Raw genomic sequence first — 139867 nt, forward strand, 5'->3', positions numbered from 1 at the left:
CTGGGATGCGAATTTGTACTCCCTGCTTAAAGGGACATGGGGCCCTGTTCCCTTGGGGAGGACACCGCCTCCTGAGTCAGGCACAGATGGGGTGGGAGAGTTAGCTGCGTCTCTCTTGGGGCCCTAAAGCTTCTTTTTTTGGAAAGTGGCTTTTATTGCCAGGCCAGGGTATAATTTGCCCTGCCAGGTGGGAGTAGCTCTGAGGAATGCAGGGGGAGAGTAGCTGGGACAGCCTGCATTCCTGGCAATTAGAGCTAGTGGGTGGAGTGCATGTGTGCGTGTGCGCGCGCGGGAGGGTGTGTACACACGCCTGTGCTGGGGTCGTGGGGTCGGGGCCCCAGGGCCAGGGGTGAGGCTGGGAGAACAGAGGTCTCAGTAGAAAGGAGCCCTCTCTGAGGGTCCTCCAGACGAGGGTGGGCTTGCTGGGTTTCCAGGGACCCCCAGACCTTCCTCTACCCCCTGGATCCTCCAAGTGTCCCCTGGACTCCATTAGCACCAACGCTGTGCTCAGGCCTATCCTGCACTTGGCGGAAATCCTTGTGAGTACATGAACATGGGCAAATCACAGGAACTCATCTCTTTCTCTGGCCCACAGTAGAAGATATTTCTACTGAATTGAATTGAATTGAGAAGCTCCTAAGGGATTGATAAGCTTGCAACACACGCACACACTCCAGGCTGGACAGGTCCCCCCTCCTCCCCGACCCCAGTGCCCTGGTTTCCACATCTGAGAGGCTCTGGGTGTGAATCTCTGCTCCATGCACTTCCCAGCTGTGTGGACTTGTGAAAATCTTTTATTGACTCTGATCCTCCGCAGCCTCTCTGTAAAGGAGGAAAGAAGGCTTTTTCTGAGCTGCTCTTGGTGGTTCCAGAGCAGTCTGTAGATAAGCCCCAGGCCCCGCCAGAGAGGCCTCCACAAAGGGGTTTCTCTCCTTTCCCATCCTCTCTCCTCCTCGGCCTCAGCTTGGAAAGAAGGAAGGCTTTCCCTGTATATATCCTTAGTACTCCTGAGGCAGGCGGGCATTTTCAAAAGAAGTCTTATTACAGTTAAAAGGAAGAAGGAGGGGATCCCTGGGTGGCTCAGCAGTTTGGTGCCTGCCTTTGGCCCAGGGTGTGATCCTGGACACCCGGGATCAAGTCCTGCGTCTGGCTCCCAGCATGGAGCCTGCTTCTCTATCTGCCTCTCTCTCTCTCTCTCTCTTTCATGAATAAATAAATAACATCTTTAAAAAAAAAAAAAGAAAAGAAAAGAAAAGGAGGAAGGAGTCAAAAGGGAAATGATGGAGAAAAATACAAATAACAGCTAGTAAAATGCACTGAGGGCTTCCTAGCCGTCGGGCAGCATGCTTTGTCACCATTCAAGGCCCACAAGGATCCAGCAATTTGTTATCATCACCCCTATTTTGCTGGTGAGGCTCAGGTAGGAGGAGGGAATTGCCCGTGATCATTACCTGGTTAGAAGGATATTTGAACGCAGGGCCTCCCAAAGCCATCACACATCCCTGCCCATCCAGAACCTCTCAGAACAATCAGGCTCAGACAGTCTAGGTTTCTGATTCTATACGAGAGATGCGGATCCTTGTCGCCCACTGTTATCCGTGGCCTGGAGTTCAGATTCTATTCCACCTGCTAGACTGAGGACTCCATCCAGAGGAGCCTCACCGCCTCTCCTTAAACTCTTCTTTCTTTGTCTTCCTCTCTTCCAAAGATAATCAAAGTTTTCAAAGTACTTGCATGGCATCAGCTCACTTGCTGCTTCTTTTTTTTTAAGATTTAAATTATTTACTCATGAGAGACACACAGAGAGAGGCAGAGACACAGGCAGAGGGAGGAACAGGCTCCCTGAGGGGAGCCCAATGTGGGACTTGATCCCCAGGATCTGGGATTACGCCCTGAGCTGAAGGCAGACCTTGAGCTCAACCGCTGAGCCACCCAGGCTTCCTCGCCTGCTGCTTATAATGACTCTGTGAGGTTTACCTGGATGACAATGGGCTGGAGAGATGGGGGACCTCACTGAATCACCCAGCTCAGAAGTGACAGTGACAGATCAGGGGTTGGAGCCCCGGGCTCCGGCCCTGTGGTTCTCATGCACCAGGAAAAGCGATCCCCCGTGATCTCCCCTGCCCACCACCCACTGTCCCTTCTGGAAGGTATGGCTTCCATGCTTTCTTCTGGGAAATCTTCTCTCCTCTCTCCTGAGCCATAGGACCCCTGGCCCCAGTAGCCCATCAGAACCAGAATTAGGAATCAGGTTGGAACGTCAATGCCAAGGCTGGCTCTTCGCCCCATGGCTCCTGAGTTGCCAGAGCTTTGGCCTTGGGCCGTTGGTGGCTGAGCTACAGGTTAGAAGCCAATGGGTCAACAGAGGGGAGTAGCCAGGGAGGGCTTCTCTGAGCTGGTGATGTTTGAGAGCTGAGCCCCACGTGACAAGAAGGAGCCGGATCTGCCGGGATCCAGAGGCACTGTGGGAAGAGGGGATGATGGGCCAGAAGGTCCGCAGGTGGACGTGGGCTTTGGCGTACCTGAGGGATGGACGGGAGAGGTAGGATATGAGGCTGGAGGCTGGGAAGCAGGCCCGGAAGGCCACCTGTGAGAAGCCAAGTCCTGGTCTGCCCCGGACAAGGCCAAGGCCAGGGCCTCCGGCCTGCCCTTCACCTGGCGCCCAGCCTTTCTCAGAGGCCCCACCCACCGCTGGGAACCGAGTGTGTGGGGGGGCCCCCCGCCGGGCAGCCGAGAGCCTGAATGAAGGTTTGAAGTAGTGTTATGATTATTCTCGACAACGAGGAGAGGGCACAGCTGTTCATTCAGGAAATGAGCAGCCCGTGGCACCACCCACCCACCCACCAGCAGCTGAGTAACAAAGAAATTGTCTGCTGCAAACCAGGGGTTCTGCCGCCGAGGCTATTTTTGTGAAAAGCTGAGAATTCAAAAGCTCATCTCCTCGAAAGCCTTCCTCACCTCAGAGACGCTGAAGAGGTGGGAAGGAGCAGAGTAGCCCCTGAGTCCCGCCGATGCCACCTGAATCATGATTCCCACCCTGTTGCCGACTGTCAGGCCACTAATGGGGGCCGGGCCTGGGCCTACCTGGCCTTGAATCCATACCATGCTTTAGGATACATACATCCTTAAGACGTCAGTGCCTCTGGACAGATTTGGAAGCTCGGGCACAGAGAGGCTAAGACACTTGCCGAGCGTCACTCAGAAGGTAATGGAGCTGGGATTAAAACTCAGGACTTCCGGCTTTATTCCACTCTCAGTCTTTCTGCTACACCACACTCCCTTTGAAATGTCTTTTCAGGGTGCCTGGGTGGCTCAGTAGTTGAGCATCTGCCTTTGGCTCAGAGCGTGATCCCAGGGTCCTGGGATCCCTCCCTCAGGGAGCCTGCTTCTCCCTCTGCCTATGTCTCTGCCTCTCTCTCTCTCTCTCTCTGTGTGTGTCTCATGAATAAATAAATAAAATCTTTTTTTAAAAAAAGGAAAGAAATGTCTTTTCAGTTCCCTGGATGCCCATCTCCTTGTCCATGGGACTTCCCTCCAGCCTGTTCCAGTGATTTCGCCCTATGGATCCAACTGGTGCTTCCATCCTCTCTTCCTCTTCCTGGCCTCTCTTCCTTTCTTCCTCTCTTCTGTCCCCCAGTCATCTTCTCCAGTCTGGCTACTCCCCTTCGGCCAGAGAAGATCCTTTTCTGCAGCTTTGACCACATCATTTGTTCATTCCTTCAAACACTTGACAGATATTTATTGACTCCTTACCATGTGCCAGATGGTCCAGGCTGGAACACAGCCATGAACAAGACAGATGCACACCTTGAGTTTATAAAGCTCATGTCTTATCTCAGAAGAGACACAGTACCAAGTATGCAAACAAATAAATGTATAACCACAAGTTATGGAGATGACAAGCAAGCAGGGTGGGATGGAGACTGGCAGGGCTGAGTCCACCGGCTGAGGACTGAGAGGCCACTTTGAGAAGGCGCCCTTGTAAGCTGATCCCAATGGGTGAGAAGGAGCCAGTCTTGTAAAAAGCAGGGGAAGAACATTTCCCAAAGATGGAACAGCATGGGTGAACTCCCAGAGGCAGGAAAGGAAGCTGCATGTTCAAAAGGTCAGTGATGTGGCTGGATGAGGAAGTAAGAGGAGGACAGGTGTCACGTTGTGTAGGGTATGGGGGGCCTGGCAAGAGGCCTGCTCCTCATCTGAAATGAGACAGGAAGGCATGCATGCTCCTGCCTCCAAACAGTCTCCCTGGCAGCCTCACAGCCTCGTTCAGGGTAAAGATCAAAGCAGGCAGGAGACTGAAGAAGACAGAGGAGTCCCCTGGCCCTGGCCCCAGGGCTGGAGACTACCCTCTGGCCTGTGGGTGAGGGTTTCCTTGTACTATAGCTGCTTAAATCCCCTCAAGTCATTAGGAACCACTCTCTGTCATGGGGTAAGGGGTCCCTGCTCCCAGCTGCCCCTCAGCACCTCCCCCTGAGACCCTGGGCTGGAGCAGCCATGCTGACCTCCCCTCAACCCAGGGCTGGGATGGGCTGTGAGTCAGGCCTCCCTCACACACCCATTCCTGAAAACTCTGAGCCTTCTCAACATTTAGGATCATCTCTGTCCATACTTTCTGTGTGAGGTGGCCTTGACTGCCCTAGCTAGAGTAGCAGTGCTAGTCACTCACTGTCACATTATTCATGTGACCTTTCTCCATAGCAATGCCTGGCATGATCTTCCACATTTGTTCCCTGTTTCCCACTGAGGCCCCTCTCTAGAGCACAAGCCCCCAGAGTGGGGCTTCATGCACAGTGGCCCCCAACCAATACCTGTTGACTTTCTGGACTTTACTTTTGGCTCAAGCCAGAACAGAAGGCAAGTTATCGAGAGGCTCTGTTTCAGGTCTCTTCCAGAATTACTATTCCCAGTGGCCTCCATGGAAGGACTTTTCTTTTTTAAGAGTTTATTTTTAAGTAATCTCTGCACCCAACATGGGACTCGAACTCACAACCCCAAGATCAAGAGTTGCATCAGGATGCGTTCACAGGTGCAGAGGCAAGCATAATCTCCAGGTTGGGGCCTGAGCAGCCCGAGACCAGAGGAAGTCATTCTCTAAGATGGGAAGATGGTGGCAGGAGCAGGTTGACAGGCGACTCACCACCAGGAGTTCCGCTCTGGCCCAGATTAAACTTGAGTTGCTGGACGGAGCCTCAGAGCAGGCAGGAGGACACAGGAATCTGGGGAGATGGCCACAAGGCAGCCTTGGTGGCAGGATGCTGGTCACAGCCCGAGGCCACATGAGATCACCAGGAAGCATGGGGATGGCACAAAGTGGGCCTGGGACCCGCCAACATCTAGAGATGGGAGGAAGGCCCTGGAGGGGTGGGGAGGGTGGGGGCCCCTGGGAGCCAGGTAGAAGGGGTGAGGAAAGGATGCAGAAGAGCCAGCTGCTGCTGAGCACTGAGCATGAGTGCTGCATTTGGCAATGCGGAGGTCGTCGGTGACCTGCAGAAAGCGTGGGTTGTGTGGCGGAGCCAGAACCTCAATGCAACAGGTGGAAGAGAGGACAAGAAGAGGGCACTTGGAGACCGCAAGCGCCCATAGCACCTTCAAGTTTTGACGGTAAAGGGAGCAGAAATTGGGGCACTCGCTGGAGGGCTGAGAGAGGGGGGTGTTTTTAAGATGTAAAAAATCTTAATTGATTTTTATAATTTAAATTTAAATTTTGAATAGGTAATATATTCTCATGATCCTAATTATCAAAGATTCCAGAGGGCGTTTGGTACAAATCTCCCTCCTTTCCCTCTCCCACGCCCTCAGCCATTCAGTGCCTCACTCTGCAGTCCATCCATGTCATCAGATGCTTGTCAACCCTTCTAGAGCATGCACGCATGTACATGCACACACACACACACACACACACAATATTATTTTCCCCCTTTTCCCACAAGTGGTAACATCCCATACACACTGTGCTGTGCCTTGCATTTTTATACTTAATGTATCCTGAATATCATTCCATATCAATACACAAAGAACATTCTCATCCTTTTTTTTTATGGCTTCACATTATTCTGTTCTATGATACACCATATATATTTTTTATCCAGTCGCCCATAATGGGCAATCATCAGAGATCTGTTCTATTATTATCTCTATTTACAGAGAGATAGCTGAGGCGCTGAGAGGTTCATGGGCTTCTCTGCGGTGGCTGTGGCGTGGGAACTCCCTGCCCTTAACCACTCACTGGACTCTCCTCCTCCTCCTGGATTAGCTTCCAACCCTGTTCCTCTCTCACTCTTACACTTAGCAATTATTTTGCTATCCTTTTGTTCATTCAAATAATACATATTTACAAGCCCTGACCTTGTGCCAGACACAGGGCTAGGCACAGAGGATGTGGAGGGACCATGACAGAGGAGTCCTTCGCCGTCGGTCGAGAAGCTTACAAACTGTCTTTGTGTGTTTTTGTAAGCTACCTCAAATCTTCCATCGAACAACGCAGAGAATTAATAAAGAAGCCCGGTCCCTGTTTTTCCTAATGAGGAAACCAAACGTGCCAACAAATCACTGTTGCAATCGTGTGAGCTGAATACCATACAAGAAGCCTGGGAACTCAAAGCACTAGCTCTGCAATGGCTGGCCCCATCCCCTCAGTCTGGCCTTCCTCCAATTTCCCATCTGAATGAAAGGCCCACCACCCAGCCAGCCACCCAGGCCACCACCCAGCCTGAAGCAAGCCCTCCTGCCCTGGCTCCTCCTACTTCCGGCCCTAGGTCACCCACCCTATCGCTGAGACCACCCCCCAGGGACCTCTGGACTCTGCCCAACTTCGCTGTCCATGGCTACCAGTCTTACTCAGGCCATCTCTTAGAGGAGCCACCCAAGAACTTCCTCCCTGGTCCTCTTGTTTCCACCCCAGCCCTTTCCCACCCACTGCCCATCCTGCGAATGTGTCACTGGGTCATTTCCCTGTTCTAACCATCTAAGGCTTCCCTTTGCTGTCTTTGGGCTAACATCTTGGCACAACCCAGTGGTTAGGATCATGGGCTCTGGAGCCTGAATCCCAGCTCTGCAACTCATTACCTGTGTGACCTTGAACGACCTACTTAACCTCTCTCTGCTTTAGATGAGGCAAAAGGAAAGGATGAGATAAATGAGAATGAGATAAATCAGATAATGATAATGATAGTCCCTACTATAGAGCTGTTGTGAGGATTGAAAGTTAATGAATATTATATTGAGAAGGTCCTTGTGATCCAGACCCTGTTGAGGTCCCCAAACTCACTGGTTCTTATCTCCCTATAAATCAGCTGAAGTACTTTTTTAATTCCCTGAGACAATCAAATTCCATCTCTCTCTCCCTCTTCCCTGCAACCCTTCTGAGCTGAAGCTGGACCCAGGGCCCAGTTCTTCTTCCCCACTGGATCTCCAAAGCCGGACACACAGTATGTTGAGTGAATGAAAGAGATAGGTAATGTGTTTGGGTTCTGAGGGATGAGTAGGAGTTTTCCTGGTAAAGAAGTGTTTGAGGCAAGACTAAAAGAACTTGCTCCGTCCCAGTGTTTGGAGAACAGAAGAGAGGTAAGACTGGAGAGAAGGGCTGAGTTCAATCCAGACCTTTCTGTTGGGCAGAGGATATTCATGAAGGGAAGGTTCTTGTGAGAGTGTGGAAGTCACAGGAGACACTGAGGCCAGGAGCTGGGGTGTGTGGCTAAACTCCAGGGGAGCAATGGGATGGCCTGAATCAGGGCAGCAGCAGTGGGAATGCAAGGAAGAGGGAGGTTTGAGAGATTGAGGACTTAATATCATCTCCTAAATACTTTTCCTGAATACCTCCTAGAAATGATATTAGGGCATCATGGGAATAAAGAGCTGAAGTAGCATTTCCCCCTGTCTTCAAGTAGCTCAAATCCTAGGAGAGGCAGACAGACCTAAAAATAAAAATATGGATGCAGAGAAGGCCAAATTAAGTATCACTGCAGCCAGCCTTACATAGATATCTCTACACGTGTAAAATCTGCAAAGTGAAGCACCATACATTTCTGAATGCCTCTCAAGGCTTTTTTTAAGTTCTCAAATTTTTATTTGGTTTAAATACACTACAGTACATTTCCACAGCCCACCAACTTTTAGAGGCACTGTAGAGGCTTAGAGGAGCGCGCTGCTACTACATAGCAGCCCTGTGACCTTGGACAAGCTACTAAATTGTCTTAGCCCAAGTCCATGTTACTTATCATATGAAGATGAGTGAGGAATGGCAAGGGGAGAGAACAAAATGGGGCTGTGAGTAGGGGTATGGGTGGTGTGGGTAGAGGCAAGATCCTTCAGGGCCTTGTGAGCTACCATAAAGGTTTTGGACTTATTTATTATTATTATTTTTTAAAGACTTATTTATTTATTTATTCATGATAGACACACACACAGAGAGAGAGAGAGGCAGAGACACAGGCAGAGGGAGAAGCAGGCTCCATGCAGGGAGCCCGATGCGGGACTCGATCCCGGGATTCCAGGACCGGGCCCTGGGCCAAAGGCAGGCATCAAACCGCTGAGCCGCCCAGGGATCCCTGGACTTATTTATTATTAAGATATTTATTTATTGGGGCGCCTGAGTGACTCAGTGGTTGAGTGTTTGCCTTCAGCTCAGGTCGTGATCCCCAGGTCCTGGAATGGAGTCCTGCATTGGGCCCCCTGCATGGAGCCTGCTCCTCCCTCTGTCTGTGTCTCTGCCTCTCTGTGTATCTCTCATGAATAAATAAATAAAATCTTAAAAAAAAAGATATTTATTTGTTATTAGAGAGAGCACACGAGCAGGGGGGAGGGGTGGGGAGAAGGAGAGGGAGAAGCCGACTTCACACTGCTCATGTTGAGCAGGGAGCCCAACACAAAGCTCTTTCCCAGGACCCTGAGATCATAACCTGAGCTGAAGTCAGATGCTTAACTGACTGAGCCACCCAGGAGCCTCAATTTATTTAAGTAATTTCTACGCCCAAGGTGTGGCTCGAATCCACAACCTGGAGATCATCCCACACTCCATGGACTGAGCCAGCCAGGTGCTTCAAAGTATCAGACTTTATTATTAATTTAGTGGGAAGGTACTGGGGTTGTTTTTTGGTCCAATTCATGATCACTTTTCTTTTCTTTCTTTTTTTTAAGATTATGTATTTATATATTCATGAGAAACACAGAGAGAAATAGAGGCAGAGACACAGGCAGAAGGAGAAGCAGGCTCCGTACAGGCAGGGAGCCCCATGTGGGACTCGATCCCCAGAGCCCAGGATCACGCCCTCGGCCGGCCCAAGGCAGGCGCTAAACCGCCGAGCCACCACTGAGCCACCCAGGGATCCCCAATGATCATTTTTCAATTGAGATGTAATCTGCCTACTTAAGTGCAACGATCTTAACTGTCAAGTTTGATGCGTTGTTTTTTGTTTTTTGTTTAAGATTTTATTTTTAAGTAACCTCTATGCCCAATGTAGGGCTTGAACTCACAACCCTGTTAACAAGAGCTGCATGCCCTACTGACTGCCAGGCCCCCACCTGTGTAACCCACCCCCCTAGAAGAAGATAGGAAACATTCCTATCACCCCAGAAAGGTCCCGCCTGCTCCTTTCCAGATAAATCTCCCGCTTCCAGGGTCCTGAAGGGGTCTAAGCAAACTGTGCCGGCTTTTGAGAGGATCCCTCTGGCCGGGCGCAGCGCACCGCCCCGCCCGGGACGGAGAGGAAGAGCGACAGCCCCGCCGGGCAGGTGAGGTCGGGATCGCGCCCACGTTGCCTAGCAACCAGGAAGCGCGGTCGAAGGGCGGCCGGCTCCGCGGGGGCCCACGGGGAGGCCCCGCCCTACGTCGCGCCGCGTCGCGTTGGGGGGCGGGCAGAGGCTTCTTATTGGTCTGTTCTCCGGAAGCGACGGGATTCGGAATCTCGCCCGAAGTCGGCTGCGCGTGGGAGCGCGGTGCATGGCGGCGCGTGGCGCGTGGCGGGACCGGGTCGTGCGGCGGGTGCTCGCGCTCTCTCGCTGGAGCGAGGGCGTCTCCTGCTGAGCCTCAGTTTCCTCAGTTTGCAGAGGCTGCACACGCCCCGCACGGGGTACCCGGCGCCGCACCGCGCAGCCCCTCCGCCGGCCTGGGTGTGTGCGTGGGGGGCGCTCAGCGGCGGGGACGCGCCCGAGGGGGTTCGGGAACGCCCACCGCCCCACACGGCGCGTGACTGAGCCTCCCGCCCCCAGGGCCCCGGCGCAGGCGCGATGTTCGTCCTGGTGGAGATGGTGGACACCGTGCGGATCCCCCCGTGGCAGTTTGAGAGGAAGCTCAACGACTCCATTGCCGAGGAGCTGAACAAAAAGTTGGCCAACAAGGTACCGGGGGCCCACGGGGTCGCTGACAGGCCCTGGCACGGGAGGCCCAGCGCTGCCCTCCTGCCCGCTGCAGGCCTCCCCGGTCACGCCAAACCCTGGCCTTGGACAAGTAGCTTAACTTCTCCGAGCTCAGTTACTTCACCTGCACGTGGGATGTTGGAGTCAAAACAGAAACTGGGGAAATGCCAGATTGCACCCTGTTGGATTACCCGCTCTGGGCCTCAGCTTCCATTTGTAAAATGGAAATAATGATGGCTGTCACACACTGTGTCTGTGAAGATGGACAGTGGTTTAGAGTTAACCATCATTAAGGGGCCCCTGGGTGGCTCCGTCCCTGAAGGATCGGCCTTCAGCTCCTGATCGCAGGGTCTTGGGATTGAGCCCCACATTCAGCTCCCTGCTCAGTGAGGTGTCTGCTTCTCCCTCTCCTCCCTGCTCATGCTCTCTTGCGCTGTCTCTGTCTCGCAAATAAATAGAGTTAACCATCAGGAGATTTATTCTTTTCTTTTTTTTTAAGATTTTGTTTATTAATTCATGAGAGACACAGAGGTAGAGGGAGAAGCAGGCTCCATGCAAGGAGCGCACGCGTTCTCTCTCTCTGTTAAATATATCTTTTTTTTTAAGATTTTATTTATTGATTCATGATAGACACAGAAAGAGGCAGAGACACAGGCAGAGGGAGGAGAAGCAGGCTCTATGCAAGGAACCCGATGTGGGACTCGATCCCAGGAATCTGGGATCATGCCCTGAGCCAAAGGCAGACGCTCAACCACTGAGCCACTCAGGTGTCCCAATAAATATATATATTTTTTAAAATGAAGATTTTGGGATGCCTGACTAAACTGCTCAGCAATTTAGCGCCTGCCTTTGGCCCAGGGCGTGATCCTGGAGTCCTGGGATCCAGTCCCACATCGGGCTCCCTGCAGGGAGCTTGCTTCCCCCTCTGCCTGTGTCTCTGCCTCTTTCTCTCTCTCTCTCTTTCTGTGTCTCATGAATAAATAAATAAAATCTTTTTAAAAAATGAAGATTTTATTTATTTGAAAGAGAAAAAGAGAGAGAAAGCACAAGCACGGTGGGGGGCAGAGGGGGAGGGAGAAGCACTCTGCTGAGCAGGGAGCCTGACTTGGGACTCAATCCTAGGACCCTGGGATCATGACCTGAGCTCAAAGCAGATGCTTCACCAACAGAGCTACCCAGGTACCCTGGGGATTCATTTTTGAGAGTGGGAAAGGGCTGTGCAGAGAGAAGAGTTGGGCAGGCAAAGGAAACTGCATGTGTAAAGGCCCTGTGGCAGGAGGGAATATTTCATCCATCATAACCTGGAGGAGGACTGGTGTGGCCTGGAGAGGAAGAGAGGAGAGTAAGCTGGAAAGGTGGCAGGAGCCAAACCACATGGGGCCTGCAGGATGTCATGGCAGTATTGATTTCCATCTGTAGAATAGCAGGAGGTGATAGGCTGAGAAGGAGCAAGAGGAAGGTTGGCTGGCTTTAGACAGGAGGCCAGTCCCTTCTGTAGATAGAGGCTGAGATCATGGAAGGGAGTTGTTTGCAGCTGTTGGTGGAGAGAACTCATGAAGTCCTTAGTGATTGGCTTCCAGTTACGTTGTGAGGTAGAAGGTAGAGGGGGTCAGTGGAGGGATGAAGTGTGAGCATAGTGGTGACAGAAGGTGTGAAAAGTCCAAGAAGGTAAAAAAAGTAAAAAAAAAAAAAAAAAAAAAAAAAAACTGTTTAAAAAAAAGGGGATCCCTGGGTGGCTCAGCGGTTTAGCGCCTGCCTTTGGCCCAGGGTGCGATCCTGGAGTCCCGGGATCGAGTCCCACATCGGGCTCCTGGCATGGAGCCTGCTTCTCCCTCCTCCTGTGTTTCTGCCTCTCTCTCTCTGTGTCTATCATAAATAAATAAATTAAAAAAAAAAAAGCTGTTAAAAGTCCAAGAAGGGAATGTAGCCCTTTGGGGTATGGGTCCTTCAGGGACCTGTTCAGACGAGTCTTTTATATTAGAATCATTTGAGAGGAAGCTGCACAGAAGAGGTCTGTGGTCTGGCCAAGGGCACAGATCTTTTTTTTTTTTTTTTTTTTTAAGATTTTATTTATTTAATTATGAGAGACACACAAAGAGAGGCGGAGACACAGGCAGAGGGAGAAGCAGGCTCCATGCAGGTACCCAATGTGGGACACGATCCCATCCAGGCCTCCCAAGGGCACAGATCTTGTGCAAGGCAGCCAGGCTCTGTGGCTCATTGTGGTGAGGTCCGGCCCGGACTTGGAGTTCTCTGAGCTTCTTGCTAATCCTTGAACAGTCCTGCAGGGTGTGTATTGGGAGGTGATGACACTGGTGGCAGGTAAGCAGGCTGGTGATTTGGGGCACGGTGGGCATGGGGTATGAGATGCCCTGTGTCTAGTCTCAGAGCCTCGGGCACGTGTCCCTCTGCCACCCTCAGTCCCTGTGGCCACGGCTGTGTGCCTGATACTTTGTGAGCAGGTGGGGTTTAGCCCGGACTCTGACATTCACTGAGCCATGAGCTCCAGCAAGAGCCGGAGACTTTGGGGAGTGTAGGTTTAGGGTTTCCCTGCCAGTGATCCTTACTGGTAATAATAGTGATCTGTGTTGACTGACTGTTACTACTTCCAGCATGTGAGTCAGATGCTGGCATGGGTGTCACATCCATTACCTCTTGTTATTTAACACACCTGCAGCCTGGTTGGTCCAGTTTTGCAGATGGGGGAAACTGAGGCTCAGAGAAGTGACCTTGGAGGTCACATAGTGGGTGGTGGAACTGGCGCTGTAACCTGGATCTGTCTTGTCACAAAGGCCCTCCTCCTTCCAGAGTGCCGCATCCTTTGGAGGCTCCTTACCCTTGGATACCTCAGACGGTGCCCCAACTCGTTTCTAGCTGCCCCGAGTGGTGAGGGTCTCAGGAGAGAATGCTGGGGAGCTGGGCCTCTGTGTCCTCTGTGTGCACGCGCATTTGTACGTATATATGTATGTACGTCGATGCCCATAGGTCGTGTACAGCGTGGGGCTCTGCATCTGTCTGTTCGACATCACCAGGCTGGAGGACGCCTATGTGTTCCCAGGGGATGGCGCATCGCACACCAAAGGTAGGTGCCTTTTCCTCCTTGGGATTTTTGGTTGTGGGACTCCTGGTCTAGGGATTGGGAGACCCGAGGCCTAGTCCTGACTCTGCCAGCAATGGACTGTGTGACAGTGAACAGAATCTTCCCGTCTGGGCCTCAGTTTCCTTGTCTATAAGAAATGGTGGACAAGGTGATTCTTTTTTTTTTTTTTTAAGATTTTATTTGGGATCCCTGAGTGGCGCAGCGGTTTGGCGCTTGCCTTTGGCCCAGGGCCCGATCCTGGGGACCCGGGATCGAATCCCACATCGGGCTCCCGGTGCATGGAGCCTGCTTCTCCCTCTGCCTGTGTCTCTGCCTCTCTCCCTCTCTCTGTGTGACTGTCATAAATAAATAAAAATTTATTTAAAAAAAAAAAGATTTTATTTATTTATTCATGAGAGACAGAGAGAGAGAGAGAGAGAGGCAGAGACACAGGCAGAGGGAGAAGCAGGCTCCATGCAGGGAGCCCGATGTGGGACTCGATCCTGGGACCCCAGGATCACGCCCTGGGCCGAAGGCCGGCGTCAAATCGCTGAGCCAGCTGGGCTGCCTTTTCTTTTTTTTTTTTTCTTTTTTTTTTAATTTTTATTTATTATTTATGATAGTCACACGGAGAGAGAGAGAGAGAGAGGCAGAGACACAGAGGGAGAAGCAGGCTCCATGCATTGGGAGCCTGACGTGGGATTCGATCCCGGGTCTCCAGGATCGTGCCCTGGGCCAAAGGCAGGCGCCAAACCGCTGCGCCACCCAGGGATCCCTTCTTTTTCTTTTTTAAGGATTTATTGGTTTATTTGAGAGAGCGAGAGACTGATCTCATGACCCTGAGATCAAGACTTGAGCTGGGCTAAGAGTCCATCACTTAACTGACTGAGCCTCCCAGAGGCCCTGCACAAGACCATTCTTGAGGCCTCTCTGGCTCTGAGATTGTGGCTCCGAGTCTGTGCCCCCTGTGGTCTCGCTTATTACCGAGCTCTGCTCTTCCTGGTCCTCAGGCTGCTCAGTTCTGGTTGGGGGGGTGGCCAGACAGGTGTCGGGTGGCACTGGCATGGTCAGTGTTGGGTTAAAAGTGGGGAGCAGGGGCACCTGGCTTGCTCATTTGGTACAGCATGTGACTCTTGATCTTAGGGTTGTGAGTTCAAGACCCACATTGGGTGTAGGGATTACTTAAAAATAAAATCTTAAAAAAAATAAAATAAAAATGTGGAGAGCAGAGGGGAGTGGATCTGTCTTGGGGAGGAGGCAGGTTGGAGGGGAGGGGACTTTAAGGGGCCCTGGGACATAATGAGTACGTGTAGCCCCTGGATTCCAGTCCCAGCTATGCCGATTACGTGCTGTGAGACTAACCACTCCGTGCCTGTTTCCTTGCTGTGAGATGTAGTTAACAGTAGATTTTATATCACAGGACATTGTGAGAATAATAATATGTGCAAAGGTCTTTGGACGGGACCTTGGCACATGGGGCTCCGTGACTCATTGATTTGAACTATTTCTCCTGATTCTGGGATCTGCTAAATGAGTTCTTCCGGGCTGGCCTGTCCAGGGCTGGATGGGGTAGGGTGGCCTCCTGTGTCTGGTGGTTGGCAGACTGGTTGGTTGGGGGTGGGCATGAGGGTGGCTCATCTCTGCTGCACATGGTCTCATCTTTCCTTCCCGGAGATCAAGGCACCATGGTGCAGCTGAGCCCCTGTAGGAGCAGCTTTTCAAGCCTCTGCCTAAATCCCATTGGCCAGAGCAGGACTCCTGGCTGAGGCTGGCGGTGAGGGAAGGAAAAATAGATTCCACCTCTCGATAGGAGGCGCTGCAGTCACAGCAAAGAGGTGTGCTCCTGGAAGGGAAGGTTGGTTACCAGACCTGGACGTGTAGGGAGGGCGTTACCTTGGCTAGAGTTCTCAGGGAGGGAGTGGGGACCCTTCCCTCTCCTCCCAGGACCCAGCCACATCAGAAGCAGAGGGAAAGGGGGCCCCTGAGGTGGTTCGGGGCTAACCAGAGTGTAGGCCTGCCCCTGGCCATCAGCTTGGCGCTCAGGCCTGTGAATCCCAGCCTCTGGAGGTGAGCCCGCACGCATTAGAACGAGGAGCTGGGTGCTGCTCGCATGAGGAAGTGTGAGGAGCCCTGTCTCGGTCAGCCTCTGGGCACAGAGATGTGGAGCATTCCAGAACGCACCATGAGGCTGCCTGGTGTCTGTGTCCAGGAATCCAGACACTCGAGTCCACAGAGACATCGCCAAGCTCTGCAGGCAGCCCTAGGAAACAGGCTGGATTGGTACGCGCTCGGAACATTTAGCAGAAAAATAAAATGGTGACGTGAAAATAAGACCACAGGGCCTCAAAAAAAAAAAAAAAAAAAAAAAAAAAAAAAAACCACAGGGCCTCTTTACAGAGAAGAACGCACTCCAGCCAAGCCCAGTCTGCCTTTAGGTGGTGTTCTGGAGACGAGTGGTAAGAGGTGCCAGAACTTCAAGGAAAACTGGAAAAGTTAAAATTGAAGTTCTGTTCTTTCATTTGGTTGTTTCTGCCACTTGGTGTAAGATTTTCACTGTCCCCCAACCCTAGTTCACCCTGGGCCCCCTGTGTCCTTGGGAACGGGTGTGAGGATTAGGGCAGATCACACGGTCCTGGATTTAATTCTGCTTCCCCCCGTCCCGTGTGGACCTTGAGCAGGTAACTTGCCTCTCTCGGTCTCGGGTTCCTTATCTGTAAAATGGGGTCACCATGTGCAGCTGTGAAGCCTGGCCTGGGCCACAGAGCACCGCATGGGGTGGTGGTATGTTGTGGGGATCATAGCATGTGTCACGGGATCACCACGTGTCAAGGCTGACCCTCCTCCCCTGCCCATTCCGGCCGCCACCCCGTCCACTGCCTCACCCAGGGCTGTGGCCAGGGTGTGCGGAGCAGGGCCTCTCCATACCTGCCTCCACTTTTGGCTTGAGGACTCTTCTTTTGCTTATTGCCTTGTACTTCCAACCCCCCTCCCCCACCACCGCCGGGGCCAGATTGCATCACTTGTCTCAGCAAGTGTCTCCACAAAGTGCGCCTTTGTGACTTGTAACACCGAGCTCCGTTCAGCCTCATCTCTTGTCACTGTAACAGGTGCCAGTGCCATGTGCCCCATGCTCCCGAGGCTGGCCACACCTGGCCTCCCCCAGGGGAGCCCCTCTTGACTGGCCCTGCCACCCCTGCCCTGCTCTGAGCTGGGACTGGTGTCGTGCCCACCATTTGCTTTGTTCCATTGTTTTTTCCCCTAAGTTGTGCTACGATACGTATAATATAAAATTTACCATTTTAACTATTTTTAGTGCACAGCTCCGTGGCATCGTGTATAGTCATCGTTGTGGAATCACCACCAACCTTTCAATCCTTCCAGACTCACACTCTGTCCCTCTTACACATTCCGCCTTCATTCCACCCCTCTCCGGGGCTCTGGAATCCACTATTGTACTTTTTTTTTTTTTAGATTTTATTTTATTTAATTTATTTTTTTATTTTTTAAAGACTTTATTTACGTATTCATGAAAGACACAGAGAGAGAAAGGCTGAGGTGTAGGCAGAGGAAGAAGCAGTCTCCAGGCAGGGAGCCTGATGTGGGACTCGATCCTGAGACTGCAGGATCATGCTCTGAGCCAGGGGCAGGTGCTCAACCGCTGAGCCACCCAGGCGTCCCAGATTTTATTTATTTATTCATGAGAGTCACACACAGAGAGGCAGAGACACAGGTAGAGGGGGAAGCAGGCTCTCTGTGAGGGGCCCAATGCAGGACTCGATCCCGGGATCTTGGGATCACAGCCTGAGCCGAAGGCAGATACTCAACCACTGAGCCACCAGGCACCCTCACTGTTGTACTTTCTGTGTCTGTGAATTTTTCTCCGGGTTACTGCACGTAAGGGGGGACAGTGTCTGCCCTTAGCACAAACTCACCACGTCCCCAGGCAGACCTGCTTCTCCTGGGACAAGGTCTTCCTCTTACTGACCCTGCAGACCCACCCGTTCTGGCTTTCCAGGCTTCCCATCTGCCCATGAAACACCCTGGAACTTTAGGTGGGGCTCTTGGGAGATGGCTCCAAATACAGCACTGCCCCGGCTGGCCCTCCCGCTGGGCTGTGGCCTCCTTTTTGTTTGTAATTGAGATCTAATCTACATGCCACAAAATTCACCCTTGTAAAGCTTACGATTCAGTAGCTCTTAGGATATTCATAGAGCTGTGCAACCATCACCATGATCTAATTCCAGAACATTTTCCCCACCTCAAAAAGAAACCACGCACCTATCAGTCACTTCTCATTCTCCCTCCTCCAGCCGCGGACAACCACTGATCTACCCTCTGTGTCTGGATTCGCCTAATCTGGACATTTTGGATAAATGGAATCACACAGTATGCGGTCTTCTGTAACTGGTTTATTTCACGTAGCATAGCATCCTTGAGGTTCATCCGTGTCATTCAGTGTGTCTGTACTCCCTTTTTAAGACCGAGTAATATTCCATTATACGGATAGACTGCGTGATGTTCATCCGCTCACCTGTTGGTGGGTGCTTGGATTGGCCACCATGTGCCTTCGGCTGTGGCTGTTCCAGACTCGAGCTCCCTGGGCACGAGACCACCTGCCGTTCTGCCCCCATAAGCCCAGTGCCCAAACCGGCCCTGGCACACACTTGGTGGGAGGCTCTGTGGGGATTTGCTAAGCTGAGCCGAACGTTGGGTCACATGGGGGACAGGGTTTTTCCATCCTGTGGACTTGTGACCGCTGGCTGCCCTCATCTGCTCTCTGCAAGGTCAGCATGACGCGCTCGTCACAGGGAGGGAGGGGGTACCACCTGCCTCCTCTGCTTTCCTCAGGCATCCTGCCTGGTGGGGCTGCGCAGCAGCAGCCTGGAAGGAGCCGGGGCCGCCGGGCCCTACTGGCCCTGGGCAGCGTCGGCGGAGTAGGTTAGTGGCTGCAGCCCGTGTTCGGGATGGAAGCTGCCAGAGGAAGGCACATTCCACCCTGTGGCCGTTTGCTGGTCCCGAAAGTCTCGGGGTCTTCCCATGGCAGAACAGGGTGGAAGGGCGTGTGGCTGAGCGGCCTGCGCAGCTGTCCAAACTGCTTCCCCATCGTCACAGTGGGGAAGCCTTGACCACTGGTGTGGGTGGGTTGCGATGGGCACTGCGTGACCAGCAGGAAGTAGCCTCGTGTGGTTGCTAGCTCTGGCGGTGTTGGGGTCCATGTTGCTCACCCCTTTGGGGCTCGAAGGGGCAGGAGTGATGAGGTAACGGCTCCCGCCGGGCCTGTGGATCAGGCTGTGATGTGGGCACAGACCTCACCTGATACTTTCCCGGGGGTGTGGTGACCGCGACCACCTAGGGCAGGGCCTGAGAACCCACAGAGGAATTTTTGTTGGGTGCTTGCCTCTGCGTCCCCGTGGCCCCCCTGAATCTCAGGGCACTTTTAGCATCCTGTTCCAGGTCAGAGCTATGCCTGGGGCAAACTCCCATCAGAGGGAGACGGAGAACTTGTTTCCAAACCTGGCTCCCTTTGCCAGTTGCTTCTGCCCATTTTAGAATTTAAGGGAGTAAGTCTAGAGGAAGAGTGGGAGTGGACTATGGAGTCATCTGCGGCCCAGAGTCTGGGTTCAGGAGTGACTTGTCTGCTGGGTTTGGGGGCCAGCCCTTGGGTCCAGGGCCTCTGCTGCTGGCCTGTTATGGGGGCTGTGCTGTGGCCTTGCGGGGGACGAGGTGTGGGTCCCCCTAGTTCAGCTGGCGGGTCTGGACCCACAGGGGTACGGGGTGTGGAGTGCCCAGCAGACTCCGGGGTAGCTGCAGGGCGTCCAGGTCAGTGGGCCAGCCAGTGGAGTCGGCCCTGGGAAGCCTGGGCCATTGCTCATGTGCCTGCTTGTCACTGACGCTCTTCCTTCACTTCCAGTCCATTTTCGCTATGTGGTGTTCCATCCGTTCCTGGATGAGATTCTGATCGGCAGGATCAAAGGCTGCAGCCCGGAGGGAGTGCACGGTAAAGGCCTGGGAGCACTCGGGGCAAGGGGCCCGGCCTAGGCCTCCTTTCAGCTTCTGTGCTGGGCCACATGGTTGGGGGGGGTGGGGAGGGTCAGATTCAGACGCTGTGCTGTCAGGGAAGCTCGTGTGTGGAGGATACGCAGCCCCCTCGTGCTCACGTAACAGTGCAGGGCCTTGGCCAGCCGGGGGGCTTCCCTGTGAGACCTTGTTCAAGACAGAGGGCCTCGGGCCCAGGTGCTCACCAGACCCTATTTTGCATGGTGTCCAGCATAAGTTTTGGTGGCTAAATGGCGTAGGTAGAGGCGCAGGGATCTGAGGTATGTGTGTGTGGGGGGGAGGGGGTTCCCATTTCCATGGCGACAACTGCCATGTCCCATGCTGTCACTTTCTTCATTTGTTCCAGTCTCTCTAGGGTTCTTTGACGACATTCTCATCCCCCCTGAGTCTCTGCAGCAGCCAGCCAAGTTGTATCCTCCCAAGGTTAAAGTGGGGCACAGGGGAGCTCAGGTCTTTCCAAAGGACAGTCTATGCTCCTTCGGGTGACCCTGGCTCCTGTGGGCCGGTACTGCTGATCTCCGTGCCCACTGCCCAGCCCACACTTGTGCCCTGGAAGTGCTGACCTGCCCGTGCTTCCCATGCTGACCGTGGTGGTGTCCACGTGCCTGGGCGTGTAGGTGGTGCTCTGTTCACTTTGCTTAGGTTGTCCTCTCAGGGATCACTCCAGAATCCTCGCCCTGGAGAGGTTTGCCCTGTGGGGCTCGCCTCCCTACTTCCCTGCTGTGCAAACAGTACCGTTGGCTGGCGTTTGAGGGCTTGACTGTGCCTGATGCTGGGCTGGGCTGTTTCCCTCCGCTGGGTTCCCCCTTTGCCCCACGCCGGCCCTTGCCCTGTTGCACTGGGGCTGTTTCTGGGGTCCTCGCTGAGACTGCTCACCAGAATGGACCCTGTCTTGTCAGGACTGTGCCCACAGTGCCCAGCAGGGGACCTGGCACGCGGGGCCGCCACTAGAGGGCGCGCTGGCTGCTCTGCGTGGGCTGAGCGAGGGGCCTGGGGCTTTGCAGGGGTTTGCAGGGCGCTGCCCTCACCAGCTCTCGAGGCCACCGCGGCTGGGCCGGTGTGTGGCTGGGCCCGTGTGCATGTACGGCGGACCAGGGGCGGGGTCTGTGCGGGACTCCGGGCTCGTCAGAAAACCTGGCCCTGCCTGGCTGGACCTCCCGCTGGCTGCGGGCCCTCGGGCCGGTGACCTTCCATTTGCCATGTCTGTCCTTCTGAAACCTGGGAAGGTCCTTGTGCTGGTTGTTGTCACAGGGCAGGGCTGGAAAGGACTGTGGGGTCGCACTGTGAGAGAACACGGGGTGGCTTTGGCTAGCACTGCAGGGCCGGCTGCGACCAGTGGAAAGCACTTCTCGTGTGTGTGGCCATGTCCCCTCCTCGCCACAGCCCCGCGAGGCCAGGCCAGGCAGCCAGGCCTTGCTACCGCCCCGTTCTGCACGCAGCACCCTGAAGCACAGACGGCGGGCCTGGCCCCGTCCCCGCTTGTGGAGCAGAGGCCCGAACGTGGCAGTTGGCCCGAGTCCGACCCGCAGGAAAAGGGCCCTGGGCAGCAAGAGGCGAGACTCGCTCTGCGCCTGAGCCGCCTTCCTGCTCTGGTGGCAGCCCACACCTTGCCCGGCCTTGCTTCTCCTTGACACCCCAACCAAGGAGCTCTCCCCCTAAAATTGGGTTTTCCTGGGGTTTCCTGTGGGCTCCTCGCCCCCGTTGTTACCTTGACCCCGCGCCGCGCCCAGTGACGAGGCGGAGCAGGTGTGGGTGTGGGAGTACGAGACGGAGGAAGGAGCGCACGACTTGTACATGGACACGGGTGAGGAGATCCGCTTCCGGGTGGTGGATGAGAGCTTTGTGGACACGTCCCCCACGGGGCCCAGCTCGGCCGAAGCCACGTCTTCCAGTGAGGAGCTGCCAAAGAAGGAGGCTCCGTACACGCTTGTGGTGAGTTGTGCGGACGCCGCGTGGCGGGGAACCGGGTGGCGGGAGCCACTTCCTAGGGTGTTGGCTTGGGGTTCCCCGCCTGGAACCCCTGTCCCTGTGGGTGTGTCTTAGGCGGTCACTCTCCCGGGGGAGCCTGTCCCCTTGGCCATGGCCTGAGGCTCGTGGGGGTGGGTAAGCTGCCACAGCGCTGGGGGGATAGCAGTGTCTGACCTGCCTGCGGTCGGGACAGAGCCCACGCCAGGTGACAAGGCGCGGAGGGAGAGAGCAAGGCAGGGGCTGGGGAGGGGGTTCAGGGGCCGGTGACCCTCCATGGCGGCTGCTCCCGAACCCGAGCCCCCGTGGGCATGGGGTGGCCGCAGAGCTGCGGCCAGCCTGGTGTCTACCCTCACGAAGTCAGACAGTGGCGTGTGACAAAGTAGGATGCATCTCCAGGGCCTGCTAGTAGGGTTTGCGGGTATAACGTGCCGCAGGTTGTCAAAAATCTGGGTGGCCGAGGGCATCTCCTCTGTGTTTGGAGGCTGGGGCTCGGGGTTGCTGGGCCTTTCTGGAGCCTTTCTTGGAGCATGCCCAGGACTGGCCTGCCGGTGCCCGTGTCTGGGCAGGCCTGGGGCTGCGGAAGGATACCTGACCTTGCTGGGGCCGGAGAGGGGAGTCCGGGCTGTGTTCCCATGTGGCCAGCTGGGTGCTGCATGGCTCCTGGATCTCCCCAGGTCCTTGTGGCTGGCATGAGCTTGCCTCGCTACTCCCTTGGCCCATGCAGGGTACCCAGGAGGGTGGCCCCCCTGCCTCCTGAGTCTCCTGAGGCCCGAAGGTAGACGCAACGTGCCTGTTTTTTCTCTACCCCCGGCAGGGATCCATCAGTGAGCCAGGCCTGGGCCTTCTGTCCTGGTGGACCAGCAGCTAGCACGGGGGCTCAACGGCGGACCTTGCCTGGTCCTGCAGACCCCAGCCCAGCCCCTGGGGAGGTGGTGCTGCTGGCCGTGAAGACACCAGCTCTGCAGTGTGTGTGCCTTGCATCCTGGCCCTGCTCCTGCTCAAGCTTCCCCCGAGGCCCCACTGTCCCTGTGGACCTCTGCCAGAGACATTTAATAAATCAAGGCCACATCAGTCAGGGAGGAACCAGTGATGTAAGGTCCCCAAGCTGCCACAGCTGAGACAGCGTGTCCTCTCCCCAGGCCACTTCTGGAGATGACCTCCCCTCTGGCGGGATGTGGGGGTTGACATTGTCGGTCTCAGGCTGGGCTCTGGGCTAAGTTTGGTGGCCTCCCTAAAATAAGAGCGAGAGGCCAGCCTGGGGTAGCTATAGCTCCTGTCACTTCCCCTCCCCCACTGGTGTTTGGAAGGTGGGGGCCTGGACTCAGCCCAGCCAGCGCCATCAAGCCAAGTGGAGGCTGTCAGCTTAGCTGGCGTAAGGTCAGGACTGGTGACCAGCCGTACAGCTGTCACTTTCAGACCTTGGCCACGCCAGGAACACTCAGGGTCTGCTGGTGACGCCAGGTCCCCAGCGAGGGCAAACACCGCATTGTTTATTCAGCAGAATGGCTTTCCAGATTCCTCCTGCCGCTTCACTCCTGCAGAACCCGCGGGCAGGCTTGCTCTCTAGCGCCCACGGGATGCCGGATTTCTATCAGGCAAATCGTGTGCCCTCCATGGAGTGCGCCTCCTTAGCTTGCATGGGCACCGGGGTGCGGACGTCACTCCAGGAGCAGCTGGAAGTGCCCCCTGCCACCCGGTGCCGTGGGCCAGGGGACCGTGCACAGCCTGGACCAGCTGTGGCCTTGGGTCTGTGCCCCGCTCGGGTGTCTGGGGGGCTGACCCTGTGCCCAGGGCAGGGCAGGATCCAATTCATCTTGGACCCTACCTCCTGGAACGTGAGGGAAGCTGTGCAGATGTTGGGGGGAGGGGAGGCTGCCCTGTGGGCAGGCCACTGTGTCACTTGCCCTTCACTGCAGTGGCAGGTCCAGCGGGAGTGTCTGCTGACTGCTACAAAAACCCACCCTGAGCCCTGGAGTCGGTACCGTGTACGGACACCACCACTCTCACACGGGGACAGTCACTGAGTTTGGATTCTTATTTTTTCATAAGAGTAAAGTTTCTTTAAAATCCTTGAGCCACCAGTGAAATGAGGCGGGAGAAAAATTTTAAATGGAGTCTTCTCATCAAAAATAAATACAGTTGAACGGAGTTGCTCAAGATCTGAAACAGACTAAAAACGGGAAGGCAGGGGAGCCGGAACATTCTTTTAAGAATACCCCCCCCCCCCCAACCATGGGTCAGTCGGCCGGCTGAGGGAAGGGAGGCCAGGAGGTCTGACCCCACTGTCTCGAGCAGGAAACCATGGCTGGATCGGGGCAGATCCAGTTCTGATGACGCGTGGGCTGTACTGGGGACCCCGCTGCAGGGTCCGAGGGGCAGGCGGGCAGGGGAGCTGGGCTGGATCTCACTGCTGCTGCAGTTCCTTCATCCTGTTGAGAGCACTGCCGGCGCGGAACCACTCAATCTGGGTCTCGTTGAAGGTGTGGTTCAGGAGGATGGTCTCTTGGGTCCCATTGGGGTGCTTGATGATGCACTTCAGGGGCTGTAGGGGGGAGGTGGAGTGGCTCTTAGGAACGTGGCCCTGGTGTCTGCCTTAAGGTCAGGAAGGTGGGGTGCTCCAAGGTGAGCCTCAGGGGCCAGCAGGCCGACCAAGATCAAGGGCAGGTGTGGGCTCGGGTGGCATTAACTCCCAGGGCCCAGAGGATCCTGCTAGGCGTGGGCTGTTGGCTTTCGAGAGCCAAGCCTGTACTAACGAGTGGGGCTTGGAGAATTTAAGGGCCCTTCCAGCTGGAACAAAGGTTCATGGAAGGAGGAGGATGCAGGGCCAGAAGTGGGTGTAAGGGGAAGAAGCAAAGTGGCTGTCCTCGGCCCACCCTCCTTCCCCACCCCCCTGACCTTGCCGGGAGCAAAGTCTTTCAGGCCCTGGATGGTCAACTTGTCCACGGGATGAATCTTATTGTAGTCGGCTGGGTCAGCAAAGGTGAGGGGCAGCAAGCCCTGCTTCTTCAAGTTGGTTTCTGGAAGGCAGAGGGCACACGGAGTCCACAGAGGGCAGGGCCAGTCCCTCCCTTCTCCACGCAGGAACCTCACCAGCCTAGAGCGCTTCCTTTTCTAAGCCCAGGTAGGGCTCTAGGAGAGGCACCCTGGCCCTGCACCTGGAGACAACTGAGCAGAGCCGTCAGGACCGGGTTGGCTACACTCCCGATGACGGGGTGCCTTTGGCCTAGAGCCCTCTGCAGGCCTGCCGGTTTGGGTCTCTGTGGACCCAATGGCTTTCTGGACATTCATGATCAGAAAAATCCTCTGACCACGTGCCCTGGATTTCAACTGCTTGGGTATGCAAGTTAGGAAGCCAGTTCCCATCTTGGGAAGCTGTGGGCCTCGGACCCAATGCTACTCAGGAGTGGCAGAGACTGGTGGAAAGCAGGCGTGGGGCTCCAGGCCGGAGTCCGTCACCAGCAGGCTGGGTGCCTGGGCTGCCGGTGAGGGGAAGCGGAGGTGGTGGGACCTGGGCTCCACCTTACCGTGGATCCTGGCAAAGCTCTTGGTGATGATGGCCCGGCCCCCAAGGTGGCGCGGCTCCAGCGCAGCATGCTCCCGGCTCGAGCCCTCACCATAGTTCTCATCTCCGATCACCACCCACCGGATGCCGTGTTTCTGTCAGGCAAGTGGGGAGGGTATGAGGGAGAGGACACAGGGCCCCTGCCTGCCTTCCCTGGGGCTTCCGGGGCATCACAGGTCACCTGCTGCCCCAGGGCTGGTGAAATCAGAGGTGATCAGATTCAGTCCCTGTCTGCAAGGGGCGTGGGGAGGTGCGGTCTACCCGCCCCAGTGCTCAGGACAAAGGCAGGCTCTGGAGGAAGGCCCAGTAGGGGAGCAGAGCGCAGGGCAGGGGTAGATGGTGAGGGGGACACAGGACTGCCCCCCCCACTCCCGTGGCACCAGGGCATCCTCCAACTGCAGAGCTATTGGTGTAGGCTCCTGGGTAGGGAGCACCCCTTCCCTGCACCTGCACCCCGGCCCCACCGATGGGACCCACCTTATAGTAGCGGGCAGTGTCAGGGACAGGACCAAACTCCTGGGTGACAGCATTGCGCACGGAGTTGGCCTTGCCATTTTCGATGTTGATGGCACCGATGAGCAGGTTATTGGAGATGTTGTCCAGATGCCCACGGAACTTGAGCCAGGGGCCGGCGGCTGAGATGTGGTCAGTGGTACACTTCCCTTTGACCTTGGGTGGTGAGGCGAGAGGACGGGGGTCAGGGAATGGCGTGGGGGAGATGACGGGAGAAGCCCTCTAGAGGCTCTGGACACAGTCGCAGCCCTGGTGCAGCCACAATGACCACAAGGCTCGGGCAGGATTGTCCCCCCGCCCCTCAAGAGGCCCTGGGCTGCTCAGTGAGGAGTTGTCCAGGACGGGTCGCTCCCAGGCAGCAGAGGCTGCACGGGCAGGACTGCGGCCCACCCCTGCAGACCGAGGCCCCCAGGCAGTGATGCCGAGGCTGGAAGGCCTGCTAGAGACCTCGTGCTGGACACAAGCCCAAGGATGTGTCCCGGTCCTGACTGGTGACCGGGTTTATCCTATGGGCTTAGTGCTGCCTTGTCACCACCAGGAGACTCTGTAAACAGCATAACTTCATGTCTGACATGGGTCTCAGACCCCTGGCCACACCACAAAGGCTGTGTCTGCCTGGCTCCCAAACACAGGCCAGACCAACTGGTGCCCTACTGTGGGAACAGAGGACCCAGGGGCTTCTGGAGCCTGTGTGGCCAAGCCAGAGGCATGGAGACCTGCCGTGCTGGGTCACGCGTGCCCTGCCTGCCCTGCTTGTGCTGCGTCCTCTGCCCGTGGCCGCTGGAGGTGGCCCTGAGCAGCTGCAGCCGCTGGCTGAGAGCCCCGGACACAGCTGGCCAGATCCAGCTCAGACTGGCACAGGGCGGAGGAGGAGGGGACGCTGGGCCGGGGACGCCCGGGCGCCTCCAGCCCTTCCTGCTGAGGGCAGGGCCCAGAGGCTGGGGCTGTCACCACTGCCCCGTCCCCCGTCACTGACCTTGATGAGGATTTGCAGGTCCTCCAGGTCTTTGCCATCCCACTTGTCAAAAGGCTCCAGGAGCTGCAGGCGTTGGCTGGTGGGGCTCACGTCTACTCGCTGCCCGCTGCTGTCCTTGGGAGGGTGCTGGTAGGTATCCTGCCCGGGGTCAAACTCCTGCAGGAGGAGATGGGGACACGCTGGGTGCCGAGCCCGCAGCCCCCACACAGACAGGCTCTTGTAGGAGGACCACCACACACATCGCCCCCACCCCCACCCAGCTGCCCCATTCTCACCACAGGTGCTGTCCTGCCTGCCCAGGAGGGACAGGAGAGTCTTAGCCACAGGGCAACCCGCGGGGCCCGAGACACCCAGGCCGAGGCAGGCCCACTGCGGCCAACGGCACAGGGTGGCAGCGCCTGCTCACCGCTCGGGGAAGCTCATCTGCATCCGGAGCCTCCAGCTTGAATTTCTTGCCATCCTTGCCTGTCAGGAAGTCAGTCTCTGGGTTGAACTTGAGGGTGCCTGCGATGGCCAGGGCTGTGACAATCTGGAACGGAGGCGGCCCGCTGCTGGTCAGCACCAGACACCACTCCCACCCCCGACCCTAGCGGGAGCCCAAAGCTGCAAGGAGGTCTCTGGGGGTGCAGGCCACTGGGCTGGACCTCAGTGCCCTCCTCAGGGCAGTCTCCTCCCCTCACGGGCATGTGCTGGGGCCCCGGCACACAAACGCTGCTGTGACAAAAATGTTCCTAAAACGGGCAGCTGAAGACATGGAAGGTGCCACCTCTTCACTCATCTTTAGCGAACCAAGGAATTTCTAGAGCACTCGCTTAAAGTCAGGAACAGGGCGTCTGGCTAGCTTAGCAGTAGAGTGTGTAACTACCTTGGGGTTGTCAGTTCGAGCCCTGCATTTGTGTAGAGATTACTTTAAAATGTTTTAAAGAAAGAATAAAAAGACTGCCCTGTGCTGACAATGGTCTAAGCGCCGGAGCACGTAGCTCGGTCATTGTTCCTAAGAGGCTGCCTTCCTGGCCTAGACCATGCAAAGCACTTCCTCTACTTGCTCTGTAGTCCTTTTTTTTTTTTTTAAACTTTATTTTTTAATATTTTTTTTAAATTTATTTATGATAGTCACAGAGAGAGAGAGAGAGGCAGAGACACAGGCAGAGGGAGAAGCAGGCTCCATGCACCGGGAGCCTGATGTGGGATTCGATCCCAGGTCTCCAGGATCGTGCCCTGGGCCAAAGGCAGGCGCCAAACCGCTGCGCCACCCAGGGATCCCTGTAGTCCTTTTTTTTTTAAAAAAAAAGTTTTTTTAGGTTTATTTATTTGAGGGAGAGAGCAAAATGAGTGCATGCAGAGGAAGAAACAGACTCCTCACTTAGCAGGGAGCCTGACGCGAGGCCTGATCCCAGGACCCCAAGATCATGACCCAGGCTGAAGACAGATGCTGTGGAGCTCCCCTCATGTAATCCTGCCAGGATCCGGGGGCACAGAGGAGGGGGACTTGGCCGAGCCCACAGGACTGGGTAGAGCCAGGGCTGCCATTTCTCCTAGGCAGTGATTTCAAGCTCCTGCTCGTGACCATAACTGCTGGGCCGGGAGGGGCCAGGCAGGGAGCACCGAGGAGGGGACACTTGAGGCCTGTGGCTCTCTGTTTGCACCCCGACGATCCCTTGCTCTGCGATGCCAACACTCCCTCAGCAGCCCTGTGGGGTCAGACGCCCTGCCCCAGCCTCTGTTCCCCCTCGCAGCACCCTGACCAGCCAGGGGCAGGGCCCCAGAGGCAGCCCCAGGCCACCGCCGGGCTGGGTAGTCTCACCTCTGGGGATGTAACGAAGGCGTGGGTCTCAGGGTTCGCATCATTGCGGCCTGTGAAGTTCCTGTTGTAGGAGGTGACGATTGTGTTCTTCTCCCCCTTCTTGGTGTCCTTTCTGCCAGGTCAGAGGAGACAGGGTTAAGCATGTCTGTCCTTGTCACCAGGCCCTTCCTGGTGGGGGGGATTGGAAAGAGCCTGAAGTGGCTGCCGCCTCCCAGGCCTCACGCAGGAGGGAGCCCGGGAGGTCCCAGAGCTTTGCCTGGACCACACGTAAGGAAGGTAGAGCCGAGACCAGGGCCCGAGTTTCCTGACTCGGGGCCACTGCCTCCGTTTAGGGGGCTCATTAGAGCCCCTGGCTGCATGTGACTCAGCCAGGTGGGCGCTCAGGCTGCGGGGCTCTTCCTCTTCCAGGCCTTCCTAGAGAAGTCTAGTGGGCGGCAACCCCTGAGGCTAGAGGCCTGGGTGGGCCAAGTCTCTTCCCTCCACCCCACGAACGCTTCCCCTCAATGTCTGGGGCTCTGTACCTATCAAAGGTGTGCCTCTCACCTGTCCCACTGGCCAATGCAGGGGCCACAGGCATTGGCCAGGACGACACCACCCACTTCCCTTAGGACCTGTGCCTGCGGAGAGAAGACGGGCAGGTCAGCGGCAGGCTGGCGTCTGACAGGACAGGGTCGGTCAGGAGCCTGAGTGGTGATGAGCTGTCCTGGATCCCTGAGGCTGCTGTGGGGTACCCGGCTGACAAGGCTGTGGCTTGTCCTGCCGGAAGCCACGCTGCTCAGCAGTCGGGAGGGGGAACTGGGGGCAGGGCGTGTGGGAACTCACGTAGCCATCCCGCTCGATGGTGGCCCGGATCTGCTCAGAGCCCGGTGTGATGGTGAATTGGGACTTGCACTTCAGTCCATGAGCCAGCGCCTGCTTGGCCACGGCTGCCGAGCGCCCCATGTCCTCGTAGCTGGAGTTGGTGCAGCTGCCGATCAGACCTGGTGCATTGTGGGTGGTGGGGCCAGGGGTCAGGAGCAGAGGTCTCCACCCGACCTCAACTATCCAGACCTGGTCAAGAGTTCACCAGCTGTGCCAGGCCTGGGGCTGTTCTTAGCGGAGACCTGCTGGAAGTGATCCAACCGTCTAACAATACAGGACAGGCTGTTCCGTGGCCCAGCCATTCAAGGGAAGACGGTGTGGCCAGTGAAACGACACGGACATGGAGTCAGAGGGCTCCCTCTAGAACACTAACAGTCACCATGGCTGGATCAGGGCCGTGAGGACATAGTAAGTCCCTTCTTTCATACTTCTGAGTATTCTCAGTTTTGATTGCTTTATAATTGGGGGGAACAAAGAATTCTTTTTTAAAAGCCTATGACAGTTATTGAAAAAGTCGACTGGATGACATCATATTGTTTATAGAACAAGACAGTCTCACTCATCAGTTCAGCCATTTACTTCAAATTAAACCACCAATATTTTTTTAAATTTACTTTAACTGCTAAGAGTGAACACATTACATGGCACTTGTTTTATGCCAGACACTCAGCAGAAAATTCTTTGCACGTGTTAACTCGCCACCCTTCCCAACAGTTACAGGTAAATACGACCTCACCCTCATCTTCCAGACAAGGAACCATGGCACAGGTAGGTGAATTAACTTGCTCAGGGTCACCCAGCTATGCGGTACCAGAGCCAGATTCAGAAGCCACCTGGCTTCATGGTCCATGTTCTAGTCACACTGTACTGTGACAAGAGCAGGTGCCAATCAGGTCATATCGACATGCCAGTGTGTCTGTACATGTAAAGCATGTAAACGGAAATCAGGGAGCGGCGCTGGGATGATGAAATGTTTGTAAAACAAAAATATACACACGTCTGTATGCACAGACACGCAGGAAGAGTACACCTGCGGCAGCTCCTAGAGCTGGCTTCTGGTTGAGGGTTCAGATTAGGAGTTCTTAAAATTCATTTGTTTGTGAATACTCTCTACGATAAGCACGTATTTTTTTTTCTTTTTACCAAGAAAAGGTAATTTTTTTAAAAACCCATATAGAAGATATAAACAATTTCAGAAAATGCCCCAGAGTGAGCTGAGCGCAGGCAGGCAGGCCCCCTGGCCCTGTGGCCTGTTAAATTGACAGGGTGGAAGGTACTCACCCACTCGGATGTCCAGAGGCCATCCTTCCTTCTCTGCCACAGTGCCTACTTCTGCCACAGGGTGAGCCAGGTCAGGGGTGAAGGGCCCGTTAATGTGAGGCTTCAGCTGAAGAAATAGAAAGGGGAGAGAACAAATCGTCGAGTGTGGAAACCTGAGACTACTTCAGACGCTGCCTGGCTCCTACTCACCCAGGTCCAGGACCCAGGAGGCAGACTTCTAGCTCAAACCCAGGAAACACCTGAGCACTGGGTTCTGTATGTGCGCCAGCTCTGGGTCCCTGCGAGGCTCGTATTCTCTCCATCGTGCAGATGATGGAGATGGCGTGCCTTGCTCAAGGTCACTCAAGGTCACGGGGTAGGAGATGGCAAAGGCACAGAATGAATGAAGGATGTCAGTGTCACAAATCTACTGTCTCCTACACTGAGATGCTCTGTAATCTCATGAGAAAAACGGACTTAAAGCCAGGTGCTTTCTCTGTCATGACACTTACCACTAAATGCAAAACATTTAGCAAAGCGCTTGCACACAGCTCTCGATACATGTGCCCAATTATTACTACGCATTCAAGTCCCACGGCCGCCTGAGATTTTACACACGAGAAAGTGAGGCCACAAAGGTTGAATAACTTGTTCAAGGTCATAGGCTCAAGTGGCAGGGTCGGGAATTAGGATTTGAACTCATGAAGACTGGCTTCTGGGCCTAAACCTTCAATTGTCTACTCGGCTGCTTCCAGTCCTCCAGCCAGCCTGTCTTTCCTCTGGCCTTCCAGATGCTCACTCTGCTCTGTAGGTCTCAGGGTGCCAAACCCTACCCAGGCCTGGGAACCCTGGGCCTTGACCTCTGAACTGTGACAACAAAGCAAATTCCAGGGCAAAATCTTGGCTTCTGCTAAGGCTGAAGTGGAGGCAAACGGAGCCAGTTTCTGAATCACCAGCCGCCTCTCCTGCTGCCTCCCCCATCTGGCTGCAGTCTGATTTGGGCAGCAGTTTGCAGGGGCACTGGGGAACCAAAGGCCCACATACCCTGCTGGGTGTGCAGGCAGGGCCCAATAGGAGATCCCAGATGGGGCCTCAGCGCTGCACCACAGAAATTCCCAGGACCCCACTGCCTCCCCTTACCTCATTGAGGTTAATTTCAATCAGTTGGTCATAATGGCAGCCAGGGTCAGGTACCAAGTGATCCTTATATTCATCAGCTAGTTTGGCAATTTCTGAAACCAATGAGGGAGGGAGATTAAAGTATGGGGGAGAGAAACTGGTCGCAAGACCAAATGACCCACCTACCCATCCATTTAAGCCAGTTCCCTGGCACCTGTTAAACTGGGCCATGGGCACTGAGCAAACAAAGCAACAATAAAAACAGCACAGGACAGTCCCTGCCCTCAAGGAGCACACAATCTAATGAAGGAGCTATGATGAGCTGGAATTAACAATATGATACAAGAGAGACACAGGAACATGTGGTCATAGAAGCAACAAGTGAGGTTCAAAGGGAAGGCTTCCTGGAGATGAAAAGCACTGAATTTTGAAGAAGGTACTTGATAACGCAAGAGAAGGACCGGACTGCCAGGTAGGCAGCGCTCGGAAGCAACCAGACAACCTCCCGCCTTGACCCTGGCTTCTGGTTCCACCAACGACCTTTGTTCACTTCCGTTCGGAGGCTCCAACGATCCCTCCCACATGCCCTATTTCTTCCTCAAAGAGCTTCAAAGAAGCCAAGCTAGAATCTCAGGGAAATTGTGGGGGAGGCTGGGAAAGTGGTTCTGGTTCCAAATGTTTTCCTTCTACTGGGCAGGAATCATGAACCGTGTCATTTCCAGAGCTTCCTGTAGGGGGCACCCTGGGCTTGCTATCCTTTCGGGCGGAACTAAATTCCAATCCCGAGGCAGGGGTATCTCAAGCTTAAATGTCAGCCAGGCCCTTCGAGAAGCTGTTGCAGCCACAGACACCCTACTCAGAAACAAGAATGCACACACAACCTCCCATACCCCTTTGGGGGCTTCTCAGGGCCTCGGAAGCCAGTCTGGAAACACAAGATTAAAGACCCCTGCCCTGAAGGGAAAGCTTTAGCTCCAGGGTCTCCATGCAACACGACTGTTCTGCTCTCCAACCCTGGCCCTGCCGGCTCACCCTCCCGGCCAGTCTTGCTCAGGTACTTCTTCATCCTGTGGTTGTAGGGGAACACGGAAGTGGTGGCCCCGATTTCCGCGCCCATGTTGCAGATTGTCGCCATGCCTGTAGAGAAACGTAAGGCGGGTGGAGCAGCTGGGCATGGGTTCTATCCCCCCACCCCCACCCTGGATGCCTATACATCTTCACCCCAGGGAGCTGGTGTCATTCCTTCCCTCTGTCACATGGCCATCTAGTGGCAGCCGGCAAACTCGTCCCAGGGCCAGTTGACAGGAGAACACAAGGTTCAGCCCCTCCCAGCCAGGTTCAGTCCTGGCCTAGCTGTCCTGCCCGGCAGACCAGATGGTCACCACATACTGAAGGCTGGCCTGGCCAGGCTGTCCAGCTGTTACTGTGGCCATCTGCAGGTGAGTGAACTGGCTCAGAGGTCCAAGGTCCATGCCATAAAGCAAATGCAGGTGCTGCCTTTCAGGTCTAAGTCCACCCGCCTGGTGTCCAGGCCTGCCCTCCTTTCAGCCACACCACGGTGCTATGGGGAAATGTTTCTGGGTCTCAGGTTTTCCAGCAGTAAACTGGAAGGACGTCCACTGTCTGGACCACAGAACCCCACACAGAAGTGTGAGGCTTACAGACATCCTGATTGTACTGGGATATACTAGTCTCATAGGGTTGCTGAGACATGGGACTAGGATTGTTATCAATTTCCAAATGGCAGTAAGGGCTGCCCGTAAGACTGAGCCCCCATCTCTGGAGGGGTACGAGGGCCAGCTGAACAGGAGCCCTGTGGGGCTGCTGTGGAGCTGAGGCAGCCACCTGTGGAAGTCTAAGGCTTGTTCCAAGTCTCCCTGCACTCCTGAGGGCGAGGCACTGAAGCCAGGTCACCCGGAGTGATGAGTAGAAGGGACTGGCTCCTACTTGGTCTTGGAGCCTACTAGGTAGTAAGTCTAATTCAAGGGGAGATGAGTGAGGTTCCAGGAAGATGTGGAAATGGGACTGCTTTGTGAATGAAGCCCTGGCTCTTGACTCCCCATTCCCACCACCACCTCTGTCCTCTCTGGGATTCCCTTTCTGGATCACCCAAGGGAGCCCAGTGCTAGGTAGGGCAGCTGAAGTTGGCACAGCCTCTAACTCTGCATGGCCACAGAGAAGGTACCTGCCCTCCCAGAGGAGGCCACCATCTCTTCCTCTGTTGAATGAGACTAGATAATCTCCCCCCTCCCTCTAGGTCCCCACTGGATGGATTCTCAGGGGAAGGCCATTCACTGCTTCCATGGCTTAACTACTGGCCCCATGTCACACGGCCGCCCTCCTCACCAGTGCAGGAGATGGAGTCAACACCAGGCCCGTGGTACTCCACGATGGCACCTGTGCCACCTTTCACTGTGAGGATGCCCGCCACCTTTAGGATCACGTCTTTGGGGGACGTCCAGCCGGAGAGTGAGCCCGTCAGCTTCACACCAATCACCTGAACAGGTGGAATAAGACAGCAATTATAGGTGCCACGGGCCATGCCCCAGCCAGGAGGCCAAAGGGTCTGGATGCTGGGATTCCCATCCCTGCCTGTCTCTCAGAGAGACCTGAGTCTGAAATATTCCCTCATCCCTCGGGGTCTCACAGGCTCCTATGCCTCCCCACCGACCACCTCTCTGCAGCCACCCCTGAAAGAGCCCTTCCCTACTTCTTCACCTTGGGGCACTTCAGCTCCCAGGGAATCCCGGCCATGACGTCCACTGCATCAGCACCTCCGACTCCAATGCAGATGCCCCCGAGGCCACCACCATTGGGGGTGTGGGAATCAGTGCCAATCAAAAGAACCCCAGGGTATGCATAGTTTTCCAGAATGATCTGAAAAAGAACCCAAGATCTTCAGCCTAAAAGCCTTTGTCAGAGAATGGAGATAGGGACCAAAGGGGGTCAGCAAAACTGCTCCCTGGACCATTCCCAGGCACCCCTCCAGGCCAGGGCCTCGAAAGTGTGGCAGGAGGAGATGGAGCCCGGGCTTCTGACCAGCCCCAACAGTCCCAGACTGTCTGAGGTGGGCTTGCAGGTGCCTCCAGGGTCCCAGTGTCTGTGTGCGGCGGGTACTAAGAACCACCCGCACCACCTTGACTGAGTCATGGTGAGAACCAGACAAGCAGGGATACAGGAACATGTCCTGTGACAAGTGTGGCTGCCAACAGGTGCTCCTGACGATGCTCCCCACCCCATGTGGCCAACTGCCTAGGGCATGGGACATGCCTAACTGGGGTTCTCAAGGGGGATGGTTCCTTCAGGACCTGGCTCCAGGGTCCATAAGGAAGCACTGGGGACCCGACAGGAGCACAGGCCATGAGCTCTTCTGTTGCTGACCTGAAAGGAAGTGCAGACAATGCTTCCCCAAGCCCAGAGGCCTGGAAGTGGCTCTGAGAACTGAAGGGACTTACTCACATGGATGGTACCTTGCCTCCTCCTCCCCTTTCCTGTTTCATGGTGGCTCCTTCATCGTGGGCCTCCTTCCCAGCTTGGGAAGGCGCTGGAAGTGAGCATTTCCCCAAAACACTTGATTCCGGAGGTACAGCTACCTCAGTGCAGCCCTGCCCCTCCTTCAGGTGCCTGAGGCTGCAGGATGTTACCAGAAAAGCCCTGGCCAAGAGGCCCTGGGTCTGAGCCCCAGCCCTACTGCCTGCTAGCAGGTGGGGACCTCCAGCAAGCCACTTCACCTTCCAGGCCTGCTTCTTCATTGACAGAAGTAGCCAGTGCTGCTCACAGTGAAAATTCAAGGAGATCATGTGTATTATGCTATAAAAGTGTCTGGGAGAGGCAATATTTCTATTTATTTTGTAGCACACGCTCAGATGTTGGGAAGGGCAAAGAAGGTCAGAGACGTGAAAGGCTCCATGATGGTGGGGGCCTGACTAAATGGTGGGCAGGCTCCATGGAATGTTACAGAAACCCCAGGCCCCAGTCCTGGGCTACACGTCTCCCAGCAGATGCAGCAAGGTGCAAGGGGTCTTGCCCTTCAGGAGTGTGGGCAGTTAGGAGGGCTGGTTCCTTCCCCAGGAGGAAGCTGGGGAAGGAGGCTGGGAGAAAAGGCTACCAGAGAGGAAATCCTGGACAGACAACGGTTAAGACGGGACACTGCTCAACTGTCTCATTTCTCTGGCCTCCTTGCCCCAGCCACAAACAAAAATGTAAAGCTAGTTAATGTAAGCTCCTCACGGTTCTGAAGTCTGATCCATGAAGACCAAACACACAGAATTCAGTGTGGTCTACACAGTGGGGACCACGAATATGGTTCATGTCCAAAAGGAAGGGTTAGTGCAGACCCGAGGACCGCAAGTGTCACAGTGACGCTGGCTATGGCAGTGACCTCCGCGGGTCAGCTGGGTGTGGACGGGGAGGGGAGGAGAAGTTCACACAACACATGTACAGGGACGACTTATTCTGTACCTTCCTGGTCCCAGGCCCAGAGCTAGAGAGGAACAAACCAAGTGTGGTCTCTGTCCTCAGTGCACATGGTCTGCTGAAGCACTGGCACATACTGGGGTCATAATGTGAAGGGGTCCCCAGAGGATCACACACGAGGGCTCTAATACGGGCAAGAGGGAGGGCCGGGGGGCTTTACGGAGGTAATCAAAGGGCAGAAGTGTGGAGGAGGAAGGATATGTCAGGCCTGAGCGAAAGGGGTTAAGGTTTGGTTTGGACGTGGTGGGTGAAAGCTGCTGACGGTCTGACATCAAGGAGGAAAGAAAATCAAAGCTGTGAGATCACATGCTTCATGAGAATTTTCTTCTTAAAGGAAAAAATAGGGGTGCCTGGATGGCTCAGTCAGCTATGTGTCTGTCTTCAGCTCAGGTCATGATCTCAGGATCCTGGGATCGAGCCCCGCATTGGGCTCCACACTGTGTGAAGTCTGATTGAGACTCTTCTTCCGCCCCCTCACCCCCACCCCATGCTTCTCTGTCTCTAAGATAAATAAATAAGACCTTTTTTTTTTTTAAATAAGACCTTTTAATACTAAAATTAAAAATTAAAAAATAGCAAAAATCTTAAAATAATAAATAAAATAAGGAACAAAATATATCAGGCTGTATGTACACTTAGCTGGTGGCCAGGGGCAGCTGTGAGCTGCCATCACTCATAGCCCTAAACTGTGGTCCAGGAGTTTCCAAAGGGCTTGTAATGGGGTAGAAAGGGGGACATTGGGATTGGGGTGCCCTTCACGATCAAAGTCCAAAGTTGGATCTACCTGACTGCCTAGCCCTGCTGCTGAGAGGCTTTCTACACCCTGCTGATGGATGTGCCCTGCCGTTCTCAGGCAGTCCCTTCCTGGCAAGGGCAACAGCTTGAAAGGGCAGAGCAGTGATCCGTGGGCTCTGGTTTCGGAGCGGGGCAGTGCTGGAGTCCATGCAGGGTCAGATTACAGCCTGACTCAGCTTGTCTTGAAGGAGGCCCGGGATGGAGATGGGGAGGAGGGTCACCTTGTAAAGGTGCAAAGAGGCAGGTCTTACACAGGGCGGATGGCAAATGGACACACGAACCAGTGCACACTCCACAAATCAGCCACCTTGGATGAAAACTAAGCACCTGTCTCCCTAGAAACACATGTACGTACAGAGACAAAATTGCCCATCAAAAGAAAATCCAGCCTTTGGAAGCCCCGGGAGAAAGTATGACCTAAGGTCCCTCCATCCTACAGAATAAGGGCCAGAAGGGGCCAAGAAGACCCCGAGGGGCACTCCGCTCCGAGGGAAAGTTCCCTGGTATGATGGGAGGCACGCCAGCAGCACACGGTGCAGAGCATTGGCTCTGGAGCCAGACTCCTGGCTGCAGATCCTGCCTCCACTGTCAGCCAGTTGTCCACAGGCAAGTGCATTAACTTCTTTGTGATAAAACCACCTACCTCACAGAGATGTGGTGAACAAGAGTAAGTTATTATCTGTCGAGTGTCCGGCACACAGAACGTGTCTGTCCATCAACTGTTAGCTATCCATGTAATATGAACACTCGTGGAAAAAAGACAAAAAATAATACAACCCCCCTCCACGCTCCTGAGCCTCTGGCCTTCTGCTCCTGCAGGCCAGGAGATGCTCTCTGGTTCCCTAAGGGCCCTTCCCCCAGAAAGGCAAGCCAAACCCTGCTTTACCTGGTGAATGATTCCAGAGCCGGGCCTCCAGAAGCCCACACCATACTTGGCACCTGCAGTTGCCAGGAAATTATACACTTCCTGGTTTATGTCCTATCGAGATAAATCAATAACCAGAGCATTAGTAATACAGTTTGCATCTGGGATGACCCTTGCTCAGCCCACCCCTAGGACTCTGAAAATGCTGGGGCTGTGAAGACAGGTACTCTCCTGGAGGCCTTCTATAAATAATTCTAAAAGGGCTTGGACATTGGCCCAGTCTCAGCTGGCTGGCCTAGGGAGAAAGGCAAAGGAGCAGAGACAGAGCCTCAGTTCTGGGACACCTGGCCAGGGAATGGGTCTGGAACAAGTCCCTTCCCTACCCTGATCAGTTTCCTTATTTGTAGAAGGAACTCGGCTACATCATCTCTGGCACTCAAGTCCTCAGCCAAGGCCAGCAGCAAAGGGCACACCACCACAGGACCGTCTTGACTGGGGCATGGTGTTGGGGGAAGGGGTCAAAGGGAAGCAGTGACACCAAGTGGGCGCTCCAGTCCGACTGTAGCTCATGCAGGGTGCTATCTTTCCGCCCAAGTTTCGGATGCCTCAAGTGAGGCAATGTCAGTCACCCGGGCTGACATTTATTGAATGCTCACTGCACTAAGCATCCTCACAACCCATCCCACGAAAGAGGAAAGGCATTGTCATCAAGGCCATTTTGCAGATGCAAAAACAGAGGCTCAAAGGTGAAATAACTTGCTGGAGATCCCAGAATTAAATCCCAGGGTTTGAAACCAGGCCTTGCAGCCATATAACTCGAGAGCTACATTCTAATATAAAATAGCTACTTCCCTTATAATGAAGAGGACAGCTCAGAACACCAGTGGCTGGACGCTCGAGGTGCTCAACGCTTGGTAAAACGTTTGATGGGCCTCAAATGAAAGATTGTCAAATGGACCATGCTCTAAAATGCAGATTTCCCTGACTCCAGAGACAAAAGGAATGGGACCAGGGCAGACAGCACAGGGTCCCAAAGGAAGAAGCAGGCAGTGAGACCTGCTGGCCTCTGGGCACAGGAGATCCACACTCCAAGGCAGAGGGACTCACTGTCAGCTTCCTGGGCCCTCAATAAAACACCCTCAAGACCACGCTGTCTCCTTCATTTAAATTCCAGACCAACCATGGGTCCTTCTGAAGCCCACATGGTTCCCCCAGGCAAAAAAATAGTACATAAAAAACTTGGGCCCCCAGAGCAGTCTCTCTCCAATTAATAATTAATAAGACTGCCTTTTCATTCAAATCAGTCACTTATAACATTGGCACCAAGGGCAGGAGGCAGTGGTTGTGTGTCTGGGTGTGTGTTCTCATGTCTGTACAAGTGGTGGTGGTGGTGGAGGGGGACAGAACAGAGTGCCAGTCTTGGCCTGAACTCAGCCTAGAGCCTTCTCTGGCTGTGTGACTCTGGACAGGTCACTCTGCCTCTCTGGTTCCCAACCACAGGGACTCTACAAATATATGTAAATCTGACCATAACCCTCCTCTGCTTGAACCCTTCAGGACTCCTAGGATGGTGCCCATGGCCCTCAGGGCCTGCCTGTGCCTGTCCTTGCCCCCCTCATCCCACCCTCCCTGCCACAGGCCCCCTTTCAACTCCACAAATGCATCAAATTGCTTCCTGCCTTGGGGTCTTTATATACACTGTTCTGTCTAGAATATTCTTCCTCTAGTTAATATCAGCTTATCTGTCCCAGTTTCAGCTTACAGGTCTCATCAAGAATCTGTCCCTTCTCCCCAGAGCCTAAATTAGGCTTCTTTCTTATATTCTTATATTCACAGAGTCCTACGTCTTCCTTTCATAAGATATATACGAACTGGCAATTGTCTGTTTGTGGGATGGTTTAGTGTCTGTCTCCTTACTAGGTTCTGAGATGCATGAAGGCAGGGCCCCCCTGCCTTGTTCACACTGAATCCCCAGCATCTAGCACAGTGTCTAGCATGTAATTAGTGTTCAACAACACTGAAATCTTATGATTCTGTGAATCTCATCTCCAGAAGTAGATTCTGAATCCATAAAGTAAAGGGAGAGCCAGACCCTGAAAGCGGTGGCCCCACAGCAGGCAGTCATTCCCAGGGGTGGAGAGGACCCTGCTCCTGGCCATGCCCAGCTCCCAGCACCACAGGAGCCCCTGTAACATGACCACTTCCACTGCTGCTAACATGGAAACCTCTGGCCAGCAGGCTGGGGCTCTTTCAGCTGAATAGAAAAAGAGCTACTGGCAACCAGGACAGAGAGTGCTAGGCCAGGGTGGGAAGAGAGGGCTCGAGTGGGAAAGCTGTGTTTCCCATGGGTCTGAGAGGCTCTGCGAGCTCTGCTGACCCTGGGAGCTGGAGCACTTTCAATTGCAGCCCTGCCAGCATTCAGCTCCTGCCAACGGCCCCCTGACAGGGGTGCCCACTTCCACTGCAGGGGATGGAAAGGGTGGAGGTCCAGAGCTGGCAGGGATCTGCTGTGGTCAAGAGCAGGCACACACAAAGGTACCACAAGCAGAGCCTGGGGGAAGAAGCAGTAATTTTATTTCATAAGGCAGGCTGGGAGGAATTCAAGGGAAAGAACGACTCATTGTGGCATACAGGCCCTTCTAGCTCATTAAGCAAACCCCCAAAAGAAAGGCCCCAGAGGAGGCCAATCAGTAAGAGAGAGCACTCAAGACAGGGCGCTGGCCCTAATCACGTCCCTATGCCACTGTGGGACCTCCTGCTCAGGGCCTTGGCCACCTCCCCAGCCGGGTCCTCGGGGCTTGGCCAAGAGCATGAGTGTGTGCACATGTGATGCTGGCAGAAGGGGAAATCTAAGCTACCCCTTCCAGAGCAGCCGCCAATATATATCAGAACCAGACATCTGTACCATTTCTTCTAACAGAACAGAAAAATGACCATAAAAACTGCCTTTCATGTGGTAAGATTAAGGATGATGGGTAGGGGTTGTTTGTTTGTTTGTTTTTGGTTTTTTGGGTTTTTTTTAGGCTTTCTCTGTATTTTCTAACATCTTCACCATAAGCAAATGGTATTTTCTGAGTTAGGAAAGAACAACAATGTTCAAAACAAGACTAAACCAAAGAGCCTATAAGAACTAGGAGGTGATACCCTAGCTCAAGAACCCTGCTTCTCATCCCATGTCACCTCCACTGCCGCCCGATGCCACCCTCAGCTCACCTTGGCCCGGCGCAGGTCTTTCTCACCCCCGAGCTGGGCCTCGATCAGATGGTCACAGTGGATGGTGGATGGCACAGCCACCTTGGGCAGCCCACTGCTGATGAACTGCAGCATGGCCATCTGGGCCGTGGCATCCTGCATGGCCACGCGGTCCGGCCGCAGCCGCAGGTACGTCTTGCCCCGCTCGATATCCTGTTTGGCTGGGTCATCCAGGTGTCCATATACAATCTTCTCTGAGAGAGTCAGAGGCCGATTCAATCTGGGGGAAGAGGGAAAAGTGCTGGTTGTACAATCCCCTGCCTGCCCACAGCCACTCCCTCTGTCCCACCGTAACCCTGACAGCGGGCAGGGACAGGGGACTCTGCATTCCATGAGGGTGGGCACAAATCAGTCTTGCTCACTACAATCTTCCTAGCACACAGCACTCACTAGGTGCTTTAAAATTACCTGAAAAATAAGTGACAACACCACAAGAGGTGAGCGGGGTGGTTGTTTTTTTATAAAGGCCATCTGTTTTTCCAGCGTGCTGATTGCTATTATCTGAGGGGTACCTATTACACATACATCTCACTATTTAATCCTCCTTGCTATTTAAACAAGCAAGAGGGAAGGGAGGCTCAGCAGAGTGGTGGTAATAGCTCAATAGTTCAATAGCTCACAGCGAGAGTCTTGCTTTGGATCCTCGAATTCTCTCTGTCCACGGCCCCCTGCCCTGTGCCCTCAGCCTCAGTGAGACGCAGAGGATCCCTCCAGCATGCCTCTTGCCCAGCATGCCCCACCTGCCACCCACAACCCTCTGCTGCTTACACTATTGTGCTAAAGCCTTTCCCATTAGCCCCATTTGCTCTCACCCTGTTCAGATAGGCATGGCTATCAGCTCCAAGAATAGAAACCCAGTCATCTCCTTGAGCCCCTCTTTCTGACCCCTCTCCCTGCAGGTCCCACCCTTTCCTTCCTCATCACGGCCAAAGGGGCAGTCTAAACCCGGCTCCTGGGGAGGTGCAGCCCCTACCAGGCCTTAGGTGGCCTCCCACCAGCCACCTCCCAGGTGATACAGGTCAACTCTCAACTACCCACCTCGAGGCTCCCTATGGCCACCACAGCAGCCCTGGCTGGACCTCACACTCTGCCTCCCCAACCTGAGGCCTCCTGGGAAGGGGTGCAGCTCACTCACACCCAACAAGCCAGGAAAGAAAAAAAAGTATCAAACTAAGGAGTCAGAGGTGCTGGGTTTAGACCTGACCCTATTACTAAACCTAGTGTGTAACCAGACAAGCCACTGCTCGCTCTTCTCGGGGAGCTCCCCACCCCATCTCTGAAGTCCAGCACTTGGAGTGTAATGAGAGACAGCTGGCCCTTATATGGCACTTGTTTTTAAACAGCTTTACTGAGGTGTCATTGGCATGCCATAAACCACATATTTAAAGTATACAATCCGCCAGGCTTGATGTATGTATACATCTGTGAACTTACCACTGCAATCAAGATAATGAACGCATCCATCAGCCCCAAAAGTTTTCCTGTGCCCTTCTGTCATCCCTCTCTCCTGCCCCCATCCCTGGAGCAACCAGTGCCCTGCCTTCTGTCACTACAGATTCATCTGCTCACAACATGTCCTTTTAGCTCAGCTCAGCTCTAAGAGCTCTACTGTAGGCGAGTCACCATATCCTCATGACACAGATGAGGAGACTGAAGCATAGGGAGCTGAAGGAACCTGCCCCGGGTCACAAGCTAGTGAGATAGTGAGACGCAGAGCCAGGACGCAAGGAGCCAGCCATGCAGTGTGGCTCAGCTGGCCATGTCTTTCCACTGCCGTCCCTCTAACACCTGGAAACCAGAACAGGGCCCAGGCTCTGGGATGTGTCCTACAACTCTCATTCTTAGTGCCGTCACCACTAGGACTCTGCTGGAAAAGCAGAGAAGCTTCCTTCCAATAGCCTGGTTCCAGTCCTCACTCCGTTACCTAATCCCGAATGCAAGAGTTGCCTAAAGAGCTGGCTCTGGGCAACAGCAGAGCAACCAGCAATTCTGAAAATCTCTACAGTTCTGCTGTCATGAGAACCTTAAATAAAAATAGCACTGGCCTGAGGTACAGCCTGCCCCCTTTTGTGGCAGCATCTCCAACGCCGGCGTATGGGCAGTGACTCACTGCCCAGAGCACAGCCCCTCTTTCTGGCCCCCAAGGGAGACAAAAAATAGCACATGGGCCTTAAAACCAAAGACCTTGACAGCAAATGCCTGAAGTTGTACAAAAAAGCCCGACGATGACAAAAGCCTAAGGCCGGGTTCATTGCCACATTTCCTTAAGGATCAACTAGGGATAGCAAAATGGGTCTCCCATGTCCATCTGTCCCTGTACTTTACTGGGTGACAGAGACTCAGTTTCCCAAGAACAGAACAAGGGCCCCTTCTGTCACGAACACAGGGTAGAGGAAGAGTCCCTCTGGAAGTCCACTGGCTTTTATTTATTTATTTTTTTAAGATTTTATTTATTTGAGGGACGCCTCGGTGGCTCAGTGGTTGATCCCGGAGTTCAGGATCGAGTCCTGCACTGAGCTCCCTGCATGGAGCCTGCTTCTCCAGTCTCTGCCTCTCTCTCTGCCTCTCTGTGTCTCTCATGAATAAATAAATAAAATCTTTTTTAAAAAAGAAAGATTTTATTTATTTGAGAGACAGACAGAACAAGTGATGGGGAGGGTCAGAGGGAGAGAGAAGCGGTCTCCCCACTGAGCCACACAGGCGCCTCTATCCCCTGGCCTTCTGAAACGTTCTTACATTTTCATCCACTAATCTTTGTTTTGAACAGTCTCACTTCTAACAGGCTCCCAGGGTGGTGGTGCTGCTGACTCACAGACCACACTTTGAGGAGTAAGGCCTACACCAACTGAATCAGAATTGGGGCCCAGGTGCTGGTAGTTTTAAAAGTTTCCGAGGTGGGGCACCTGGCTGGCTCAATTGGTGGAGCATGTGACTCTTGATCTCTGGGTTGTGAGCACAAGCCCCATGCTGGGTGGAGAGATTACTTTAAAATAAAATCTTTTAGGGGCGCCTGAGTGGCTCAGTCCATAAGGTATCTGACCCTCGGTTTCGGCTCAGGTCATGATCTCGGGGTCTTGAGATCCAATCACAGGTCAGGCTCCCAGCTCAGAGCAGAATCTGCTTGAGATTTTTCCCTCTTGGCTTCTCCCCTCACTCTCTCTCTCTAAAAATAAATTAAAAAAAAAAAAAACTTAAATATTTTAAAAATAGATGAATAAATGCTTCCAAGGTGATTCTAATGTGCAGCCTAGACAAAACCCACAAGAATGCTAGAACAACCACTGGGGAGCAATGGAACCAGACAGACCTGGCTTGAGTTTAGGTCCAACCACTCAACAGATAGATGAGGGATCCCTGGGTGGCGCAGCGGTTTAGTGCCTGCCTTTGGCCCAGGGCGCGATCCTGGAGACCCGGGATCGAATCCCACATCGGGATCCCGGTGCATGGAGCCTGCTTCTCTCTCTGCCTATGTCTCTGCCTATGTCTCTGCCTCTCTCTCTGCCTCTCTTTCTGCCTCTCTCTCTCTCTCTCTATCATAAATTAAAAAAAAAAAAAAAAAATCAATAGATAGATGACCTCAGACCGGGTATTTCCCTAATCTGACACCCGATTTCCTTATCTGCAAAATAGGGAGGCAGACATAATAACAACCTCTAGGGATTATTGAGAAGAAAAGAAATGCATGTGAAGTACCTAGAACAAACTGGACACTCAGGCAGCTACTACTCTTACAGCCCTCCTTGATGAACATTACTCAGTTCTTACTATAATTAGGCGATGTCAGGCTGGAGGCTGCTGGAGATACAGATTATGATAGTCTCTCCCCTCAAAACCCAAGTGAGGATACCAGTAAACCAAGTGGCAGGGGAGAGGGAGTGTGGGGTGGTGACTAGAGCATTGGACAAGAGCAGGGAGCTAAGGTCCCACCACTTGCCCACTGTGTAGCCTTGGACAAGCTGCTTCTCCACCCGAGCCTCGGCTTCAAATGGGCATACTCATGTTTATTCTCTCTCACTCCCAGGGTCACGGTCACCTGGTGGGCAAGCACCCAGTCCTCTCTATAGTTGTTCAAAAGCCGGGGGGCAATGCTGCTTGCTATGTGCTACCAGCCCCCACACGTCATCCTCCTGTAGCATCGTATCCATTCTTCTGGTGCCAGCATCTAGCCTAGGACCTGGCACACACGAGAGAAATGCAAAAACAGCTGCCATTTTACCAAACGAGGAAAGGGAGGCCCGGAAAAAAAAAGATATTCTCAAGATCCCACCTGAGCTCTCTTCCGGGTCTGAAGCCTGAGCTCTCCTCTAGGCCAACACACTGAAGAGGAAATACAGACAGTTCTCTAGCCTTTGGGCCTGGTGGATCCCAGGGGGCTGGCTTAGGGCCAGTAGTCTGTGCTGGAAAGTGCTGGAAAGGGCTGTTGGGAGGACCAAGTCACAGCACCAAAGAGTGTCTGAGACCTTCCCTATTGCCCAAATCACCAGGCTACTTGACAAGAGATTCTTTCTTAGCAGAGAAGGCCAAGGCCCATCACCAATCTGCAATGTCGTTCCTCGGCAGGGAACTTCGTACCCTAAAGGCCGTGATCCTACTGCCATCAACAGTCTTCCTTTACCAAGCACCTCCCGTGCTGACTGAAAAGGGCAGGAAGCAGAAGCAGCACACTGTGGCAGTCCCTACAGTGCCCCCCGCCCCTCAGCCTTACCGTTTGCGAACAATGTCAATGTTCTTCTCTAGCAGGTCATAGCGGATGTATTCGTGAGGCTCAAAGTGGCTCATGGCCACCTTGGCCCGTTGGCACAAAACTGAGGCCACATGGTACTGCCGCACACCCAGGGCTTTCTGCAAGAAGAAAGACAACAGCTACTGTCAACAGAGTATTTAGGGTGGTCCCCCCCTGGAAGTGTGGTGGAAAAAAAATGAGGAAGTAGGGCAGCCCCGGTGGCGCAGCGGCTTAGCGCTGCCTGCAGCCTGAGGTGTGATCCTGGACACCCGGGATCGAGTCCCATGTCGGGCTCCCTGCATGAAGCCTGCTTCTCCCTTTGCCTGTGTCTCTGCCTCTCTTTCTCTCTGTGTCTCTCATGAATAAATAAATAAAATCTTTTAAAAAAAATGAGGAAGTATCGAGAACTCCCGGGTGACTGCAGCTTCTGTGTCCTCTTCTAAGGCAGGGGATGATCCAGTAGCCACAGGAACGGTCCCCGTGGCAGGAGGAAGTGCAAGGGATTTGCAGTCAGAATTGCTGGAATCAAAGTCAAGTTCTATCAACTTAGAAAAATCCTCCATCATCTCAGCCCCAGAGGAGATGGGCAGTGGGCTACCACCGGCCACAGTGATCACACCGGATTATCAGGATGGTTAAATATCAACATATGGGATAGTTCTCACGAGGCTGTAAAGCACTAACCAAATCCTAGCTGTCATTCTATCTATGCAATATGTTCCTTGAGGGTTAGAATCAAGCCTTCTGGGATCCCTGGGTGGCGCAGCGGTTTGGTGCCTGCCTTTGGCCCAGGGCGCGATCCTGGAGACCCGGGATCGAATCCCACGTCGGGCTCCCGGTGCATGGTGCCTGCTTCTCCTCTGCCTATGTCTCTGCCTCTCTCTCTCTCTCTCTCTTTGTGTGACTATCATAAATAAATTAAAAAAAAAAAAAAAGAAAAAAAAGAATCAAGCCTTCTTTGTCTTACTCATTTCTGTATCTGGACTCCTGGGACATAGCAGACTTAATAAATAATTACTGAATGAATGGAAAAATGAGGAAAACCCTGTGCATGAGCTCTGATATCTCCCCCCCACACACACACCTTTCTAAAAAGATTTTATTTATCTATTCATGTGAGAGAGAGAGAGAAAGAGAGAGAGAGGCAGAGGCACAGGCAGAGGGAAGAAGCAGACTCCCCACAGGGAGCCCAATGTAGGACTTGATCCCAGGGCTCTGGGATCACGCTCTGAGCTGAAGGCAGACACTCAACTGTTGAGCTACCCAGGCGTCTCTAAAGGTGACCCCCTTTAATGTGCAGCAGACGGACTTAACTTCTAATGACTAGAATGGGACATAAGTGAGGCTTTGTGACCTCCAAGACTAGTCATAAAGGTTAAAGACAGTCGCTGTGTTAAGACATTAAGGCAGTGCTGGGAGAGGTCCACTCAGATAGACTCTCTGAGGCTTTTTGCCAATAACGAGCACCACCTTGCATGTGAGTACTCTAGCCCAAGGCCAAGCCTTCAGGTAACCACAGTTCTGATCAACACCTGGATTACGATTTCTTGAGTGACCCCACGCTAGAACCATCCAGCCAAGCCGCTCCCAAATTCCTGGTCCACAGAAACTGTGAGAGAGAAATGTTTATTGTTTTAAGCCTTTAAATGTGGGGGCAATTTGCTTTGCAGTACTAGGTAATTGATTGTCACGATGGGGTTTGTGTTAGTTGATCTTAAACTGTGACAACTTTCACAGGGTACACTGTGATCAGGGAAGATTTCAGGAACCTCCAAAAATGAGAGGGGAAGGAATGGCTGCTTCCCTTCTAGCTGACAGTCCTGGTCTAGAGAATCATCCTGACAGGTAAGGAAAGAGGCAAAGCTCAAGCCACTATCCCAGGCCCCCTTCTCTATGTCACCGGAACATTTAAATCCAAACTTAGCCAAGCCCGGCATCTGAACCAGTACAGGTACACAGCTGCCATTACCTTTTCGGGTCACTCATTAGTGAGAACCGACCCCATTAGGAAACGGGGCCCCAACCATCATCCACCTGACCACCACAGCAGGAGGGTCCTCCCCAGTGCAGACTGCAGACCCCTTACCCTTTCCCAGGGAAATCTTCACTATCTGCCTCTCAGGGTAGGTGTGAAGAACCCACCAATAGCGCATCAAAGGACTTTCAACAGCCTGTGCACAGGCAGGACATGGTATACAGCAGGTATACAGCAGGCGGCTGGGGAAAGCACAGGGCCACTGACTATCAAGTCATCTTGGTCAATTTACCCTAAGCACTTGTTTCCTCAGAGCTGTTGTGGGGATTAGCAGAGGTTACATAAAGTACTGGCACAGTTTCTATTATTACCCCCGTAAGAGAAACCACACAAGCTGTTCTGCAACTTGCTCTTCTCATTTATCAACACACCTTAGACGCCTTTCCAATGTCCATATACAGATCAGATCTACCTTTCTTTTTGTAAATTAATTATCCTAAGCTTAAGTTTCCTTAGAAATAAAAATAAAGGGGCTGGGTGGCTCAGTCGGTTAAGCACCCGACTCAATTTCAGCTCGGTCATGATCTCAGGGTCGTGGGACTGGGCCCTGCCCCAGAGCTCCAGGTTCAGGGAGGAGTGTTTGTCCCTCTCTCTGCTCCTCTCACCCCCACACCTCCCCCTCCCACTCTTGTGCTCTCTCGCAAATAAAATAAATCTTATAAAAAGAGATTCTCCCACTGTCCCTCCTCCTCCTCACATAATTAGTTATAAAAAAATATAACACTACCCAGTGTTTGGCCCAGGAGGCAAAACAATTAACTGTAATCATAATCATATAGTGTAGAGAAAAGGTAAAGTCCCAAATTCCCTACAGCAAGGGAACACTTATGCAATCCATGGACACACTGATATCTAAAAAATAGGTTCAGGGTGCCTGGCTGGCTCAGTTGGTAAAGCAAGCAACTCTTGAGCTCTGAGTGGTGAGTTCAAGCCCAATGCTGGGCATGGAGCCTACTTAAAATAAAAAATTAGTAAAAAGCTTTAACCAGATAGATATATAGTTTAAGAAACAATGCCCATTGGGGGGAAAAAGACAAAATAATATGTTCGCATATAGACTACAACTTATGGATATGAGAAAATTATTTATTAACGCCCAGTGATGCCAGCACTATGCTAAGCACTTGGCGAGCATTACATCATCACATCCTCACCGCCATCCAGTGAAGTGTCTCTAATCTTAATTAGCCCAGTTTCCAAGTGAGGAAATCGAGGCTTGCAACAAGTGACTAAGGCCACAGCTAGCAAGTGGGACTCAAATCCAGCCTGACTGACCCACTTACCTGCTGTTGCCCTGGGCATGTTACATAACTCCCCAAGCCTTCCCTCCAAAATGGAGATGAACTCCACTGTTAGTAACAAATAAAATCATTGCGTGCTCAACCCTTGATCACCATGTGTCCTGCTTTCCAAACATCTGTGCACAACAGCCAGCACTGGCCAGGACTTCCTGCCATGATGGATGTGTTCTAGATCCGTACAACCAATACACTGGCCACTAGCCACATGTGGCTGCAGAGCAACTTGGAGGGTGGTGAGTGCAGCTGAGGAGTTTTCACTGTTATTCAATTTTAATAAACTTGAAATGAAACTGCCACATGGGACGGCTCAGGTTTATACACTAATAGGGAAGGAAAGCGTATTTAGGAAGCCCGAACAACTCGTACGTTCATTAGAGCCCTTCTTCTATAAAGGTGACTTTATGCTTTTAAGTTCAGAGCACCACCCACACACCTACCATGCCAAGAGTTCATAATCCCACACAACCATACAACCCACTCCCGCATAATTTCAGAATATTCTCCTGCACGCTTGGCCAAACTCAGCTTCCTTGTATAGACTGCTTTCCAGCTGGGGTCCACCCTCAGGGACCCAGCCTCTCTTCCTCAGGACAACGACTCCCAGACCTTGGATGCATCACAAACTCCTGCGTCTGTTAAAAATACATCATCCTACACGCTACCCACGTCAATGACTCAGTCTCCAGGGTGGGGTCCCTCACTTACTTGAAGTGAGCTGTGCCCTGTCATCTTCTCTAAAATCTCCTCTTGGCCAAAGGTGGCCCAGAGTTATTTTCAACTGTCCCCATACATGGCAGTTTTCCCAATTCCACAATAGCCCGACCATGCCCTGTGCTGAGGACAAAGGGTCTTCACTTCCTTTAAAGCTGCTACCAGCCTATGACAGCCCACCTCACTGTGGATCCCCACCATTCCTTCCAGATATTCTAACGCCTGAATAGCCATCTTTCTCAATTGACTACTCTCAAGCCATGCTATACTTGTAGGCTCGGTTTTTTGCACAAAACTCTACTTTAATCTTGATTTAATTTCATCATTGGTTTCTGTCTGCCTCCTGCCCCTGTAGTCCATAGAAGTCCTGGTCAGTCACCCTATGTTCTGACAGACTGGCCCTCCCAGTGTGTGTCAGCCACAAACAGCACAATTCCTAGGCTATTTATCCAAGTCTAACCACCAATGTGACCCATTCCAGGCCAGGCTCCCCAGGGCAGATACTTGGTCAGGTCAACAGTGGTCTATATAGCAACACTCCCAAGGTCTAGGTATTCTATCCACTTCAACAGCCCCCTAACTGTATCTTCTTTCAAGTAGGCTCCATGCCCAACATAGGGCTTGAACTCTTGACCTGAGATCAAAAGTTACATGTTCTATGGACTGAGCCAGCCAGGTGTCCCAATAGCCACCTCAGTGCATTGCCACTAAGAGCCTTGCTTGTTGTTAAGGACTACCTGATTGACCAAACTCTCTGCAGAAATCAATACTCACTCTCACTACTCTACTAATCCCAACAAAAAGTAGAAGATACTAGCTTTGCCGAGACCCTACACAATTCACTTCATCCCTCAAGGCCTTAGTTTTTCGCACCTAGAACAGGTGAAATCTCAGCCTCATTCCCACTTCAGAACAGTGCTGTGAGGGGCTGACATGCACGAAAGGTCACGTGTAAACTCTGGAGCGCTCCCCCACACTGGTAGGCTTACCCCAGAGACGGACTTCAAAGGCGAGGACATTATGTAGCACTCATTCATGAACCCAACAAATCTCACAATGTAAGATGATTACATTATGGGTGATCTCTGCTTCCCAAATAAGAATAAAACAGCCGTTACTTATTAAGCCCCTGCTCTAGTGTCAAGCACTTTCTGTGCCTAGTTTTGAATTCCTGTGACAACAGGGCCAGGTCACTGCCATTCTGGTCTTACAGATACAGGAACTGCAGACCAGGGACGTTAAGTCACATACTGGTAAGTGGTGAGCAGGGAATCCGGGATACAAGTTCAGGTCTGTCTCCTGAGATGGATCAGTTCCCCTGACTTCTGCTACTCTCTCACCTCTCACAGCCCCCCTTTCTCACCGAAGGTGGCACAGTATGATGGTTTGTCTGGACTGAAGATCTGTACTCTGCCCAACCCTGCACCACCACTGAGCTGCTGTGGCCCTGGACAAGTTACTTAGCCTCCCCAAGCCTTAGTTTCTCCATAGAGAAAATTGAGATAAACTTCATTGTGTTACTATTCAATAAAATAGCCTACACTGGGTTTTGGCACAGAGCCTATTCACTACATGTTACACTGTATTATTTTCCTTCATAGAGGAGACAGATGCAGAGTGAGATGTGAAGCTGTGTTCTTCCTCTGGATGCTGGAAGAAGCAGCAGGTCTCTTCTTTCACTTACTGCACACAGTTTTAAAAGCTCTTTTGGGGTAGCCCAGGTGGCTCAGTGGTTTAGTGCTGCCTTCAGCCCAGGGCGTGATCCTGGAGACCTGGGATCAAGTCCCATGTTGGGCTCCCTGCATGGAGCCTGCTTCTCCCTCTACCTGTGTCTCTGCCTCTCTCTCTCTCATCTCTATGTATTCTCATGAATAAATAAAATCTTAAAAAAAAAAAAAAAAAAAAAAGCTCTTTGGTTGATCATTTTTCAGAAGATTTAGCTTGGCTGGGCCTTTCACATTCTTGACCATCTTCTCATGTATTCCAGTGGCCATACAATTTCTAAGCCCTCCAGCTTTCCCCAACTTATTCTAAAAATCTAAGCTGATGTCTTTTGGTGCATCTCTGCCTTCTCTCCTGCAGATGACTTGCAATTTCTCAGAATTTTCCTAGGAAAGCCTCTCATCTCTCTACTTATAAGGTCCTGGAGGTGGGATCTCTTCTATTTGGTCTCTCAGTGATTCTGAATTTGCCTTCCTCAAAGGCACCGAATATGTTGAACTTCATTGGCCAGTAAAAAAAAAATCTAAAGGAATCTGCCACAGTACCTTTGCACATGCTGTTTGTGCAGCTCAGAATGTTCTCTGTCTACCCTTCATTCCTAATCTGCTCTTTGCCTATATCATTCCCATTGATCCTTCAAATTCCAAATTAACAGGGACAGGGAATCCTTCCTGAACTCCCAGCCCAACCAAAGCCTCCTATTATCTATGCCTACTTGCTACTTCTTGACATTCATTTGTGAGATGGTATCTGTCTCCATTGGTGTCTAAGTTCCACTGAGGAGGGATGTGTCAGTTTATTCATAATAAATTTCCCATGCCTGAACACTAGGTCTGATATACGTACTACATAAGTATCAATTAAACTATTATTCTTGCTTCTGTTTGGCCAACTAGCTCTTCAATTTGAACAGGGTTAAACACAGAGCAGGTCTGGTTAACCTTGTGAGAGCAAATAGTTAACAAGACAAATCAATAATTTACCAGTCTCAGATGCTCTTGGTTACAGTATAAACACTGTAACAACACTTTTTTTTTTCTTAAGTAGGCACTACACCCAGTGTGGACCCAACACAGGGCTTGAACTCACGACCCTGAGGTCAAGACCTGAGCCAAGATCAAGAGTCAGGTGCTCAACCGCTTACCAGAGGCTTAACTGAGCCATCCAGGAATTCACAGGTTCAGTGTTTTTGAAAGACAATTAGGTAATATTTATTGAAATGTAAAATGTAAAAAAAAAAAAAGAAAAGAAAAGAAAGAAATGTAAAACGTTTGTATCTTCTAACTAGCTTTCCCCAATTCCAGAAAGCTAGCTCACATAAATGAACACAGATAGGCAAGGATATTCTCTGCAGCACTTTTTTTAAATTAACTTTTTCAAAAGATTTTATTTATTCATGAGAGACACAGAGAGAGAGAGAGAAGCAGAGAAATAGGCAGAGGGAGAAGCAGGCTCCCTGTAGGGAGCCCTATGAGGGACTTGATTCCAGGACCCCAGGATCACGCCCTGAGCTGAAGGCGGACACTCAACCACTGAGCCACCCAGGCATCCCTGCGGCACCATTCTTAAGAGAACAACCAACTGTCCAAAAAATAGGGCACTGATTGAATAAATTCTGGTTCATCCACCAAGGAATGCCATCTTACAGCCATTTAAAAAGAATTAACTAGGGCAGCCCAGGTGGCTCAGTGGTTTAGCGTTGCCTTTAGCCCAGGGCATGATCCTGGAGACCCGGGATCGAGTCCCATGTCAGGCTCCCTGCATGGAGCCTGCTTCTCCCTCTGCCTGTGTCTCTGCCTCTCTCTCTCTCTCTCTCTGTCTGTCTCTCATGAATAAATAAATAAATAAAATCTTAAAAAAAAAAAAAGAATTAACTAGAGGGGTGCTTGGCTGGCTTGTGTGACTCGATCTCAGTGTCATGAGTTTGAGCTCCATGTTGGGTATAGAGTTTACTTAATTAAAAACTTTTTTAAAAAAGGAAAGAATTAGAGGTGGTGGTCCTATAACACTGTGAATGTAATTAATGCCACTGAATTGAATACTTAAATATGGTTAAAATGTCAACATTTATGTTACATATTTTACCTTTTAAAAAAATAATAAGGTAGATCTACCTTTACTGGGAGAGAAAAACTTCCATGACACATTCAGGGAAAAAATAAGTAGAAGATGGCATTATAATAAGAGCTCATTTCTATATAATTGTAAATAACAATTCACACATATAGATATGTTTTAAAAATGGTATGTCTGAACTGTGCATAGCAATTATCTCTAAGAATTAGAATTATGGGCACTTTTACTTTCTAGGCCAAGTATTTCTCTTTTTTTTTAAGATTTTATTTATTTATTCATGAGAGACACACAGAGAGAGAGAGAGGCAGAGACACAGGCAGAGGGAGAAGCAGGCTCCACATAGGAAGCCTGATGCGGGACTCGATCCCAGGACTCCAGGATCACACCCTGGGCTGAAGGCAGGCACCAAACCGCTGAGCCACCCAGGGATCCCCTCTATAACTTTTAAATGTAATGTGATATATAGGATATAGGAGCTCCTTTTGTAACCAAGAAAAAAGAATGAGCAAGGCAAACAGGTGCAGAAAGCATGTGGACTGTGGAATGGTGTTAATACAATCATTTACTGGCAATTTGACAATCAACAATTTTTTAAAAAAATAAACCCTTGTTTCAGCGATTTACAGGAATTTATCATTAATAAGGAAGACACAGGGACACCTGGGTGGCTCAGTCAGTTAAGTGACTGCCTTCAGGCTCAGGTCATGATCCCAGGGTCCTAGGATGGAGCCCTGTGTGGGGGGTTCCCTGCTCAGCGAGGAGTCTGCCTCTCCCTCTCTCTGCCCCTCCTCCCCTCCTCCTGCACTTTCTGTCAAATAAAATCTTCAAAAAAAAAAAAAAAATTAGGGGATGCCCGGGTGGCTCAGCAGTTGAGCATCTCCCTTCGGCTCAGGGTATGATCCCGAGGTCCTGGGATCAAGTCCTGCATCAGGCTCCCTGTAGGGTTCTCCCTCTGCCTATGTGTCTCTCATGAATAAGTAAAATTAAAAAAAAAAAAAAAAGGGAAGAGGGAAAAAAAATACCTTTATACTAGAAGGGCAACCATTACCTTAACCCAGAGATCAAGCTTAGCATTACCAATAGCAAGAGTACGTGACACTCATCTACCTGGTGGGACAGCAACACCTAAGAAGAATTCTTGTCAGGGTGCCTGGCTGGCTCAGTCAGTAGAGCATGAGACACTTGATCCTGGGGTCATGGATTCAAGCCCCACCTCAGGGGCAGAATTTACTTAAAAAAATAAATACGAAGGAAAAAAGAATTCTTGTTCAAAAAATGTTTAACCTGAATCTAAACAGGCACTGGGACCTTAGCCACAGCCCAAGGGGAAATCATGGAAAGAAACGACAATCAATCAAATCCAGGATGTGGACTTTCTACAAGAAAACTGGCCTGGTATCTCTGAAAAGTCAACATGACAGGGTAAACAAGGTGTATGGGAGGTGGGGGTTGAGAGTGTTCTAGAGTAAGAAAGACCTTTAAAAGAGTAAAACCAATACAATGTGTAAATTTTTTTTATTACATCCTGATTTGGAAAAAGACCACTACCAAAGACATTTTTGGGAGAACAGATAATGGCATTATAGTTCCATAGCTAACTAACTTATTAAGAAACAAATGTTGTAAGTTTTTAGGAATGAGGTGTCACAATGCCTTCAATTTATTTTGAAATGGTCAAGAAAAAAATAATAAAAAATAATTAAAAACTACATAGTGAAGCAAGCAAGTAAAACAAAATGTTACTGTTCAGACAAGATGGTAGGCATGTATATGGGTGTTCTTGCTACTACTTTTTACTTTTCTTTATGTGTAAAATTTTTTTTTTTTTTAAAAGATTTTATTTATTTATTCATGATAGTCACAGAGAGAGAGAGAGGCAGAGACACAGGCAGAGGGAGAAGCAGGCTCCATGCACCGGGAGCCCGATGTGGGATTCGATCCCGGGTCTCCAGGATCGCGCCCTGGGCCAAAGGCAGGCGCCAAACCGCTGCGCCACCCAGGGATCCCCACTTTATGTGTAAAATTTTATAACAAAAAAATACTTTGAGAAAGACAACAATTATGGTTTAAATTTCCTTCTTTTTTGTTTTTTAAGTAATCTCTACTCCCAACGTGGGGCTCAAACTCACCACCCCAAGATCAAGAGTTGCATGCTCCACCTATTAAGCCAGCCAGGCACCCCTAATATTTCTTATAATTAGAAAAAATATAACTGTTAATTTTTAATTAAAAATTAAATGCTCAAAACCAAAAATAAATATTCTTGCAGACTGCTTGCTGTGGAGTAAAAGCAAACTGATCTTTTTCATAAAACAGTTTGTCAGTATGAAACCCACAGTAATATCCTTACCCTCTGACCCAGCAATTCCATATCTTTTGTTTTTTTTTTCTTTTTCTTTTTTTTTTTTATTTATTTATGATAGTCACAGAGAGAGAGAGAGAGAGAGAGAGAGAGGCAGAGACACAGGCAGAGGGAGAAGCAGGCTCCATGCACTGGGAGCCCGACGTGGGATTCGATCCCGGGTCTCCAGGATCGCGCCCTGGGCCAAAGGCAGGCGCCAAACCGCTGCGCCACCCAGGGATCCCCATATCTTTTGTTTTTTAAGATTTTTATTTATTTATTCATGAGACACAGAGAGAGAAGCAGAGACATAGGCAGAGAGAGAAGCAGGCTCCATGCAGGGAGCCTGATGTGGGACTCGATCCCAGATCTCGGGATCACACCCTGAGCCAAAGGCAGATGCTCAACCACTGAGCCACCCAGGCGTCCCCCACATTCTATATCTGAAAATCTATCCTTGAGAAATAATTCTAAACATGAAAATGATACTGTATGCGTTGAGTAGTTCACTGCATTACTACTTATAGCCCCTAAAACTAAAAGCAACTTAACATGTTTAATTTCTATGGATAGGAATGATAGGTTTAAATACTAAGTAGCAACACAGGAAAGTGTCTGTGATATAATAATAAATGAAAACACTGTCTACAATGCTAAAACTCATGTTCACAGGGGAAAAAAGACCAAAAGGAAATGCACTAACATCATAAAAAATGTTTGGGTTAAGTGGGAAATTTTTCTTATATTTTTTTATTTTTCTTTTCCTATAATTCTCCAAATTTGTATTAAGGTGATGTGTAGCTAAAAAGATAGCAAGCTGTTTTCAGCTGGCGTAGAGGGAGCTGAAATCCCCTAGTGTCACTGTATTTTTGTCCTTGAACTCTAATTTTGCAATCCAACATTCCGATGAGGGCACCACGCTCAGACAGCCAAAGAGCCATGGTGTGCCTGCCCCATGGGCTACTTCCTCATGTGTGGATCAAACAGAGAGCCCCCCACGTGACAAGAAGGAACATTCGGGGCATGGGAGTCCAGAGATCTGGCCTCCTAGCTAGGCCACTAGGTACCCTTGCAGTAATCTCACTTTTCTGTGTCTCCCTTTCCCCATCTATGAAATGGGAGAAGTGGATCATTCCAGCTGCATCAAAGCCACCTGAGAGGTTTCAGCTTCTAGGCCCTACCACGCCCAGACCTCTCCATCAGAATCACGTGGGGTAGAGCCTAAGCCTCGGTAAAGACTACCAAGTCACTCTGATATTGCCATGTCTGGCAACCACTGACTAGATAGATGTTCTCCAAAGTTCTTTCCAGCTCAGAGATTCTATAAATATTCCTCCCCAGCAAGCAGGTTCTCAGATAAACCCGTGTATTCCCCAAAGGCCCAGAGGAAAATGTGGCAATGTCAGAATAGATTTATCTGTACCAGGGAAGAAAACCTCCAGAGCTCAGGCTTTTCCGAATTAGCCATAGCCTTCGCCTTCATTTACACATGGGTGAGGATGCAACACTATGTATGTACGCGCACATAAAACGCAACCCAGGATGGTGTCACAGAAAGCGAAACAGATTCAGAACGGTACATGCTTATTATTGGCCGCCTCGACTGACCAAACTGCTTACTCTTTCTATTTTAAAATATTAATAAGGAAGAATAACCTCTGTCTAGACTACCTCATTTAACAAACAACGAATACCTTCCTAGGTGCCAAACACTGTTACCACATGGTTCCCACCCCTTCCAAGTTAAGGCCCATGAATAAAATACCTTATTTTTTGGACATTACAGCTAGGTAAACAGATCAGCGAGCCGCTGGGAGGCAATGGTGGGGGTGGGGAGGTGGGGGGGGGTCAGGATCTCCGCACACCTATGTCCCATGTGGTACAGCGTGCCTGAGGAAAGCTTAGCTATACCCACTAAATTCCACCACCACCACGCTGTCCCTACGGGCAGGATCACAATCTGGTAGGATAAGGCAGACATGAAAACAAAAAGGGTGGTAGTATTAAAGTTGCTACTGAAGACATGAGGTCTATCTACTGTGGCTAGTGCATATAAATCACACCATAGGGGCTCTTTGTGTCTTCCTTTTTTCCCTTAGCATTATAGATTATCTTTTCTTGAAGGCAAAAATCTCACTCCATTCATTTCATGATCCAATGACAGGTCAGGATAGGGCAATTTGAACAACACCTGAGAGAACTCACAATTTAGAGAGTTACAAATGTCAGGGCCAAATAGCCCTAAGAAATGACTGGTTCACGATCACCCTGGACCTTTGCTGAGCATCATCAGGCTCTCTACCATGGTTCTGTTCAGTCTGTGGTGCCAGAGGCACCCAGGCCTCAGCCACCTGCTTGGTGCCTCTCTGCGCACAGCTATCCACCAAGAAAATTGGAAAAATAAAGACAACATAAGCAAATTTTTTTAAAAAGTCAAATTTATTAAATTTAAAACATGTCTTTTGTTTTGAATCTTGCCTTCCTATACCTTTCATGTTAAAAAAGGCCCTTTAAGTAATGATCTAATAGTGGAAAATGGTTTGTTTGGCACACAGTGGGGGAGGTGTTGTTTTGGTTTCCTTGATGAGATTTAACACCTGCAAACTCATGTTGATCCCCTCAATTGTGTGCACATTCTGGGCTGTCATGCAACTTCTCCAGAACACAACTGTTTGGGGGGTTTCGGGGGGCAGGTACAATCACTGGAGAAGATACGAGGAAGAAAAAGCTAAGATTTTAATTTTACCCTCAGGATCACAGTAGCATCCAGAAATATGAGAACTGATGAGCACAGCTGACTGGGGAAAACCATCTCTCTTCACTGTCCCTTTTCCCTCCTACCACCAAACCTTATTCACTCATATTTATTCATTCATCTGTCCATCAAATAGTTACTGAGTGACTGTGGGTGCCAGGCCCTCTTCTAGGCACTGAGGATACAGCAATGAACAAAACAATCTTCTTGGACCTGACATTCCCCAGCCTTTGAGAAAGTCAGATGGAGACAGAGACAGAGAAAAAAGTAAAACCTCTGTCAGATGTTGGTAAGCATCATGAAAGAGGATGAAGCATGAGTGATGGGAAAAAGAGCCAGGGCAGTGTGAGGAGGTGCAATTTAAAATAGGATAGTTGGGAAAGGCTTCTATGAGAAGGTGACATTGAACAATGACCTGACAAAAGGTACAAGCCAACCTACAGAATGAAGGAAAAGCATCTCCTACAGAAAACCCAAGGGTCCTCTAAAGTGAGGTGGTAACTTTTGTTTTCAAAGAACAGCAAAGGGGTATTTCTACACCCACACTGATAACAGCATTGTTATGATAACAGTCAAAAAGTGGCAGCAACCCAAGTATCTATTGATGGATGAATGGATAAAGTGTGATGCATACATATAATGGAATATTCCTTGAAAAAAAATTTTGGAGCACCTGGTTGGCTCAGCTAATGGATTAAATAAATAAAAGATTTTAAGTAATCTCTCCACCCAACTCAACATAGGGCTCGAACTCACAACCCTGAGAACAAGAGTTGCATGCTCCACTGAGTCAGCCAGGCGTCCTTGAAAAGAGTTTTAAAAGTCTGAAAAATCCTGACACATGCTACAACGTGGGTGAACCTTGAAGGCATTATGCTAAGTGGAATAAGCCAGTCACAAAAGTACAAATACTTTATGAATTCCAGTTACATGTGGTACCTGGAATAAACAAATGGATAGAAAGTAGATGGTAGTTGCCAGTGCCTGGGGGAAGAGGGAAATAGGGAGTTAGTGTCTAAATGGGGACAGAGTTTCAGTACAGGACAATGAAAAAAAAGCTCTGAAGATGGTAAGTGGTGATGGCTGCCCAACCATGCTAAGGTACTTGATGCCACTGAACTATATACTTAAAATGGTTAAAATGGTAATTTTAAAATTAAAAAACAAAACAAAACAAACAGCAAAGAAGCCAGCGTGGCCAGAGCAGAATAAACAAGGGGGAATGTTGGTAAGAGATAAGAACAAGGATTCAGGGATCCCTGGGTGGCGCAGCGGGGGATCCCCGGGTGGCGCAGCGGTTTAGCACCTGCTTTTGGCCCAGGGCGCGATCCTGGAGACCCGGGATCGAATCCCACGTCGGGCTCCCGGTGCATGGAGCCTGCTTCTCCCTCTGCCTTTGTCTCTGCCTCTCTCTCTCTCTCTCTCTGTGTGTGACTATCATAAATAAATAAAAATTAAAAAAAAAAAAAACTTAAAAAAAAAAGAACAAGGATTCAAATTGTATAGGATCTTGCAGAATTGACTAAAGATTCTGACTTTACTCTGAGCGAAAAGCTAATGAAGAATTCTGAACAGGAATCAATGCTCCAACTTCTTCCCAAGGATCCTTCTGGCTGCTCCATGTAGAACAGAAGGCAGCAGGGGGACCAGGTTGCAGGCTAGTGTAACAGCCCCGTGAAAGATGATGGTGACATGGACCAGAGTTAGAGTGGTGGAGGCAGTGAGAAGGGGCTAGAGTCTGGATATATGCCGAAGGCAGTAACAGTTAAGATTTGCTGAGAGAGGGGATCCCTGGACGGCTCAGCGGTTTAGCGCCTGCCTTGGCCCAGGGTACAGTCCTGGAGTCCCAGGATTGAGTCCTGCGCCAGGCTCCCGGCATGGAGCCTACTTCTCCCTCTGCCTGTGTCTCTGCCTCTCTCTATGTCTACCATGAATAAATAAATAAAAATCTTAAAAAAAAAAAAAAAAAGATCTGCTGAGAGATTGGCCAAGGGATGTGAGAGAAGAGTCAAGAATGACACTGGGGGGATGCTTGGGTGGCTCGGTGGTTGAGTGTCAGCCTTTGGCTCAGGACGTGATTCCGGAGTGCTGGGATCGGGTTCCGCATCAGGCTTCCTACATGGAACCTGCTTCTCCCTCTGCCTATGTCTCTGCCTCTCTGTGTCTCTCATGAATAAATAAATAAAATCTTTAAATAAAAAAAAAAAAAAAAGGACACTGGAGTTTGGGCCTGAGTAACTGGAAGAATGGAGTTGCTACATGCTGAAATGGGGAAGGCAAGTGAAGAACAGACTTGAAGGGGAGAGGAGTTTGCTTCTGGAGAGGACACTTGGGTAGAGATGTCAACTAAACAGTGGGATTCTGGGGCAGCCCCGGTGGCGCAGCGGTTTAGCGCCGCCTGCAGCCCAGGGCGTGATCCTGGCGACCCTGGATCGAGTCCCACATCGGGCTCCCTGCATGATGCCTGCTTCTGCCTCTGCCTGTGTCTCTGCACCTCTCTCTCTGTCTCTATGAATAAATAAAACCTTAAAAAAAAAAAAAACAGTGGGATTCTTATCTTAGGCCCCACTCCTTTAGAACTCTAAGTATTTTAAGATTTTATTAATTTGACAGAAAGAGCACATAAGCAGGGGGAGCAGCAGGCAGAGAGAGGGAGAAGCAGACTCCCCAGTGAGCAGAGAACCTGATGCAGGGCTCGATCCCAGGACCCTGAAATCATGACTTGAGCCGAAGGCAGACACTCAACTGACTGAGACACCCAGATGCCCCGAATCCTGCTAATTAAATGTTCATCCAGAATCACTGATTATCATAGAAACCCAGGTAAGCCCAGATCACCAAGTATTTTACTTCATTTGACAGATGAAGAAATGAAAGCTCGAGGTCACATACCTAGTTAACAATGGTTAGTGGGCGGCCTGGGTGGCTCAGCAGTTTAGTGCTGCCTTCAGGCCAGGGCCTGATCCTGGAGACCCAGATAGAGTCCCACATCAGGCTCCCTGCATGGAGCCTGCTTCTCCTTCTGCCTGTGTCTCTGCCTCTCTCTCTCTGTGTCTCTCATTAATAACTAAATATTTTTTTAAAAAGTGATTAGGAAAACTGAATCAGCTCAATTCTCAAGTCAGCGCTATTTCTGCCATACTACTTCCCTAATTTAAACTAAAGTGTTACTGATTCCTTCAACAAATACTTACCAAGTCCAAGAATTTATACTGTGGTGCCTAAATTAATGAGATAAGCAAGATAGGCACTTCCCTGCCCATGCTGACTTTATAATTTAAGGAAGAAATGGATACAAAGTAATCATTTGAAGGATCATATAAGGGGGATCCCTGGGTGGCACAGCGGTTTGGCGCTTGCCTTTGGCCCAGGGCTCAATCCTAGAGACCCGGGATCGAATCCCATGTCGGGCCCCCGGTGCATGGAGCCTGCTTCTCCCTCTGCCTATGTCTCTGCCTCTCTCTCTCTCACTGTGTGCCTATCATAAATAAATAAAATTAAAAAAAAAAAAATGAAGGACCATATAAGCAGCTACATGAGGGAAAAGTACTATGAAAGGAAAGCTAATCAGTTATAACAGTAGAAAGCAAGAGAACTTATTAAACTAGACTAGGAGAAGGGCTTCTCCAAGAAAGTAATATTTAGTCTAAGAACTGAAACATGGGCAGCCCAGCCCCGGTGGCGCAGGGCTTTGGCGCCGCCTGCAGCCTGGGGTGTGATCCTAGAGACCCGGGATTGAGTCCCACATCGGGCTCCCTGCATGGAGCCTGCTTCTCCCTCTGCCTGAGTCTCTGCCTCTCTCTCTCTGTCTATGAATAAATAAATAAAATCTTAAAAACAAAAAAAATAAGGGCACCCCAGGTTCAGTGGTTTAGTGCCGCCTTTGGCCCAGGGCATGATCCTGGGGTCCTAGGATCAAGTCCCACATCGGGCTCCCCTGCTTCTCCCTCTGCCTGTGTCTCTGCCTCTCTTTCTCTGTCTCTCATGAATAAATAAATAAAATCTTTAAAAATAAATAAAATAAAAATAAAAATAAAAATAAAATAAAATAAAATAAAATAAAATAAAATAAAATAAAATAAAATAAAGAACTGAAACATTATAGGAGTTAGCCAGGCAAATCAAATGGCGTTTAGCGGAAGGAATCCAAGGAAACCTGCAGGCACAGATCAGCATGTGCAAAGGCCCCAAGTCAGGAAACCACCTGTAACTGAAAACAGAGAAAGGCAGCTTGGCTGGAACAAAGTGAGCCAAGTGCAGCAGGAATGGCAGAAAATAAGGCTAAGAGGTAAAAAGGAGCCAGGTATCATGAGGGACCTTATAGGAAGAAAAAAGTATCCTAGGAGAAAAGTACCCTAGCAACATGGGACAACAGCTCCTCTGAGTCTTGCCAGAACACCTTGTGATCCTCCTGGAACACTAGATGGGAGGCCTCTAGAGGAGCTGCTGTGAGGCCATCTCCCACTTGCTTCCTTATCTCCTCTGGGAGGCTGTCATGAGACAGTTTCTCCTGTCTCCCAGAATCTGATGAGGTATGAAGCTTTCTGCTCCACATCTTGCAGACCTGAGCTGCAGAATGTAAACCCGCTGAGTTGAAACAGCACACCCACAACTTGTGTGCAGTCATCAGCATCTTTTGCTTTAATGTTGTCCATTTTGGTGTGTGGGACCAGGACCCAGGGAGCTGGCACCTTCAGCTTGTTCTTCTTGTCTGTGTCAGTCATGAACTATCTGTATATGAGTGCCTCATTGTACCTTTACTGATCCAAGGCCTTGACCATGTCTTGTAAGTGTGTGTGACCTTTATGGTAGGACATGTTAAATGTTTAACTTGATCCTAAAAGCAGTGGGAAGCCACAGAAGGTTTAAGCAGGATTGTGACTGGACCATATTTGCATGAAAAAAAAAATAAAAAAAAAATCACTATGGCTGCTAAGTAGATAATGCATTCAACAGGGGCAAAGGGAGAATAGGTTGATGGTGGCTTATCGTGTAACTTCTTTCCTAGGAAGGAGGTCTGTATGCATTTTAACACTGTAACACCAATTATGTGCCAAACAATAGGAAATAGATACCAAGAAGAGAAAGTCCCTAAGTTAATATACTTAGTCTGACCAAGATCAGCATGTAAATGCAACCAACTGTCACCTATGCCAAAAAGGAAGCACATACCAGAGGCAAGCGTGCTGCAGAGGGAGCAATAATGAACTCCACTTGGGATGCTAGGACAGGGTTTCACAGAGCAGGGCTGTGGGGAGGATAACAGGAGTCTACAAGGCACTCAAAAAGGACAGACAGTATGTAAAAAGATACAGAATGATCAAGTCAAGCGTGTAAAAGCTATTAAGCACTCAGAATGGGAAGATATAACAGACAAAGCGGGAAATGGTGGAAGGTCAGGCTGGGTGTGGTTCACTATCCTATAACTTGAATTATAACCCGTGGTTTATAAGCACACAGTGAAAAGAACTTAGCTCTAGCTCCAAAGGCCAGTTCTACCATTTACTAGCTGTGTGATCTCAAGCAGGCTTCACCTTGAACCCAGTTTCCTCATTTGGAAAAAAAGGAATAATAGCTGGAGTATTATGGAAGCTAAGAAAGGATATGAATGGGTTCCCCCCTCAAATAGCAATTATTACGTAAAATGCTACAAGTAGATTTTTTAAAAATATAATTTACGAGAGTTTTTCCAGCCATTTTAAAGAGTAGGCCACATTTCATGAAGAAAATTTACAGGGGATCCCTGGGTGGCGCAACGGTTTGGCGCCTGCCTTTGGCCCAGGGCGCGATCCTGGAGACCCGGGATCGAATCCCACATCGGGCTCCTGGTGCATGGAGCCTGCTTCTCCCTCTGCCTGTGTCTCTGCCTCTCTCTCTCTCTGTAACTATCATAAATAAAAATTAAAAAATATTAAAAAAAAAGAAAATTTACAAAACACATAAAATACAATTTTACAGACTCCTTGAAGCTCATCATGGGGATATCTACCACTACCACTTTCCCTCCCACCAGACTTCCTGGCCGACGCCAGGTACCCAGTGTATTTAATACACAGTGACTCCAAGAGAGGCAGGAAACACTCATTCCATGCCAAATCTACCTCTCCTCACAGTCCCTGGCACCACAGTACCCACACCTATAACCCACAATGAACAGGTGTCATGGCTGGGGTTTCTAAGCAAAGACCTTTATTAGTAATATTTAATACTTCCCACTGAGTGCCAAACTCTAAGTACTTTAGTTGGATGAAGAGCCCTCTTCTAAAATATGAGCTCCATTTAACAGATGAGGAAATTGAGGCTGCAGAAGGGTGGCAACTTGCCGGAGGTCTCACAGGGAGTGAACAGCACCAGCATTCAAGCACAACTTGAGCTCTAAAGCTCAAACACTCAACCCTTCTGAGTATCTCCTGGCAATTCTAAGTATTGATCTAGACACAAATGAATTAAAGAAGCCAAACAAAATCAAAGTGGAATAACTGCCAAACTTAATAGCAGCTCTCCCCTGTAGGGTGAAATTATGGAAATATTTGAACATTTTGGGATGCCTGGGTGGCTCAGTGGTTGAGGCCTACCTTCGGCCTAGGGCGTGATCCTGGAGTCCCAGGATCGAGTCCCACATCGGGCTCCCTCATGGAGCCTGCTTCTCTCTCTCTGCCTATGTCTCTGCCTCTGTATGTGTCTCTCATGAATAAATAAAATCTTAAAAAAATTTTTTTTAACTTTTAAATGTACGTTAGTGTGGACCTATAATACTGTCCATATACATTAGCTTTAGGATGAGAAAAATCTTTTTAAAGAAATAGAAATCATTTTTCTAAGCACCACACTGTTTCCTACAACTGGCAGTCCACTTTGGATTGTTAAAAAGCAGAAGAATGAAGGCAAATTTTTTTTTTTTAAAGAACATGACGGGGATCCCTGGGTGGCTCAGTGGTTTGGCACCTACCTTTGGCCCAGGGCGCGATCTTGGAATCCCAGGATCGAGTCCCACATCGGGCTCCTGGCATGGAGCCTGCTTCTCCCTCCTCCTGTGTCTCTGCCTCTCTCTCTCTATGTCTATCATGAATAAATAAATAAATCTTAAAAAAAAAAAAAAAAGAAGAAGAACATGACCGCTTTCTTCCACCTTCATTATATAAAAGTAATTGGCAAAACTCTCAAAGATTTACAACATAAAGCACTGGTAAGGATTTGGAGGAAACAATAACCTTGAATTTCACTATTAAAGAACACCAGTAAAGTCTTCTTGGTGGGAAGTGGCCAACAGCTGCTAAAACTCAGTACACTTGTGACTGAGCAAGTTGGAACTTTCCCCATATACCATGCATACACACAAGGAGGAGCTACGAGAATGCTCAATGCACCATTAAACAAAATATTTAAAAAACTAAAAACAACCTATGGGGCCTGGCTGGCTCAGTTGGTGGAGCATGTGACTCCTGATCGCAGGACAGTTGAGTTGGAGCCCCACATTGGGTGGAGGATTACTTCAAAATAAAATCTTTAAAAAATTAGAAACATGTTTTTTTAAGTTACATTTTATCCATTTTGTGGAACACTATAAACACTTCAGGAAAAACTCTTGAGGGCAGCCAGGGTGGCTGAGTGGCTCAGTGGTTTAGCGCCACCTTCAATCCTGGGTGTGATCCTGGAGACCCGGGATCAAGTCCCACATCGGGTTCCCTGCGTGGAGCCTGCTTCTCCTGCCTGTGTCTCTGCCTGTCTCTCTCTCATGAATAAATAAATAAAATCTTAAAACAAACAAACCAACCTCTCTTGAGATTCGCTATTAAGTTACAGATAAAACACACAACCTACTGCTTTAACACTGTCTGCACTACATGTTCACAGAAATGGATCTAAGAGGACATAGCTTGATCTGCTGTTACTTCTGGAGGTAAATTTAAGAAAGGTCTGGTAGAGGGGCACCTGGGGGCTCAGTGGTTGAGCGTCTGCCTTTGGCTCAGGTCATGATCCTGGGGTCCTGAGATCAAGTCCCACATCAGGTTTCCCAAGGGAGCCTGCTTCTCCCTCTGCCTCTCATGAATAAAATCTTAAAAAAAAAAAAAAAAAAGTGTGGTAGAAAAGAAAGATTTTAGCTTTTTTTATTTTTAAGATTTTATCTGAGAGAGAGAACGAGAATGCACAAAGAGGGGGAGCTGCAGAAGGAGAAGCAGCAGGCTTCCCACAGAGCAGGGATTCCAATGCAGGGCTCAATTAGAGATGACCTGAGCAGAAGGCAAACACCTAATCATTTGAGCCACCTAGGCTCCCCAGATTTTAGCTTTATCAAGAGCCTGACTGGCTCAGTTGGTGGAACATGCAACTCTTGATCTCTGGGTTCTGAGTTCGAGCCCCACATTGGGTGTGGAGATTACTTAAAAAAGTGTTCAAGGGGGGGATCCCTGGGTGGCTCAGCGGTTCAGCGCCTGCCTTTGGCCCAGGGCGTAGTCCTGGTGTCCCGGGATCGAGTCCCGCGTCAGGCTCCCGGCATGGAGCCTGCTTCTCCCTCTGCCTGTGTCTCTACCTCTCTCTCTCTATGTCTATCATGAATAAATAAATAAAATCTTTAAAAAAAAAACTGTTCAAATACTTATAAGAATGTCTTGTTACTTTTATGATTATAAATACATGTATTATTGTGTTTTTATTTTTTTTTTATTTTTATTTATTTATGATAGTCACAGAGACAGAGAGAGAAGCAGAGACACAGGCAGAGGGAGAAGCAGGCATCATACAAAGAGCCCGACGTGGGACTCGATCCCAGGTCTCCAGGATCATGCCCTGGGCTGCAGGCGGCGCTAAACCGCTGCGCCACCGGGGCTGCCCTTGTACATGTTTTTAATCTGGATTATAAAAATTTAAAAACACTGGAAGGAAATACACCAGAATATTAACAGTAGTTATCTCTGGGTAAAGGTGGGGTATTACAGATAATTATAGGTAACTTTTATGATATGCTCTCTATACCTCTGTATTTTCCAAGTTTCCTATAATGGGCAAATTACTTTCATAAACAAGAAAAAGAGTTAAGAAATTAACCTTAAAAACAGACATTACTGAGTCCTATAATACGCTAACCACTGTGGTTGAGGAAAAATAGTCTGGATCAATATTATTTAAAGAAGGATGGTGATTTGTGGGCATATTTAAAAAAAAAAAAAAAAAAACCTACTAGGGGGATCCCTGGGTGGCTCAGCAGTTTAGCGCCTGCCTTCGGCCAGGGACATGATCCTGGGGTCCCAGGATTGAGTCCCACATCGGGCTTCCTGTATGGAGCGTGCTTCTCCCTCTGCCTGTGTCTCTGCCTCTCTGTGTATCTCTCTCATGAATAAATAAATAAATAAAATCTTTAAAAAATACTAACCTACTAGAAATAAATAAATAAATAAATAAATAAATAAATAAATAACCAACCAACCAACCAACCAACCAACCAACCTACTAGGATGTTTTTGTTTCCTAAATCCAAAAGCAAAATATACTTCACGCTCAGTTCAACCTGGCCCTGGGACCCAGAAACATCCCTGAGATCCCTTGTAAGGCCTACCAACCCAGATGTTGCAACAACTAGGAAACATGAAAATTGTTTCCCATGCCTGAGCCCAAGTCTCAGGTCTTCTGAAATTCTCACAGGTACACACCAGGCCCTTATCTACACGGGGTACTTTCACTAAGCCCTCATCCTCCACTTCCTCTGGAACAAAGGAACCTAGAGCAGGACTGAGCAGAAACCTCTCTTCGGCACCCTCCCTAAGCTCCTCATTCAACAGGATGGGGTCAGGAAGCTCAGTTCCTTCCAGAAAGCCTATTTTACTCCTGGACAGTTCTAATACTTTCCAACCACAACAAATGCTTCTTATACTGAACTGAAACATGCCTCAGTCACATCAGAACACAGATTCCAGCACTGGAGACTGCCTCCAACAAGCTGTGTAACCTCCTGCAGCTGTATTTAGCATCTAAATATTGCCTTATCTTCCCTAAGTGGGGATAACCTTCCCAGGCCCAAGTGAGGGCTCAGAGAGACCACCTATGAGAAAGTACCCAGTCCACTGCCTGACACACGACAGGCCTCACTTCCTAGCCCTGACTGTCATTGTTGTTTTAAAGATTTTATTTTTTCATGAGAGACACAGAGAGGGAGAAGCAGGCTCCCTGTGGGAAGCCCGATGCAGGACTTGATCCCAGGACCCTGGGATCGATCACGCTCTAAGCCAAAGGCAGATGCTCAACCACTGAGCCACCCAGGCATCCCATAGCCCTGCCCTTTGGAACCAGATCAAATGAGCCTAGTCAGTTTTCCATACTTTAGCCTTTCAAATCCTTGAAAACTCTCATTGTGTCTTTAATAATCTAAGCATCCACACAGCATTTCCTCTGCTACAAAACAGCTCCCTAACTTTATACAAGGGTGGGAGTCGCCCACAGATCTGTTTTGGAGTAAATAGCTGTTAGATGTCACCCTGCTCTGTGCCAGCTACTCCATACCTTGCTGCAGCTGTACAAAGCTCAGCCGCTTTAAATGCCCTGAAGATGCAGAGGCCCAGAGACAGGAAGTGGCGTGCCCAAGGTCACACCGCTAGGAACCTATAGAACCCACATTCTTTTCTTTTCTTTTTTTTTAAAGATTTTATTTATTTATTCATGAGAGAAACAGAGAGGCAGAGACACAAGCAGAGGGAGAAGCAGGCTCCACACAGGGAGCCCAACGTGGGACTCTATCCCGGGTCTCCAAGATCACGCCCTGGGCAGAAGGCGGCGCTAAACTGCTGGGCCACCGGGGCTGCCTTAGAGCCCACATTCTACTCACTGTGCTACAGAAGGTGTCTCCTGAGCACCTAGGTGGCTCAGTGGTTGAGTGTCTGCCTTCGGCTCAGATCATGATCCTGGGGTCCTGGGATCAAGTCCCACATCAGGCTCCCCACAGAGAGCCTGCTTTGCCCTCTGCCTGTGTCTCTGCCTCTCTCTGTGTCTCTGATGAATAAATGAATAAAATCTTTAGGAGAAAAAAAAAGGGTATCTCCCAGCCTCCAACAGCCAGGAAGGCTCAGCTCTCAGTGGAGGGACAGGAGGGATGGGGGGGCTCTTAGTTCCAACCACTGAACCAAAGTGCCTTTGGTAGAGTCTGGCTCCTGGGTGTTAGTAGGGCCCCCTCCCTTACTGAATGAGATCCAAATCTCCAGGGCTTGGGAAGCCTGGGTGGCTCAGTGGTTGAGTGTCTGTCTTTGGCTCAGGGTGTGATCTTGGAGTTCTGGGATTGAGTCCCACCATCAGGCTCCCTGCACGGAGCCTGTTTCTCCCTCTGCCTATGTCTCTGCCTCTGTGTGTGTCTTTCATGAATAAATAAAATAAAATCTTAAAAAAAAATCTCCAAGGCTCCAAGGGGTAAGGGAGGTTCCGCTGATCCTGTGTTTACTGACACAGAACAAATTCTGAAAGAGGAAACATACTCAAAATGGACCCCCACAGGGGAGCCTGGCAAGAAATGAAACAGAACAAACAAAACAAAATCATGCCAGGCAAGGTAACAATTATCTTATGTCACCTTCCCAACAAATGTGCCAAGAGGGATTACTACAGGTCAGCTTGTCCCTTGTTTAGATGAGAAAATGGGAGAACCAGGCAAATGAGAAAGTAAATACCACTAAAGCATAAGCTCCCTTAAGGCAGAAAACCTGTCTAGTCACGTTACCATGCATACTCAGCCTAGAACAATATCTGACACTCAGAAGTTCAAGAAATATTTGGTGATGAAAAGAGATAAAGGCAGAGCCATAATTTGAACACAAGCCTCTTCTTCATGCTTTCAAATTCATGCACCTGTAGCAGAGGTGCTGAGCTAGCTGCGGCAAAGCTTATGGAAAAGGGATCCACCCTGGGGCGTGTTATATGCGCACCCCTGCACCCCTCGGAACTCTGGCCTTCCCAACTGCCCTAAGTCAGACATGCTACAGACCAGCTACGTTCTGTTCCCAAAGGACAGAAGTCTCTCCTTGGGACCACTTGTATTGAGAGAACAGTCCAAATCAAAGGGACTGACATATTCTTGAGCAGGAGTCCAATCTGACCTCTTGGCCATCCTGCAAGGCATGGCACATGCCAGCACTGCCTGAGAGAGCCACGTGTCAGTGAGCACCAGAACTTGGAACAAGCCAAGCAGCAGAAGTGGCTGGGCTGTCCAAACAGGCTGGGCTCCTGGAGGAGGCCTCATCTCTTGAGGCAGCTGCTTCAGCAACAAAGAATTCACCAGCCACATTCGGACCTGTCAAGTACCATTGTGGAAACACTCCAATCCATCAAGTCAAAGAGAGGGCATCCACTCTAGAGCTGGATGGATCTGGCTTACAGTCTCAATCTCAGCTCCTCCACCTATGGGACCTCAGACAATATTTTTCATCTCTCTGAGCCTCAGTTTCCTGTTCTATAAAATGGGGGTAAAAGAACAGAGATTTTTTATGAGGATTACAAAGACTGTATTGCTTGTAAATGCAGAAAAAAATCTAAAATGATAAAACACAAAATTCCTATCTCTGCTTGCCCTTAGGGACTAGAATGGAAAAAAAGAGTTTTTAATGAATATACTGCATTCTTTAAGGAAAAAAACATACAAAAAGCACAGAGCTCAGTCTAGATTCCTGACAGGCATTCAATAAATGTAAGTTGCTACTACTCACTCAGCTCTCCTGGGGGCCAAGTTGCTACTAACACACTGTCTGCCTGTGTGTTACAGAAAGGACTACAGGGTGCTATTTTCCATCATGCCCTCTACCCCTTTCCTAACTCACAAAAACCAGAGCAGGTCCCAAGCACCAAGGTGGCAGATCTTTGAACTGAAAAGGTCCATCTATCCTCTGGTGCTGCCCTGGCATGCCTCATATGGAGCCATCCAACCTGTGCCCAGAGGTGAGGGACAGACTACCTTCTGAGGCAGCCCCTTTCACCAGCATGATGACCTCAAGATCAGAGTAAGACCCCTGATTCCTCTGACCATGACCCTCAGCAGCCTTCAGGCTCAGAGCTGTTAGCTGTTCCCAGTAGGGAAGCCTCAGGCAGGGTTTGGCTAGATGGGTCAGACAGGAATGCCTGTCAGTCAGCACCCTCCTAAGAAGCAGCATCTTCCCACACCTCTGCTTCTTGGAACAATTCTCTCCCACCCCTGGGAGGTGATGCCTGGCACCTCTCCCAAGAATCCAAAGCTAAACAATTCTCTCCCACCAGGAGGCAATCCGCTAGTCTGGTTGCTATGCAACTGGCAGGCACAAAAGGTGGTGCAGTTCTTTTCAGAGGCTTGGGAAGGGGGCAGGCAGCTGTGTCTCTCCAAGTCGCAATCTCTAAATGGGCTCCAAGGTGGGGGGGGTGGGGGGGGAAGGCGTCCTTTAAGGAACTGCTTGAAGATTCACTCATCTGCCTACTTGTCCTTTGCTGCTGGTGTCAGTGGCAGGACTCCAGGCACACTGTGAACTGCATACAAATCCTGAGTCCTGCTCCAGCCCGCAGGGCAACAGCTCTACACTACCACGCTTAGGAAGGACGTCTTCAATGGGTAGCCTGTGAGGCTGACCCAGAGCTCAGGCAAAAATAAAGCTGCCTCTGTGGGACTCACCCTGCTAGCCTATCCCTCTCAAGTTTGGCTGGTATTTGGGGCAGGAGGCAATCAAGGCTCCAAATAAACATGCATCCCAACAAGGCAAGGAGCCAAGTGAACTGTGTCCCCTATATCCAGCCTACTCCACAGAGGGCTACTTTCTACTCTCTACCCTCCAGGGAAGTACTCTAGGGAAACAGTATGGTTGAGTGGTAAAAACCTGGGTTCTGTGATCAAACAAATCTGCATTCAAGATCCTGCCCTGCTGCATGCTAGCTGTGACCTCAGACAAGCCGTTCAGCCTCTCTGGTTCTCAAACTAATGAAACTTACTTCTTAGGGGTGCTGTGAAGCATAAAGGAGGTAGTCTTTGTAAAATAAGACCTAGTTCAGTGACTAGTATCTCTAACAGCAGCGATGGTGTGGCACACACTAAACACACCCCCACAACAGCCAAGTTCAATGGCTCAGCACACCCCTTTCCTCCCTGCTTCAGGCCAGCATGTTATAGTTATGGAGTGACTGCCTCCTCACCAGCATATAAGCCCTTCCTTCCACAGGCAGGGCCCTTGTCTTAAACCAGCTCTACAGCTCTCTCAGTGAACAAGAAGAACACCACAAATGTCCAGCAGAAGGTGAAGGAACCCAGCTACACAGCACCAAAGTATGGGAGGTTAGAGGAGCTTCTGAGACCTCTTGGGTTCCTCCTGCAACTGCCCCTAGAATTCAAGCTTCCAGTCAGAAGCTGTCTCAGTCTCTTCAGGATGAAAGCAGAAATACTCCCAGTGGGCCCAACTTCCCCCAGTACCCGACTTCGATGATGAAAATACTACAAATGTGGGGCACCTGGGTACCTCAGCATCTGACTTCAGGTCACGTCATGATCTTGGGGTCCTGAGAATCCCTGCTCAGTGGGGAGTCTGCTTCTCCCTCTGCCCCGCTCCTATATACTCTCGCTCTCAAATAAATTAACAAAATCTTAGGCGGGGGGGGGGGGGGGGGGGGGGGGGGGGGGGGATACTACTACAAATGTAATTCTAAACCTTATTCTCCCAATGTTGCCCTTCAACTTCGAAAATAAAATCAGAAAGCCAACAGATTCACTTCCGCCTCTTCTCCCAACTCTGAGAGCAGCATCCAAAAAGCTTTCCTGAACTACTACATACTCGAAGTCCATGGAGATTAGGGGAGGAACGAGAAGGTTTCTTAGAGCCAGTCTTTTTTTTTTTAACCTAAGAGCTCAGGATAAAAAGGCAATGGCGGCTGCAGCCCATCCCCAGGCCTGGGGATGGAGACTAACATTCACCAGGTGACTGGACCCTGCACCAGATTTGCTCTGAGTACTTTACACACACAGTCCTACTTAATACAACTATCCTGGGAGGCAGATGATACTAAGCCCATTTAAAGATGAAGAAACCGAGGTTGCAGAATGCTAAAGAAAGAACAGCACCTACAAGTTCTTTCGGAAACAATCTGAGGAAAAAAATCTGCCCCTATTCTTAATTTTAGAAAGGGCTTATTCTTTTATTTTTATTTTTGGGGGGCTTATTCTTTTAAAATTTAAATAAAAACCAAAATAAATACAAAATTTTTAAAAGAGCCCATCTCTACAATATCAAAAACTATTCACAAATTTTTAGTGTTTGAGAGCTTGTAGAATTTTTCAGATATTATTAGGCCTTCAAGACCTTTCTTAATGGGAAAGTGGCAATTAATCATCCTGCTTTGCAGAGGTGTAACCCGAGGGCCACAGAGGGCTGAAATCTTGCTTGAAGCCATTGATAAAGATAGGGATAGCTAAGTCGGTGCAGAGGGTCTCTCTCAGGGTCCTGATATTCTTTTGCTTTTTAAAGAATGCAAGCAACCTCCCCGTAGTCCCTCCTGTCCTGCATTCTTAGAGGCCCAGAGCCTACCACTGCCTTCAAAACCAAGTACAGGGAAAAACAAGTGTGTCAAAGAAAGCTGGAGCCAATAAAGACAGACCACTCAAGTATCAACACTCACTTGAAGTACTAACCAGATGGCCCTCTGGGAGGCATCAGGTTCCAGAAAAAGGCCACAGACTGAAAGAACAGGGTTTGTTGCTGAAATGATGTTCATACTCAGGTGAGGGACCCTGGGAAAGGCACTTGACCCCATCCAGCTTCCTCACCTGTGAAATACAGGTACTTGTTGAGAGTTGATGTTAGGATCAAGAATTTATCAACAGGAGTGCCTGGGTGACTCAGTCGGTTAAAGTCTGCCTTTGGCTCAGGTCATGATCCCGGAATCTGGGGATGGAACCTCGAATCGGACTCCCTGCTCAGTGGGGAGTCTGCTTCTCCTTCTGCCCCTCACCCTCCTTAGGCTCTCTCTCTCCCAAATACATAAATAAAATCTTTTTTTAAAAATTTATAAACAAGGGATCCCTGGGTGGCTCATCGGTTTAGCGCCTGCCTTTGGCCCAGGGCGCGATCCTGGAGTCCTGGGATCGAGTCCCACGTCGAGCTCCCCGCATGGAGCCTGCTTCTCCCTCTGCCTGTGTCTCTGCGCCTCTCTCTTTCTATCATGAATAAACAAATAAATCTTTAAAAAAATCTATTAAAAAAATCTATAAACAAACTTTGGCTATGTTACAAGTACTATCCAAATACAAGTTCACTCATCCCTCAAATGCTTAGGCCACAAACCTAGGAGTCATCTTTAATTATTCTCTATCCCTCACACTCCCTGGCCAACCCATCTGCCTTCAAAATATCTCCACTACCAGAACCCTCGTCCCAGACACCATCACCATCATAGCCCCCATTGGTCTCCCTAACTCCTTTTGTCCCCCTGTGATCCATCATCCATCCAGCAACCCAAACGATTTTTTTTTTTTTTTTTTTTTTTTTAATGATAGTCACAGAGAGAGAGAGGGGGGCGCAGAGACACAGGCAGAGGGAGAAGCAGGCTCCATGCACTGGGAGCCCGACGTGGGATTCGATCCCGGGTCTCCAGGATCGCGCCCTGGGCCAAAGGCAGGCGCCAAACCGCTGCACCACCCAGGGATCCCCCAAACGATTTTTTTAAAGATTTTATTTATTTATTCATGAGAGACACAGAGAGAAGGCAGAGACACAGGCAAGGGAGAAGCAGGCTCCTCGAAGGGAGCCCGATGTGGGACTCGAACTCCGGGATCACACCTTGAGCCTAAGGCAGACACTCAACCGCTGAGCCACTCAGGCATCCCTCAATCGATTTTCTCTAACCATAAATCAAATCCTGTCACTCACTGTCTTAAATCTTCCAGTGGGGGTTGGGGGACAAACCTTCCAGGGGATCTTCATTCCACTTGGGGTAAAACTCAAGCCCACATGACCTTGGCTCCTACCTCTTGCTCAGACCTTCCTCTCCTTTCAACCACTCTGCCACACTGGCATTATTATTTTTTTTTTTAGATTTTATTTTTAAGTGATCTCTACACCCAACATGGGGCTTGAACCTACAACCCCAAGATCAATAGTCACATGCTCCACCAACTGAGCTAGCCAGGTGCCCCAACACGGGCCTTATTTCTTACCTTCAACACACTAAGCTCATACCTGTATCAGGTGTACATGCTGCTCCTACTTAATGTCTCTCTTCCCAAAACACTGAATGAAGGGCCAGGGCGCCTGGGTGGCTCAGTCAGTTAAGCATCTGCCTTCGACTTAGGTCGTAATCTAGCAGTTCTGGGATCAAGCCCAGTGTTGGGTTCCCTCCTCAGCAGGGAGTCTGCTTCTCCCTTTCCGTCTGACCTGACCCTCCTCTCCCTCATACTCGCGCTCTCAAATAAATAAAATCTTTAAAAATATATATATATCTAAGGGCTGCCTTCTTATCACTTAAGTATCAGCTCAAATGTCACCTCTTCTGAAGGGCCTTCCCCAACCACTTCAGTTAAAGCCATGTCACAGCTCCACACTTATCCTCTCTACCACACGATCCTATTTTACCTTCCTTGTAGTACTTAGTAGCTATGATTTTGTCTACTTATTTTCTGTTTGCCCAGAACTACAATATAAGATCCACTATTCTTGTTCACTATTGCACTAGCAGGGTGTAGAACATTCAATGTAAAGCATTCAATGAACATTTTGTTAACAGCAAGTTGAAAAGTCAACAATGTGCTCCCCTAGTTCTCAAGATGGGGACTCTACTCCCTCTGCCCAAATTTTAGATTGGAAGTTTATTTACTCGTCCGTTCAATCATTCATTCATTTACTCAAGTCAATAGCTCCCTATAGGATACCTGAGATGCTGCTACAGTGACATGTAACCAGAATGACCTGTTTCATAATTCTCAAGGTTGTTGGGAGTTTTTCTGTTTTAACATGGCACTTTATAGAGAACTTCTGCCAAATTTGTCAGACTCCTTTGGTAGTTAAATACCATCTCAGATTTACACGTGAGGTTACAGGACTTCCCCAAGGCCACATGATGAGAACTCAGCAACCCAGTATGTCAAGGCAAAACCAAAGACGTAAGAAACATATGTGTAAATGCCCAACCCCTTATACCTACCACCCAGAGTCAAGAGCTCACAAATAAAAAATAAACACCGGAGAGTAAATGGGGATTTTCAAAATGTTCCCCTCATTTTCTTCATTGTTTCTAATGTTACCAGCTGGTGACAGGCACTGTTAAATAATGGAACACTTCCAACTCAAGGAAATCTGTTCTCAGGTTATGAAGCATTAATGGTACCCTGGCTGATAGACTGAGTCTTGATGTCAAAGGGAAGCAGTATGCAGGTGCTAGGACCTCAGACTCTGGAATCAAAAAGGTACAAATTCAAATTATACCTGCTAACAACTGATAAGGCCCTAGGCAAGTTTATTTCAATTTACTTAATTATACAGCACTAACTAGGTACAGGCAGGGTTCTAAATAGTTTGCACCTATAATATGGTAATTAGATAAGCCAAATGTACTATCCTTATCTGTATCTTACAGGTGAGGAAAAAGGCAGAGGGGTCAAGTACCCTGCCCAAAAGTGAGTATTAGAGTCAGCTTTCAAGTCTAGACAATGTGATGCCAGAATCTATGTTCTTAACCATCATACTGTATTTCTTCTCTAATCCTTCGTCTCTAAGACAGAGCGGATAGGTCTGATCTCACAGGATCATGTGAGATTACTGGCACACAATAAGGTAAATGTTAGCTACTCTTAGTGGTAGTGGTAATCGCTATCACTGTATTATTTACCTTCACCTTTGGTCCAGCCAAGGGCAGAAGAAAAATATTTTGATTGAGAAAGACCTCAGAGGCCCTCTGCAGTAAAATATATTAGGATATAGTAGAAGCTCCATGAGAATGGGAAATGAAAAAAAAAAAAGAGAGAGAGAGAATGGGAAATGTCTGCTTTGCCTATCATTGTATTCAAAGCAAGTAGTGGGTACTCAATAAATATGCAGTGAATGAGGTAGGAATAAATTGAACACAAGGCCAGGGTTCTGGTAGTACCAGAAGGACCATCACTTCTCAAATGTAGCCAAACACAAAAGAGGTAAGTAAATTTACAAGGTTCTCAGAGCACAGTGTTAGCTGACCATTACTTAAGACAGCCTGGCTTAAGACAGGGAGGCAGTGTGGTATACTGCTGTTGTTCACCTTAGCTGAATGAATAAGGACACCTGGATTTTAATCCTGACTGTTATTGAAGTCACCCAGGCTCTCAAGGTCTTGGATTATCTATCTGTAAAAGAGAAGGTTGGACTATACAATGACCATAAACAAATATTCCTTTTCTCATCACTTCATAACAATCTGAATGGAAGCCTATTACCAAGTACTCAATAAGCATTTGTCAATGAAGATCATCCCAAACTGACAGATGATAAAACTAGAATTCAAAAGTAATTTGCTCAAGGTCACAGAGTAAGAATAGTGTATGAACTATGGCCCAGATCTCTTTCTATGCTGGTCTAACACTCATGTTTTCCAAGATCCTTTTTCAGTTAAAAAATACTATGATATCAGTCCTCTCTTCCAAGATTATTGAATCTGTAATCATTTAAACATCACATAATACTGCCTGACTTCACTACATCGTGGGGACAGCAGGATCAGGAAAAAACAATTACCTGTATTTCTATATTATTAACCTACAGTATCAAAAGATCTGAAGAGATAATTAGGGCAAATTCCTGTCTTTGCCCAGAATTGTGAAATCAGAAGTATTTAAGATAAGTGATCATATCATTTTAAACCATATGGTCTAAATTAAGGCAATGTGATTTTAAAAACAAAACGAAAAACCCCTTAGTAACACGTTTCCTGAAAGGATAGCACATAACTTCTTGAATTTTATTATCAAAGCTGTGCCACTTGATTCAAAGCAGATTCACAAAGTTAAATGTAAAAGGTTGTCAGAGAATGTCTACTTTATTGGCTTGCTTTATTTTTATTAACAAAATACATGCTTGACATTGAAACCTTGCATGTAACACCTTCCTACTGTTGTCAAGTTAGGAGTGAAGAAAACCATCTGGCAAGCACAGTCAATTTTCTAGATGGTCCATAACAGAAGAGTCAAGGTCAAACCGCTGAGTCTCTTTATCCTCCCAGGTAGTAATTGAAAAGCAACTAACTGAGCTCAAAATACTCCATACTGGTACTTTCACAGATACAAAGGTCAGCTCAAGGATCACATTCTGGTTCACAGAAGACAGGCTGACATAAGAAAAAAAAAAAAGGGTAAGCGGGGCAGATGTTCAGGCCACAGCACTTCGGGGACACTCAGGAGAGCACAAACTTTCACCTACTTTCTAGCAGTTTCCTCACTTATCGAATGAAAATTATCATCTGACCAGATGATAATATGAATCGAATGACATGACGAGGAATTTAAACAGTTTTGCAATCTTGCAAAGATGAGAGATTACTGTCACCATTACTATTTACTACGTCTGGGCCAGGAAAGTCCCCCTGGCATTCTTGGCTATATGTTCCGCAGGATCCTCTTAAAATGGAACGCGGTACTAATCTCTTCTACAGTCTCCAGGCCTGGCAATCGTAGATGCACCTGGCTAGCAAGTCTCCGCTGCCGAGAGAGAAGTGAGGCCTTCAGATTCTGGGCCTAGCGGCCTCGACTACGACCGCGCCCCCCAGTCACCTTGTCCTCACCTTGAGGAACGGAAAGACACTCTACAAGAGAGGGGAGTGCAATCCTCAGAAAGGGGTGCCCCTCCACTCTTCACCTGACCGCCGCTGCTTGGACCTACGCTTCCCACGGGGCGGGGACGGGGCTAGGAGAGCTGAGCCGGGGACGCCTTGACCTCGGGCGCGGGAGGAGCGGGCACCGGCGCTGGGCCCGCGGCCGGGACAGGTATATGAAAAGTCGGCGGGAGGTCGGGCCCGCCTCGCCTCGCCTCGCCCACAGCCGCAGGCACAGTAGGAGGCACCCCGCCCTCGTGAACCCAGAGGGCCCTGAGCTCGCTCACCTGCAGCCGGGTCACCAGTAGGCTGTAAGGCGCCATTTTGTGCACTGACAAAGATGAAGTCGCGTGAAAATGACGTACGACACTGCGTATTTATAGCTTTGGGGCAGGGGCGTGGCCTGACGGGAAACACGTAACGGCGAAGGCGGGGCCTCCGCAGAGGCGCGGGAGCCGGGCGACCGCAGTGGGCGGGGCTCCCGCGCTAGAAACGAAGGCCTGAAAGGAAAAGAGCTGCGTAAAAACACTTTTGGAAATAAATACCGGACACAAAGATGTGTTATTAAAAGGCAAGTTTCAGTTGTGTCTTCCATCCAAATCTCGGAAAGGCATTTATTTTTCCATGACTTTCATGCACCTACCAGGACCTAGCTCCCTATGCTAAGACGGAAACTCCTACTTTTTAACTTAAGGTTTGATCACGCGAGAACGAGCGAGAGCGAGCGGGGCTTGAGAAGCTTGGGAGACCAATCACGGCGACCGGCAGGCTGGAAAATGGAGGTTAAAAGTCGGGCGGAAGTTCCTTAAGCTTCCGGTGACCGGTCTGCGTTGGCACTATGGCTAAACATCATCCGGATTTGATTTTTTGCCGCAAGCAGGCTGGTGTTGGTGAGGCAGCGTCCTGCCCCGGCTGTCTGAGTGGGGATTGTATTAGGAGCTGGGGGGTCAGAGGTTCCCATCTCATCCTTAGGGTTTTGTCTCTGAAGCGCCAGGTTTCCCGCCTCACGGTTGGTAGCATGGGAGCGCGCGGGTTTGTGGGCTGTGTGCAAAGAGGGCGAGGGCCTGGGAGCCAGAGGCGGGCGGCCGAAGTCAGGTCCGAAGAAACTCAGACTGCCCGGGCCCTGGGGGCGGCCTCATACGGGTGTGGGTTTGCCTCGGATGGAAGTTTATGCGGGTAAGATGAATAAGAGCCCTTAGGGCTCACTGCAGTCCCTGCTGTGTCGCCACCCCAAACTCGAGGATCTTTCCCTTTTTTCGTCAAAACCAATGCTAATATACTCTTTACCATCTTTGATCTTGCAGCCATCGGAAGACTGTGTGAAAAATGTGAGTGGAACACGCCCTCCCAAACACCCCACTCCTTCCCCCTCACGACTTGTGTAGAACCGGCAAACGGGCATTTCCAATTTCCAGCGTGCCACAAAGAGGGCTTTGAGTAGATGTGCCTGGAAGTATGTGAACTGAGTACTAGGCCGCACCCATAGGCCCTCTCCACCTCCTCGCTCCTCACTTGCACGCATTAAACATTATGTTTAGGTTTCGAGAAAATCTCTACATTTGGACAGGAGAGAGCCTGACCGCATCCTCCAAAACACACATACCCAGTCCTTTCCGGTAATGATAGAGACTTCTTGTCTATGAGGCGATGTTCTAAGCTTTCAGTAGATTAGTTGGTTAACTTCAGTCTTGAGGGGATTGGGGTGGACACTGGGTAGGCTGAGTTTTGTAATACCAAAAAAAGAGGGTCCTAAAGTCACTGTCGGGCGGAGACCAGTGTATTTCCCCATAGCAGGAGAACGGCACGCCTGTCAACTTGAGGTACTTGCGGATGAGCATAATTCCATTCTCTGTTCTTCACAGGTGATGGCAAATGTGTGATCTGTGACTCGTACGTGCGTCCCTGCACTCTGGTGCGCATATGTGATGAGTGTAATTATGGCTCTTACCAGGGGCGCTGTGTGATCTGCGGAGGCCCTGGAGTCTCTGATGCCTATTATTGTAAGGAGTGCACCATCCAGGAGAAGGATGTGAGTGTATCTTTGCTGCTCTTATTTAGTAACTCTTTGCCAACCACGGCAAACTCCTATTGGCTCCGGAGATTACTGTGTTCAGGTAGTCACTCAGGTTATAATTTCCTCAAGTTCTGTAAGCTGAGCTGGGTGTAGTCCAATAAAAGGCAGTTATTTTGCATCAAGGGCTAAAATGCAAAAGAAGCAAATCTTTATCAACGTCAGCAGTTTGGTGAGTGCTCTCTGTTCCTTTGATGTCTCTGATTATTCATATTTATTTATTTATTTATTTATTTATTTATTTTTTTTAAACTTTTTTTTTTTTAATTTTTATTTATTTATGATAGTCACAGAGAGAGAGAGAGAGAGAGAGGGGGGCAGAGACACAGGCAGAGGGAGAAGCAGGCTCCATGCACCGGGAGCCTGACGTGGGATTCGATCCCGGGTCTCCAGGATCGCGCCCTGGGCCAAAGGCAGGCGCCAAACCCCTGCGCCACCCAGGGATCCCTGATTATTCATATTTAGAAACAACATCCTGCACTTTGTGAGTCCTGGCACAGTGCGTAGTATGTAAGCTACTCGGTCATTTTCCTTACTATCATTAAAGATTGCTGGGGAAAAAAAAAAAAGATTGCTGGAGTGGATGTGGTGACAGCTGAATTTGGGACAACTAAGTTGATTTCCGCTTTAACTGGCTAAAGGATGCCTTTGGTCTGATAGTGCAGAATTGTGATTCTGTCTCGTGTCATCTTTGCTCCTTGACATTGTGTGGTGGCAGTGGCTGTTGCTCAGTTTCTTCAGTCGAGGGGGGCACCTGAGTGGTTCATTGGTTGAGCATCTGCCTTTGGCTCAGGTCATGATCCTAGGGTTCTGGGATCGAGTCCCTATCAGGTTCCCCATGGGGAGCCTGCTTCTCCCTCTGCCTGTGTCTCTGCATCTCTCATGAATAAATAAATAAAATCTTTTAAAAAAAATTCCTTCAGTCAAATGCCACGATAGAGGGGTTGTAGATCTATACTAAAGGCAAGTTTTACTGTTATTGTTTAGGTTGGAAGCAGAAGCCTTAGAAGGGTGGGGAATTTGAATCCACTTGTTTTCTTCTCCTTATGACAGTAAAAAGAAGTGTCATAATAGTACCACTAAGCTAGTAGTACTGGTTACTTAATTTAGGGTAAGGGAAAAGATCCATGAGGAGTGCCTGGGTGATTCAGTAGGTTGAGCAACTGACTCTTGGTTTCAGCTCAGGTCATGATCTCAGGGTCCTGGGATTCAGCCCCGAGTCAGGCTCTACACTTAACAGGGAGTCGGCTTCAGGAATCTCTCTCCCTCTGCCCCTCCCCATGCTCACAGGTGCATGCTCTGTCCTTCTAAAATAAATAAATCTCTTTTTTTTTTTTTTTTAATTTATGATAGTCACAGAGAGAGAGAGAGGCAGAGACACAGGCAGAGGGAGAAGCAGGCTCCATGCACCGGGAGCCCGATGTGGGACTCGATCCCGGGTCTCCAGGATCGCGGGTCTCCAGGATCGCGCCCTGGGCCAAAGGCAGGCGCCAAACCACTGTGCCACCCAGGGATCCCCTAAAATAAATAAATCTTTAAAAAGAAATACATGTGGGCAGCCTGGGTGGCTCAGCGGTTTAGCACCAACTTCAGCCCAGGGCCTGATCCTGGGGACTGAGGATCGAGTCCTACGTCGGGCTCCCTGCATGGAGCCTGCTTCTCCCTCTGCCTGTGTCTCTGCCTCTCTCTGTCCCTCTTGAATAAATAAATAAAATCTTTAAAAAAAAAAAAAAAAAAAAGACATGATTCTCAATGTTCCCGTGTGCAAAGAGTAAGTAGTTTATAGATGTCATTCTTTATTCTTCACAGTATCCCTATTAAGTAGGGATAATCGTTATCCCCACTTTATAGTCTATCACTCAGCTAATAAGTGCAAGCATAGTTGTCTGACTAAAGCTAGTGGTATCTCCATTATTACACTTTGCCCATGTTGAGTAAAAACACCTAGCCCCCTCAGCAGTCTAAATAATTTGGATCCTGTCTACCCAGTAAGTGGACCATATCTGGCCAGATGAGACTGTTTTCTTATACTACTATGTCTTCTGATTTTTTAGGGAGATGAGAAAGGTCATAGATGACATACCAAAAACATAATTTCAGTTGATGACTTAAACATCATCCTGGGGGCAGCCCGGGTGGCGCAGCGGTTTAGCGCCGCCTGCAGCCCGGGGTGTGATCCTGGAGACCTGGGATCGAGTCCCACATCCGGCTTCCTGCATGGAGCCTGCTTCTCCCTCTGCCTGTGTCTCTGCCTCTCTCTCGCTCTCTATGAATAAATAAATAAATCTTAAAAAAAAAACAAAACACCATCCTGTCCTGAACTCTGATTTGCATTTACCTTTGCCTGTCAAAGCATAGCCTTATCTAGCTGATTCACCAGCTAGGTTGCACTCCTTTAGAGAAAGGAGCTCAGTTTGGTTATTTATCTCTTTTCCCTGAGTTCTTGGTATAGTGCCTGGTATGTATTATGAGCATTGTCCACATTTTTGGTGCTTCCCTGTAAGCCATCCATAGGAGTGCCCCATAGAAACTATCTGGTATATAGGAAGTGTTTGGTAAGTACTTATAATCTTTTTTTTTTTTTAATGATTTATTTATTTATTCAGAGAGAAAGGCAGAGACACAGGCAGAGGGAGAAGCAGGCTCCATGCAGGAAGCCCTATGTGGGACTCGATCCCGGGTCTCCAGGATCACACCCTGGGCTGCAGGCGGCGCTAAACTGCTGCGCCACCGGGGCTGCCCAAGTACTTATAATCTATAAGGAGTGAAGCCATGGGAAGGTGACAACAGTGACAAGAAAGTATGAACAGGTCTTAAACTACCTACAGAGCCCATGAGGACAACATTTTCTTGAACTTTTTAATGGTTGTTGCTAGAGTTTTTGTCTGAAGTAAGCTTGTAACCAGAGTGCGTAATGAATGTTAATTACTGTCTGACTTGTTTGCTGTGGTGCATCAACTGATACTTTGGACCTTAGTGCTTTGTTCTTTTCCTGAGAATTATTCTAGACGTCACTCCGCCTACTTCATACTGTACAGGAATGTTCTGAGGATACTTGAGATGGCATCAAGCTTACATATACTCGGCAATAGTTTCCAAGGAACACAGAGCAGTCCAGTGACATGATCCAGCCTCTCAGCCTTCCAGATCTTCTTGTAGATTAAGTCCCTAAGACTTTTTTCCTAGGCAGATATCTTTCTGCAACCAAAGCAAGTCCAGTTATTGTACTCCTCTTCCTGCCGTTTTCATAATTTATAAGGGGATTAGACCAGTGAACTAAACAGGTGTTCTCACTTAGTTTTTCAGCTTCAAAAACACTCAGGAGTCCTATCTGTGGGCGCTGCTGCCATAGGACTAATTTATAGTTTCTTATAGGGCAGCCTCATACTGATCTGATGTCCCCTTAACCCTCAGTTTCTTTACTTCAGACCAGAAGATAAGGAGAATAGCCACTAACATTTATAGTCTCTTGCTGTGTGCACCAAACTGTGCTGAACGTTTTTTAAGATTTTATTTATTCATGAGAGACACAGAGGCAAAGACACAAGCAGAAGGAGAAACCGGCTCCATGCAGGGAGCCCAATGTGGGACGCGATCCCTGAACTCCAGGATCACACTCCGAACCAAAAGCAGAACTCAACCACCAAGCCATCCAAGTGTTCCTGTGCTGAATATTCTTTTCCAAAAGTTCTTTGTGATACAAATTAGAAAACTAAGTCTTCTAGATGTTAAGCAGCTTGGGCCAAGGTCACATGGCTAATCAGTGGCAGATCCGGGACTAGAACACAGGTTGTCTGATTGCCCGTATCTCATGTCCTTTGTTTCATTATTGGCCCCCTAAAGAGAAAAGTTAAAATTCAAATTATATTTTCTCTCTAATAAGAGAAATTCAATACTAAGGAATACAGATTTTATTGGGTGAGGATAAACACAAACCATGGTAATGTTGAAGATGGTTTCATCACCTTTGAAAATGGGTGGTCAAACTTAAAGTACTTCTCCAAACGACCTCACTATTGCTCTTCCCCCTGTTTAAGTGAACAGCAGAGCTGTTTGTAAAAAGGATATTTGGTACTTTTCAAAGTTAATGTATTTTTATAAGATATATGTTTATTCATGAGAGATACAGAGAGGCAGAGGCGTAGAGGGAGAAGCAGGCTCCCTCTGGGGAGCCCAACACAGGACTCGGTCCCAGGACCCCAGGATCACAACCTAAGCCAAAGGCAGATGCCCAACCACTGGGCCACCCAGGTGCCCCAATCCCTGTTATTTCACGGATACATTTATTGAGAGCTTGAAGGTCTTCCAATGGACATATAATACTATATGGCAGAGGGAAAAGCAGGCTCCATGAAGGGAGCCCAATGTGGGACTTGATCCCAGAACTCCAGGATCACGCCCTGAGCCAAAGGCAGACGCTCAACCATTGAGCCACCCAGGTGTCCCAGATTTTTTGTTTTTAAGAAATCTTTTTACCCAGTGTGGAGCTCAAACTCAACTATCCTGAGATCAAGAGTTGAGATCAAGAGTTAGAATCAGTGCTCCACTGACTGAGCCAGCAAGGTGCCGCATCCTCCAAGATTTTTTTTTAATAGTTCTTACATCTTCGTTTCCATGCTGTCCATTCACAGACATGTTCAACAAAAGCCAAGAGCACATCCTCACCTCCTACAGCATTGATAGAATTTGGGAAGAAGTAAACCCTTGGGAGATGTGTAGAAAATAAAAAGCAGGAGTATTTAGGCAGGAAAACAGGAAATTGTGAGTCTGTGAGAGAAAATAGCTTAAAAACCAAAGATTTTATAATCTTTTTTTATTCATGAGAGACAGGCAGAGAGAGAAGTAGGCTCCATGCAGGGAGCCCAACGTGGAACTCAATCCTAGGACTCCAAGATCATGTCCTAGGCTGAAGGCAGGCACTTAACTGCTGAGCCACCCAGGCGTCCCCTTTCGTAATCTAATACATTGGTTTTCCAACTGTTTTTATAACATACGGAGTCCTATCTTCAAAAAGTATCTTACCAAAAAAGGGGGATATCTTATGCGGGGGTACCTGGCTGGCTTAGTTTGTAGGGCATGCAACTCTTAATCTCAGGGCTCAATTGTAAGTTGGAGTTCCACGTTGAGTGTAGAGATTACTTAAAAATAAAAAAAAATTGGGATCCCTGGGTGGCGCAGCGGTTTAGCGTCTGCCTTTGGCCCAGGGCGCTATCCTGGAGACCGGGGATCGAATCCCACGTCGGGCTCCCGGTGCATGGAGCCTGCTTCTCCCTCTGCCTATGTCTCTGCCTCTCTCTCTCTCTCTCTCTCTGTGTGACTATCATAAATAAATAAAAATTTTTTAAAAATTAAAAAAATCGGGGATCCCTGGGTGGCGCAGCGGTTTGGCGCCTGCCTTTGACCCAGGGTGCGATCCTGGAGACCCGGGATCGAATCCCACGTCGGGCTCCCGGTGCATGGAGCCTGCTTCGCCCTCTGCCTATGTCTCTGCCTCTCTCTCTCTCTCTCTCTCTCTCTCTCTCTCTCTGTGACTATCATAAATTTAAAAAAAAAATTAAAAAAATCTTAAAGTATCTTACACAGAAGTCGTGTGTGTGTGTGTGTGTGTGTGTGTGAGAGAGAGAGAGAGAACTTATTAAAGGCTAATTATAGGGCAGCCCAAGTGGCTCAGCGGTTTGGTGCCGCCTTCAGCCCAGGGTGTGATCCTGGAGACCCAGGATTGAATCCCACGTCGGGCTCCCTGTGTGGAGCCTGCTTCTCCCTCTGCCTGTGTCTCTGCCTCTCTCTCTCTCTCTTTCTGTGTGGCTATCATAAATAAAAAATTTAAAAAAAAAAAAAAGGCTGATTATAGAGACACCTGGGTGACTCAGCAGTTGAGCGCCTGCCTTTGGCTCAGGATGTGATCCCAGGATCTAGTCCCATATCCGGCTCCTCGTGGGGAGCCTACTTCTCATTCTGCCTGTGTCTCTGCCTCTCTGCCTCTCATGAATAAAATAAATAAAATCTTAAAAAAAAAAAAAAAAAAAAAAAAACAAATAAAGGGACGCCGGGTGGCTCAGTGGTTGAATGTCTGCCTTCAGCCCAAGGCGTGATCCTGGAAACCCAGGATCAAGTCCCACATCCAGCACCCTGTGTGGAGCCTTTTTCTCCCTCTGCCTGTGTCTCTGCCTCTCTCTCTCTTCATCTCTCATGAATAAATAAAATCTTTTTAAAAAATAAATCAAAATAAAAGTCTGGTTATATGTCAGGCACTGTTCTAAATATATTATTTATTGGTTCTTGTGTTTTCATAAGTAGGGAAATTATTTAAATATTTATTGGTTTGTAGTTCTGTAGATAGGTTCTACCATTGTAGTAATTATATATGTGACCAAAAAAAGATGGAAGGAGATTAATAACATCAAAAGTCAGAACAGAACAGTGCAGTTTGGAGGATGGGCCCTTGTATCACTTGGCAACTAAGATGAACCCAGGCTCTCTACAGTTTGTAAACATGGACCTCATCTGGTCCACTTATTTTACAGTTAGGGAGTATGAGTCCAAAGAGAAGTGATATACCCATAGTCCTGCAAGTCAGACATAATAAGCCTAAACAGGCTATCATTATAGCACAATATTTCATAGCATCTCTAAAGATAAAGAACTTAGAGCATTGTGGTGTTTAGTATCAGGCCATCTTCCAGGTGAGAGGCTGGTGTTTCCTCATTTGTACCAGGATTTTCAATACGGAGTACATGGCTTGAGTTCCCATAGGGAGCTGTTGGTGGGCCTGGGCCCACTCCTTGACTCCCTCAGCAGACTGAGCTCCTCAGTTGGCCCTTCTCAAAGTGATATATGCTATATATTTTCCAGAAAATAAGATGTTAGTGTTGGCTTTGTGGGTTTTTAGAGGTTTTTGTACAGTGTTGATATTGATCCCCCAAAAGAGAAATCAGCTAAATTAGAAATAAGGATTTGATCAATTAATTCGTTCTAAAGCCCAGTGTCCCAGGGAACAACCTCCTTTGATTGATAACAGTGTTTAATAAAATCAGACCTGTGTAAGTTTTCTCTAGTAGCATCTTCCCCAATTTTCCTCCCATCATCCCAGATGAACTGATAAAGTCATCATTTCTGCAGAACACAGCTTCCCCAGGGGCTTCACTAAAACCACTCAAGCTCACAAAATGGCCAAGGGAACATTTCATGACAAATCAGAGTATAGATCTTCAGCAGCCATCTCTAGCACAGGAGTGGTCTTCCCTTGGCCATGTGTCAAATTAAGTGAATTAGTAAGGACACATGAAGCCCGGTTTTCTTATATTGGTATTTAACATGTAAAGTACTATTTCCTAAAGCCTTTAGTTGTTTTTGTTTTTTTGTATTTTGCCTTGGTGGTATTATTCTTCCCTTTGTTGAGATAGTGGAGGGAAGCTAGAGTGCTTGATGTACAGATGATCGTAACAGTTTCTTATCTCTCCCTTGAGGAAAACCCTTTGGATATCTTAAGAGTTAAATTCTACCTCAGCTGTATCATATTAGCAACAAAAGTGGGTGAGAAACCCAACATTCTAAGTGCAGGCTACCCTGGCTAGAGAGTAGAACAGGCCCTGGCACATTCTAGATAATAGATTCTTTTTTTTTTTTTTTTTAAGATTTTATTTATTTATTCATGACAGACAGAGAGAGAGAGAGGGAGGCTCCATGCAGGGAGCCCGACGGGGGACCCGATCCTGGGTCTCCAGGATCATACCCCATGCTGAAGGTGGCGCTAAACCGCTGAGCCACCAGGGCTGCCCTAGATAATAGATTCTTGATGATTGAATAGGATAACTGGACGGATAAGGCAAATAAATGGCTAACCCCATTGATCCAAAAGTTATTTTTATCTTAAATTCCTTTCAGTTCAGAGTCAAAGACTTCTAACAATTTCTCTATCCTGTTTTCCAGAGAGATGGTTGCCCAAAGATTGTCAATTTGGGGAGCTCTAAGACAGATCTCTTCTACGAACGCAAAAAATATGGCTTCAAGAAGAGGTGATTGGTGGGTGGCCTCTTCCTCCCACCAAGCTGCTACTGCCGCTGCCAGAAAAGATGCCTACCACCGCCAGCACAGAAGGAGTAGTGCAGAGCACCACCTGAGTGCCTGTTAGTACGCTGGCCCCTCTCCAACTTTCTTCTCCTCTTACCCAGACACGTGATAGGAACAGAAAAAGAATCTTCACAGACCACTCTGGCAGACCATAGCAGTGAAAAATTAATAGATTGGGTCATGATTTTTCTTGAATTCAAAAAACAAGCTTTGTTTTCCAAATTGCCATGTTCTCTCTACATTGAGAGCTTCTGAAACAGGAATAATATCATCTCAGTCTGCTGTTTGAGGAATTGACTGTGAAGCTACCACAGTGAGAAACCTGTTCTTGGCAGCAGCTCTGATGGCAGCTGTCCTTGATGAGACATCTGCAGTGTGGTGGAGAGCTCCCGGAACAATCGATGTGGGCATTGAATCTTGTAACACTTAGCAGGTGGTGCCTGTTCATGTTATTTTTCTTCTAAGAACTTGGAAACCCTTTCTGTTGCTGTTTTATTAATAAAGCAGGTGTTTCTTTTCTGGTACTCGGTCACAGTCCCAATTTAAGTTTAACTCTAGGAATTTGTTTTAGTCACCCAGGAATTTGTGATTCAGCATAGATGTATTGGGATTCATCAAGCACTTTGTGCTCTTATTACTCCTGGAAGGGATTCTAAACCATTGATGCCTTTCATTATAGATACATCAAGGTGGTTTTTAGAAACTTAACGGTTTTTTCTTCCTGTTCAACTTTAATTTGGACTGAAGAAATGACTTCCAGTAATGGTCAAAGTACTGAGACAAAATGTGTTCAAGTCAATGAGTTCAGAGAACTTAACTTGGCTGATTTGTTTCATGAAGTACACATATACTTAAACATGTTTCCCTTTTTTTTTTTAAGTAAATACACAGAATAAAGGCAAATGCTGACATACCGTTTATCCTCACACAACTATCAACTTTTTGCCTGCTAAAGGTGATCGGGTTATCCTAAGGAGGCACAATCATAATTTGAGACTTCTGTCAAGTGGTCTTTGACATTATGAAAGTGAAACAGGCTTTGAGTCCTTAGGAATGCAGGGGCTTGGCCCAGGTTACACTGAAATTTTTAAGAGCAAAGCCAAGGGGAACAAATCATCGTCTTTTGACTACTTGTCAGAGCTTTGGTTTGAATCAACAAACACTTGATTAATTGAGGTATATTGAGGGTCAAAAGTAGAATTATAAAATAATCTCTGCCTTCAAGAATTCTTTTTTTAAAGATTTTATTCATGAGAGACACAGAGGAGGCAGAGGGAGAAGCAGACTCCATGCAGGGAGCCCGATAGGGGACTAGATCGCAGAACTACGGGATCATGCCCTAAGCTGAAGGCAGACACTCAACCGCTGAGCCACCCAGGCACCCCTACCTTCAAGAAATTTAATAAGGGACGCTGCCAGAAACGGTTTAGAATAACCCTGGGAGGATTAGGAAGGTTCTTGGCCTACGTTGAGGGCACCTCAGGAAGGCCAGGGGAAGGTCATAGCCACAGAGTAACAATAATCCTTAAGGCTTTCCCATCTCATCTAGCACTCTTCATACTCTACCCACTGGGGCTCGTTTCAGTTCCTCTAATGATGGGTCCCCCTTTTGTCCACCCTATTACACATCCTTCAGACTTTAGATAATATTTCCTCAAAAGATGCCTCTCCTGGCCCCCAATTCAAGTTAATTACTCTTGTATTCATTGCACCGTAGCATTTTGTTTATACTGTTGGGTAATTATCAACAGTCCTCCATTAGGCAGGTTCCCTGTGGCTGTAACCAAGTCTGTTGGGCCCAGTAGGCAGCAACTACTCGGTATTAAATGAATAATTGAAGTCAAACTGGATAATAAACTTTGAAGGATATACTGGACCTACAGACAAAGGAGGTGGGGTGGGCAGAAAAGGACATTTGTGGGGCAGCCTGGGTGGCTCAGTGGTTTAGCACTGCCTTCAGCCCAGGCACAAGGTGTAATCCTGGAGTCCTGGGATCGAGTCCCACATGCAGTCCCCCTGCATGGAGGCTGCTTCTCCTGCCTATGTCTCTGCCTCTCTCTGTGTGTCTCTCATGGATAAATAAATAAAATCTTTAAAAAAAAGAAAAGGACATTTGTATGGGGGAAGCAATCTGAATGGGCAGTGTGTTTGAGGAGCTCTCTGAGCAGTTCTAAAGCATGAGTCAGGGATGGTGTATCAAGATTATAGAGGCCAGGGATCCCTGAGTGGCGCAGCGGTTTGGCGCCCGCCTTTGGCCCAGGGCGTGATTCTGGAGACCCGGGATCGAATCCCACATCGGGCTCCCAGTGCATGGAGCCTGCTTCTCCCTCTGCCTGTGTCTCTGCCTCTCTCTCTCTCTGTGACTATCATAAATAAATAAAAATTAAAAAAAAAAAAGATTATAGAGGCCAGATAATTTTCAGATTAGAATTTGTCACTGAAAAAAAAAAAAGAATTTGTCACTGATTCTATAGTAATTTTAGGGTTTTTTTAAAATATTTTATTTATTCATGAGAGACACAGAGAGAGAAAGAGGCAGAGACACAGGCAGAGGGAGAAGCAGGCTCCAAGCAGGGAGTCCGACGCGGGACTCGATCCTGGATTTCTGGGATCACGCCCTGGACTGAAGACAACACTAAACCGCTGAGCCACCCAGGCTGCCCGTAATTTTAGTTTTAAAGTGTACTGTAAATCACAATGTTTTATCTGGATAAAGACCAGTCAATTTTTAAAATTTGCTTATTAACCACCCTGGTCTACATACCATTTTCCATTTATAAATATATCAAAAGCTATTCCTTAGTTTCAGCAAAACACCACTTTAACTGTGCTCCATCAGCCTCAGCGAGTATACCTCTGAAAGGTATTACAAGTGAGTTTAAGATTAATGCCCAATTTCAAGGGCATCCCCCCTCCAGTCTCCATTGCTGAATGGAGCAAGTTCAATCTGAACCCAGTGAATTCTGCTGAACTCTGTTTCTCTATCACCTACTTTCATAATCCCATTCTCAGTTTGTTTCCTTTCCAAGGCCAAGAGAATACAATTAATGAGTTAAGAACACCTGAGATAAAGTGAATGGCTTTGAAGGTCAAATTCTTTTTTCTTTTTTTTTTTTTTTTTTTAAGATTTTATTTATTCATGAGAGACACGGTGAGAGGCAGACAGGAGAAGCAGGCTCCATGCAAGGAGCCCGGTAGGGGACTCAATCCTGGGACTCCAGAATCACGCGTGGAGCCGAAGGCAGACGCTCAACCACTGAGCCATGTAGGTGTCCCGAAGTTTAAATACTTAATTATTGTCTATTTTGGAATTTCCAAGTTCAGTCCTCTTAAATTTTAAGAAATTAGGACAATAATAGTACCAAATTATCTGCTGTTGGGAGAACATAATTTACAAACTAAATTTTAACCTCTAACAATATACATACAGTTCTGTGGAGAGAATTAGAAAATGATCTCAGCCAACTGTGTAGGTCTATAAAAAATCAGAATGGTCTTAAAATGTGTTAAGTGTTTTTCTCCATTTTTAAGTAAGCACTACCTGGGACACCTGTGTGATTCAGTTGGCTTATAAGCATCAGACTCGATTTCAGCTCAGGTCATGAACTTAGGGTTGTGGGATCGAGCCCCATGTCAGGCTCCACACTGGGCATGGAGCCTGCTTAAGATCCCCTTCCCTCTCCCTCTGTTCCTCCCCACCTCTTAAAAAAAGAAAAGAAAAAAAATTGAACTCATCATGGTCAGCCTGAGAAAGCAGTGCCCTTTCCTGGATTTAAAGCATATTATTTTTTTTTAAGTATTCAGTACTTGATATTCATTTCTAGGTTTTAAAATGGATGGGTATCTTCCAGTTTCTCAAGTACACTGTACACACATGGTAATTTCCTTTAAACATTGTGCTTACTACATGTGCTCTTGCTTAAAAAAAAAATTAGAAATGTGTAGTCTTTATTATCAGACCTATATTTGAATTCTCTGCTTTTGACCCTTCGAGTCATTTAGCTGCTTTTTTCTAATCTGTTAAATAAGGATAACAAGGCTTGCGTTTTCAGGTTGTAAGGATTAAATTTGACCTTGTAAGTTCCTCACCCTTATGGGGAAGTCTTTTTTTTTTTTTTAAGATTTTATTTATTCATAGAGAGAGAGAGAGGCAGAGACACAGGCAGAGGGAGAAGCAGGCTCCATGCAGGGCGCACGACAGGGGACTCTATCCTGGGTCTCCAGGATCACACCCCATGCTGCAGGCCGCACTAAACCGCTGCGCCACCGGGTCTGCCCGTGGGGAAGTCTTTACATAAATGGCAGTTCTTTCATAGTAGGTTCCTATTTTTTCATGGATATTTAAGTCCTGGCATGGAAGGTCCTCAAAATGGTTCCTTCTCCCTTACCTCCAAGATTTTCCTTCATTCACTTCTGTCTCTGCATCAGGCAATTAAAGGGACATTACTGGCACATACTTTGTCTTCTTGGCTATTTCCTTTGTTCGAAATAGCCTTCCACAGTCACATGAGCCAGCCAACTGGGTACCTCTTCCTTCTACGTTCCTGATATCTCACAAATGCTTCCAGATACATCATACCCCACAAGAATCTCTCCTACTTGGACTATTCAAGCCTAGTACACACATTTAACAGAAACAAGTTTTGTGGAACAATGCTTACAATGTAAACACTCCGATATTTTCACTTTATTCCATTCTATTCTAAAATTCATCTGAAATCCACTAAGCCAAATGATTTTATGAACCCACTGATGGATATTGAATCACAAGCCGTGGGACGCCTGGGTGGCTCAGCAGCTGAGCCTTCACCTCAAGACATCCTGGAGTTCCAAGATTGAGTCCCACGTCCGGCTCCCTGCGTGGAGCCTGCTTCTCCCTCTGCCTGTGTCTCTGCCTCTCTGTATCTCTCATGAATAAATAAAATATTAAAGAAAAAATCACAAGGGGCAGCCCGGGTGGCTCAGCAATTTAGTGCCGCCTTCAGCCCAGGGCCTGATCCTGGAGACCTGGGATCCAGTCCCGCGTCAGGCTCCCTGCGTGGAGCCTGCTTCTCCCTCTGCCTGTGTCTTTGCGTCTCTCTCTCCCTGTGACTCATGAGTAAATAAATAAAATCTTAAAAAAAAAAAATCACAAGCCCGATTTTAACAACAATAAACTGGGTAAGATCCTTGAACTCCTTTTGCCTCTCCCTCCACTGAGGGGCAATCACTTATTTATTACATTAAACTGAAAAATGGGTCACAAATTCAAGAGTCTGAATGTGCAATATAGTTGTTGAAGAAAAGAGAGGTATTAAGAATAGCCTAAACAGGGTGATAAGTGTGACCCTTGTTTTCAGTGCCTCGGGTGCAATAGAGAGAGAGTGGTGAGGACTTCAGGAACCCAAGAGTATAGACTCTACCTAAAGGAGGCAGCTGCCATTCAACTACAGACAAATGTCAGCTTGAATGCCCAGATCCTTTGAATTTAGGAGGCGAAGCAAATTAAAATATCTTTGTGCAATCTGCCAACTTTTAAATGTCAACTCATTTTAAACGTGTCAGTATACACCAGGACAATACACCAGATGTGGACCTTGACCTGGCAATTAGCAGCTTCTAAATTAAGAAAATTAGGGGCATCTGGGTGGCTGGGTTGAGTGGCCAACTCTTTTTTTTTTTTTTTTTTTTAATTTTTATTTATTTATGATAGTCACACAGAGAGAGAGAGAGAGAGAGGCAGAGACACAGGCAGTGGGAGAAGCAGGCTCCATGCACCGAGAGCCCGATGTGGGATTCGATCCCGGGTCTCCAGGATCGCGCCCTGGGCCAAAGGCAGGCGCCAAACCGCTGCGCCACCCAGGGATCCCCCAACTCTTGATTTCAGCTGAGGTTATGCTGCTGAGCGCAGTTTGCTTGGCATTCTCTCTCTCAACCCCTCCCCCATATTCCTCCTCTCTCTCTCAAATAAATAAAATCTTTAATTAACCAGTATGTTAACTGGAAATAAAAAGAAAACAAAAAAACACAGGGAATCACACGGAACTAAATTTCAGAAAAACGATGTCACTCTATTCTGACCTGTGCTCTTTAGTAGTAGTTTGAAGCTAGGCATAACGGTGAAAGATGATTTGCCTTGACTGAAATTTTTGTGCCTTAAAAAAAGGACTCCAGGGCAGCCCGGGTGGCTCAGTGGTTTAGCGCTGCCTTCAGCCCAAGGCGTGATCCTAGGGATCCGGGATCAAGTCCCACATCGGGCTCCCTGCATGGGGCCTGCTTCTCCCTCTGCCTGTGTCTCTGCCTCTCTCTGTGTCTCTCATGAATAAATAAATAAAATCTTTAAAAAGGGAGGGGGGACTCCAAATCCCATCTTTCACAGTTATTTGGTTGCTCATCAACTCCACCCCCAAGTGGCCTCCTACCACCAAGGCTAAAATGTTACTTTCTTTGAACACTGCAGTTTCAGTGTCTTAGCAAACCTTTAGTGAGGTTTGTTTGGTCACATCGTTGGTGGTGAATAAATAGCATTTGCCCTGCATCCAACCACTTCTCCAAAGCCAGTGTTGTTGGGGTTATGTTTGCTCCTGCCCAGCTGGAGCAGTCGATCTGAAAAATCAAATTGAGGAACTATTTTCTTAGATAACATAAAAGTAACTGCAAAATGTTTCATCCTAGCATGTGTATATGAGAGTGACTCACCCCTGAGAGTTAATTGTGGTTAATTATTACCAGCCTGACTTGTCAAGGCAACAACACATCTGGTATAACTTGCTTATTCTCAGACAGGGGAGTTGCTTCTGAAGTTCACCATCTTGAAAACATGGTGTGTACCTTTCAACATACGATTATTTGAAATGGGAGGGGCCTGTGGAATGCTTGAGTGGGAATTAAGCTCTCGATTAAGCCCTGGCAAGATGAAATCACACACTGAGAAGTCCTCGCCTCCTCCTCCCCACAAGACAAATGGAGGCATCAGCAGTTAAGAATGCTGATTACCTTTTGCTCCTCTATTTAATCCCTTCTTATTTATATGCCAACCCTTTGCCAACTGCCAAGGAGGCTGGATTTCTTAATTTTGTTTTAGTTAAGTTGCTCAGGCCTGGTGTGTTTCTAGCACTGCAGGGGAGATGAGAACAAAAGCACCAACCCGCAGAAATCCAGCGCCTTCTGTCCAGGGATGGGGTGTGCCCTCTCAGGCTGCACTAAATGGTAGGAGATGTCTACCCTTTATCTACTTCTATGGACTCCATCCCTCCTTCCTGAGATGCCCTAGGAGAATTCATTTCAGCTCACCCCAACCTTTCTCATCATTCTGCATAGTAATGCTTCTTGTTGGGGAACACACACCGAACTGTGCACAGGATATGTAGGATGCAATTTGGCCTGAAGTCATCTATACATCAAGGATACCAACTTTTGGGGACACTTGGGTGGCTCAGCAGTTGAGCATCTGCCTTCAGCTCAGGGGTGATCCCGGGGTCGAGGAATCAAGTCCCGCATCGGGCTCCCTGCGAGGAACCTGCTTCACCTTCTATGTCTCTGCCTCTCTGTGTGTGTCTCTCATGAATAAATAAAAAATAAAAGGGGACGTCTGGATGGCTCAGTAGTTGAGCGCCTGCTTTGGCTCGGGGCATTATCCTGGATTCCCAGGATCGAGTCCCACATCGGGCTCCCTGCAAGGAGCCTGCTTCTCCCTCTGCCTGTGTCCCTGCCTCTCTCTCTCATGAATAAATCAATAAAATATTTTAAAAAATAATAAAATCTTTTTAAAAAGATACCAACTAGGGCAGCCCAGGTGGCTCAGCAGTTTAGCGCTGCCTTCAGCCCAGAGTGTGATCCTGGAGACCTGGGATCGAGTCCCACATCAGGCTCTCTGCATGGAGCCTGCTTCTCCCTCTGGCTGTGTCTCTGCCTCTTTCTCTCTTTCTCTCTCTCTCTCTGTCACTCTTTCGGTATCTCTCATGAATAAATAAATAAAATCTTTAAAAAAAAAATACCAACTATTTGAGCCAGGCTTTACATTACGGTATCATATTTAATCCTCACACTATCTCCATGTTAAGAACAAGAAAGCAGGTTTGATGATGTAAAGAGATTTGTTGCCATTAAATCAAGATAACACAGTTGGTGGACACCATCGGGATTCAAACCCATGGCTGCCTCGAATAAATGACTTCAAATACCAGCATCCCTTGCAAAGCCCCATTGCGCAAACGCACACTCTTCCCAAGAGCCCGGCGCCTGGGCTTTTGGCCCCCACTCTCAATCCTAGCGGTTGGATGGAAACCCAATCAGAAGCCGCCTGTCCCCGCTCCCCGACCAACGGGAAGGCTGTTGCTAGCGCTCCGGGTATATTTTTAGCTCTCCAGTGCTCTGGGACCCGGTGGCTCGGCCGGCTCTCACTGCTCGCGTGGAAGACGCTAAGGGACAACGAGGGAGGAGTGGGAAGAGATGGGGAGGGGTGGGGGGAGGTAGAGGGGGAGGAAAAATGGGAGGAGTGGAGTGGGGCAAGCGGGGCGCGGGGGGGCGGGGGGCGCATATGTGACGCTCTGCCACCGGCTGACGCACGAGGCAAGTAGTCCCTGGAGGTGCCCCAGGGGCTGAAGCGTTCAGCGTGTGGGGGATGGGGGACTTCGGGATCCAGCTCCCTCCCGCCTCCCTGTCCCCTTGGAGTTTGCCCTCCAGTCCGGGGTTTTTCTGCTGCAGTCAAGGAAAGTGCTTCAAAACCCCCACGCTACCGTTGCTCTCTGCCCTTGCCAGGAAAAAAAAAAAAGTAATCAAGGAATAAACAAATGCAAACTGTTCGTAGCTGGAAACTTTCGGATTTCGCCACCCCACGTGGGTTCGGCGACTGCCGATGGCCTGGAACCGTCTGGAATGGGAATAAAGGTCGGGGGTTGGGGAGCGATCTGGAGAATGGACTACTGGACGGAACACCTAACGGCAAGCTGCCGGGGGTCCGGCAGCCCGGTCTGCCTGTGACCTCACCTGGGCACAGGCCTCCCTACCCGCCTCCCCGCGCCCCGCAGTCACAAAGCGGCCGAGCGCGCGGGCCTGGGGCGCCCCGTCCAGGGCCGGCGAGCCTCGGGCTGCAGCCCCACGGACCGTCGGGTGCGTGAGCCCTGCGCCCCTGGCACGGGCAGGCGCCACGACCGCCGGCGGGGGGCTCTCCCTAGAAGCAATGTCACTCTGTCTAGTGTCCCGTACGGGGGTCGCCCGCGGGGAGAGCACACGGTTGGACCGGAGAAGGGCTGAGCCCCGCCCGGGGCGGCCCGGGGGCGCGCCTGCGCAGAGCCGGCGCTGGCCTCTCGGGCCGCCAGGTAATGGGGGCCAGAGGCGGCACCTGGGAGGACTTTGTGGCGCTGGGCTCCTTCTCCCTTCTCCTTGTCGCCTCCTCTTCCTCCCGCCCAGCGTGCCTGGGCCCCGGTTTCCCCGGCGGAGGCACGGCGCGCTCGGGAGACTCGAGCCAACCCGAGTTAATAAAGGAGCGAAACGTTTCCAAAGCTCGCGCTGCCCCCCAACTCCCCCCTCCTGCCAGGGGCGGTGCCGGGGTGTGCGAGCCGTGGGGGTGGTCGGACAGCCCGACGCCCAGACCCGGAGGGACTCGCCAGGGTGGCCTGGCGGACCAGGCCGGGCGACCGGACGAACCGTCGGCCCTGGGGCAGGTGCAGGGCCAGGCCGCGGGCGGGGGGGGGGGTGCCTCCCCGCGACGTCCGTGCGTCCCCACGTCTAAGGTGAACCACCCGGTTCCAGCCCGGGCCCCTGCGCGCCCGGAGCTCGCTGTCTCCCTGGGGAGACCCTGTGCCCAATGAGCACGCTTTCGGAGTGGGGGGCCTGAAGGAAATCAGGGTGGCACGGCGCTGCGATGCGGGGGAGCAGGCAGCACTAGACCGGCTAAAGGCGGCCTCATCGGCGTGTGAGCCGGGATGGGGCGAGCAGAGGCCGGCCACGGGACGGCAGGGCACCCCTGGGCGCGCCCGGAGTCGCTGGCCGCGCGGCCCGAGGGGTTAAGCCGCCGGGCGGGCTGGGAAGTAGTCCCGGCCCGGCGCCCGGCCCCGCCCCTGCAGGGCGGAGGGACGCATCACGCAGGGGTGGGGAAGCCGGATCCGTGCGCAGGGTTGCTAAGGGTGAAACTTTTCATTGACTTTGCTCACTTCGGGCCCGGGCGCGGGAAGGTGCGGGTCGTCGCCGGAGAGAAGCGAGTGACTCGGGCGACGCGGGGCCCGAAGGGCAGGACCGCCCGCTGGCCAGAGCCCGGCCCGTCCTCCGCCCCGCGACACGAGCCGCCCCCCGGCCAGACATCCCCGCGCCGTCGCCGCCGGCCGGCCCGCCCGCCTTCCATCCCCCCTCCGCCGAGCCTGACCTCCAAAAAGCTGTAAGAATTATTATTGAGAGTCCGAGCCCCAAACTCCCTCACTTGCCCCCCCCACCAACCCTCAACGAAGAAAAGAACCCATCAGCCTCCGGCCCGGCGGCGCCCAGGAAGGAAGGAACAGCGACCTCCGCCCCGCGCCCGGGACCACCCTGGAGGGAGAAGTCGCGCTGCGGCCGGCAGACCGCCCCGCCACCGCGGAGACCCGAGTGAGTGAGTGGGGGGCGTGCGGGCGGGGGGCCCTGAGACGCCTTCCCCCACCCCGTCCCGCTCCTGCTCTCCGCTTTGCTGGACGCAGCGCGCTGCTGTCGTGCACCCCCTCGCAGGACTGGCCAACATTTCCCTTTCCCCTTCCACCTCCCCTGTGGACCCCCCCCTTTTCCCCGGTGCCCCGCTCCTCTCCGTGTTCTGAGTGTGGCCTCCTGGGTGGGGTGCATTTCCTCCCCTCTCCGCCTCCCTCAGTTCTTCATAACGTAGAGACTCGCTAGATTTTTCCTTGTCCCCCCGCCCCCCCAAAAAAGCCCATAACTTCCACGCCATTAAATAAATCAGAGGAAGAAGTAAGGGGATCCAGGTCTTGTTATTCTGCTGCTTTTCCCGTGTGCGGGGAAGGGGGTGGTAATAATAGGGTTTATTTCTGGCCCCGTGGAGCTGAGGGATAGAAGGTAGACATCCCCTTTTGGACCGGTCATTGGTGACTGTCCTCTGGCCCCTCAACCAGAATTTACCATTTTGGCTTGAGCTCTTTATTCTCTGTAGTGTTTTAAGGGAAAACCGTGCTGGGGGTGGTGGTGGGGGGAGTACCTTTACAGCAACACCAGTGAATGGACTCGGGTTGGTCCCAGTGAGATGCCTGGGAGGAAGAGCCCTACTTCTGAGCTGGTTCACCTCCTGCCCAGAGGATGGACTGTGCCCTTGACCAGAGACGGAGGGGAGGAGGGGCAGCTGGCAGGCCTTCTCCCACCCCGCAGAGGAACCAGAACCCTACACAGCAGGCTTCAGCCTGGGCCAGCGGAGGGGGTCTCGGGTGCCTGCTCCGTGTCTAACCTTTCTCTTTCTCCTTCCTATACACCCTACCCTGGGACTGAGTCCCTCATCTTTGATTTTCCAGCGGAAAAACGCTCATTGCTTTCTTGGGCGCCTGCCCCCACCCCCTCTTAAGCAGTGGGGGAAAGAAGCTTGTGTGGGAGGAAGGATTAGGGAGGTTTAACACCGTGTAGGGGAGCTTTGCCGAGGATCTGGTAAGTCTGGTCATAGAGCAGGCCTTGCAATGGGAGGAGACTCACAAACAATTTCAAGTATTAGAATATGTTGTTCGGGTGTCAGATGTACGGTTTTCCTTCCTTGCCGGGAACCTTTTCTCATTTCCCTAGCTGGGTCTAGTTACTCGACTTGGATTAGAAGAGGGGTGAGGCTTGGGCCCTGCTGGCTTTGGGCCTTCTGATTTTCGGCCCGGCCCCTCCCCGCAGCTTAACTGGGAATTTCTTTGGCTGAGAGGACGGGAGAACTGGGTTTCGTTCCTGCCTTTTCTGGCTTGGGGGTGCTGGACCGGAGCCCGCTGGGCATTAAGTGAAAAGGCTTTTTTCTTTTTTCCCTCTTTGAATTCACCCGTCCCTACAGCAACTCCAGACGGAGACCACTCAGCCCAAGGAATACAGATTAAGCGGCGGGGGGGGAGGGGGGGACGGCGGGGGGATGTGTGACCTTTATCTGTCCCACCCCACCGCGTTCACCCAGAAAAAAACTCATTAGAAGGAAATCCTTAATTGAACAGTCAAGGGAGGCCGTGAAGTGGAAGGTGGGGTGGGGAGCGAAGTTCAGCCTTTCTTGAGACCAAGACGTGAAACCCGTGGGGGGTGGTACGATACGGGGTGTAGGCCTTATGGGTAAATTTATATAAAATGTATTAGGCGGTGGGCGGGGGGGGGGGCGTCCACCACAGCGCGCATGTGCATCGGAAACTTTTCCTTGGTTCTCCGGACCTCGGCCAGCTCCCCTTACGGGGCATGCGCGATTCGCTGGCTAAACCTTCGCAAAGCACTCAGGGAAGTGTAGTGTGCAGAGAAAGTAGGTCACTTGCTCCAACCTAACTGTAAGGTGTCTGAGGACTACAATTCCCAGAGTGCAGAGCGCGCCTTCGCTGCCTGCCTACGTTGGAGTTCAGTGAAGTCTTCCTGGCTTTACAGGAATCGAGTGCCCCAGAAAGGGCCCTCTTCCTCGGAAGAGTTGGGCTTGCACAGTCCATGTTTGAGGCAGATGGTGGAGACTCTGGGCGGGGTGTTGCGGTGCATCGGCACAAGTCCGGGAAGCCCTTCAACCATACCTGCGGGCCTGGGTGGCTGCCTCAGATTGGCGTGGTGGGGCCGGGTGGTCCCACTGAGCCTGGGTCTCACTCCCTGGGATCCAGATTGTGGCACCTGCTGGCCTTGTCAGAATTGAGGACCCCTCCTCCCCGACTCCTCCTTCCAGACTCACTGAATCTGATAGTGCTTGGTCGTAGGACCATTTGGATGTTAAGGCTTGGGGTGCCTGGATATTGTTACAGATACTTGTAGTTTGGAGATCCGAGAAGTTCCCTCACCATCATCCCTCCTTTTTCCCCTTTAAAACATAGTTGCTTTTCTTAAGATCCTTCCTTCTCAGTTTAGTCATAAGTTCTTTCTGGAAACCCCATTACCATATCGTTGACTACAGCAGCCACCTTTCTTACCCCATTTTTGTCCTTCTCTTAAACACTCTTTAAAACAGTAGTCAGGGGAGGCCTGGGTGGCTCAGCGGTTGAGCGTCTGCCTTTGGCTCAGTGCGTGATCCCGGGGTCTGGCGATCGTGTCCAGCATCGGGCTCCCTGTGAGGAGCCTGCTTCTCCCTCTGCCGATGTCTCTGTGTCTCTCATGAATAAATAAATAAAATATGTTAAAAAATAAAACCCACCACAAGTCAGCACAGAGGATCTGAATCCCACATTAATTTTGCTGTTGGAAATAAACAAGCGAAGGAGTATTCAATTCTGAAAGAAATTGGACAGAATTTACTCTCACATTTGCAACTTTTTAATATGTCGACAAAAGGTAGATGTTGCTATTGTTAAATACTTAGCTTTGTTTGGTGTTCAAGGGGGTTGGTTTTGTTTTTACGTTTTTGCCACCTTTCTGGCTTTTTGCACCTGAGTCAGGGTTGGAGAAGAACTCAGAGTTCTCTCTTTCCTCTTTAACTCAAATCTACTTGTTCCTTGTATTGAAGAGTAGTTACTACTAAGCTTTCTAATCTTACCAAATACTATGAATATTTTATGTATAAGCCTAGAATTTGTCCATAGCCTTAAAAAAAAAAAAAAAAAGAACAGACTCATCTGAGTCTCCTCTCTTTAGTTCAAGACAAGACAGCACCAATGCTTTAATCCTCTGTTCCATAAGCTTCTTGAAGTCAAAATTAGAGCCTGAGCTGATAGAGCAGAAAATCTCATTCTGGTTGTCCAGCATTTTTGAAAGGTTCCACCCCACAGCCATCTGGCCCAGCCTGTTCTCCAATTAAAGAGGCAAAGATGGCATTATATACTTCCTTATTTGTGTGGCAGCATCATTGAGGTATAAATTGGTGTGCAGCTTTAGTTGCTTATGCTGCAGAAAATGGTTAGCTAGGCAGGGCTGATGACAGTGGTTCTATTGTATTTTGGGGTAGGAGGCTTATTTCCCAATGACTTTGGCCTGCATTTAAAATGCTCCCATTTTGAAAAGATAAAAAGGAGAGAGGGAAACAAGCCATAAGAGACTCTTAACGGGGGAAAAAAAAGAGAGAGAGAGAGAGAGAGAGACTCTTAACAAGAGAGAACGAACTGAGGGTTGATGGAGGGAGGTGGGTAGGGCATGGGCTAGATGGGTGATGGAGATGAAGCAGGGCACTTGTGATGAGCACTGGGTGTTGTTTGTAAGTGATGAATCACTGAATTCCACTCTGAAACCAATATTACATTGTATGTTAACTAAGTAAAATTTAAATTAAAAAATTGAGGGGCAGCCCCCGTGTGGCGCAGTGGTTTAGCGCCGCCTGCAGCCTGAGGTGTGATCCTAGAGACCCAGGATCGAGTCCCACATTGGGCTCCCTGCATGGAGCCTGCTTCTCCCTCTGCCTGTGTCTCTGCCTCTCTCTCACTCTGTGTCTCTATGAATAAATAAATAAAATCTGTTTTAAAAAATGTTTAAAAAAATTAAAAATTGATAAATAAAAAAAATGCTCCCATTTTGAAGCTAAACTGTTGAGGGGAGGTTAACTTGGAAGTCGCATATGCAGCAAAGTTTGAGGAGGCCTAGAAAGGTGTAGGAGCCCCTTGGTCTGATTCTTATACCAAGAGGCCATGTGGTGCTTTGGGGAAGTGTCATGTCTTTATTTTTTAATTAATTAACTTTAAATTTTTTATTTTATTTTATTGTTTTTACTTATTCATGAGAGATGCACAGAGAGAGGACGAGACATAAGCAGAGGGAAGAGAAGCAGGCTCCATGCAGGGAGCCCGATGTGGAACTCTATGCTGGGATTTCCGGGATCACACCCTGAGCCAAAGGCAAACACTCAACTGCTGGAGCCACCCAGGCGTCCCTCATGTCATATTTAAGTTTATTTTACTTTTTTTTTTTTTTCTTTTTCCTGGGTCTTTTTTTTTTTTTTATTGGTGTTCAATTTACTAACATACAGAATAACCCCCAGTGCCCGTCACCCATTCACTCCCACCCCCCGCCCTCCTCCCCTTCTACCACCCCTAGTTCGTTTCCCAGAGTTAGCAGTCTTTATGTTCTGTCTCCCTTTCTGATATTTCCCACACATTTCTTCTCCCTTCCCTTATATTCCCTTTCACTATTATTTATATTCCCCAAATGAATGAGAACATATAATGTTTGTCCTTCTCCGACTGACTTACTTCACTCAGCTATTTTACTTTTCAAAAACACTTTGGAAACATTGTCTTTAACTCCAGGCCCATCCTTGGGAACCAGTGCCAACTTTCTTCATAACTTTTTAATCTCCATGTTGGACAGCTCTGGTGGACTGTCATGGCCCTTATAGACTTCCACTCTTGGGGAAGGCCTTCAGCCCTGGTAGCTAGTCTTGCATCTAATGATGAGTCCAATCCTTATAAACAGAAAGCCCCCTATCTTTACCTTTTCCTCCCTTCTTTAAACCTTGAATTGACCTGTCTGTGCTCCCAGCACCTCTTGACCCCCCATGTGACCCTCTGCTCAAACCTGAAATGAGGGTGGGACTGGACCTAGCCAGTGTCCTATGATGCTCCATATTGACCCAATGCTTCTTCTCTGATAATCACCTCAGAGAGGGAGGATCCAGTCCTAAAAATACCCCTATGAGCCGTGGCCCCAGTCCTGAGAATGATAAGGAAATGAGTTGAGGCAAGTGTCCAGAAAACTCAAGATCCCCAAGCCTAGAATTAACACCTACATATTCTATGCTGGACCCAGAAGGGATTTTAATCAAAACCCAGCCCCAGATCTATAGTAGGGCAGAAGATGCCCCTGATGGACCATGGATTAGTCTTGTCTCTGCTGAACTCAGCAGCACATTTCCATCCAGAGGCCTGGCTGGTACCTGTTCTGGCCCTGCCAACCCGCGAAGAGGGTCCTTTTTCAGTTTTCCCACCGCATGACCCTGGAGCTGCTCTTTTGGAAAAAGTGAGGAGAATAGGATCACTGGCTCTCAGGACTTTACTGATCATCTTCCTGAGACATGAGTCTGGCCCAGACCTCAGGAGTAAACCTTTTTGACCTCTGTGGGAGCTGGCTGTGAGAGAATCCCAAAATAACAATCTGAGTGTTTATCTTGGGCTGTCTCCTCTCCAGGGATCTCCAAGCACTTGATAAATCTGATCTGGTGCCAAGGACAGGTGGTCAGACAGTCCCCAGGAGACTGAGTGATGATGGGTCCCCAGCTGGAGGCTGCAGGGTGATGGAAAATTTCGTCTCTTTGCCACCCTCATCACCTACACTCTAGCCAAAAGCTAGAGTCCCTCAGGCCACACTCGTGCTGCTCTTAAGGATTTTTTGGCATCTAGGGCCTTGTCTCCGTTCATTTCCTCTGCTTCCCTGAGACAGCCCCTGGTCAGCGGTCCGTTGTTGGCCCACGCCTCTGGTTGTGACAGGTCTTGACTTCTTGGGGATCATTTTCTTGTCTTTATTCTTGGAGGCGTGCTGGATGGAGGTGCTCCCTTTGGTTACAGTGTGGTGGTGTTGTATCAGTTCTGCAAACCCAGGGTGAGGGAGAAAGCATGTACACCCAGGGAGCCCAGGATGACAAATTAGATGTGACTGCAGTCCAAGCCAGTAAAAAGTAAAAAGTTGGCGGTGCTGCTTCCTGTTCGGTAATCTGTATCCCTTTCCATTTAAGGAAAAAAACTAAGGATTTTAAACTTATATCTCAGCCTGTGACAGTTTGGGAGCACGACTTCACCAAGATGTTACGAAGATAAGTTAGCAAGAGCCTTCCCAGCTGAATTAGGGGCTTGATTTCTTTTTTTTTATAGCAGTCATATAGTGACTTGGATTCTCAAAATAGTGGAAACCACAGCACTCCTGTTTCTTTAGAATTACTTGAAAAACAATAGCTCATTTTATCAAGTGCCTTCTAAATAGCAGGTTCAGTGTGAGACAGTTTACATCCTTGAGCTAACTTACTCTCCATGATAGCCTTATGTTCCTGATGAAACTAAGGTGCAGAAATAAGTGGCTGGCCCTCAGTCACACAATTAAGCTGGTCCCCAGTGGAGCAGAAAAGGGGCCTTGAGTCTATGTGATCTTTTTTTGTTTTTTAAAGAATTTATTTATTTATTCATGAGAGACAGAGAGAGGGGCAGAGACACAGGCAGAGGGAGAAGCAGGCTCCGTGCAGGGAGCCCAACATATGGGACTTGATCCCAGGACTCCAGGATCACAGCCTGGACCGAAGGCGGCGCTAAACCGCTGAGCCATCCAGGCTGCCCGAGTCTATGTGATCTAAAGTTGGTGCTTCTCTATCCTTTGCCATTGATCCCCTGCCCCCCACCCCCACCCCCACTTTCTGCATATCTGCTCATGATACTCTTTGTTCTCCTTTCTCAGAGCTGTCTGGAGCCCGAGGCTGCCTACCATACATCACCTGCCACTGCCTGTGGCCTGTACACGTGCCCTGAGCTGATTGTCCGCCCAGGAAAGGACCATGCAGCTAGAGATCAAAGTGGCCCTGAACTTTATCATCTCCTACTTGTACAACAAGTTGCCCAGGCGCCGGGCAGACCTGTTTGGGGAGGAGCTTGAGCGGCTCTTGAAAAAGAAATATGAAGGCCACTGGTACCCAGACAGGCCACTGAAGGGCTCTGGCTTCCGCTGTGTGCACATCGGGGAGATCGTGGACCCAGTGGTGGAGCTGGCCGCCAAGCGCAGTGGCCTGGCCGTGGAGGATGTGCGGGCCAACGTACCCGAGGAGCTGAGCGTCTGGATTGATCCTTTCGAAGTGTCCTACCAGATCGGTGAGAAGGGGGCAGTGAAAGTGCTGTACCTGGATGACAGTGAGGGCTGTGTTGCCCCGGAGCTGGACAAGGAGTTCAAGAGCAGTTTCAACCCTGACGCCCAGGTCTTCGTGCCCATCGGCAGCCAGGACAGCTCCCTGTCCAACTCCCCGTCGCCGTCCTTTGGCCAGTCGCCCAGCCCCACCTTCATCCCCCGCTCTGCCCAGCCCATCACCTTCACCACCGCCTCCTTTGCTGCCACCAAGTTTGGCTCCACCAAGATGAAGAAGGGGGGTGGGGCGGCAAGTAGCGGGGCAGTGGCTGGTGGGGGAGCCGGGGGCCCACAGCCTCCCCAACAGCAGCCCCGCCTGGCCCGCTCCCCCACCAACAACCTGCTGAAGCACAAGAGCCTCTCTCTGTCTCTGCACTCGCTGAACTTCATCGCGGCCAACCCGGCCCCTCAGTCTCAGCTCTCACCCAATGCCAAGGAGTTCGTGTACAACGGCGGGGGCTCTCCCAGCCTCTTCTTTGACGGCGCCGATGGCGGGGGCAGCGGGGCAGGCCCGTGCAACAGCAACAGCTTCGACGTGGCCCAGGTCTTTGGAGGCGGCGCCAACAGCCTCTTCCTGGAGAAGACGCCCTTCGTGGAAGGCCTCAGCTACAACCTGAACACCATGCAGTATCCCAGCCAGCCCTTCCAGCCTGTCGTGCTGGCCAACTGACCACCCACCTGCCACCGGGCCAGGAGCGCCTAATACCACAGAAAAGAGAAAGGAAAAGAAAGTCCAAAAAAAGAGGAAAAGAAAAATACACAAAAAGATTTCCAGTCTTCTCACTCTGGCTTCTAGAAAAAAAGATCCAGCCCAGGCATGGAGTGGGAGGGGGCTCCTGAAGCACCAAGTCGTGTTTAACTCAACCCCCTGCTGTTTTCCTGCCTGCCTCTGATTTATTTGGTTGGTTTGGGTTTTATATTTTTTCTTTTTTTTTTCTTTTCTTTCTTTCTTTTTTTTTTTTTTTACATGTAGTTTTCTATATAACATCTTTAATTAGTGGCTTCCTGTGCTAAGAATGGTCCAGATGTGAATTGCTGCTCCCTGCTCCCTCCCTTTCTCCCTCCCTCCTTCACACCTGGTTTTATAGGATTGGTGTGTCCAAGCTCACAGGGAAGGAAGAGCCGCAGTTGGGGCCTGACCCTGCCCAGAGCAGGGAGAGGCTGCCCCCCATGTCACTGCCCCTGACATTCAGCTAAGCTTTCACTCAAAGCCATCCAACCTCAGCAGGCCACCTTGGGCCCTGCCACCCGAATAGGTTTGACCCCAGCCCCCCACTCCCTCTCAGGCCTGAGCCACGTGGGGAGCTGCTGACTGGCTACTTGATACCCTCCCGCTAGAGCTGATGTCTGTGACTCCAGGGAGGTTAGCACTTGGTCTAGTGGAATTGCTTTCATCTCTGTCATGTAGCCCCACGCCACCACCCCCACCTGGCCCAGACTCTCATCATGGCCCCAGAGACCCAGCCATTGACATGTGGCCTCTCCTGCAGCCCCTTCTTCCCTGGGCCTGAGGTTGTGGGTAAGGAGGTGGGGCAGGTGTGGGTGCGTGTGTGTGCGCGTGCGTGTGCGTGGTTTGCTGTCCTGTTTTAAAGGATTCCAAGCCATGTAAACCCTCCCCACCCCCCAACATGATTCCAGGTTGCAGCAAGTGCTTATTTTATGTAGGAGGTTGGGGAATGGGCCTGGGAGGGTCGTCAGTCCTTTTGTAGGGTGGGTCATGTGTTGGGGTGAGACTGCGGCTGAGCCTAAGACACTCCCAGGGGAAAATACTGCAGAAGGAACTGGTTTCCAGACTGTGGAGGGATCTGCACTTTTGTTTTTGACCAAAAAAGGGGGGATGGGGGGTAGCTGTGAGGGGCTAAGGGAATACCAGCCTACCGGCCCCCCGATGCCTAAGAGGAGTCCCTGGACTCAGATCCTCCCGTTTCATTGTGACCTTAACCCAGGGTGAGGAGCCGCTCACCTGAGCACCCTGGGGGGTGGGAGTTTGGAGTCAGTGCCTAGAGTGCGCAGTCCTGAGCCTTGAATTGAGACTTATCAGTCTTTGGTTGTAGATGTTCTTTTAGTCTGTTTCTGCCCCTGCCTGCTTGAGAACTTCTTGGTACCCCTTGCTGTCCCCTCTCACTGCCCGACCCAATCCCACTGGGCCTTGATGCTGTGAGGGGTGGTCTCAGGCAGGTGGCAGGGCTGGACAGGCAGGTGGCCATGGCAGGTGGCGCGTGTGGACTACAGGAGAGCCCCGGCCCCTGTCTCTGCCGGAAGAGAAGTTGTCTCTCCCACCTGACCCTAGTGAGCCAGCTTCCATGCCATGATGCTTTGGCTGGTGGGCCACATGGCATCAGGGCCCCCATCACCGGAAAGTACCAAAGCCCTTGGCACCCCCACCCCACCCTCCTGTGACCCCAAGTGGGGCAACCGCCGTGGCAGTGGGTCCGGCCCAGACAGACACTGCCAGCCTCCTCCCTGCAATGGGCACCAGCTCTACCTCCCCCAACGGGGCAATGCTCCGGCTCCTCAGCCCAGGATCATCTGTCCCCTAGATTTCTCAGGGGCCAGCCCAGTCTGGGCCCTACCCTCTCCGAGCCCTCCACTCCCGCACAGTGACAGGCCCAGGCAGATGGCTGCTCTCTGGGAAAGGTTGGATGCTGCCTTATTTATGTCCTCTCCCGGCCCCTTTCCCCTGCACTCACATACACAGGTACCCGCCCCCCGGTCGGCTTGTTCTCGCCACATCTAGGGAGAGGGGAGACCAACCCCTTAGTGTCTTTTGAAATACGAAGAAAAAATGTATGTTCCGGAGCATGACTCCAGGGCTGGGCTCTTGGGCCCAGTTCAGTCTGTCTCGTCTCAAATCTAGGCATTTTTGCTTCAATTTTATTTTTTTTAAGGAAACAAAAACAAAAACCTGCACTAATTTACCTGGTTTCGTAGGAGAACTTTTTTTTTTATTTTTTACATTTTTTGGTGTCCGTTTGTATTGAATAATTTGCTACATTTGTAAAATGTAAGAGGTATATATAATATATGTATATTTCTAACGTAAAAAACGTAATTTTTTTCTTTTCAAGATTTTTTCTTAAAAAGAGGAGAGAAACAGATATTTTTTCAGGAAAAACAAACTTTAAAATAAAAAAAGAGGAGAATTAAACCTATTTCTCCCCTTTCCCCATCCTCTCTGTCTGCCCCTCTTTCCCAGGAACAAATCAAAAAAGGTGGATCATCTTGTAAAGAATGTAAACTTTTAGTCCAGAATGATGTATTTTTCTCAATGCAGTGAGCTATAGATTCTCTAGTTGACCCCTCGGGATGGGAAGGAGGGCATTGAGGCAACGTGGAGAGGAGCTTGGGGGAGCAGGGTAATGAACTTGTTTTCTTTAGTGAAGGAGGAATACAATCGAGCGTTTTGTATTCAGAATGTTGTGCAATATTTTGGAATGGGACATTGGTGTGTTTAGAGATTTAGTTTAAAAACAAAACAAAAAGATTGATCAAATCTGTACAGTTTATATTGTTCCAGATTTTTTTAAGTTTGTATTAAAAGCATGATATATAATAGCCTGCTGCTTGCTCCTGGCTTGTTTCATTTGGGGGGCCCCTTTTAGGATGGAGAGAAAGGGAGGAACCCAGCCCCTGTTGGTCCTCCTCACCTGACTCGGGGTGCCTGAGGTTCACCACCTACCACATCAACACAAGACACAGAGTTCCCACTTCCGGGGGTTCTTTTCCACACCGGAAGCAGGCTCCCCAAGGCTGGGAACTGCCCAAGCTCCCTCTGCTGATGGGTCATGGAGCCAGTACTGGAAGCAGAGCCTTGAGAACAGGATAACTTAGTGGCTTCTTCTGGAATGGCCTATTCCTGGGAGGCCGAGGGAGGGACCTCCCGCCTGGTCTCCATGACAGAGATTTGCCTACCTCACAGGGCTTCGCTCAAGTGGGCGAGGATGAGAGGAGCCCATCCAAGGCAGGTTCCGTCAAAGACCTGGCACTCGGACTCGCCCTTCTCCAGGCCCCAGGCCAGGCCATTCCCGAGCTGCCTGAGCCTGGGGGTGGGAAGAGCTGAGCGGGCGGTGCTGCCCACCGCAGGGTCAGCTCCTGGCATACCTTCAGCCCGACGGGGACCCTCAGCCTCGAAGGCCCCCGCAGCCAGTAAGTCAGTGAAGCTAATTGCCCTCACAGCAACGTGGTGGTACAGGTGTTGTCTCCACCGTACAGCTGCGAACGGGGCTCCCAGGTGGATTCCCTGCTGGGTCCACAGGACTGGTAACGGGAAGCTGAGGTTTTGTGTGTGACGTTTCCATGTCTATAGAGAGGTGGTAACCTGTAGAAGAGTGACGCCCTCCAAGGGGAGTGGGAGGGCTGACCTTGCCACCTCCAGGCTGGGATGGGGTGGGGGTGGGGGGCAGGAGGCTCTTCTGGGGCCTCAGTGGGATGGAGTCTACTCAGGCCCCTCACTTCCCAAACAGGCCAACGCTGATCCCTCCCCATCCGAGCATGAACTAGGCCTAGAAGCTCTCAGGCCAGACCTCCACCCTCTGCACAGGGTCCCAGGAGCTCCCGACGGCTGGCCCCTCTGTGGGCCACTTCCCCACCAAGGCCCAGGCCTCTGCCTGACCAACATAAGGCCACTGCCAGGGCTCTCACTTTCCTCTGTCCTGCCAGGGAGGAGCCCAGCCTGTCCCTGTGACCCTGTGTGCAGGCTGCCCGCCTACCTGTGGGACCCAGGGCTCCTAGCACACCCAACTCCTACTTGTGCTAACAAATACCTAGCACAGGTCCTGCCACAACAGATGCCCGGAGTCACCCACTGACACTCCCTGCACATGTGCCTGAGAGCTGGCAGGGCCTGGGGGAGCCCCAGCTCAGCGCCGAGACCACCTTCCCAGTCAGCCCTTCTGGCCGAAAGGCTTGGAACAAACCCCAAATTCTCCACAGCACAGGCACAGAAATGATTTGTTCATACGTTAATGTTTTCCTTTATTCACTAAATGCTCACTGGCTCTGAAGTGGTGTAGTGGGAGTTCGGGGGTAAAGAGCTGCCTGGGTCCCCGGCCTTATCCCAGAGGAAGAAAGAGCATTCTGGTAGACTCAGAGAGCTCCCCAGGGGGAAAAGTCTCATTTATTCACTTGACAAACCCCTGAACACCCTCGGTCTGCCGTGGGAGCGCAGGTGAGGGAGCCGTCACCGGACAGGTGTGCACAGGGGGCCTGAGAGCCCAGGGAGCAGGAGGCACAGAAACCACACGTTCGCCAGGAAGGAGAGATTCAAGGCCAGGCCTCTCCCCGGGGAACCATGAGGGAAGAGACTGCTCTAGCCCCTCAGAATCCCTGGCTTCCAGGCCCACCCCTGCTGCTCCCCTGGGGGACCGCAGGCAAACCACTTCACCTCCTCTGAAGCCTCATTTCCCTCACTTCTAAAATGGGGATAATAGGGCTGCCTGGGCGGCTCAGTCAGTTATGCATCCTACTCTTGGTTTCTGCTCAGGTCATGATCTCAGGGTCGGGAGATCGAGCAGAGCCCCGCGTTGGGCTCCCAGCACAGGGCAGGGTCTGCTGCTCCCTCCCCCTGTGCCCCCGCCTGTGCTTGCTATCTCTCGCTCTTCCAAATAAATAAACAAAATCTTTAAAAATAAATAAAATGCGGATAATAATTATGCTCGTTGTGAAAATGAAATGAAATAACAAGTGAAAAATGCCTCACACTGCAGCCGGCCCAGAGTAAACAAGTGTCTCACTTTCTTCACCAGGGCCATTACCGTCCCATCTCAACCACCACAGGCCAGCCCATCCCGGAGGCTCCCTTACATCATCAGCAAACAGGCCGAAACCCAAGCCCTCCAGCAGCAGGACCAGGCTGGGGCACAAAAGGAAACTCCATCCTTGGAGCAGAGACGAGGCCGGCCCCTGCCCTCCCCTCTGCCAGGGTGGGAGGCCGCTCGTCCCCAGCAATGCCCTCCACCCCATACTATAAAGTATGCTAACTGCCACTTGTTCTCTCCAGAGGCCCAGCCTTCAGTCTTGACCTGCGTCCTGAAACCTCCTGGGAGTTTCTCTCTGGAGAACAGATGGGTGGGTGGGTGTGAGTCATGGCAGCAGGAGGGCCCTGCTCCCTTGGTCACTGTCTGCCTGAGTCAGGGCCCACCCATAGGCCAAGGGGATGCCTCTGTCTGGTCCTCCCCGCTGCCACCTCCCGCTGAGTGAGTCAGGGGCAGAGGAGCACACTCTCACCCTCCTCCCTCCTTCCCTTGGGCCTGGCCAGTTGGGCCAAGTCATGCCTGGGCAGGGCCTAAGGACAGGCTGGAACCAGCCAAGAAGTCTCCAAGCCCCTGGGCAATAGGAACCTACTGATCCCTGGTTTTTAGTTTGGGGGATTTCACTGCCAGCAAGAGAAGTGGGCTCTTGGTCCTCACAGCTGCTAACTTTCTGTATAACCTTGAAAACTTCTCTTCTCTCTTGACACCTGTCCCACTTGTACCACAAGGCATAGCGGGGCTGGGCCCCTGGCCAGCTAGACCAATCCCTGGGCCAATACCTCTTCCTGTCTCGGTGACTCCCAAGACCTGATGAGGGTCCTGAGCTGTAGCACCTTTCCCAGGGAGGGGAGGGAAGAGTGATGGGCTAAGTCCTGGGCAGGACCACATGAGTCCTGGCAGAGACCTCCTCACCCCCTGCCCAAGGCATGAGGCCCTGATCAGAAGACTGCTGGGCTGTGGCAGGGCTGAGTGAGGAGGACTGTGGAGAAGAAGAGGCCTGGCCCACCCACTGGGACAGCTGGGTCCTCTGGCTAGCTGTGCCCTGTCTGGCTCTACTCAACACTTTAAAAAAATTTTTTTTTATTTTTATAAATTTATTTTTTATTGGTGTTCAATTTGCCAACATATAGAATAACACCCAGTGCTCATCCTGTCAAGTGCCCACCTCAGTGCCTGTCACCCAGTCACCCCCACCCCCCGCCCACTCTACTCAACACTTAACGGACATCATACAGCACGGAGTCCCCCATAAATGCTGGACACTGTTCCAGGCATGTGGGAAATAAGGGTGAACAACAGGAAAAAAATCCCTGCTCCCCTAAAGACGATGTGCTATTAACCACGAATAAATGAGAAAATGTCAGACAGTGAGGATGGGCCATGAAGATGGGCCGTGAAGACAGTCACAACCAGTGATGGTAGCTAGTGACCAAGTGGCTCCTTTAGATTGGTCAGGGAAGAAGGGGCCTTCCCAAGGAGGCGGCTCTCCATCGATGACCTGAATTACAGGAGAAGTAGCAGAGCGAGCAGCTTGCTGCAAGGGCAAGACGGGAACAAACATGGTCTGCTTAGGAAAAGAGAAGGCCACCAGGAAACAAGAGCAAAAAGCCCCAGATTGGCTCAAAGACAGCCTCGGGGCCACATCATAGGATTTTATCTTAGTTGTGAGGCTTAAGTCTCTCACCCCCAGGCTGCCCCATGTCTGGCTGGCAGAGACAGTTCCCTCACACAATCAACGAATCTTCCCAGAACCCCTCCTTTGAGCCAGGCCCTGAGCTGGACACAGCGGCCCAGAGCGTGGGCCAGAGGAAGTGAAGGATACGTCTGGTGATGGAAACTAGACCCAGGTCATTATGACTTCAACACCTTGATCGGGTCCATGACAGAAAAAAGTGCAGGGAGACATGAGTGCCCAGAGTGAGGCTCCCACCCAGCCCAGGAGGGCTCTGCAGAGGGCTGACTGAGCTTGTGAGCCAGGAGTTCAGGCACAGAACACAGGCCGAGTGCTCCAGCATGGGCTGGTAAGATGACACCCGGACTGAGCCTTGGGGGGCTCCAGGCAGTCAGCAGGGAGGCCAGCAGAGGATTGAGACTCAGGAGTGGAGGGGTGAGGGGTGCAGCCATGGGCACAGCCAGTGCAGACGGTGCCCTTCAAGGAGCCACAGAGATATCCCAAAGGCAGAAATATAAAACTAAAACTAACAACTTCTAAAAGAAAACAGAAGAGAAAATCATTGTGATCTTGAGTTAGGCAAAGAGTTCTTAGATCTGACTCCCAAAAAATAATCCATAAAAGAAAAAACTGATAATCTGAACTTTATTTTTTTAAAAAAAAGGGTAGCCTGGGTGGCTCAGTAGTTTAGCACCACCTTCAGCCCAGGGCTTGATCCTGGAGACCTGGGATTGAGTCCTATGTCGGGCTCCCTGCATGGAGCCTGCTTCTCCCTCTGCCTGTGTCTCTGCCTCTCTCTCTGTGTCTCTCATGAATAAATAAATAAATCCTTAAAATAAAAAAAAATAATAAAATATTTTTTTAAAAAGTACCCTTAGACACTGGTAAGAGAATAAAAAGACAAGCCACTGGGAGAAACTGGAAGAAAATATTTGCAAATTATATGCCTCTGATAAAAGTGTTTTATACAGAACCTATAAAGAACTTTCAAAACTCAATTATATCATTTTGCAATATACACAAATATCAAATCATTATGTCATACACCTGAAACTAATATGTTATAGGTCAATTACATCTAGAAAACAAAACAAAACACCCCTCAATTATAAGAGAACAAACAACACAATACAAAACTGGGCAAAAGATCTGAACAGACACTTCACAAAGAAGATACATGAATGGGAATGCCTGGGTAGTTCAGTCAATTGGGGTGACCAACCCGATTTCAGGTAGGGCTGTGATCTGAGGGTTATGGGATCAAGCCCCATGTCAGGCTCCATGCTTGGCTTGGCATCTGCTTAAGATTTTCTCTGTCCTTCCCCCACTCTCCTTCTTTCTATAAATAAATAAATAAATAAATAAATAAATAAATAAATAAATAAATAAATAAATAAATATCTTAAAAAACAGATATGGAAATGGTAAATGAGCGCATGAAAAACTGCTCATCATCAGTCATTAGAAAAATGCAAATTGGGACACCTGGGTGGCTCAGTGGTTGAGCATCTGTCTTTGGCTCAGGGCATGATCCCAGAGTTCTGAGATCAAGTCCCACATCGGGCTCCCTGCAGAGTCTGCTTCTCCTTCTGCCTGTGTCTCTGCTTCTCGGTCTCTGTGTCTCTTATGAATAAATAAAGTCTTTTTTTTAAATTTTTATTTATTTATGATAGTCACAGAGAGAGAGAGAGAGAGAGAGGCAGAGACACAGGCAGAGGGAGAAGCAGGCTCCATGCACCGGGAGCCCGATGTGGGATTCGATCCTGGGTCTCCAGGATCGTGCCCTGGGCCAAAGGCAGGCGCCAAACCGCTGCGCCACCCAGGGATCCCAACAAAGTCTTTTAAAAAAAGAAAAATGCAAACTAACACCACAATAAACACACCTATTAAAGCAGCTAAAATTTAAAAGATTGACAATACCAAGTGTTAACAAAGATAAGGAGGAATTAGTAACTTTCATACACTGCTGGTGGGAATGCAAAATGTTACAACCATTTTGTAGAATAATTTGGAAGAGTCTTTGGAAGTTAAACACATAACCTACAATGGGATCCAGCCATTCTGTTCCTAATTATTTGCTCATAAGAAAAGGAAATCAGGGCGCCTGGGTGGTTAAGGGTCTGGCTTAGTTGGTTAAGGGTCTGCCTTTAGCTCAGGTCATGATCCTGGGATCCTGAGATCGAGCCTTGTGTTGGGCTCCCTGCTCAGCAGGGAGTCTACTTCTCCTTCTCCCTCTGCTGCTCCCCTCCACTCGTGCTTTCTCTCTCTGAAATAAACAAAATCTTTAAGAGGAAGGAAGGAAGGAAGGAAGGAAGGAAGGAAGGGAGGGAGGGAGGGAGGGAGGAAGAAAGAAGAAAGAAAGAAAGAAAGAAAGAAAGAAAGAAAGAAAGAAAGAAAGAAAGAAAGAAAGAAAGAAAGAAAGAAAGAAAGAAAGAAAGAAAATGAATGTCCATACCAAGACTTGTACACAATGCTCATAGCACCTTTATGTGTTAGCCCCAGATGGGAAACAACACAAAAGTCCTTTAAGGGGTGAACAGTTGAACAAGTTCCACTATAACATACTATGGAATACTCCACAACAATAAAAAGAAATGAGCTTCTGACACATGCAACAAACACGAATGAACCTCAAAATATTAAAATGAGTGAAAGTCTGACAAAAATATATATATATATATATATGATTTGAATCCATTTACAGATGATTCTAGAAAATGCTAACTAATCACGTAGTGACAAAAAGCAGATTAGTAGCTGCCTGGGACAGGAGAGGAGGAGGGAAAGAGACAGGAGAAAGGGATTAAAAATGGGAACAAGGAAACTTGGGGGTGATGGGAAAATTCAGTATTTTGATCGTGGTGACTAGAAGGCACAGCCCATACTTGATGGTCCATTCCACAAATACACGTTGCCCTACTATGTGCAAAGCCCTGTGTTCTCGGTACTGGAGATGGAACAAGGACAACACGGTCCCTGCCCTCCCAGGACCCCCGTCCTCGGAGGCAAGAGCGGTAATAAACCTGATACATAAATGAAAGCCATGCACAGAAATAACTTCAGGGAAACAATACGGCGACCAGGCAGGAACACGAGGTGGGGGGAGTGAGGGAAGCGGTCCAGGGGGGGTCCCCATGTCTCATGTGTAGCCTCAGCTGGGTGGTGTGGCCATGCCAGAATCTGGGGCCCTCTCTACAGCTCCCTGGGCCATATGGTGTGGAACAGGGTTGAGCCCGGCTCACGAGGGCACGGAGCCCCCCCACGGCCAGCTCCCTGCCCAAGGGGGCCTCTCACCTTGGCTCAGCTGCATTTGGGGACAGGCAGGGTAGATACGCCCGGGGCAGGAAAACAGGTTTCTCAGAAGCCCAGCTGGCTTCTCCTCACAGGCACCCTAGGGAGCCCACCCTGTCCAGAATCAGGGTTGCCTTCTGGGGAGAGGGCAGGGGTTGCAGGAGGGGCACCCTCATGAGCAGGGCTCGCAGGGAGGCAGGAGGGGGTGAGGCGCGCTCCTGGCCTCTGGGAGGACAGCTCCGGCCTCCTGCTTGTGACGGAGGGGATGGGACAGGCCAGGCTGGCCTGACGCCCAGAGGGGCAGGGCTGGAGGTCATCGGCCACCGGTAGGGGGGCCTGCTTGGCCCGTTCTCTGGACACAATGTCCTGGACTGCTTCACAGCTTGGCTGGCCGACAGGGAACAGTAGCTGGCAGAGGGTACGGGCAGCCGGCCGACTGGGGGCGGGGAGCAGCCTGGCCTGAGCAAAGGGCTTGTTCGCACAACCTGACCTGCCACCTTGGGCAAAGAGAGGAGCAGCTTGTCTGGGAGGGAGACGAGGGGACCTGGCGCCCTATGAGGGCCTCAGCGATCCCTTCCCTAATGTCTGCCTTAGTTTCCCCATATGGCTCCCAGCTGCCCTCCCTTGAGCAATGCTCTACAAGAGTAAGTGCCCTGCAAGTGCTGGCCCTGCGCCGTACCACCATGACCTTAGGCACCTCACAACCTCTCTGAAACTCCGATCTTCACCTGAAATATGGCACCTACTTCTCTGGGTTTGAAGGCACGGGGGGCATTTAAGATAGTTAACCCTCACAGAGGAGGTGCCTGACGTAGTAGTGGGCTCTAATGGCCACGTTAATAAGGCAATGGTAACGTCTATGTATTGAGGGCCTCCTGTGTGCCAGGAACTTTGCCTACATTTCCCTGAATCCCGGCAGCAACCTGAAGGCAGGTTTTATCTTCCTCATTTTCTAAGCGAGAACACTGAGCTTCAGCAAAGTGGCACAGCTGATATTAGGGGCAGGTGGCTCCCCACCCCTATAGGAAAAAGCGCAAGAGCCCGATGGGCAGACCCCAGGGGATTCCCTCAGGTGGAGTTGAGCCAGGGAGGGCCTGAGGGAGGAGTCCTAGAAACCCAGCAGCTGAACCCAGAGACCATGCTCACTTGCCACAGGACATTTCTGGCAGAGTCCAAACTGTATCCAGACATATAAGCCAAGGTGAGGGACAGTTGTGGGGAGCGATGTATTCATTCATTTAGCAAATATTAATAGAGGGAAATACAGCCTGGAGAGGGGCTGCCAGACTTTGGACTCAGATACTGTACCTTGTGAGGTGTGTGTCCTGGAGGTAGCGTGACGCCCAGTTTTCCCAATGAAGGTACTGTGTCCCAGGAAACCCCTCAGTCCAAGGCAAACCAGGATGGTTGGTTGCCCTAGCTGGAGGAGTTACTCCACCTCTTGGTTTCCTCAATCGTAACAGGACACCAATTCTCACCTGTTGGAGGGTGAAATGAACAGAAAGTCCTGGACTCAGTCTAGGTCCAATAACTGGGAGCAGGGATAACAGCCTTTCCTCTTATCCTGGTAGAGGCTGGGGAGGAGGGGAAGGAGGGGGGGTTGATCTTCCCAGTTTTGTAGATGAAGGGACTGAGGCTCCCATCGAGTCTGAGCAGCACACAGAAGGCTTGGGCAGATACTTCTCTTATCCCCAAATCTGCTTTTTTTTTTTTTTTTTTTTTTAAGATTTTATTTATTTATTAGAGAGAGAGACAGAGACAGAGACACAGGCAGAGGGAGAAGCAGGCTCCATGCAGGGAGCCCAATGTGGAGCTGGATCCCGGGTCTCCAGAATCAGGCCCTGGGCTGAAGGCGGCGCTAAACCACTGAGCCACCCGGGGTACCCCCAAATCTGCTCTTAGAAGGTACTAGGCCCTCCAGGACCAGCCCTGCCCACAGCTGCTGGCCAGGCCACAAGGCAGGCCTGGGCCATGTGCTCCCTGCGCAGAGACCAAGGTCCACAGGGACCCAAGGCTAGGCTCGGGTCCTGCACGGTGCCAGATCCTGGGAGGGCATTAGGGGAGAATTAGAACAGGTCACAGTTACCTCCCTAAGTCCTCAGCAGGTGCTGACACGCCCCGCTTCTTCCCTGCAACACGAGAAGTGCCCACCAGCAGTCCGAGTTTACAGGTGGGGATACTGAGGCTCTGAGAGGCAAAGTCTGGCCAAGGTCACCATGGGGCAGGGGGAGGAACCAGTCACCAGCGGGGGTCACTGCCTGACTTTAGAATTCATGACAGACTGTGGCCCAGGCACGGGCAGGGAGAGGGGCGGGAGCTCTGGAAGGCTCCGGGCGCAGGGGACCCCGGGGCCCCTCCGGTCCTGGTCATCGAGGGGCCCTTCGCGCGGAGGAGCAGGCCGTGACCCGCGGCCCCGCGGCCGTTCTGGGGCTCCCATCACAGTCTGGGCTCCCCTGTAAGCCCAGGGATCCTTCCTAGCCAGCGCGGTCACCCCATCCCCGCGGGGCCCCGGTCGCGGGGCCCCGTCAGGGAGCCGCCTCAGTTTCCCCTGGGCGTTCAGCAGCAGCGGAGCGTGCTGAGCCACGCAGGACCGCGCCCAGGGAGGGACCGGGGCCTCTCCTTTCCGGGCCCCCGAGCCCCAGCGGCGGCGGGGGCGGGGGAGCGGGGGGCGGGGGTTACGTAACGGGGGCGGGGCGGCGCGGGCAGCCAATGGGGGCGGCCCTCCTAGCAAGGCCCGGCGGCGCCGCCCTCCCGCAGCCGCGCGGCGCCCCCGGCTCTAGCCAAGCCGCGGGGCCGGGGCGGGGGGCGCGGGCGCGGGCGCGAGCGGACGGGGCGGGCTCGGAGCCGGCTCCGGGCCCGCGGACCCCCTGCGCCCCCGCCCGCTGCGCGACGGCACCCTCCGGGCCGGGGCCCCGCCCCCTCCTGCGCCAAGGTCACCCGGGCCCGCGCCGCCCCTTCCCCGCCGCGCGCGTCGGCCTCCCCCGCTCCCCGGCGGCTCCTGCCTCCCTCCGCTCGCACTTACTTCATCCGGCCTGGCCTCGCTGTTATTTATATCCGCGTCTGGCTCCCCAGCAGACGGCTCTGACGCGAGGCGGCGGCGGGGCCGGCCTGGGGGCCCGCACGCACACGGTGTGCTGCAGGTGCCGGCCGCCGGGGTCCCCGGGGGGGCAGGGGGCTGAGGGAGCCCCTCGCCGAAGCCCCTGGCTTAGGGCCTGCTCGCCTCCCCCCCGGGAAGTGGAGGAAAGGCCGCAGGCAGCCACCACCCGAGGTCGCCCCCATTCCCTGCTCCGTGGCCCTGGCTCTGCTGCTTTGCCCCGGGTCAGGGATCATCTTGGGCTTCCGTGCTGCGCTCAGGAGGCCCCCAAAGGTGGATCGGGACCACCGGGCGGCTGCTTAACTGTGCTGATTCTGGGTTTCCACGCCAGGCCCCTCTGCGTGGGCCTTCTGGGGGTGAGGCCTGGGACTCAGCATTTGAAACAGGCTCCCTAGGGGAGCTTGGGCTTTCTGAGGTTTGGGAGCTGTCTTGGGGTTGCTTTGGGGGGAGGGAGCAAGCAAGTGGCAGGAGAGTGGCAGGTTGGGACTGTCCCTGCTTTGATTTGATGGACAGGGTGGAAAGACAGGGCAGAGGAGTGAGGGGCTGCCGTGGGGCGGGGGAGGTTAGATTGGGGTTTGTGGCTAGGGACTGCCTGAATTGTGGAGGTGGAGCAACACCCTTCACACAGGTAAAGCCCTTCAGTGCCTACTAAGGGGCCCAGTAGATCCCACCATTCTCCAGCAACCTTGCGAAGTGGGCCTTGTCCATCTTACAAAGCTCAGAGACCGGATGTGACCTGGACAAAGTACCTGGCGAGAAACAAGCAGGCTCAGGACCCAATTGGATTCCTTCATCCAAGCACTAGCTAGACTCTGGCACAGAAAAGGGAATACAACACAGTTCCTGCCCTACAAGCATAGTGGGTCAGGAAGAAAGGTGGGCAGCACACACAGCAATCAATCCTGATCAGGTTGTGGTCTGATGAGCATTGACAGCTCAGAGCTGAACTGTGAAGGATGAACAGGAGTTCCCCAGGAAGACACAGGAGGGGGCATTCCAGGCAGCAGGAACAGTTTGTTCAACTGCTCAGACGCCTGAAATAGCAATCGCTGTAGGGATCTAGAAGCGGTTTGATGGGATCCCTGGGTGGCGCAGCGGTTTGGCGCCTGCCTTTGGCACAGGGCGCGATCCTGGAGACCCGGGATCGAATCCCACGTCGGGCTCCCAGTGCATGGAGCCTGCTTCTCCCTCTGCCTGTGTCTCTGCCTCTCTCTCTCTCTCTCTCTGTGACTATCATAAATAAATAAAAATTAAAAAAAAAAAAAAAAAAAAAAAAAAAAAGAAGCGGTTTGAGGCTGAGGCTTAGAGCCTGTCAAGTACGTGATGAGAGATGAGGCTGGATGTGCAGGGAAAGCCTTGACCAGGCAAGGCCTGACTTTGTCCTGAGTGCAAGGGGGTGGGAAGCCCAAAGAGGAGGGGTGAGGAGTGAGGGGGAGGCCCAACGAATGGGGTGCCCCAGTAGCTGAGGCAGCAGGGTCTCCTTTCCAGCCCTTCCCTGTCTTCTCGTGGCGACCTCACTTTCCCCCAGCCCCTACAGCCACCCTCCCTCCACCTCTCTATTAGCTAAAGCTGGGGACTGCCTGGGGATACTGGACCCCATCCAGATGGGCATGATAGGCTGTCTATGAGGACTGGAGTAGGTGATTCTGTCTCCCTGGATCTCAGTTTCCTCATCTATAAAATGGGGACAGCTCTAATCTGTTCCTCCTAAGGGTCAGAGTGAGATGCCGAGGCAGGGGATGGTCAGGAGGAGCTGGTTTGTTCTGAACAATGTCCAGCACAGCACTAGGCATTTGCTCATTTGGTGCCTCCCCCTGACCTCCATCCGAGACCTCTCCCCAAATGGTCCCCTGTCCCATGCACACCAGGCTTCAGGAACCACTACTTGAGAGCAAGCACTGCTGGCTTCAAGTTCCAGACCTGCCAAATCTCTCAAAGTTGGGGCCTCCATTTTCTCAGATGCAAAATGGAATGTTCTCAAGTGCAGATCCCCAGCAGCCCCTCTTGTCCAGGACAAGCCAGGCGGGCTCTCCCCAAACACAGCAGAAAGGGCAAATCAGGACCCCCTCTGCGCCCCCGCCCTTGCCACCCCCAGGCCCTGCCAAGGACATCCTGTGCCCTGGTGATGTCACAGGGCCCTGGAAGCTGGGGCTGGCTGGAGCTAACAGCACTCTGACGGGATTTATTTTTAAACTCTCAGGGCATGGTCAGCTCCCTGGCCCCTCCCCATCCCACCTCACCTCATCCCTGCTGTCTCCCACCTGCCAGCTGAGCTCCCAGGCCAGTCTTTGAAGGTTTTCTCTGCACACGGTCTGTTTCTGCACCCACCAGGCTGCTGAGGGGCAGTGGGGAGCCAGGTCATTGGCCCAGTGTCTCTGATCACCAAATCCAGACCTACTGAGGGAAAGAGATGGGCCTCTGGAGGTGGACCCCAGCCTCCTAAAGCCCAAAGAGGGCAAGGGATTTGCCCAGGGCCCCACAGCCAGGGCCAGGGATTATCAGATGGGCTCTGTAGACACCCAGAATCCCTGGCTGGGCTGTACAGCTATCACCAGAGCTTCAATTCTTTCTTTTTCTTTTTCTTTTTCTTTTTTTTTTTTTTTGCCGGCAGGCCTCAAGGCTTTCTTGATGCTGTATAGCTCAAACAAGCTGCAGGAATAGACTGGGTGCTGGGGTAGCCCTTGACACCATAGCCCTTACCAACACCCCAAGCAGGGTGTGTGTCCATCACAAGTGTCACACACTTACCCTCTCAAGTGACTTTAGACTAAAGACCTGTCAGCACCTTTAGCTTAGAAATTTATCCTGATGAAACACCCCTTTTATCAGTTCCATATGTTGGCCTTCTGGGTGAGATTGTGGTTGAAAATGAGGTTCTACTGGAAAAATCCATTTGACAATGGCAGCCTTGACTCCTCTATCCTCACAGCTGCCCTGGGAGGCGGGGCAAGGCCAGAGGCCTCCTTCAGCAAATGAGGCTCAAAGGAGAAGAGTGATTTGCACAGTAACTGGAATCCAAGGTTCTTCTGTCCTCCAGTCCTCGTGAGGTGAGGTGGACCTACCTTGCCTAGCCCAGCCCAGCCTGGGGTCGGTGGTCTCAGATACCTCTGCAGCTCATAGCAAGTAGGGGGGATGGGACCTTAGAATATCCATGTCCTGGGGCACCCGGGTGGCTCAGTGGTTGAGCATCTGCCTTTGGCTCAGGTCCTGATCCTGGGGTCCTGGAATCGAGTCCTGCATCAGGATCCCTGCAGGGAGCCTGCTTCTCCCTCTGCCTGTGTCTCTGCCTCTCTCTCTCTCTGTCTCATGAATAAATAAAATCTTAAAAAAAAAGAATATCCATATCTTGACTCTTCACTATAGTGCAACACAGACTCTAGACCCAGATAGACTTGGTTTAAAACCTACCTATGGGATCCCTGGGTGGTGCAGCGGTTTGGCGCCTGCCTTTGGCCCAGGGCGTGATCCTGGAGACCCGGGATCGAATCCCACGTCGGGCTCCCGGTGCATGGAGCCTGCTTCTCCCTCTGCCTGTGTCTCTGCCTCTCTCTCTCTCTCTCTCTGTGACTATCATAAATAATTTTTAAAAAAATAAAACCTGCCTATGGCATGTCTTAGCTGTGTGATCTTGGGAAAGTGACTTCACCTCTCTGTGCCTTAGTTTCCTCCCCTGAAAAATGGGGATAATAATAGGATGCAATTCTCGTTGTGGGAAATACTGCTTTGAGAGACCACCTGAAAAGTGCTTAGTATAGGCTGGACACTTAGTGCTCAACCGATGGCAGATATTATTATTATTATTATTACTATTACTATTACTATTACTATTACTATTATTACTATTCCTAAGCAAACAATCACTGAATTCTCACCTTGAAGCTGGACCTGGAAGGCTGGCTTCTTCGGACAGTATCTGGGCAGGGCTATGAGGAGTTGGGGGGGAGTTAGCTCAGCTGGTCTGGGAGAAAGAATAGTAGAGAAAACCTCTGGCTGAACTGGGGTGGGTGCATGGGGAGAGGCCAGAACCAGCAGGAATCCCCAAAACCTCAGCAGCCCCTTTGTCTTCTGCCATTACTACCACCACCACCCTCATCTTCCTAGGAGGTCACTTGAGCAAAAAGAGCAAGAGCCAGGTGGCAAGGCAGATGGCTTATCACCAGGAGGGTAAGGAGTCAAGCAAGAGAGCTTGTGCACCCCCCTTCCCATACCCACACCCAAGTGTGTCTGCAGGAAGTCCGTCAGAGCTGGGTTCCATTCCCACTTACTGTGGGGTCTGAGCCAAGTCACCTCATTTCTCTGAGCCTCAATTTTCTCCTCTGTGAAATGGGCATAAAGATACCATAAAGTGAAGATGTAATGAACAGGTATGTAAAGCATCTGGCACACAGTGAGTGATTAATAATTCTATCCCTTGAGAAGGGAAAGAGCCAGGCTGACTCTTTGCATGAAGAAGTGGGGAGGGGGGGCTAGGGACCAGAGCCCTCAGCCCCTTACCCACAGGAAGTCCACAGCCTCCGTGACTGGGCTGATGGGAGTAAGCATGACACTGTGATCTGAGGGAAGGAGGGCCTGGAGGGTCTGAATGCAGAAGAACTCAAAAGAGGGGCACCTGGGTGGCTCAGTCGGTTAAGTATCTGCCTTCAGTTCAGGTCATGATCTCAGGGTTCCTGGGATGGAGCCTCACATTGGGCTCCCTGCTCAGTGGGGAGCCTGCTTCTCCCTCTCCCTCTGCCCCTCCCCCTGCTCATGCTCTCTCTCTCTCTCTCTCTCTCAAATGGATGAACTCTTAGAAAAAAAAAAAAGAATGCAAATCAGGCAGTACAGGTGCTGCTCTTGGGGAAAGATGGAGAGACAAGATCCAGCTACCAGGTGCCTGGGGGCTGGAACAGAAATGAGTTGTCCTGGTGCCCTGGTGTGGACACACATGGACACACTCACTGAAACACAGACATCCAGGGACTCTGATACACACTCTGTCTCTCTCACACGGACACACACACACACACACACTTCAGATCACAGGGCTCAAGGCAAGAAAAGCCCTAGAGACTGCCTGGTTGATACAGCAGGAGGCTAGTTTCCTGTTCACCTGCCTTTTCCCCAGATGCACACACCACCCACACACCCATTACTGGGGAGGCCCCCCTCAAAGCCTCTCAGCCTCATTCTGCTAGAGTGGCCCACCTCGGCTCCTTGAAGCAGGGTTTCAGCCCTTGCTCACGTCTTATCCTCTGATGACAGATGAGGAAGCTGAGGCTCAGAGACAGGACCAGTCTTGTCAGAAGCAGCTGGAGGACTAGAGGAGGCGAGATCCAAACAGAACTCCTCATCCCAGATACCTCACTCTGGCTGAGCCCTGGTCCCCACACCCCACCCCCGCAGGCCTACATGTCAGCTCCCCAGGAAGAGCCTAAACTGCAGGCCATGGGAGGCAGGCAGGCCTCCCCCTGCTTCTCTCCCCCCCTCCTCGGCCTCTGTGGATACCCCTGGACCACGTCCACCAGTGGCCACTGGAAGAAAGGCGCGGGGCGGGGGTGGGGGAACCAAGTCCGCGGGGGGCCCACAGCACCGCCTGGCACCGGACTGAGCGGGGGAGGCTTTGCTGACTGAACAACTCTGGAGGCTGGAGGAGAGGTCAAGGCCTAGAGGTGTGTCTGCAGCGCCACCTGGTGGTTATACAGCACTCCTGCCGACACCCGGCCCTGTTCTGTCGCTGACCCTGTACATTAGGGGGACATTTAGTGAGCAGCTGCCATGTGTCAAGGATTAGGCAGGCCAGGCACGGAGAATGAGACCAGGCCGAGAAGATCTGGGGGACAGCACTCCAGCAGACAGGACAGCAAGTGCACTGGCTCTGAGATGGAGAGGCACTGGGCAGGAGGAGCCCAAGGGCCGAGTGGCTGGAGCCTGGTGCTGGGCGTGGAGGGGGAGGGGAAGGGGCAGGTTGAAGGCTGTGCTGAGTTTGGGTTTGTTTCTGAGAGTGATGGGAGCCATGGGATGTGGCAGATGGTAGCAAGGCTGCCGTGAGAAGGATAGACTGAGGAGTGAAAACAGAGCAAATGGTGGGGCGATGCTGTCACTACCCAGGTAGGACACAGAAGCAACTCAGACACCAGAGGTGGCCATGGGATTCTAGAACTTATAGGGTCTGTGGACAGATTAGAATCAGGCTTTGGTTTGAGCACCTGAGGAATGGGGGGTCCTGTACTGTGAAGACTGGGGAGGAGCAGGTTTGGGGGAGACCAGGAGCCTCTGGGCAGGTTAAGGTGAAATACCTGTGGGACCTCCCGGCAGAGGTGCCAGGTAAGTGTCAGGAGCTTGGGGAGAGGATGGGGCTAGAGAGACGCAGGCGGGTTGCTGGGGGACAGATGGTACACGAGGCTGCTTGCTCCGTGCCAGGTGCTGTTCTCAGGATTTCATGTGTTTTAAGTCACTGGATCCTCACCTCAATGTGAGGGCAGCACTGGGCCGGGCTGGAGGCCTGCAGAAGAAGGTGTAGAATCATGCAAGGGGGCAGCTTGTCCACAAGAGTGTTTTTTTTTTTTTTTTAAGATTTTTATTTATTTATTCACGAGAGACACCGAGAGTGGCAGAGACACAGGCAGAGGGAGAAGCAGGCTCCATGCAGGGAGCCCGACGTGGGACTCGACCCCAGGTCTCCAGGATCACACCCTGGGCTGAAGGCAGCACTAAACCACTGAGCCACTTAGACTGCCCTAAGAGTGTTGTTGAAGCCTTCTTGGTGGAGGTGACCACTGACTGGGGCCTGGAGGGATGATTGGGAGTTGGCGAGGCCAAGAAGAGAGGGAAGTGAAGGCTGGGCTTGGCCTGGTGCTGTTACAGAGTGTGAACGTGAGTACTGAGATCCCCACTTCTGGTGCCCTTGGGCCTGGGGGGAAAAACTGACATCCAGAGCAAGGAGGGCCCCAGTGAGTCCTTGGTGGGCTGGGCACTGGCTCCTGGCCCAGGACTCCATTCCAGCTTCAGGCGCCTCCACTTGCTCTGGTCACACCCCTCAGGCTCGCACTTGAGGCCTTGGCAAGGCTCCAGGGTGGGACGTCAAGGTGATTTGAGCTCAGTCCAGCAGCTTCTCCAACAGAGCAATGGGGTTGGGGGTGTGGCCCAGCTCTGCCACAGACGTGCGTCAAAGGAGTTCCAGACTCAGACCTCGGGAGGACCGCCTCGCTCTTCAGCCCTGAGTGGCCTGGCCCTGCTGACTTCCAGCCCCATCGCCTGCCTCTACCTACCTCACTCTCTGCCCTCCAGTCTGCTTTTCTAATGGTAGAATTGCAGGCATTGGCAAGCCTGTGAGGAACGTGGTTTGTGTGTGGGGTGGAGGAAAGGGGGGTGAGGCATCTACCAGGCAACCCTGATAAGTGGGCAGGATAAGGATTCTGATTCTATGCACTGATTCTATGCACTCAGGGGTGCCTGGGTGGCTCAGTTGGTTAAGTGTCTGCCGTCAGCTTGGGTCATGATCTCAGGGTCCTGAGATCGAGCCTGCATCGGGCTCCCTCCTCAGCGAGGAGTTTGCTTCTTCCTCTCCCTCTGTGCTTTCTCTCTCTCTCTCTCTCAAATAAATAAATAAAATCTTGAAGAAGAAGCAGAAGGAAAAGAGGAAGGGGCTCAGAGAGGGATGTGGCTTGCAGAAGGGCACACAGCAAGTTGGAGATGGGCTTGGGATGAGGCTGGTTCCATGTGAGCCCAGCTTTTTGTGAACAGCTCATGGTCCAGGTAGTAGGAACAGCCAGTGCCCTCCCTGAGCGAGGAGGGGCCACCCAGCCTCGAAGTGATTTCTGGGAGATAGGACACATGGATATGCAAGATGCCTTGGTCCGAATCTCATTTTGTTGTGTGACCTTAGGATGGCTCCTTTTCCTCTCCGGCCTCTCTCCCATCCATTCCAGGAGGGCCTGGAGGTGTTAACTTCTGAGGTCCTTGTTATCTAAGGCCTCTGACCCTGGCAGCCAGGAAGAAAGGACATGCTGTGAGGGAAGGAAGGAGATAGACACTGGTCCAGGGTTGGGTGAGGACCAAGGAAGAGGTTGAGGAGGGGGGAGAGGAGAAGCAGTATGGCCTCTTGGAAGTCACATCCCCTGTCTGACCCTCAGTGGACACATTTGCCCAGTGGGGGATCACTGTGAGGGTCCCAGCCCAGGCTGTGGGATAGTCACCAGTTTTTTCCTCCTTCACGCCAGCTGCTGGGCCTGGCCTTGCTGCCGGCCAGGGTGGCTTGGATAGTCTGTGGGAAGATGTCCCACCAGGCCTTGGTCTGGCTGCCCTGGCTGGCTGACCCCTGCTGGCCCAGGGAAGTGGAAAAGGTGGGGGGTGTGGACGGGCCTTGGCAGTGCCAGCACCTGGGCTAGGAGATGACTGATATGACGGAAGAGCTTGGGCTTAGGAGCCAACCAGCTCTGCTACTTCATAGCTGTGAGATCTGGGCCAAGCAAGTCACCCAAGACTTCATTGGGCCTTGGTGTCCTCCTCTGTAAAATGGGACACACATCCTAGGTGCCATGAGGCTGAGATGCCAGGACAGCAGTGAGTAATGATGCCCCAGTTTGGGCTCAGAGGACTGGCTAAGATTCCTCCTCCTCTGCTTTCTCTGCAGCCCACATGGGACCAGCTACATGGAGTCAGCCTGGAATCCAAGCCGGAGTGGATGCCCCCCACCCCACACCTGCACCCTAGGAGCTGGAGGAGGCCAAGCATGGGGTTGGGAGGGTTTGCTGAAGCAGCTGATGTGAGCACGGGAAGGGCTGGCTGGGGGTTGGGGGCCGGGGGCACCCACCTTCAAACCTGTTTCTGACTTCCTTTGCCGCTCACCCCTATCTCTGGCGGGCAGCTTTCCCGGATTAGCAGCTGACGTCAGGAGCTGCCAGCTGGGCTGGCCTGGCACAGCCTCGGGGAGGTGTGTGACGGCTGCCTGGTAGTTGGGTATAGTCAAGGAGGGAGGCATGTGTCCAGCTCTGGAAGTCCGTCCTCCAGAGAGGTGGGAGAGAGAGGCGCATTGTGTTGGCCACTCACACATGATCGATGTAGCACATTCATCTTGTGCAGAGACAGAAATCACTCAAGGAGGTGGAGTAAGTTGCCCCAGGCCTCGCAGCTGGTCTGACCCTGACTGTGTCCCACACCACCCAGCTGCTAGGCCTGGAGGGGCTCATCTCTGTGTAGAACCTTCTATGCCATGACCTCAGTGCATAGCCAAGGGATCTACCCTCTCCCAGAGGCCTGTGAAGCTGGTGTCCCATAAAAAACCCCAGAAGCCTAGACAAGGTCAGTGACTTGCCCAAGATCACACCCTAAATTGGTGATGGGAGGCAAGGTCTGAACCCAGGGCTAACTCCAAACCCTAAGTTCTTACCTGCCACAGCCTTGACAAAGATCTTGTAGCTTTGACACATTTTGAGCCCAAATGCCCTATGCTCCCATGGCTGCACAAAACTCTGTTTTGCATGGGAGCATTTGTATGCAGGGTAGAAAATGCAGTGGGCTGGAGATGCCTGGGTGGCTCAGTGGTTAAGCATTGCCTTCAGCTCAGGGTGTGATCCTGGGGTCCTGGGATCGAGTCCTGATCGGGCTTCCTGCAGGGAACCTGCTTTTCCTTCTGCCTGTGTCTCTGCTTCTCTCTGTATCTCTCATGAATAAGTAAATAAAATCTTAAAAAAAAAAAAAAAAAGCAAAAGAAAAAGAAAATGCAGTGGGTTCAAGTAGGTCACCTCCAGGGGAGAAACAGACCTCAGGTTGACAAATTTAAGGGAAGGAACCTTCTGGGTCCAGTTTAATTATATTACCTCCTTGGACAATCAACTGTGCCCAGGGCTAGGGTCGGTAAAATGCAGCAGCCCCCTGCAGCCCCCGAGCTGGCTTAGGGGGTGGCACAGGGCCAACACAAAGCCTTTGCCTAATGTTTCAATCACCAGGCCAAAGGTCTGTTCAAGTTAGACCTGCTTTCCACGGCTTCTTGGTGTCCTAGTCTCAACCTTGGTGACAAGAGGTGGCAGTGTCAAGGTTCCACTCACGCTGGGTCCTCTCATCACCGCTCACCTCGTGCCTCACCTCTGGCCAGATGGACAGGCCATGTCTGCCCTGGGGAACTGAGGCATGTGGACGGAGCTCACAAGCCACCCGGAGGACTCAGCTCTGAGCCCAACTCACGTGTGAGCCTTAAGGGCAAGTCACAGCCATTCTCCTTAAATGTTGCCTCCAGACAGGTCTTCCCTGACCCCTCCACTAGTTTCCCTCCCAGTTCCCCCGTCTTTTCAGTCACATGACTGAGTACAATCCATCATTCTCTATTTTTGTCTGTGGAATGTTTGTCTTTGCTAGCAGATTGTGAGGGCAGGAGGCACGGCTGGCACAGAATAGACATTTAATAAATATTTGCTGAGTGAAGTTTCTCTAAACTTTGATTTCCCCGACTGCACAATGGGGTTAACATCACCCCCGACCTCTGAGAAGTGCAAATAAGATAACATCTCCAAGTACCCAGCCCAGGCCGAGGATACAGTAGGGACTCAAGATACTGGGAGCTGGAATGAGCGGCAGGCTGGGCCGGAAGGCCTGTGCACGCTGTGGGGAGATGGGAAGACCCAAGGGTGCAGTTGGGTAAGACCAACTTGACCCCAGGGCCAAGAACAGTCTGCCTGCCTTTACTGTCCAGGGAATTTGAACTTGAGAACTTGAAACCCACTCTGGGTTGGAAGTTCAGCTCTGCTGCTGTTTTGGGGGGCATATCACTTTGCTTTCTGAGCCTGTTTATTTGTAAAATAGTCTTAAACATTTTTTTACAAAAATCTTTAGGTAGTTTCCACACTCAAATTGGGGCTCGAAGTCACAACCCCGAGATCAAGAAACATATGCTCCACTGACTGAGCCAGGCAGGTGCCCCGTAAAATGGCCATTTTTTCTTTTAAAGATTTTATTTATTTATTCATGAGAGACACAGAAAGAGAAAGGCAGAGACACAGGCAGAGGGAGGAGCAGGCTCCTTGCAGGGAGCCCGGTGTGGGACTTGATCCCAGGACTCCAGGATCACACCCTGAGCCAAAGGTAAGCACTTAACCACTGAGCCACCCAGGAATCCCTAAAATGGCCATTTTTTTTTTAATTTTTAAAATTTATTTATGAGAGCCAGAGAGAGAGAGAGAAAGAGAGAGAGAGAGAGATATGCAGAGACATAGGCAGAGGGAGAAGCAGGCTCCATGCACCGGGAGCCCGATATGGGATTCGATCCCGGGTCTCCAGGATCGCGCCCTGGGCCAAAGGCAGGCGCTAAACCGCTGGGCCACCCAGGGATCCTAAAATGGCCATTTTAAAAAGCCCACCTGGCCAGCCTGTCTCCAGACTCTACATGAGTGCTTTTCCCCTTTGAAACAAAATTAGGGATGGTTCCTGGTCCCTGAAGCCACAGCTACCCCGGGCACTTCATGGCCCTGAGCACTACAGGCTGCCATGTCGGGAGGCAGGACCTGCAAACAGGCAGCTCGGGGCCGCAGGGGGCAGCAGGCACCGCCACTCTGCACCCAGAGGGAGCAGGGGGCTAAGGGTGAAGGCAGGGCGCTGCTGGGGGCCAGGTGAATTCGTCGCCGGCTCTGCCCAGGGGGTGCACCTTCTTCTGCCCCCACACCCGATGAAAGCCCCCAGGGACCCGGGCCAGCCTTGAGCAGGGGGCCCGGGGATGCTCACGCTGAGTGAACCTTGCCAGTGGCTGCTCCCTCGTATGTAATGTATCCTTTAATTGCGAGGTCCACCGTGGCCACAGACAGGAAACTCGGCCCATGGAGGAAAGGAACATCCCTGGAATTCCACCCTGGGACCCCACACCTAGTCCTGACACTTTTTCCTTTTTATATAATTGCCGTCAGGGGCTCCCTGCTTGGGAACTCTTCTCCTGAGCCATTCCCCGTCTTTCTAGCATCTGTACCGCACTTTTCCTCGTCCCTACAGCTTCTGCTCTGCTATCTGTTTTTCCTCAACACACGGTGCGGTGAGCAGGCAGGTCACTCTCAGGGGACGGAAGAGGAAACGAGGGCACAGAGAAGTTAGGTGACTTGGCAGTTAGGTACGCAGGTAACTTGGAAGTTAGGGTACGCAGCCGGTGGCGCAGGGGTGCCTGTGATGTCCCTCGGGCTCCTAGGCCACAACACACACGGACAGGGGAGGAGGACAGAAAAGACAGTCCCACGATTCTCATCTCAAAATATTTAATCTTGTCTTGAAAAGGACACATCCCCGACTTCCCTCCCGGCCACATCACTCCAGCCCACCAGCAGCGACACATTCGCACGCACACACGCACATAAGGCCAATGGGCTACAGTCTGCCTCTGCCCTCTCCGGCGGGGAAGGAGGGGCCTCTCCTTGCCTCTTTCCCCCAACAAGGGTAAAGGGGAGAGGGGCCCGCTGGAATGCCGGCTCCCAGGGGAGGACGCAGAGCCCCACACACTCTATCACATGCACTTAGAAAAATAAAACCAAGTGGTGTTCTGGCATCCCCAACACCGTAAGAGAGCAATATCCACCTGGAAGTCATCTTTGCCATTTTCTAGAAAAATTTATTGCACTTAATGAACAGATGTTAAAGGAGCTCTGGGGTGGGGCTTTGCCACGAAAACCAGGGGCTCTTTGCCCTTTGTGTTACCGGGAGCAGAGCTCCCAGGGTCACGGACGGAGCGCTGCCCGGCACAAACGGGCCCTCCTCTGCTGGTTCCCAGGCCTGCCACCCTGCCTCCGGCTGGAGGACCATATTAGCCCCCCGCAGCAGGGCGATGCTTACCCAGTCAAGGGTTAGTGCCCAATGCCCTCCCCAACCTCAGGGCCCGGACAGACAGCCCCCTTCCTTTGGCCACGGGTAAGAGTTACCCAGGTCCTCCACGAGGTGCTAGCCATCATGAAAGCTCTCTCTAAATATATATATTTCTATATCTAGATATACATTTATTATATGTATATTCTTCCAACATTCTAGCTCATTCATGATTTGTCTATTCTGAGGTTGCAACGAGGCTACCGTGGAGCTGAAGACGGGGAGCTCAGGAAGGCATGCGCCTCCCAAGCAATCACAAACCCACAGAAAGCCACCTCTGCTGGCTTCCCTAGCCTCCAGCGCTCCGTAGACGATGTCAAAGGTCTGAGCACAGGAGCCTCACTCTTTGGCTGTCAGCCCCAAGGAGGGAGTCAAGGAGACTCCCAATTCCTGACGGATACTGAGCAGGGAGCAGCCCTCTCCTGCTCCAAGCACCCGATTCTTAGGCCTGGGAAGGAGACACGCTTTCTCTGAGCGGTCCTCTTCCCCCAAATGTCCACTTCCGTGGACCACTCCTTCCTATCCCCGCCAGGCTCCTGACTCAAAGGAGCTCTTCTGAAAGAGGCCGGCAGCTACTCTCTTTCCAAGTAAGCACTTTGGGAAGGAACCAGACAGCCACTGCCTGGCAGGGAGGAAAAGGAGGGCACTGGGCAGGCAGAAGGTGAGACAGAGGAAAGACATCAGGCCATCATTCCACCGCTCAAGGGGGACATGGACACTAACCAGAGAGCAGATGTCCATCCTTAAAACAAAACAAAACACAACACAAACCATATACTTTCTGACCAAAGAAAAGGAAGAGCTTTTAAGCTGGAGGCTCTTCTACCAATTACAAAATGAAAACTGCCCTCTTGGTGGGTAGCCAGACCAGAGAGAGTGTGTCCGGGTAGGCAAGCTGCCCGGGGCAGGACACAGACATGCCGGATGCAACGGCCCTGTTGTGGTTACAATAGAGTGAGAGTGAATATGGGTTTTATAGAACCACAAAGTCAAAATCAGGAGGGAGGGGGTGGCCTCCCTTGGCCTCAGGGACCCTTGTCAAGTACCCTGGAAGGGCAGGTGTGCAGGTCCCTGGAGGGCCGTGGCATTCCCCTGGGGAGTGGCCCATGGCCGGTGCATGGTGTCCCCCGGTCTTAACATCTGTTATGAAAAGTCTTAAAGGGTCAGGGCACAGAACTTGGAGCCACCACTTTAAATAAAGCCAGTGGTAAGCCCGACAAAGTGCGCCTGTCACCTCTGACCCCTCTTTACCACAGGCTACCCGCCCTGAGCAAATAAATACACCCATCTCCAGGTGCCCTGGCTGACCACAGTGAGCAGAGGGTCCCACGTCTTTCCTCAATGAATCTTCCAGGTACAGCAAAAGGATGACTGAGTCCGCTGACACGAGAAAGGAACAGCTGTGAGATAGAGGAGCCACAGCTGCGAAGACCTCTTCCCTCCACATCATACCACAGCCAGCTTGTGTGGGTGGCCGGTGCCTCCTGGGAAACAGACCAAGGGGCCCCTTGCCCGAGTGGATGGCCCAAGAGCTGAGCTGTGAGCCCTGCGACCCCTTACCAAGTCCCGCAGACTGACACTCCTGGCAGCTCACACAGGGGAGGGATCCTGAAATAAGAACTGGGAAGCCCTCTTCTGCTTTTAGGGAAAGTGGGCTCTGGCCTGGCCCACATTGGAGAGCAGAGCAAGAAAAAAGGGGAACTTCTTGGGAAACATGCCCCAGCTCTCCGCCCACAATGTACGGGGTCGTGGAGGCCGGTTTTCTAAACACCATGCGGAAGGTGCATCCTGGCTCCAGGAAGTTAAGCTTCCTAGGCGAGAGGGGGGGGTTCCTTTTAAATCCAAGATCTGAGCGTGGTCACTCGGTGAAAAGAAACAGCAGGCTCCAAGGCCCAGTGTGGTGGGACAAATAAGTCTCAGGTGGCCTCCATGAGTGGCCTGGAGAAGAGATGAAAAGGCCTCCCTCTGCACTGTGGTCAAGACTCGGGAGACCAGCCGCCTGGGAGTCCCTCCTCCAAAGCAGATGAAAAATGGAGAGAGCCCACCGCCAGGGCCTCATCCCTGGCTTCCAGGCCTCAGAACCACAGGAGAAAAGGGGTGTGGGAGCTAAGAACAGCCTGGTGCGCTTCTGCTGTGGGCCCCAGACCCACACCCCATCCCAGGCCGAGTGGAGACCCTGCTCCCGTGGCCCGGCCCTGGGGGGATACTGTGGAGGAGCTGCTTTGTCTTTCTACCTCTGAGGGAGATGGGAACGGATGTTTCTCTCAAAGACTTTCTGGGGAGGGTGAGGTGGGTGACTGACGCACCCCACCTGGAAATGCGCCCCGCTACCTGAGAAGACGTTGGGCGACAAGGATCACGATTCATTCTGTGGAGACAGGCTCAATGGCCCAGGCCGGAGACTGAGGGAGAGTCAGGGAAGCCCGAGCCCCTGGTGAAAGGAGATCTGTACCCCAGAGGTCCCCTTCCGATTCAACTGGGACATCCAAGAATAGAAACTAAGGCTGATTCACCCGTCTACGTAGATTCTCTCGCATCCCCACGGGTGAGGAGGCTGGCCCCCCAGAGAAGTCGCCACGTGCGCTGGCCATGTGATAATGAAGCTTGAACGTGAACGCTCCTGGAGCAGGTGTGCCACCGTTCGACCATGACGAGTCATAAGTCTCCACGCGTGTGTGGGGTTTCAGGGAGCCCCCAGGCAGAGGTCTGAGGTGCAGGCAGCGCTGCCCAAGCGGGGGACACGGGTTACAAGGGCCCGTACTTGGTCTCATACTTGGACACGATGGTCTTACACTTGCCCACCTCCTTGCGCAGCTCAGCCACCTCCGTCCGCAGAGCCGTGTTCTCCTTCTCCAGGAAGGCTGCCCTGATGGTGATCTGGTTCTCCTTCAGGCGCCGGGCATCCCGGGACCGTTTGGCCGCTACATTGTTCTTCTTGCGTCTCGTCCAGTACTTTTCATCCTGTGGAGAAGTGTCCTTTGTGGGTTTCTCCTTGTTCCCCATGAGGGAACCCAACCCTTCCCTTCCTGCCAGCATTCTGCACCCCAGATTCCTCTTAAAACTCCATCTGGTGCAGCCAGCCAAAAGCTTGGACCCCAGGGAAGGAGCCACATGTGCCAAGGACACTGAAGGGCCCTAATCTTTACCCGGGCATGTGGAAGAAGCAAAGCCCTTGGGCAGTATATGTGGTGGAGGGAAGGGGACTCATGGTCACTGGTTCTGGGCTACTTCAACATAAGGCACTATCGCCTTGCCTCACTTCGACATTTTGGTTGTGGCTAAGGGCCGGCATCCTGCATCCAGTTCCCTGGGTTTAAATCTTGGCTGGAACTGTGTGAGTCTCTTAGCCTCTCATCTTTACGATGCGGGATAATAACAGTGACTCTGTCACGGAGCTGTCTGAGGGTTAAACAAGTTACAATGTATGAGGGGCCTATAGGCAGCACCTGGCACATGGTACAGACCACACAAACGTCTACCATTTTCACTGTCATTGCTACTGAAGGCTCAGAAGCCTCTGGAGAGACAGGTGTAGTTATTTCCATGTTACAGATGAGAAATCTGAGGCCTCGTAAGCTCTTGGTGGCAAAGTGGAGTTTGAACCCAGGCCTGCCAGATTCCAAAGCTTGGATGAAATATGTTCCTTTTGAATTTTTTTATAAGAAAGGATGGAAAGATTTTTGTAAAATCCTCTTCTCCCTCCCACTCTCTGAGTTCCTACAAGAGCATCAGCTTGAAAGCTGCCTTCTCCTCCCTGGGGATGGCAACATACAACTATCTTTTGTCCTTCAAAGCAAGGGCTTGTTCAACGCCAGTTCCCGTGGCCTAGTGAGCTCTGGCCCGAAGGCTGGGCCAAAGCCAGGAAGTGGGAACATCAACACAGTGGTGGCCGGGAAGAAAAGAAAGAAGCTACAGGGAGTCGCACTGGGGCCAAATGTTACCTGACTCTCTCTTTCTTTCTACCAACTGCTGCAGGATATGGCTCCACATGCTGAACTCATGCCTTTCTAAATGGTGTCCCCAAGGAGACAGGGTCCTCCACATGAAATTAAATGGGAGGAAGCACAACCCCTTGGCTCTTGAACCGATGCTGTACCTTTATTTATAACACATAGCAGGTTACCTTCTGCTCATCGGGGACAAAGACCTTCTTGGCCTTTTTGATCATGGGCTGGGGCTTCAGGTCCTCCTCTGCAAACTTGTGCTTCCGAGGGTTGAAGAGCTCCCCACCAGGGACACTGGAGAGGACCAGGTCAGCAGGGTCAGGATTGAAGTTCACATCTACCTCCACACAGTTGGGGTCAATGGGACTCGGTGTCTCCCTCTCCTTTTCCAGGGAGGATTCTGAAAGACACAGAGGCAGATGGTCCCAAAGCAGCTCACTGGACAGCAAAGACACGTCTCACACCTGGACACCTGCTTCAACCTCAAGGTTGCATCAGCCATTGCCACTTGGAGGGAAGAAAAACTGCAACAGCCTTAGCCCCAAAGCTGGCATAAGTGATTCACTTCAACAACACGAATTCTGTCCATTAGGAACAAAATGCTCAAAAGGAAACAGAGGCCCTTGAAAAACACAGGATTTTCCGATTGTCTCCTTCCCCCCAGAAATGTTAAGCAAAACATTAAATCATTATGCCCCCTAACTTCCTGTGGTTTCAAGTTCTCAAATAATGAGAAACAGCTGAATTCCTCTATGAACTATTATGCGCTAGGGACCCAGACTGAATGAAATGGCTTCCATTTTTGAGTCCCTCAAGACATTATTGGTCACAGCGTTCATTCAGTCTTAGGACAACTCTGAAAGGCAGACAGGTGTTAACCTTATTTTATAGATGAAGAAACTGAGGCTCAGAGAAATAGCCTGGTTTTCCCAGGGTCACACAGATGGTAAGTGACTAAAGTACAATTTGAGTCTGGGTCTGCTTGACTCTGAATCCTTGTTCTTTTCTACCCCTTCCGGCTGCCACTTTATAGTGGACATTGGATTAGAGGCACTTTCAGAATGCAAAGGTTGTGCATTATTAGAGAGAAGTTATAAAAAAAAAAACACCATCATACCTTTGGCCTACTCATTCAATGCTACTGATAGGAGTACACAAACTCTTAAGTCAACAGATATTTACTAAATATCTACCACATGCCAGGTACTGTCTTTGCAAAGACAAAGCAGCGCACAAAACAAGTAAAAATCCTAGCCTTCATGGAATGTTATTCTAGCGGGGGAAGGCTGACATTACACAAGATAAATTAAAAATATCTATAAAAGTGTTGGATGCCATGTGGCTATTTGGGAGGAGAACATTTCAAAAAGAGTGAACAGCAAGTGCACCAGGATGTACACAGGCAAGCAGTGGTGTATTCAAGAAACAGAAATGCAGCCGATGTAGCTGAAGTGAAAGGATGGGAGAAAAGAGTAACAGGACAGCTCCAGAACATAAAATACAGGGCTTTTAATCCCCAGAAAGCAGTGGTTTTCAACAGGGGATGATTCTGTCCCACAGGAGACACATGGCCACACAAGGAAAAGGGGCATGTTCCTCTGACATCTAGTAGGTAGAAGCCAAGAATACTGTTAAACATCCTCTAACGCACAGGACAGTCCCTCCCTCTACCCCAACAAAAAAAATTATCTGGTCAAAATGTCAATAGTCCCAGTGATTTGGACTTTTGCCCTGAGATGGGAGAAGCCACTGGAGGGTTCTGAGTGGAAGTGTGACATGGTAGGTTTTCTCCGGATCGTGTGCATAAACTCAGTGGATCCTATGAGAGGGGGTTAATTACAAAAAGGGCTGGACATCAGGAGAGTGAATGACCAGGGACCAATGTGGTAACTGTGGGAGTACTGCAGATGCCAAACCCTAC

At 50.6% G+C, this 139867-nt stretch overlaps 5 protein-coding genes and 3 long non-coding RNA genes across 14 annotated transcripts in view; 4 read left to right on the plus strand and 4 right to left on the minus strand.

Moving 5' to 3' along the window:
• Nucleotides 1–9891: 9891 nt before the first annotated feature.
• Nucleotides 9892–23605, plus strand: POLR3H (RNA polymerase III subunit H). Of its 2 annotated transcripts, XM_038550424.1 has the most exons (7): nt 9892–10107; nt 10207–10335; nt 13339–13435; nt 19344–19430; nt 19836–19899; nt 21220–21421; nt 22272–23605. In XM_038550424.1, exons 2-7 carry the CDS (start codon nt 10225–10227, stop codon nt 22323–22325), a joined length of 615 nt encoding a protein of 204 aa, XP_038406352.1. In that variant the 5' UTR covers nt 9892–10107; nt 10207–10224; the 3' UTR covers nt 22326–23605. The 2 variants fall into 2 exon arrangements, with proteins under 2 accessions (XP_038406352.1, XP_038406353.1); XM_038550425.1 differs by lacking the exons at nt 9892–10107; nt 10207–10335; nt 13339–13435 and adding an exon at nt 18208–18370.
• Nucleotides 23470–79791, minus strand: ACO2 (aconitase 2). Its single transcript, XM_038550423.1, has 18 exons — nt 79643–79791; nt 45646–45782; nt 40902–41160; nt 37710–37802; nt 34271–34429; nt 33899–34049; nt 32585–32689; nt 31574–31665; nt 30455–30560; nt 29135–29292; nt 28856–28929; nt 28313–28424; nt 26915–27037; nt 26509–26664; nt 25497–25688; nt 24982–25114; nt 24353–24474; nt 23470–23999 (listed from the first exon to the last, which is right to left on the minus strand). The coding sequence occupies exons 1-18, from the start codon at nt 79676–79678 to the stop codon at nt 23862–23864; spliced, it is 2346 nt and encodes a 781-aa protein (XP_038406351.1). The 5' UTR covers nt 79679–79791; the 3' UTR covers nt 23470–23861.
• LOC111097641 lies at nt 47066–51436 on the plus strand. Its single transcript, XR_005365550.1, has 3 exons — nt 47066–47274; nt 47401–47508; nt 51060–51436. It is a non-coding gene; the product is annotated as an uncharacterized LOC111097641 (long non-coding RNA).
• Nucleotides 78552–79635, minus strand: LOC119873622. Its single transcript, XR_005365551.1, has 2 exons — nt 79326–79635; nt 78552–79242 (listed from the first exon to the last, which is right to left on the minus strand). It is a non-coding gene; the product is annotated as an uncharacterized LOC119873622 (long non-coding RNA).
• A 258-nt stretch (nt 79792–80049) lies between the features above and the next one.
• Nucleotides 80050–90020, plus strand: PHF5A (PHD finger protein 5A). Of its 2 annotated transcripts, none has more exons than XM_038550426.1 (4): nt 80050–80364; nt 80660–80683; nt 81307–81384; nt 89356–90020. In XM_038550426.1, exons 1-4 carry the CDS (start codon nt 80194–80196, stop codon nt 89443–89445), a joined length of 363 nt encoding a protein of 120 aa, XP_038406354.1. In that variant the 5' UTR covers nt 80050–80193; the 3' UTR covers nt 89446–90020. The 2 variants fall into 2 exon arrangements, with proteins under 2 accessions (XP_038406354.1, XP_038406355.1); XM_038550427.1 differs by having other exon boundaries at nt 80061–80245; nt 81218–81384.
• An 8756-nt stretch (nt 90021–98776) lies between these two features.
• Nucleotides 98777–110940, plus strand: TOB2 (transducer of ERBB2, 2). Of its 3 annotated transcripts, none has more exons than XM_038550430.1 (2): nt 98777–98795; nt 106948–110940. In XM_038550430.1, the coding sequence occupies exon 2, from the start codon at nt 107045–107047 to the stop codon at nt 108053–108055; it is 1011 nt and encodes a 336-aa protein (XP_038406358.1). In that variant the 5' UTR covers nt 98777–98795; nt 106948–107044; the 3' UTR covers nt 108056–110940. The 3 variants fall into 3 exon arrangements, with proteins under 3 accessions (XP_038406358.1, XP_038406357.1, XP_038406356.1); XM_038550429.1 differs by lacking the exon at nt 98777–98795 and adding an exon at nt 99641–100060; XM_038550428.1 differs by lacking the exon at nt 98777–98795 and adding an exon at nt 99642–100056.
• A 4796-nt stretch (nt 110941–115736) lies between these two features.
• LOC102154557 lies at nt 115737–120736 on the minus strand. The gene is made up of 3 exons (XR_005365552.1): nt 120185–120736; nt 119407–119576; nt 115737–116146 (listed from the first exon to the last, which is right to left on the minus strand). It is a non-coding gene; the product is annotated as an uncharacterized LOC102154557 (long non-coding RNA).
• A 12648-nt stretch (nt 120737–133384) lies between these two features.
• The window catches only part of TEF (TEF transcription factor, PAR bZIP family member), a 25450-nt gene continuing 18967 nt past the window's right edge, over nt 133385–139867 (minus strand). For all 3 annotated transcript variants that reach the window (XM_038550434.1, XM_038550433.1, XM_038550432.1), the window contains exons 3-4: nt 138126–138346; nt 133385–136963 (exon numbers count right to left, since the gene is read on the minus strand). In XM_038550434.1, coding sequence (XP_038406362.1) covers nt 136748–136963; nt 138126–138346 — 437 coding nt within the window. In that variant the 3' untranslated portion in view covers nt 133385–136747. The remainder of the gene's footprint in view (nt 136964–138125; nt 138347–139867) is intronic.

This window comes from Canis lupus, chromosome 10, assembly GCF_011100685.1.
Source record: "Canis lupus familiaris isolate Mischka breed German Shepherd chromosome 10, alternate assembly UU_Cfam_GSD_1.0, whole genome shotgun sequence".
In the NCBI taxonomy this organism is placed as follows: domain Eukaryota; kingdom Metazoa; phylum Chordata; class Mammalia; order Carnivora; family Canidae; genus Canis; species Canis lupus.

Bases quoted from the DNA above. Each gene is read 5' to 3' on its own strand.
- POLR3H (XM_038550424.1), top strand. From the start codon at position 10,225: ATGTTCGTCCTGGTGGAGATGGTGGACACCGTGCGGATCCCCCCGTGG. The intron at 10,336-13,338 runs GTACCGGGGGCC...CGATGCCCATAG, and splicing joins ACAAAAAGTTGGCCAACAAG to GTCGTGTACAGCGTGGGGCT. The intron at 13,436-19,343 runs GTAGGTGCCTTT...CTTCACTTCCAG, and splicing joins TGGCGCATCGCACACCAAAG to TCCATTTTCGCTATGTGGTG.
- ACO2 (XM_038550423.1), bottom strand. From the start codon at position 79,678: ATGGCGCCTTACAGCCTACTGGTGACCCGGCTGCAG. The intron at 41,161-45,645 runs GTAAGGCTGAGG...CTCTTCCCCCAG, and splicing joins ATTGACATTGTTCGCAAACG to ATTGAATCGGCCTCTGACTC. The intron at 25,689-26,508 runs GTCAGTGACGGG...TCACCACCCAAG, and splicing joins ACCTGCAAATCCTCATCAAG to GTCAAAGGGAAGTGTACCAC.
- PHF5A (XM_038550426.1), top strand. From the start codon at position 80,194: ATGGCTAAACATCATCCGGATTTGATTTTTTGCCGCAAGCAGGCTGGT. The intron at 80,365-80,659 runs GTTGGTAGCATG...TTGATCTTGCAG, and splicing joins GCCAGGTTTCCCGCCTCACG to CCATCGGAAGACTGTGTGAA. The intron at 81,385-89,355 runs GTGAGTGTATCT...CCTGTTTTCCAG, and splicing joins GCACCATCCAGGAGAAGGAT to AGAGATGGTTGCCCAAAGAT.
- TOB2 (XM_038550430.1), top strand. From the start codon at position 107,045: ATGCAGCTAGAGATCAAAGTGGCCCTGAACTTTATCATCTCCTACTTG.